This window comes from Cupressus sempervirens, chromosome 11, assembly GCF_028749045.1.
Source record: "Cupressus sempervirens isolate cs-2001-9-10 chromosome 11, ASM2874904v1, whole genome shotgun sequence".
Taxonomy (NCBI): domain Eukaryota; kingdom Viridiplantae; phylum Streptophyta; class Pinopsida; order Cupressales; family Cupressaceae; genus Cupressus; species Cupressus sempervirens.
The window spans coordinates 73,434,598-73,556,493 of NC_143128.1; the positions used below are offsets into that span (position 1 = coordinate 73,434,598).

Genomic DNA, 121,896 nt, shown 5'->3' on the forward strand with positions numbered 1-121,896 from the left:
CAATCTTGCATCACCCAAAAATATTCCATTTCAATTGATTGAATAAGGATTGCCTTAATGAAAATTTTTTGTCTATGGAGGCTTACTACTTAGTAAGTCATTCATACAAGCTCAGGATGTCCAAATTTTAGAGGTGGATATTCATCTTGGATATATCAGCCTACTAGTTGAGGCTCAATGTCATATCGTAGATTTATTGAGGATTTTTGGTTTGAAATTTTGGTATATAAAATTTAGGATCACCATTGGAGACCTTATAATTCCCAAATGAGGCCTGAAAACTTGACGGATGGGTGCTTGCATGGATTTGATCCTATAGATCACAAGCCAAGGTTTCTGAAAAGTGGTTATAATAGCCAACCAGAGCAATAGTTGAAGAATTATGCTCTTCCAAAGTTGGGACAACCAAAACATCCAAAATAAATGTCAAAAGTGTGTTTGGATGACTTTATATGTATTGTTAGGGTCTATCAGCCCTAGGTATTAAGTTTGAATGTCTAGAACCTTCCCGAGCGGCATAAAATTGCCTATTTAAGAAATGCTTGAACATTGTCTAGGACAACTCTGGGTGATAGTTCATAGCTTTTTCTTGTAGATTACTATAATGAAGGTGCCCATGTGGGTTAGCATATTGTAATTCTAAATTTTGTAATTCCACATTTGCGGTGATAATAAAAAGCCTATATTTTATTCTCACAAATTGCTATTTTTTTTTGTTTGTGTTGTGTGTTTATGGTATTAAGGGGATCACTCTTCATCATTTAGAAATATTTATATGAATCAATATATATAGATTATCTTGCTTGTAGTGATGGCCAACTAACTCTACCTATATATGACTAAGTGTTTGACACTAATAGACAACAATAGTTAGAGATACCAATAGTATGGAGAAGATAGCGACAATTCCCAAGTTCCATAAGGAACTTAGAGATCACTTTGATTCAATAAATCTCAAATTTTTTTACATTAATTTGGTCTTCTAATTCTATTATTCATCTACATTCAAGCTCTTACATATCCATTAGAAATTATGGATAGATTTCTTTCATATAAGGTGTCATGGCACTTCATTTTGGCTTTAAAATCATATTACGTTGGAGCATTAACTTTTGTATCATATTACATTGGAGCATTAATTTTGTTTGGTTCATGTTTGTAGAGAGATGCATGTAAATCACTATCTTAATCATGTACCAAATTAAGAGCTCGCCTCTCTCTGTCTCTGTCTCTCTCTGTCTCTCTCTATCTCTCTGTCTCTATCTCTCTGTCTCTCTGTCTCTGTCTTTCTCTTTGTAGCCCTCTTTTATATATTTTTGCCTTAGTTTACTATTATTAACTTTTATTATTATTATTATTCTATTCTTACATCATATTTGATTTTTGTACCATCTTTTATACTCTATCCAAACAAGATGTAAGTGATAAGAAGCATATTTGATTTCATGGTAATCTTACACCAACCAAATAATATTTCTACTTACTTTGTTCTTATTGTATAGTTTCTATGTTTCTTGTGACATTCCTTTGATTTGACTTGGTTACTATTGCAAACATTATGACATATTTTGGACATCATATTTTACCTAGATCTGATTCTTTACAATAGAGATTTCTTGGTTTCTTACTCAAGATTATGTCTTCTTCATGTTCTAATGCCCAATTAGAGTTTTTTGATTTTTAAAAGCAATTTCATCAAAAAAGCTTGGTGACATATCATGGTGTTCCTTGACCTCAAACCAATTTTTCTCTTTGATCATGCTAAATTTCAACAACTTGGCATTAAGATCTTCATGATTTGGGTTCTACCATATATTATTTGTATTGTATTTTCTTTAACTAGGAAAATGTGATTGAGCTAGGCTAACATATTTCTTATGAAGGTTCTATGTATTGAGGCATTTGATCTCTATTTAGTGTTGATCTCAGATTGGTTTTGATAAGTGAGTGTCTACACACTTATGCCATTTACTTAGTTCTTATCGAACAATGAACACATGCCGAGCACATGTATATAATAGATCATGCTAAATCCATAGTGAGTGCCAAGCCACTCATGTGCCAAGTCACTCAAGTGCCAAGAAGACAGTGTGTTCCGAGTGATTTAGGAGCTAAGCAAGTAGTGCATATCAAGCAATACAGATGTCAAGTCACAATATAGAAGATAGTAGACTTTAGATGCCGAGTCAAACAATTTTGACATAGTTGTTTGTAAAAATTACTACCTAAACCATTTTTGAGCCGACTTAAAGATGAATTATGATATTTTTGAGATAAGGGCAAATCTTGAGTTGGATTCCCAATGCAATTACATGAAACCAAGCATTAAAAGGGAAGGTTTAAGTGGATAAATGGATGAATCACAACCTTTGATTTATACCTAACCCAAGCCACCTATGTCTTGTTAAGGAGGAAAAACTCTAAACTTTCTAAAATGCGAAGAAGGTATATGAAGGAGCAAATAGAGAAGTTTGCATGCACAAACAGAGCATTCATAGTGACTAAGGAGTTATGATATAAGATTACATTACAGAATCAATTAAAGGATAATAGAGGAAGTGAAGAGTATAAATCAAAGAGACATCTGATCAAGAAGGATCAAGAATACATTAGTTTAGAGGTGATCTATTATCAAGCAATCAAGTGCTAACTATAGGATCATTACCAAATCATTCTATCAGGTGAATAAGTAAAATCTCTTAATAGAGTAGTCCTAATAGGTTTTGTTGAAATCCTCTAACATGGTGCTTACTTAATTGTGATTTGAAGTCCTTTAGCAAGGCACACTTCTAATAGGATGTTGAAATCCTTTAACAGGGTGAAACTTGACAGCCTTTCTAAGCCTTTAACAGGGAAGACCTTTCACAGGGTAGATCATGTCTCATGATCAAAAAATTGTAACCTTAATTGGATAAACTTTATTACTATAGTAGTGAAGATTTATGGGTGTCATCCCCACCCCAATTTTACCTTCTCATTGGAGGGTTTCTACGTAATCATATCTAGTATCATATGTGTGTGAATGATTATATGTTTTCATGATTCAGATGTACATACTTTACATGTTATTTTAGTTTACTTATTGAATGCATGAGATGGATGTGTGGTGAAAGTTTTTATGGGTCAAAGTTTAAACTACTAATTCACACCCCCCCCCCCCTCTCAGAAGTTTACCTTTCCTATTGTAATTCCAACAATTGGTATTAGATCCTTGTTCTCTAAAAGAGAAGCTTTGAAGCTTTGAGGAAAAATCTTGGACATGGAATTCTACAACTTAAGAAAGACTATTGAGAATTAGGAGATTGAAATACATATCATTCTACATCAACTGAATGAAGCAAGAGAAGATTTTAAGAAATCTTTGAAGAGAAGGAAAGAAATTGCTATTAAAGAGAATGACACACAATATAGAGAGATATACACTACTAAGCTATTTGTTAATGGAGACTCCAATGAATTTGATGCAGAAATTACAAATCTAATGGAAAAGAATAGAGCCCAAGCAGAGGAAATTAGAAATCTCAAGTTAGAGCAAGAATCACAAGCCATACTATTATGTGAAGTGACAAAATAGAAGAAGAAAGCTATGGAAGACAAAGCCATGATTGAAGAAGACAAAAGAGTCTTAGCCCATAGACCAGAAGAGAAATGATCAGAGTTAACCAAGATTTTCAACATGCATTTGGACACTTTGAGCCACATGATGAATGCCAAGTATGAGTTGAATGTCAAGGACATTGAGATGAAAACATTGAAGTTGCAGAATGAGCAATTGCGAAGTGACCTAAAAAAGGAAAATAAACAAAGTGAAGCCATCAAATACTTTAAGCAATTATTGAGATCCCCTAGATCCAATAATGATACATCTAGACTAGGATACACAAGTACTGAAGAAGGAGAGTCATCCAAAAGTGCTAAAGAAAGGAGAAACAAAGGTAGGAATTCCAAACCTACTCGTCATAATTGTAGTAAGAAAGGACATAACACTAATGTGTGTAAGAGAATAAGTAAAAATAAAAATGTCAAGCACAAAAGCATGGTTCACTGTCATAAGTGCAATAAACAAGGTCATCAAGCACATGAATGCAAAACCAAGACCATGCACACACAAAGATTTGAAGGATATTGTTATAACTATTAGAAGTATGGAAATAGAGCTTTTGAGTGCAAATCCAAATCCATGTGGTCATCAAATAGGAAAACAAAGGTAAGGAACAGTGGTAACTCTTATAATTGGGATTATTTAATACAAGATACAACTATCATTATTGTCAAGAGTATGGACATGTTCCTAAGAATTGTATTAGGACACACTTTAGAGGTGACTACAAAAGGTGGTTGAGTCAAACCACATGTTTTAGTTGTTTGAAGATTGGTCACATTAGTCAATATTATCCAACAAAGTCAAAAGCATGAAGTTGTGAGTTTAATAAAGGAAAAGGCAAGGTTGATGTTGAAAATATCAGAAATGAAATGAACAAGACATGGAAGAAGAAAGATGATTGCAACACATCAAATGGAGAAGGGATCACTTCACCCAATGGGTCAGGTAATCACACCTCATCATACTAAGTAATCAAGAGGTAAGTGGGACTAATATTTAGAGGTAATATCATACATCAGTTCCAAAAGGATTTAGTACTAAAAATATTACATTAACATGAACAAAGATGCAAGATGTTCTTAAGAATCACAGAAAAATATTTAAGTTTTTCATGTTGTTTCTGAGCATGAAAAGTTTTTTGTATGTGCCGAGTGAAAAACCAATGGATGTCGAGCTAATAGACTGGCTAGTTGATGCCAAGATCGTAATGGTTTCTGAGTCAGTGAAATGTTAATGGATGTCGAGTGAACCTAAAATTCATTGATGCCAAGCTTACAACTGTGTAAGCACTCAACATTAATTGTAGGGTTTTCCAAAGGGTATTTGATTGATTTCAACTCATTTTTCATCATTTAAAAATTGAGAAAGAGCAAGGAGAGCAGGAGGCAATCTTGAAATCCATCCAAAACAATTACAAAAGATTTGTGCAATGATTCAACACCATTTCATCAGATCTTGCAAGGTATTTACCAAGTGCCAAGCTACACTATTTATATTTTTGTAAACCTTGGTTTTGAATAATGGCATATAGTTCAAAGAATGTAGAGGGTAAGGAGGTTTTGAATGTTCAACTGGTTAGTAATGAGGTTAAGCAATCAATAGTTAAAGCCATTCCAGACATTGCTTACAAACAAGACCCCTCTGGTGCATTATCCATGATACCACTGAATGTTTTAATGGTTCAATATGTTAGGAAATATTATAACTATAAGATTGGAAGAATTTGTGATATGGAGATTAGGAAAGCATATGACATACTAAGTGATAATGGTGTACTAAGGGAAGAATTCAAAATTATAGAAAAGAAAGGGTTAACACGAGCCATAGATTTCCCAAATGTGTTCAAAATAGAATGGATTAGGATAGTATTGAGCAGGATACATGATGGTTCACTATGGTTGGATAATGGACATATCAAGATAACCAAGAGGATAATCCATAGGGTCACAATATATCCAACCCTAGATCGGCCTAAGACTCTAAGGAGTGACTCAAAAGAGGTCATTGAGAAGAATACATGAGTCATGTGGAACAAAAGAGGAATGATAATTGACACCATTACTAATCCATTGATAGACTTTGCAGTACGAGTTATTTCACACAAGTTTTACCTATCCAACAAATTAAAAAGTGTGCCCTGTATTGTAGTAGATGTTGGTTATAGAATTGTTAAGAAAGATTACACATATGATCTTACAAAGCTACAATTACAACAATTGATGGAGAACCTAGGAGTAATAAGGAAGACTAAGAGTGATCAATGCAAACTTGGTCCTATCCTAATATGTATATTCTTTTATGTTCAAACACTTTTCCTACTTTTGGCACTGTGGGATAGAAAACAAACAAGTCAGTGGCAATACAGATTGGTGAGTTCATTGAACAATTAGGTGAGAATTTTGAGTCTATGATGACAAGTTATTTTGAAAACTTTAAGTAATCAATGAAAAAATGATTGAGAATTATAGTATCACTAGTGAAAAAGCATTATGATGACATTTTTTTCCTAGTGGATGCTAATTATACATTTATTCAAGCTGCTCTACTAAGGGTAAGATGGTTGAGACCATTAGGATATGAGATCAATATAGATTAGGCCTTTGTAGCTATTACTGCATTACTCGCAGAAGGGGTAGACAAAAATACCAAGGCATTTGGAAATTATGAATTGGCAAAGTCTAAAATCACTATGGAACTCAAGACTACCTCTATCATTAAGAAGAAAGATAAGTTGGTGAAGAAGTTGGAATCCAAGTTTGGTGAAGGTATCAAATAGGAGGAAGAAGAGGAAGAAGACTCTCAAACCCAAGCACCACTAGCACTTACACAAGGAATGGGAGAAGATTAAGAAGAGGAGGAGATAGAAGTTGTTGAAGATTCCAAGGAAGAAGACGCTGAGGAAGGACCTACACCTACTGATCAAAAGAAGAGGAAGGCTAAAGAACAACCAATGACAAGGGCTAAGAAAACCGCTAAACCAAGCCAAACTAAGCCTACAACACCTACTACAAGGGCTAGTGCATGTGTGAATCCTCAAAAGGCCAAGGAGAAAGCCAAACCAATAGAGCAAGAAGAAGGAGCTTAGAAAAATTTGAGGAGGAAATCCATTACACAAGTTGAATCAGATGAGGAGAATATAGAATTAAATGACAATAGCCAATTCAAAGTGGTGAGTCACACTCCTTTGTCAGATCTAGAGAATCTATGTAAAAGTGTTAAGAATATTGTAGACTTGTTAGATTCTCTCATGTTGATTTTGATAATCTTGGAAAAGTAGAAAATAATCAAGTGGAGGAAGTTATTTATGCCATGATGGAAAATTTTAAGAAAGTCCCACCAGAGATTGCTAACTCTATGCCCAAAAGTTTATATGAGAGAGTTGAGCATAAATGACATTATTGTCTAAACTTGGAGAAACAAATAAGGGAGACTTCACTTGCCCAAGTCATGCTTGAACTTAGTAAGGCACAAATTGCTAAGGCTATGAAGAAATATGTAGTTAGATTTGTACCTAAATATAAAGCCTTTAGTATTTTGCAAAACAATATTGAAGATCTTGTTAAGAAGTCCACATAGATGTGGAAAGTAACATATGGGCTTTCTATAGTGAAGGAAGGTGAACAAGAACCCATAGAGGTTAAAGATGTTGAGGAAGATGATAATAATGGAGGTACTATCAAAGGAGGGACAAAAATGAACATAGATGACAAGGCAACAGTTGAGGTAGAGCAACAAGAAGAATAGAGTGTACAAGATAAATAATTGCCTAATGTTAGCCCTCAACATGTATCAAGTCAAAATACTGAAATAACAATGGTAAAGGATGTTTATGATCTCACAGCTTAGAACATCAATCCCCTTACAAAGGAATATCTCAAGAAGACACCAAATTAGTCTACACTACAAGAAAAACTATGTGATAATCCTATATTGGTGAGTGTAGATGAATTGCAGAAACAAGTGATTGCAACAACAAGGGAAGAGGTGAATACACAAGAACCATCTATCATCATCCCTCAAGTCACTCATGTATAACCTTTGCATAAAGTACCCAAAGCTACATCAAAAAGGGTTGATACAAATGAAAAGGTTGATACAGTTGAGAAGGATATAGTGGAAACCCAAGCCGCTATAGAAGAACATTGCCAAATAGGTCAGATAATCTTATCTGCACCTACAACATAACTGCAAGGTGCATCACAAGGCATTATGGAAAAAAAAGAAAAGCCTAAAGAGATTGAGTTAACACCAAAGGTGAAGGAGAAAGTTTCAATTCAAGCCCTGGTAATTTTACTAGAATCTGGCACACCTTCAAGTAATACTCTTCAGGAGCTGAGCACAAATGCAACACCATTGTAGATCTCAGTGTCGAGTCCAAGCTCATCAAAGGTAGAAGAAGTGATACAATATGGAGATGTAAGCCTTGATGAAGAGATTGTTTTACCAAAATATGATTATGACACAATGAACATAGATCATATGGGTATATTGCAACAAGCCCTAGTAAGAAAGAAGCATCAAGAACTACTCAAAAGGGAGCAGAGGCAGAAGCAAGCATCGCTAGACATCAAGGACATATTTTTAGATGCATTCAGTCTACCTACTCTAGATGATACTAAGCCACTCATTGAACAACTAACAAAAAAAGTGGAAAAGGTGAGTGATGCAGACCTTGACACAAATGCTAAATTGTTAGAATGGTTGGAAAAGAAATTTTAGAATAAAGTAAATGAGAATATATTTAGTGACATAGCACCTAAACAAGTTGCATTGGCAACTAAGTTTGAGGATGTAAAGAAGGTACTTGAGAACATTTTCTCATTGTACACTAAACTGTGTAATCCAACACTCTTCACCCAAGAAACCAAAAGTCTCATTTTGAGTTTGGAAAGTTAAATCAATGCATCAGGTGCAAAATTGCCTAGGACACCATATCAAAGTGAGAAACACTTCATAACTTTGCTACAAACCTAGAGTCCATTAGTAGCATTGTCTACAAATGAGGCTAATATAAGGGCCAAAGTGATTAGCATACAAACAACATTGACCCCACACATGGAAATTTTGCAAAAGGAATTAGGCTATGTTGAAACACTTATGAAGAAAGACCTGAATCTTTCAACATTAGATGGTCTAGTCCACCTTACTACCAAGCTGGCCATCCAAATCAAGTCTTTGGATGTAACATGTGAAAATTGGGATGCAACTCTGAAGATAAGGATAGCCTCTAGAAGATTAGTATTGGGGTTAGATCTGGACATTTCTTTTAAATGAGGCATGTATGCCTAGAATGTGAGAATAGTTTTTGTATGTAAATTCATGGATTTGAGTTAACATGAAGATTTGATATTACGTGTTTTAATTTCATGTTATACAAGTGTGATTATTATTTTTTTTGTGTAATGAAAGAAGTGCGTTGTGTGGACATATCTCATTGAAGTCCATGTAATTAAGACTACATAAAATGGTACTAGATTAAGTTTTGTTCTTGTATTGGAAAGACATTAGTTCCTAAGTATGTCAAGCACTAGATCATTATTATGGGGCAACATAATGTGGGTTTGTCCTATAATTGTAGATGACTTGCACAAGATGAATCATAAAGGAACTATTGATGGTTTTGAACCTTGTTTGAGTTATTGAAGGTATCTTAGGGTTAAAAGGATTACGAAGTTGAGGCAAGCTAGAGGTGTATTCAATAGATTTCTGAGAGAGAAAATTGGAAACTTGGAGCTAGATTGTCGAACTAAGACATTTGCACCAGAGAGAAGAGATATATTCAAGTAGTAAGGGTAAACAATAAAAAATTAGATAAAATGATGAAGGATAAAATGAGATTAGGAATGAAATCCAAAATACATTAGCTAGTTTGACAAGGAATAAAAAACTAGAGGAAGAATTTGAAGAGGATATAAAAGATATTGAGATTGAGGGGATTGAGGTACCTATAGATGAAGAGATATTGTTAAGGGAAATGGATCAAGTTAGTAAAATTCATAGAATGGATATTTATCACTTTTTTGGCTAATTACATCCAAAGGATTTGATAGAATATAAGGAGATTCGGAAGAGTGTTTTCAATTTGAGGATATCAGAGACCCACATAGGGTGAGATTAGCACAAACTAATTTAAAATGACATTCAACCTTATGGTACAGATATCTGCATTTGGAATAGAGAGAAAAATGGTGAAATGAAAATCACTTCCAATAGAGGTAAATAGTTGCAAGAATGAAATTTGTGTTCATTTGAGATGATTATGAGTTGAAATTGTTCAAGAAGTTGTAGAACTTGAAGAAAAAGGAAATGAGTGTAAAGTAATACACTAAGGAATTTACAATATGATAATCATATGTAGAGACTAAGAGATATCTAAGGAAAAGGTGGATAGGTATATTAATTATCTAAGATTTAACATCCAAGATGAGAGTTTCTATAGTGGAGGATTATTACATCCTCTTAATGGGAAATATAAGGTAAGGATAAGACAACCAAGAAATCCTAGAGGGAACGAGTGTTGATATCTCTAAATATTTTTGTCTATTGGTGTCAAACACTTAGTCATTTACAAGGAAGAGTTAGAGGGTCATCACTACAACCAAGCTACTCTATATAGGCTAAGTCATGTACATAAGAAAGTATGTATCAAGCTCTATAGGAGTTGAGTAATTTTATGGTCAATGAGTATTTTCTATACGAGCCAAGCTCAACATTGATCGAGTAGTTTCAAGCATACAAGTGCCGAGTTACATAGTATGTGCCAAGCACAATACAGACTGAGCAACATCGATGCCGAGTGTCAGAAAATAGTAAAGGTTGAGCAATATAAAGTTTGCATGAAAGTTAGGAATGAAACATATTTTGAGGTAAAAATTTTTCAAGTTGACATGGAAGGAACATTTAATATATGTAGAGGTTGTTACAAAGAGTCTTACATTTTAATGACATGGATTATGTATCCCTATGTTTTGTGATCAACAATTTAGATGGAGAGGCTAATTATTGAAGCATCTAGAACATTATTTATATAACTCTTTAAATAGAGAATATCTTAACCTAGATCAAAGAGAGGTGGTATGGCATGTAGATGAGAAGAGTATGCATGCAAACAAGGATTAATGTGTGAATAGTGAAGTGAAAGAGAAAATATCAGATCAAGAGTTTTGTTATCTCTTAATAGAGAAAGTGACCTATTAAAAGTAGTGAAGGGGAAGAAAAGTATTATCAAATTAGAGGAGAGGATTAGATAGCAAGGAGAAGACTCAAAATTAGCTTACAAAGCATATAAAGAGTCAGGTACTGAACTAGTTCTAACCGACTTGAATCAAGGTAAATCTCTTAATAGAGTGGTCTTAATAGATCTTTTTAAATCTCCTAACAAAGTCCTTACTTTATTGTAAGTTTTAAATCCTCTAATAAGGTAAGACCTAATAGTCTCTTAATATTTTAATAGGAAAGACCCCTCATAGGGTAGATCATATTTTATGATCAAATATTATAACCCTAATAGGTTAACTTTATTATTGTAGTAGTGAAGATTTATGGGTATCATCTCCACCCTAGTTTTACCTTCATCTCGAAGGATTTTTGGGTAACAAATATTGTGTTATGTGTTTATTTTAATGCATGTGATAGACTAGATTTACATGGTACAACAAATTTATTATTACAAGTTTTACATGCATAAGCTAACCGATGAATGTGTGAATTGGTGAAAAGTAAAAATGCTTAATATTCTAATTCAACCCCTCAAGTATCTTGTTACCCTGTTTAAACCTCCATCAGTCAACAATTGATATAAGAGAATTGGTTCTTTGAGAGAATATTAATTTCTTGGCAATTATATCTTGGAGATAAGGGCTTTTAAACTAGACAAGGTTGTTGACAATCAAGTGATTGAAATCCAAGTCATTTAGCAAAAACTTGAGAAAGAAAGACAAGATCTAAAGGATTCCCTAAAAAGGAGAAATGAACTTGCTATCTACATAAAATAATTTTTCTATGAAGAAGTTGAGACTGAAGGACTCTTTGAATTAATCAATACAATGACAAAGCATCTGCAAATCTACTTGAAAAGAACAAACTCTTGAATGAAGAAATTGAGGAAGACAAAGAGTAATGGCTACTAGACTTGAAGAATATATATTAGATGTGCAGAAGCTCACAAATACATAACTAGACATGATGAATCAACTAATGCTTACAAATCAAGAATTGAATAACAAGGATGTGTAAATTGCTAATCTCAAATCATAGAAGGACATATTGAATAATGAACTGAAAACTAAAAAAGAACCTATGGAGAGATTCAAAAAACTTAAAGAGGCAATGAAATACTTTGAAGAACTTATGAAGTCATCTAGTTGTTCTAATGGGTTAGGAAATTCTTGCACTAAACAAGGAGAATCATCTAGGAATGGAGAGCTAAGGAATGCAAAGCCAAAGGATAAAAAAATATGCTATCACTATGGAAAACCTGGTCATACTACAAACATTTATCAAAGAAAACATGGTACGCAAAATCCTAAACCTAAGCTTACTGGTTACTATACATGAGTGTAGGTCAAGAATGAGGAATGCATATACTACACCTAGATTTGAAGGATATTACTATAGCTATCAGAAGTATGGGTATAGAGCATATGATTTCATATCTTAGACAAAACCTTACTAGACAAATCAGAGGAAAATTTATGCACCTAACAATTTACATTCCAATTGTCACAAGTTTGGACATCTAAACAAGAATTTTAGGACTCAAGTACATTCAAAAAATCAAATAGAAGACAAAGGCAAAGGTAAAGTAGATGTTGAGAAAATTAAGAAAGAAATGAATCAAAAATGGAAAAGGAGAGCAAAAGATCAAAATAGTAGATCAAATGGAGCTAAGGTCATCTAATTCAATGGAGAAGGTGATCATGTCATCTCAAACTAAGTAAGAAAGGTATGTATGCAACTGTATATTTAATTGATTTATCATATATTAGTTCCTTACATGAAATGTGCCAAAGTTCATACTTACATATATGAAGATGCATATGAACAAATTTATGGAGGGTTTCTGAACATCAGTAAAATTGTCTATTTTGACTGAGCATTGCAACTTAGAATGAGCACTTCAGAAGTGAAATGGTAGAGACCAAGTGATGTGGAAGAGACCAATTTGTAAAGAAAATACCTAGTTCAAAAGGCACTAATATCAATTGAGACAACTGACTTCTACCTATCTGAGTACACAACATTAATAGAGACCCTAAATTGATCAAAATAAGTTACATATATCAAATTTTGAAGACATTATGTCATACCTTGCATACAAATTTCAAGAGCACAAAATGATTTGGTAATTTGAATGACTAAAAAAAGATTTCAAGAGCAATTTGGACGAGAAGCCTGAACAAGTAGAGATCTAAACTATGTCAAGTGATTTAGAGGAGAAATAAAAGACTTCAAACCATAATAGGAAATATGGCAGGTTCATCTACCACTAGAATAAGCCAAGAGGTTAGTAAAATTCAATTGGTGAAGAGTGACACTTGTCCTCCACCAAAGTTTCATGCTATTCTAGAAATTGTAATGAACTAAGATTCAATTGGTGTGCTATCCTTGATATCACCCAAATTTATTATGATCCATGATGTTAGGAGCTATTACATGTGTAAAATCATGGAAATGGGAAACTATGAAATCAAAGAAGCATATCAAAGTTTTGCAATGGAGGAATCTTAAAGGATGAATATAAAGTTGTTGAGAGAAAAGGGTTAAGTTGTGCCCTAGAATTTTTGAAGAATTTTGAGATTGAATGGATTAAAATTGTTCTGAGAAGAATCTATGATATGAAGTATTGGTTACAAAATGGACCCATGAAGATCATGAAGAAAATGATTCACAAAGTGATAGGCTATCCAATCCTAGATAAGAAGAAAATCATGTGATGATTGAGTCGTGAAGAAGTTGAAGCAAACATAGGAGCCAAGTGGAATATATGAGGTCTATCCATTATGACATTTATGATCCACTAATAGAATTTGTAGTGAGGGGTATAGCTCACAAATTCTACAAGTCAATTAGATTAAACAATGTGTCACGTATGGCAGTGGATCAAGCATGGAAGATAGCGATGAAAAATGATGAATATGATATTGCTGAGATGCAAAGACTGCAACTAGTAGAGAAATTGTTATCTATAAGAAAAATAAAGAATTCAATATGTAAGTTTGGATCCCTCATTGTACATATTTTATTTTATATCCAAAAGTATTTTCCTGGTTTTTGTATTGTTTGGAAATAAGAAAAACTCATGACTAGACAAATAAATGAATACATTATTCAATTAGGAGAAAAGTTTGAGAAATTAATGGATGCTTACTTTGAGGAATTTAAGTAAAGAATGAAAATAAGGATGAAGATACCTGAAGAATTGGTCACAAGGTATTATAGTGACATATGTTTTCTTGTAGATACAGACAACAATTTGTGTAGGCAATAAAGCCGAGGAAGGCTTGGCTAGAAAGTTTTGACTATGAAATTGAAAGTGATTTAGTGAGTGCAAACATTGTTGCACTATTGAATGAAGAGATAGACACTAAGGTTGAACCTTTTGGAAAATATGAGGAAGCTAAAGCAAGAATAACTACAAATATCAAGATAGCTTCTAAGGAAAAGAAAAGGAAAAGAATGACTGAAGACCTAGAAGCAAAAATGGGCACCCTAGGCAAGGGAAAGGAACCACTATAGTTAACACAAGGTCTTGGAGAGAATGAAGAAAAAGACAGTGGTGATGAGGAAGAGGAAGAAGAAGGAGACAAGGGTAAAGCCCTATTTGTTGTCACTCCATCAAGAAAGAAGGCTCAAGGAACCAAGAAGAAACCAATAGTGACACCCCTCTCTCCTATATATTACCACAAAAAAGCCAAGAACTAGGATAGCTGCTAGTGCTAAGCAGACTACAAAACAGAGAGAAATAAAGACTATAGAGCCTAATGCCCCTAAAAATAAGAGAATGAGATTGGTTAGAGGACCACCTAAAGGGATATCTAAGTCTATTGTAGAGGTATGTCTAGATCTACAAATATCTTGAGGATTATCTAGCTTTAGATTTGTAAATTATGATACATCAGATAGTGTTGACTGAACCAAAATTGAGGAGGCTATGGTGGATATGATTGCTAGTCATAAGCTAGTTCCTGGTAAAATTGAGAAGAAGATACCTAAATACTTATATGACAGATTAGAAAGAAGATGGAAACAAGAAGAGGAAGAAAAGAAACATATAAGGATTGCCACATTAGTCAGAGTCATGCCTAATCTATCCCATGATCAAAAGGAAACATTTTTGGGAAATTATAAGAGCATATTTTTTCCTAAATATAGAATGTTTTTTATCTTACAAAATAAAATGAAATTTGTAGCACAACAAGATGAATTTCTTTTAAAAAGAATTTTTGGGCTATCAATCAAGGGAGAAAGACAAAGAAAGAAACTAAAACTATAAACATCAAAGATGATTGCAATAGTGGAGAAACTTTAGGTGGGTTGAGTCTACAAGGCAACATGTCACCAATACATGCTGACACCCTTGACACTCTAGAGGTTGATCAATCAAGGCTCATAGATATAGAGGCAAAAACCAAAGTAAAAGAAACAAGTGTTAGTAAGACTATTTCAACACCTCACACTGAGGAAAACAAAGAAATGAGTAAAGCTTAATTGAGTGTGACCATTGTTGTATCAAGTACCAATGCACCAACACAATCGAGTGGTGAAACTCCTTTACCAACTCTAAAAGAAGTGTCGAGCAACAACACTCCTTTGCCATGTAGAAGAGGGAAAAAATAAAGGATACTTTCCCAGATATTGAAGTTAGTCTAGATGGAATAATTGAGATGCCATAATTAGACTTGGAAAATCTCACCTTGGAGCAAACAATTTTTCTAAAAATAATTTTTGGCAAAGAAGAAATGTCAAGAAGAGCTAAGGAGAGAGCATACAAAAAAGTAGGTATTGTATGATGTGAGAAACATTTTTGTTGATGCTTTTGATATACATAATTTTGATGAAAAAGCCCCAATAATTACCCAACTTGTAAATATTGTTGAACAAATCAATGCTGGTGATATGGAGTCAAATGAAAAATTGATGGATTGGTCTGGAAGAGGATTTGAGAATAGGGTTGTAGAAAAAGTTTCCATAACCATTTTCAAATAGAAAATGCAATTGCAAGAGTGAATACAGGTCATGACATAACTCATACAAAAGGTACAACATATTGTCAGATGTGCCAAGATTCATCCGTGATCTTCAAGCATAAATAAACTAGATTCAAGCTAAGATGAAGAGTTCCAACAATATTATTTCACAATTAGGAGGATCTAGCATAGATCATTACAATCATTTACTGAATGCTCCAGGCACATTGACTAAGCTTCAGAAAAATGACAACAATATGAGATCTAAATTGATCTCTATTTAAGCCATATTGATACCTCATTTGGAGGTCATGCAAAGGGAGTTGCAATCATCCTAGGATCTTATAACAGAAGATACAATCTTTCAGTGGTTGAAAACTTAAATGATTTAACTATAAGACTATAGTTGCAGAATCATATTCTAGAAGTAGCAAGAACCACATGAGATCATGCACTATCCATGATCACCTAAGTTCAAAAGACATTTATTGACAAATATGATTTGCTTCTACCAGTTCAACCCCATAAGCCATGACATAAATGTTAAAAAGAAAGGGGGAATTGGATTTGGGAAATAGATTTGTAAGGGGCAAATGAATTTTTTATCATATTCCTTTTACATTGTTTATTCATTATTAATTTTTGGCATAAATCATAAGACTTAGGTGGAGAGTTTATATCAGATTGTATTTGTAATGATGTAAATATGACAAAGTCTTTTTTCCACTAGTGTCAAAGGGGGAGATTATTGGTATCTCTAACTATTGTTGTCTATTCGTGTCAAACACTTAGTCATTTACAAGGTAGAGTCAAACGGTCCTCAATGCAATCATGCTACTCTATATAGGCTAGGTCATGTACATAAGCAAGTATGTACCAAGATTTATAAGATCCAAGTAAGTGTATAATCATCGTGTATTTTCTATATGAGTTGATCTCAACATCGACCAAGTAGTTTCAAGCATACAAGTGTCGAGTTACATAGTATGTGCCAAGAACAATATAGACCAAGAAACAATAATGATGAGTGTTAGAAAATAGTAAAGGATGAGCAATGCAAATTTCACATGAAAGTAAGGAATGAAACATATTTTGAGGTTAAATGTTTTCAAGATGACATGGATGAAACATTTAATATATGTAGAGGTTGTTATAAAGAGTTTTATGCTTTAATGATGTGGATTACAGATCCCTATGTTTTGTGATCACCAATTCAAATGGAGAGGCCAATTATGACAACATATAGAAAACTCTTTAAATAGAGGAGATCTTAACCTAGATTAGAGAGAGGTGGTATGGCATGTAGATGAGAAGAGTACACATGCGAACAAGGAGTACTGTGTGAATAGTGAAGTGAAAGATTGAAGATCAGATCAAAAGTTAGTGAAAAGGTTCTGTTATCTCTTAATAGAGAAAATGACCTATTCAAAGAAGTGAAGGGGAAGACAAGTATTATCAAATTAGAGGAGAGGATCAATTAGCAAGGGGAAGACTCAAAATCAACTTACAAATCATACCAAGAGTCAAGTACTGAATCAGTTCTAACCAACTTGAATCAGGGTAAATCTCTTAATAGAGTGGTCTTAGTAGATCTTTGTAAATCTCCTAACAAAGTCCTTACTTTATTGTAAGTGTTAAATCCTCTAACAATGTGAGACCTGTAAGTATCTTAAGGTTTTAATAGGGCAAACCCCTCGCAGGCTAGATCATATTTTATGATCAAACATTGTAACCCTAACAAGTTAACTTTATTACTGTAGTAGTGAAAATTTGTGGGTGTCACCTCCACCCCAATTTTACCTTAACCTTGGAGGGTTTCTAGGTCAAAAATAGTGTATCATGTATTTATTTTTGTGCACATGATAGATCAGATTGACATGATATAACAAGTTTATTATTACAAGTTTTACATGCATAAGGTAACTAGTGAATGTGTGAATTGGTGAAAAGTAAAAGTGCTTAAGATTCTAATTCACCCTCACCCCCCCTCTCTCAATATCTTGTTATATTGTTTACACCTCCTCTAGTCAACAAGGAGAATCTAATGAGTAGTAATGAGGAGAAGTAGTCAATTGAAGAAGAGTCTAGATCTAAGCAGAGTTAAGAATCAATGAAGTTAGAAGGAACTAAGGAGAGGAATTGGTAGAAAGGAATTATTTGGAAAAAGTTTAAAGTGTGGAGAGACTAGACATAGGTCTTGCAAATATATCAAAGGATTCGTTAAAGGAAATGATAAAAATAATGTTATGGCTCATAAAGAGAAATTTTATGAAGAAATAGAAGACAATATGGAGAAACTAGAGATTAGAGAATCTCTTATGCTTAGAAGATCTCTAACAAAAAAAATCGAAGTGTAGACTAAACCTTCACAAAGGATGAATATGTTTATGACTATATGGAAGTCAAGAGATTTAAGTGTTGTATAGTTCTTGTAGATAGGCCCTTCCCTAGCCTCATGGCAATGAACCCTAGCATTCTAAAGAGAATTTAGTTCTTAGACTACCTCATAGCCTTACTATTCTAATGGAACCTAGTAGAAGTCTTGATGGCTTGGTATTAGAAGAAATGATAGAGAATCATAGCTTGAAGAGGCTTAGACATCCACGTCCTTCTAGGATAAGTTGGTTTCAAGATGATCATTTGGTAGAGCTAAAAGAATAGTCACTACAACATTTGGGGTTAATTTGTGATGATAAATGCATTTCAATGTGAATTATCCTATTGATTTCAGATTAGTTTTGACAAGTGAGTGTCTATACACTTAAGTCATTTACTTAGTTCATGCCGAACAAGTAGTATATGCTAAGCACAACATGTATAAAATATAGCATTTTGAGTCCACAGTGAGTGTCGAGTCACTCATGTGCTAAGTCACTCATGTGCCAAGTCACTCAAGTGTCGAACAGATAGTGTATGCTAAGTGATATAGGAGCCAAGTAAGCAATGCATGTTGAGTCATTTAGATGCCGAGTCATAGTATATAAGATAGTATATGTCAAGCATCAAAGACTTTAGATGTTGAGTAAGATAATTTTGTCATAGTTATTTGTAATGGCACAAACTACTATGTGAACCATTTTTCAGCCAACTTAATGATTTAATTATGATATTTTGGAGATAAGGGTGAATCTTAAGTTGGAATCCCTATGAATTGCATGCAGCCAATCAGGTAAAGGGAAGGTTTAAGTGAAAAAAATGGATAAATCATAGTCGTTGATTCTGTTGGTGTTTGAAAATGCTGGAGGGTTTCCAATTATCCCTATGAGAATACGACATGTCTAGGGGCAGCTAACTCCCATTCGCAACATATCATTTTATACACAGGGCCAACTGTAAGGCTCGACCCTTCTTCTACTTCAGCTCTGCAAGACCTAGGCAGGTAGAACTTAGATTCAATTGATACCGTACCAGTGCAAAAACATATCCCTGAATCTGTTTACTACATATGAAAACCCTTGTATCTCCTAATAACTTATGTAATAACATAGATATATAGTAGCTGAATGGAAATCTATGAAATGCATAAGATGAGTGAGGGTTAAACAATTATAGCTCTTCAACATGGTAGGGAAAAGGATTTTGATTAATAATGTTGAATTTAGCAAAACCTCAGATATGCAACAGTAAGACCTAATGATCCTATAAACTGATCAGTGCCTTAACCATCGGGCAAATCTATGAATAAAAAACACACATATGGATATCTAATACCTATTTGTATCTTCAGATATCTAATCTATCCATTTAACTTGTAAATAGACATCTATGTTACATCTAAACCTCATTCTTACATGATATCCCCATCAGTAACCTCACAACCCTGTTGATTTCCCTGAAGCATTTACATAACCCTTTAAGTCATAGGCAACAATGAAATAACATACAACCTTAAGGGATTACAACCACAACCTAAGCTCTATGTCAAAGATTGTAAAACATTGGAAATTAGCTAATAAAGGAGACAAGATTCAAGCTGAAACTCAATCATTTTCTACTCTTTGCATTTATTTCCTTGAAATTAATACAGTCATATGCATGAAAATGAAAACACAAAAATACCTAATAGATTTGAACTATCTATATTAACCTTCCTAATGTTGTTCATACAAGAGAGAATGTGCTGAAAGAATGGTTTTGACAGTAAAACACTGGAACCTTGCTGGTATTACCCAGAGAAAACTGCCAACAATCTGCAAAAGAGAAAAGGAAGAAAGATATAGGAAGGAAGCAATTCTTAGATTAAATCTGCAATTGACAAGTGTCCCTTTAGAATTCCTTCCCAAGAAGATGAAAAAGCCTCTCTCTACCTTCTCTCTTTAACTGCCTATCAAATCCCCATCATTTTACCTCTCAAAAGGCATTAAATATCTCAAAACTTGATGAAAATCTTAACTGATTTTGATATCAAAGTGAACTCATAGTAAAAGTGAAAAATCAATTAACTGGCTTCCAGAAAATAAGAAAACCTTTTAGATTCAATTTTCTTCACCATCAAGCTCCAATAAACTCTTATATTTGCTTCCTAGCCACTACTAATAATTAATGATCAAATCTACCTGTTCCACTGAGAAGGCCCTGGGAATCAAAAAAATGGCTTATAGCTTGAACCAGTGAGCACCTGTGCACAATCTAACTTCATATTCAAAAATTTCATCTCTTCCCAGTTTCGGTGGTATATGTGCCTATTTTGGAAAAAAATTGCTCCAGTTATACTCATTTGAAAATTAGGTCTCTGTTCATACTATCTGGTCTAGAACTAAATTTTTAAAAATTAAAAAAAATCTAAAGTATAGACTTTAGAAAAGTGCCTTTTGAATTTTAAAGACTTATGTACGTGCATTTTACTTTGAGAAGATATTTTAAAATTATTTTTATCACTCCTAAATTTTTCCTTACCCTTCAAATTTGGGGTCAAACTCAATTTGACTGAGTGCCATGTGTCGCTTTGTGATTGGCCAAATTTTTTGCCACATCATCTGTCCGCCTCACTACTGTATATGAGCAATGTCAGTATGCTAATAGAAACCAAATTTAAATAAAGCTTCTACAAACTAAAAAAAATTCATAAACTTCAAGATAGACTAAGATGAGCTCTCAATTGAGAATATGAGCCATTAATGGACTCTCTCAATAAGAAGCTCTCTTGTTGAGTAGCTTTATCTAAATGGATAGGATGTATGCTCAATATGCTTCCAAAGGCTTCAATGGATGATTGTGGATTTTTGGTGTGGATAGATGGCTTTAGTATGGATTTGGCTCTCAAAATAGCATTATAACTTTACTTCATGGATTGTGTTATTTTGCAAAGGGGAAGGATCCAATTTATAGGCAAGAGGCTTGAGGGATTGAGGGCTAAGATGCAAGGATGGGAAAAAGCTCATGGAGGGCTTAGATTGCATGAGAGGAGAGCACATGGATTGTGCTTCCTTACAACCAATCAAGGAGTGACACATGTCACATGGTGAGAGGATGGAGAAAAGGGGAAGGATGAGTCAACAAAGGAGGCTCAAGGGATAAAATCTTCATAAAGACCCTCATAATGACTTGTAAGAGCAATAAAAGGGCTTGTAAGAGTCATTTATGACCTAGTGGACTTCATAAAGTTTTATGGTTGAGATATTTTGAGGGTGATGAGAGAAAATTTGACTTGGACTTGATTAGGAAGGTTTTAAGCTTGCTTAGGCTTGTGCAAATGATTAGAGGATGGATTAGGATGGTTTAGGATTAGCTTAGGGATAGGCAAGTGGATGGCATTTAATGAGGGTGGGTGAAGGAGGAGATATTTGTTAACTTTGGCTTGGGTTAGTAATTCTTAACCCATGTTTAGGGAATGTGACAAGGTTAGGAGGGGATTAGGATTAGGTTTAAAGACATCTTCTAGAAGAGTCTAGACTTTGGATGAGGATAAAGACTTTCTAGAATAGTCTAGAATTTCCTAGGATGAGGATGAAGACTTTTTAGAAGAGTCTAGAACTTCTTAGGATGAGGATAAATTAGATTTTTAGGAAATAAATAAAGTTTTATTTATTTTAAGGGTTTGGGTTGAGGAGATATTTATTAAAACTTTTTTAATAAACATGAGGATTAATATTTAATCTTAATTAAATATTTTGAGTTGGGATTAGGGGTAGGAAATGATGGGATTAGCCTTTAATTAAAATTAAAGAAGGATTAGAAGATTTTGGAAGAGGTTATTGGTCATAAGGAAATTGGCCAAGTTTTGGGCAAAAAATAAATTTTTTATTTATTTTAGGATTTTTGGTCAATTTATTAATTAAATAATTAATAAATAAGGAAATAATGTTTAAATAAGATTTAAACATTTTTGAGAGGGATTCCTTAATTAAATATTTTTAATTAAGATAAAGGGATTTAATGGCATAAAAATTAATTAATTAATTAATTAATTAATTAATTAATAAATGATGATGTCATCAGGACTTTTTCAGAAAATAAAAATACTTTATTTTCTAAAGGTTTTTAGGTGTCTACAACTACAAGCTGGCCAATCACCATTTCGCTATGTTAACGTTCGAGCATCTTTGTCGTAGCAACATAATGATCGTCATCAGATCTGCCACATGGCACAATCTGGTGCATCATTGAAACTTGCTTGCCACATCACATCTCGATTGCCACTTGTCATCCTTTGGTTCATGCTAACGCATTCAAGCGGGACCCACATCTCATTCAGTGCCCCGTTAGATTCTTAGATTTTTTGGCATGTCGCCATGTCACTAGCCAAAATTTCTCAACTTTTTCGGTGGCGACTTGGCAACCACTAGATTTTGGCGAGATTTTCTAGCCATCTCACCTGTCCACATCGGCACCACCTCAGCACCATGTCATAGCGAGCTTATTGCACCACATCATCATCGCTATCTCACCATACTAACTATTATGCATCTTTCCTTTAGCGAGATAGCGACAATCATTGGATCGTCCATGTGGCACCATCTCTCGAGTCCGTATCCACATCAGCATCTTCGCTTTTTCATTCAAAATTTAGCTTCGACGACTTGCCAGCTATCAATAACGTTCGAGCCAGCCATGGGGGCCCATGCACTAACATGCTTTGCCTTTTCTAAAAGCGCTTGTAATAAGACACTATTTGTAATGTGTGTTTTTGCATTTAAAGATGAAAAGACACCACTGGCTACTCCATGTGGGATAAAAGCTTCTAATAGTGTTTTTCTATGTTTTGCACCTTGGAATCGCCTCATATTCTTCCACTAGTATCTTTTACTTGGAAAAATCTTTGTAAACATTGGCATCCAATGTACATGTCCCTTATTAGCAGTAGGCTTTCTCTCAAATTCTGCAATGTATTAAGTATATTGCATGTCGTATTTCTCATAGGAGACATTTCTCCTATTTTGGTGTGAATTTATTTTTAACTACTAGTGTCTCCTTCTTTATAACAACAGGTCTCCATTCTTATAGCGTGCATGGCAGTCTTCATTAATCATGCATGCTCTATTATTTGTGGAGCTTCCTATTAGTTTGGCGTGATATCCTCACATGCTGACTGCCCCTGACTGGTGTTGAATCCCTTAGCCAGCTCTACTCCCACCTTGCCTTTATTCCATGCCGCTTCACCTTCTTAATGTGTTTTCTCCCTTTAATGTTGCGGTCTTTCTTTTAACATGGACACCCCTTAATCTGCTATTGTCTTTTAAGATGCATTGTCTTTCTTTGATCATTGGCATGGAGTTGATTCCCAAACCTCCGTACATGAGCTTCATGTTGTTAAACTCTTTCACCTATAGCTTGTTCTTAATGATTTCACCTCATTTTTAAATGTGTGGGTCTTTGTCTAGCGCAGGGTACTCTTTGCTAGATGGTGTGAGGAGCTCTCTTTAAGGTGTTCATTTTAACATCTGACTTTGGCACCATATCTCTTTCATTTGCAATTGCAGAGACTTTTGGATGTACTCCATTAGTATTAGCCATTATCAGTCTCTTCAAATTGTTCATATTCTGATTACTTGGCTGACTAACATTTGTTCGACTCATAGTTGTTTGATTGATGTATGTTCTTAAAGATTGTGATGAAAGAACTGCTGGATCCATAGTCCGTCTTGATCTTGGTACATTAAGAACTCTGGCATTACCTCCAATGCCACGCAAAATTGAAGCCATAGACTTGGCAGACTTTTTTTTTTGGTTTTAGATGCTTGCCCCACATTTTTAGATTCTCCACTAAGGGGAGGGAAGGCAACTTTCTAAAAGAGAGTCAATTGCTCTTTGACTTACTGTTGCAAGATATCTTGGAGGTGCATGTGCCAATGGAATTATAGAAGAGCTTGCTACATCCTCAGAAGAAAGCAACGAAGGCATTAGATCATGGCTCATAGAATCAACTACATGCTCAGCTAAAGCAGTCAACAAAGAATTGTGAATAGCATTCTATATACTTTGTATCTTAGTGCTAAATATATTAGTTGTAGGAAGGTGATCATTCACATTGCCTTTTTAATATAAGACCTTTGGCTATATCCACAATCATCAATCCCCTATCTGAGCTAACTTGTCCACTATAATAACATTTTGATACCCCTATTATAATTAAGGTGTCCTTCAAAATATCTTCAAGTCTCTGGAGTTAGATCAATCTGATGTAATTAGTCGGGCCCCAAAAGTGGGTCCGACTAATTTTTTTTTCATTTTCAAACACCTGAACTGTCAAGCTGATCCATTAAATATCTAGCAATGATTTAGAGCAAATTTGACCACTAATATGTCATAAAAAACTCATTTTATCATTTTCTGCAAATTATCAATTTGATGTGAGGAGGTCCTTTGACTGGCCTTAAAAACTGACCAGAACACCTGATCGGGCTCTGAAAACTAGTACATTGATCCTCTCTTCTGCATACTCTTACCCTGTCGAATCTCATCTCATGATGAATTCCTAGTCAAAAGATATTCGCTGTCAAATTTGACCTCTCAGAACTTCCTACAAAAAAATATGTCAAAAAACACTAAATTGGGTTCAGAATCGGCTTCAAAAAATTGGGTAAACTGACACTTGGGAAGACAAAAACTTGGACATTGGTTCTTTGTCATGAGGAGAATATGGATCTATGATCTGGGCTCATGATGAATAACAGGATGCAAATGGCGAGCGTTCAAAGTAGGCTACTTGAATTTTGCAGATTGAAACAATGGCAGGAAATCATTTTTTGCAAATGGAATTGACCTGGGAAAGTGTGCAAATAGATTCATCATGACTTGCAAATAGACACACTTGGAGTATTTTTAGAGGACAACATAGTGGTACAATCCATTTGATCTTAATAATCACAGATCTCAAGTTATGATGTCACGAATAGGGGTACCAAACAATTTGCACTTGTTGACAACAGTAAAACTTTAGAAATTGCGTTTGGAATCGTGTTTGAAAACTGATCAAATGGATTTGTCATAAGTTGAAACTTGAAACATAACAAGTCTCTGACGTCTGTAATGCAATGCAAAAGGAATTTTAACATTTTGGTCAACTAGGTCAAAATTATAGCACATCAAACCGGGCCTCCCAGAATTATGTGCAAAGTGCATAAGCATGAAAATAGTAAACTACCAACTTTGAGAGGTTCAAAACTTAGTTAAATGGACTCAAAATGACTCAAAATCTGAAACATAGGTTCTCAGGTATGGAAATTAGACACTCCCAAAGTGGCAAGCTGTGAAACATTTCTAGGTGTGAGATATTTAGATGCAAACATGGCTCCTGTCGCTGTTTGACACAGGTGAAAATGCAGATTTGACACTAGCTCAAAACAAGACTTCACGAAATCACTTAAAATCATAATTTAACTTCATGAAACACTTAGACAGGCTCAATGCAGGGTTCTAGAAGCGTTAAACACCTCTTGGGGTTCAAAGGTATAGCCAGGTACATATGCATACATAGGCATTGATTTGACTCAAAACTGAAATAGATGCTCAAAATGAGAACACACTTTTGAGTGCCAACAAATTCATACCTAACCCTAAGTCACCTATGTCTTCTTAACAAGGACAAACCCTAAACTTTATATGTGTGTGGAAGGAGCAAAGAGAGAAGTTTGCATGCACAAATAGAGTATTCGTGGTGGCTAAGGTATAGTGAAGTGAAATGCATTTTGAATCAATTAAATGAGAACAAAGGAAGGGAATAACATACAATAGAGAGACATTTGATCAAGAAGGATCAAGAATACATTAGTTTAGAGGTGATCTGTCATCAAAGAAAGAAGTGCTAACCACAGGATCAATGCTGAGTCATTCTAACAAGTGAATCAATTAAATCTCTTAATAGAGTAGTCCTAACAAGCTGCATTGAAATCCTCTAACAAGGTGCTTACTTAGTTGTGATTTGAAGTCCTTTAACAAGGCACATTTCTAATAGGGTGTTGAAATACTTTAACAGGGCAAGACCTAACAATCTTTGCAAGCCTTTAATAGGGTAGACCTTTCACAGGGTAGATCATGTTTCATGATCAAACACATTAGATACAGTTTATTACTGCAATAGTGAAGATTTGTAGGTATCATCCCCACCCCAATTTTACCTTCTTATTGGAGGGTCTTTGGGTAATCATATCTAGTGTCATACATGTGTGAATGTTTACTTGTTTACATGATTTCGATGTACTTTCTTTACATGATATTTTAGTTTACTTATTGAATGTATGAGATGGATGTGTGGTGAATGTTTTAAGGGTCAAAGTTTAAACTATGGATTCACCCCCAACCGCCACCCCCTCCAAGAAGTTTACCTTTCCTATTGTAATTCCAACAATTGGTATTAGAGCCTTGTTCTTTAAAAGAGGAGCTTTGTAGCTTTGAGGAAAGATCTTGGAAATTGGAAATCTACAAGTTGGGAAAGATCATTGAGAATTAGAGAATTGAAATACAACTCACTCTACATCAACTTTATGAAGCAAGAGAAGATTTAAAGAAATATTTGATGAGAAGGAAGGAAATTGTTATTGAGGAGAATGACACACAATATAGAGAGATGGACACCACTAAGCTATTTTCTAATGGAGACTCCAATGAATTTGATGCAACTGTTGCATATCTAATGGAAAAGAATAGAGCCCAAGCTGAAGAAATTAGAAATCTCAAGTTAGAGCAAGAATCACAAGCCATACTATAATGTGAGATGACTGAACAGAGAAAGAAAGCTATGGAAGACAAAGCCAAGATTGAAGAAGACAAAAGAGTTTTGACCAACAGACTAGAAGAGAAATCATCACAGCTAACTAAGATTTCTAACATGCAATTGGATACTTTGATTCAAATGATGAATGCCAACTATGAGCTAAATGTCAAGGACATTGAGATAACAACATTAAAGTTGCAGAATGAGTAATTGCAAAATAACCTAAAAAGGGAAAGGAATTTGCTAAAAATTTCAACAAACCAAGTGAAGCCATCAAATACTTTGAGCAATTATTGAGATCCCTTAGATCCAATAATGATACATTTAGATCGAGATACACAAGTACTCAAGAAGGAGAGTCATCCAAAAGTGCTGAAGAAAGGAGTAACAAAGGTAAGAATTTCAAACCTACCTATCATAATTGTGGTAAGAAAGGACATACTACTAATGTGTGCAGGAGCAAGACTAAAAATGAGAATGTCAAGCGTAAGAGCATGGTTCACAAACATAATTGCAACGAACAAGGTCATTAAAGACATGAATGTAGAACTAGATCATGAACACTCAAAGATTTGAAGGGTATTGTTATAGCTATCAGAAGTATGGACATAGAGCTTTTGAGTGCAGATCCAAACCCATGTGATAATCAAACAACCAAACAAAGGTAAAGAACAATGGAAACTTGTCTAACTGAAATTATAATACAAGATAAAGCTATCATTATTGTCAAGAGTATGGACATGTTCCTGAGAATTGCATTAGGACACACTTCAGAGGTGACTACAAAAGGTGGTTGAGTTAAACCACATCTTTTAGTTGTTTATAGATTGATTAAATCAGTCAATATTGTCCAAAAAAGTCAAAGGCACCAAGTTGTGAGTTTGATAAAGGCAAAGGCAAGGTAGATATTGAAAATGTCAGAAGTGAAATGAGAAAAATATAGAAGAAAAAGGATGATTGTAGCACATCAAATGGAGAAGGGATCACTTCACCCAATGGGCCTGATGATCACACTTCATCAAACTAAGCAATCAAGAGGCATGTGGGACTAATATTCAAAAGTTATATCATACATTACTTCCAAAAGGATTTAGTATTGAAATGTTTACATAAGCATGAATAAAGATGCAAGATGTTATTGAGAATCAAAGAAAATCTTAAAGTTTTTCATGTGACAGCCGAGAATAAAAAGTTTCCTATAAGTTCCAAGTGAAATGATAGAGGATGCTAAGCTAACAGATTGGCTAGTTGATGCTAAGCTTGTAATGATTGCCGAATGAATGCCAAGTGAGCCTAAAATTGGTTGACACCGAGCTTACAGATGTGCAAGCACTCAATATTAATTTTAGTATTCCAAAGGGGTATTTGATCAATTTTCAATTCATTTTACATCATTTTGAATTTGAGAAGAGAAAGGAGAGATAGAGGTGATCAGGAAATCCATGAGAAGTGATTGCAGAAGATTTGAGTAGTGATTCAGCACCATTTCAATAGATCTTGCAAGGTATTTATCGAGTGTTGAGTTGCATTTTTTCTATTTTCATAAACCCTAGTTTCTCATAATGGCATCTAGTTCTTTGAGGGATAAATAAGTAGAGGGTAAGGAGGTTTTGAATATTCAACTAGTTAGTAATGAGGCCAAACAATTGATTTTCAAAGTCATACCAGACATTGCTTATAAACAAGACCCCTTCGGTGCATTATCCATGATACCACCAAAATTTTTAATGGTTCAAGATGTTAGGAAATGTTGCTACTGTAAGATTGGTAGTATTGGAGATATGGAGATCAAGAAAGCATATGATAAACTTTGTGAGAATGCTGTGTTCAGGGAAGAATTTAAAATTGTAGAGAAGAAAGGGTTAACTCATGCCCTAGATTTCCCAAATGTTTTTAGAACTGAATGGATTAGGATTGTATCGATTAGGATTCATGATAGTTCACTTTGGTTAGACAATGGGCCAATTAAAATAACCAAAAGAATAATCCATAGGGTAACAGGGTATCCAACCCTAAACTAGCCTAAGATTTTAAGGAGTGATCCAAAAGAAGTTATTGAGAAGAACAAAGGGGATATGTGGAATAAGAGAGGAATAACAATTGACACCATCACAGATCCATTGATAGACTTTGCAGTAAGGGTAATTGCACACAAGTTTTACCAATCAGGAATATTGAACAGTGTGCCCTATATTGCAGTAGAAGTTGGTTATAAGATTGTGAAAAAGGATCACACATATGATCTTGCCAAGCTATAATTACAATAATTGATTGAAAACCTAGGAGCAATAAGGAGAACAAAGAGTGCTTAGTGAAAATTTGGTTCTATTTTGATATGTATCTTCTTTTATGTTCAAAACACATTTCCTACATTTGGCACTGTGGCATGCAAGACAAATAGGTCAGTGGTAGTACAAATAAGTGAGTTCATTAAAAAATAGGGTGAAAATTTTGAGTTTGTAATGACAAGTTACTTTGAGGACTTCAAGAAATCTATGAAGAAAAGATTGAAAATTCTAGTATCATTAGTGAAAAACATTATGATGATGTTTGTTTCCTAGTAAATGTTGATTATACTTTTTTTCAAGCAGTAACTCCAAGGGTAAGATGGCTAAAGCCATTAGGCTATAAAATTAATGTATATGAGGCCTCTATAGCAATAACTGCATTACTTGTAGAAGAGATAGACAAAAGTACCAAAGCATTTGGAAATTATGAGATGAAAAAATCTAAGATTACCGTGGAACTAAAGACTGCCTCTCTTATAAAGAAGAAGGAGAAGTTGGTGAAGAAATTAAAAGCTAAATTTGGTGAAGGTGCCAAGTAGGAAGAGGATGAAGAGGAAGATGATGAAGAGGAAGAATATAGTCAAACCCAAGCACCACTTGCATTATCACACAGAATGGGAGAAGATCAACAAGAGGAAGAGACAAAAATTGCAGAAGGTGTCGAGTAAGAAGAAGTCGAGGAAGCACCTACTCCCACTGATCAAAAGAAGAGAAAGGCTAAGGCTCAACTAGTGGCAAGGTCCAAGAAGATTATTAAACCAAGCCAACCCAAACCTACAACACCCACTACAAGGGCTAGTGCACATGCCATTGCACAAAAGGCAAAAGAAAAGATCAAACCAGTAGAGAAGGAAGGAGGAGCTTAGAAAAATACAAGGAGGAGATACATTGTACAATCTGAATCTGATAAGGAAAGAAAAAAATTAGATGATAATAGCTAATTCAAAGTTGAGAAGAATAGACAAATTTTAAGAAAACCCCACTACAAATTGCTAACTCTATGCCTAAAAGTTTATATGAAAGAGTGGAGAAAAAATAACAATATTGTTTGAACTTGAAGAGAAAAATTAGGGAGACATCACTTGCTCAAGTTATGCCTGAACTCAATAAGGCACAAATTGCTAAGGCTGTGAAGAAATATGCAATTAGATTTGTTCCAAAACATAGAGCCTTCAACATATTGCAAAACAACATTGAAGATGTTGTAAAAAAGTCCACATAGATGTGGAAAGTCACATATGGATTAGCTATAGTAAAAGTAGGTGAAAAGGATCATATTGAGATTCAAGATGACGAAGAAGATGAGAAAAATAAAGACACAATTGAGGGAGGTACAAAAATGAATTTAGATGTCAAGGCAACAACTGAGGTAGACCAGCAAGAAGAACATAGTGTACAAGATAAACAATTGCCTGATATAAGCCCTCAACAAATAAAAAGTGTAAACAATGAAACAATAATAGTAAAGGATGTTTCTAATCTCACTTCTCAGAACATCAAACCCCTAACAAAGGAAGATCTAAAAAAGATACTAGATCAATCTACATTGTAGGAAAAATTGTGTGATAATCCTGTGTTAGTGAGTGTAGATTAAATTCAAAAATCAGTGATTGACACTACTAGGGAAGAGGTGAAAACACAAGAACCACCTACTATTACCCCTCAAGTCACTCATGTACAACCTTTAGATAAAGTACCAGAAGCTACACCTACAAAGGTTGTTATAATTGAAAAGGACATAGTGGAAACTCAAGCCACTACTAATACATAGAGTCAAATAGGTCAAATAGACTTATTTGAACCTCAAGCACAAGTACAAGGTGTAATTCAAGGCATTATGGTAGAAAAGGAAACACCTAAAGAGACTAAGTTGAAACCTATGGTGAAGGAGCAAGTAGAAATTCAAGCCCTAGTAACTTTACCAGAATCTGGCACTCCTTCCAGTCACACTCTTCAAAAGCCAAGAATTGATGCAACACCCTTGCAAATCTCATTGTCGAGTCCAAGCTCATCCAAGGCAGAAGAGATAATTACATATGGAGATGTAAGCCTTGATGAATAGATTGTTTTACCAAAGTATGATTAGGCCACAATGATAATAGAGCAGATGGGCATACTACAAGAATCCTTGGCTACAAAGAAACAACAAAAATTTCTCAGAAGGGAGCATAGGTAGAAGCAAACATTGCTTGATATTAAAGACATCTTTCTAGATGCATTCGGTCTACCTACTCTAGATGAAACCAAGCCACTTATTGAATAATTTACAAATTTGGTGGAAAAGGTAAGTGATGCAGACCTTGATACAAAAGAAAAATTATTAGAATGGTCTGAAAAGAAATTTCAAAGCAAAGTGAATGAGAAAATATTAGGTGACATAGCACTTACACAAGTTGCATTGGCAACTAAGGTAGAAAGTGTGGAGAAGGTACTTGAGAACATTTTCTCATTGTACACCAAACTGTGCAATCCCACGCTCTTCACACAAGAAACAAGGAGTCACATTTTGAGTTTGAAAAATTAAATTAATTCATTAGGTGCAAAATTGCCTATGAATCCAACTCAAAGTAAAAAATATTTCAGAGCTTTATTGCAAGCATAGAATCTGTTAGAAACATTATCTATAGATGAAGCCAACATAAGGGCCAAACTGATCAACATACAAACAACAATGACTCCTCACATGGATATTTTGCACAAGGAGTTAGGCTATGTAGAAACTCTTATGAAGAAAGATCTCAATCTTTCTACATTAGATGGCCTAGTCCATCTTGCTACTGAGCTGGCCATCCAAACTAAGTCTTTGGAAGTAGCATGTGAAAATTGGGATGCAGTTCTCAAAATTATTCTTGAGATCTATAAATATTTCTTGGACAAACACACTATCAATGTATAGCCCATTGACATCAGTGTCAAAAAGAGGGAGATAGAGAAAATGGGGGAGAATAAGAAAAGGGGGAGAATGAGAGTAGAGCTCAACAAACGGAAAGCAAGAAAAGAACATAAAAAAAGTCATAGAATATCAGTTGAGACACATTTACTTAGTAGGAGTACAGAATTTTGAGTACAAAATAAGATTTATCAACTCAAGAGGAGTTAGCAAATTTTGAGATATAAATTGTTGCAGAATTTTGAAATTTTGTATAATAGCCAAATAAGAGATATGTTATACTCGTAAGAATAAGGATATTAATGTATGAACAAGTGTTTTGACACTCATGTTGTAGTGCTTGCCCCTAGATCGCATTTTTGTTATCATTGTCGAACTCTAATAGGCTAGTTTTATGTTGAAGGTTAGCAACATTGTTTTGAGACTATCAGATATTGTGCTATTGTTAGATTGTGGTGACTGATCAGGAAAGTACTGTACATACTTCATAAATAGTGGGGTTCGGGGCATCGCCTCAAAATTTTTTTTTTTTGGAAGTAGCCGACATGGTAGCCGACATATTATGGCCGACATATGGCCGACATGTTATAACCCTAAAGCGGTTTAATACTTGTATAAAAAGGGCTTAGGGTTGGGTATTTTTTTGATGTGTGGTGATACGAAATTGGTTCTTGCGGCGGTATTGAGCTGTAAGGGATTACAGATTGTAATCAGGTTGTAATCACTGGATTGTAATAGGATCGGACTTGCTGTTTGGTGGACGTAGCCCAGGGATTGGGTGAACCACGTTAAATCTTGGTGCCTTGTGTTCATTTCTTTGTGTTCTATTATTTTTGTTATTGGTTATATTTGCATGTAGTTTTTATTTCTGTCCGTGGTTTATCCTAACAGCTATGGATTCAGTTGAGATGTGATGAGATTACTTAGACTCTACATTTCATGTATGCATGATGATTATTACATTATTTTAAGTTATTGATTAGTTAGATGATTTATTATCACATGTGTTTTATTATGGATACTTACCCCATACTTGCATGTGTATGGTGTGCGTGTTTATTCTTATGTATGGCATTTCTGATGTGGTTAAAGAAGAGAGTCGTAGTTACTTGCTAGTTGGGATCTACATGATGCACCACTTCCTACCATTGCATGTTTAGCTTAGCATATATATATATATATATATATATATATATATATATATATATATATATATAATGTACATACATGATTTTTATGCAGGTTGCAGGTACCGGGTATCGACTTCCTTGAATTGCCAAGATGAGCGTACCCTATCGCATTATCTCAATGGTAAGCGAGGGGAGATAAATTCTCAAGCCCAAATCCCAAACTTTTAAGCCATTTGTCCTAATTGGAAATTAGGACAAGTATCTGAGTTGAGTACCCTTCGAATATTTTGGATGATGTAATTCGTGATATTAACCCTTTTGGTTTGATTTTGTATGTGTTTTGCTATGATGGGTTTTTGTATTTTACTTTATCAGTCTTTAGTGTATTTTCTATTAACTAAGCCTAATTAAAATATTTAATTAATGGTTTAATTTAATAGAAAATTAATATGATATTTTAATATTTATTTTATTTAATTAATTGAGAAATTAATTAAATAGAATAATTAAATTTGAAGATAAAGTTATAATTTTAAAGTTGGAATGTGATAATATTTATTGAAGTTAATAAATATTTTAGCAATTAAGTTTCGAAAATGAAGTTAAAAGTGGAAAAGATATTAAAATTATTAAAAGATTCTAAATTGCATGATGTGTGCATGTGATTAAAATATAAATATATTAAGATAAAACAAGTAGAACTATTAAAGTGAGTGCATGAGATTTAAAATTAATAAATTAATTAAATTAAATATTAAATTAATTAATGTACATTATTCTAATATTCATTCACATAGGAGTTTGTGAATTCTCGGGAGTTGTCATGTAGACAACACAGGAGTTTGTACTCTAATTATGCACATGTTGTCAACAACACAAGGGTTAGTACACAAATTAAGCACATGGTGTCTACAACCTTATGAATCATCTAGAAGGTTGGAAAAGACTCATGCTTAGTTGTCAACACCTTTTGGTTGTTTCTAGAGACATTCTAGGTGCTTCCTGAGAGTTCTTTATATTCAGGCACTCCTAGAAGCTTAGAGAGAGGGTTGGAGGACCCGAGAATGTTGGAGAAGGAAAGAGCATGTTGGAGGACCCGAGGAACATTGTAGAAGGAAGGAGCTTGCTCTGCAGATTCTGAGGAGAAGTGAATTAGCATCAGTGTCTAGGTAGACACTTGTGATTTCACCTATGTTATTTCCGCTTCTTGCACTTCTTGTCTTCTTCGTGTCTTTTGAATGCTTTCTAAAGATTTTATATGTTGAATATCTTGGTTGTATGCATGGGTAGTTAAATTCTATATAAGGAATTCTCATATGCATAAATCTAAGGAAACTACGGGGTTAGGGTTTTCAGATGCATATGGACAAAACCTATTTAAAAGACTTAATGAGTAAATTTAGAGAACAATTACTTTATGAAAATTCTTAACTTATAGGACAAGATAGCCCTTTTTTATTTAAAAACTATGTTCTCTTTTTTATAAAAATACATATATGTTCAAATCTGCGCGCGCACGCACACACACACACACACATACAGTTATATATATATATATATATATGCTGTAGTGCTTAATAAATCTCTATGTGTGTGTGTGTGTGTGTGTGTGTGTGTGTGTGTGTGTACACACACACACACATTTATATACATATATACATTTATACACACACACACACACACACACACACACACACACATATATATTGATATTAAAAAATCGAATGTTAATCGTAGTTGAAATACATTATGGAAAATTCGCATCGCGCATGCGAAATACGTTTTGGAAAACGTTTTAAAAATAAATAAATATATTAATGTGTTTTTGAGGGAGGGGGGGGGGGGATTTACCCCACCCATCCCCTTTTATATATGTAATGCTGGCAGCCCGTACCTATTGTCGTAGGCCCTGCGACAGAGGCAGGATTGCATGACCATGTATATGTGAGTGGCAGCAGCTTTAAAGCCTGCACCATGCGTTAAATTGTAGAGACAAAACATTTTTTTTAAATATACACCATTTTATAATATGATGCAATTCGGATTATTAATAGCTTTTCATACTTATATATATATATATATAAGTATTAAATATATTAAAATATGTGGTTTAATAATTATATATATATATATATATATATATATATATATCCATTAATTAATTTTAATATTTGTTACTTTATAAATATTTATGTTGATAATTGTTAAATTTGTAATATCGATTTAATAATAATTTGTCAATTATTGTTAATCGCAAAGAGATATTGAATTATTAATTTGAATATTTAGGGATTGGAAAATGGTTGACTTTTAATATTTATTTTATTTAATGTATATTAAATACTATTTAATATATATTAAATAATTAAGGGATGGTAACTTATAATAGTTGTTTAATGATGATTATTATAATGATTTAAATTAAGAGACATAAATTTTAATGATATTGGATTAAGATTTAATTAAGTATTATTAAATTGATAAGGAGTCATTGTTATATTATAACATTGTTACAATTTGAATTATTATGTATAAATTATTGATATACCTTAATTGTGCTAAGAGTTAGTTAAATATTAACTAATGAAGTTTTTGTAAGGTTTCTCTAGATCGATTAATAGTAGTTTTGATGAGTTTATTATTTATTAATGTTTGTTGGGTCTAGCAAATTATTAATAAATAATAGTATAATGGTCTAAATGATTATCAATAATACAAGTTTGTTAAGGAAATGTTAGTATTCATTGAAAGAATGACGAATGTGGTCATTATAGATTTATTAATAAGATTTCCAATATAACTTGTTTTTAAATAATAACAAGTCATTATTGAACTATTAATATTGGAGAATTGGATTATAGTTGACTTTTAACTTATAAATTATAGTTAGTTATTAATCAAGTGATATTCATTGGGTCATTGATATGGTTATGTAATTATTAATTTAATTAATTAATTGAGAGTTAATTAAATTTAATTAATAATTATGTTATGTAATAGAGTTTTAGTTGATATGCTAATATCGGTTCTTTTAACGAAGTTGTGAAGTATTTACATTAAGTGGATAAGTCTTATTCTAATGACTTTAGATATTTTAATGGTTATTAGTGATGATTTAAGGGACCTAAATTTTAGTAATATTTTGTTGAGTTTTAATTAGGTACCATTAGAATGATATAGTCATGGATTGTGTACGTTATTAATTAATTTAATTATATGATTTAATTAAGATTAATTAATAAAGCATGGCGTTAAAGTAAGACTAGTTAATTTTGTTGTTACAATCTTCTTATTCGAAGATTGATTATTGGCTTTCTTATAATTTAAAAGAATATGATCCTTTGGTTTTGTTTGGAGAAGTTTAATTAATGATAAGGAAGAGTTATTCAATTAGTAACATTGATCTTAGCAAAATAAAGCGAATGATTTAATTAAGGGTCAATGAAGATTAGTTTAATGAGTAACTATTTATTGTTCAGTTATTCTTAGAATGTAATTTTAAATAATGGAAGGATAATGTTATCGAGGGAACAAACAGGTTGACTTTTAGGTCAAATGTTTAATCTTATATACTTGAAGTATACTTGCAAACAGAAAATGAAACCTCCATACTCAATTCAACTATGTAATTTTAGCAAACCAAAAATATGTGCTTGCATTACGTTTTCTCTATGCTTTTTGTTTTGGGTTTTGGGTTGACTAGTGTTGACCAGTTATAGGACGTCTACCAGAGGCTCGGGGGTTATGATTGTGATGTCATGATGATGTCTTTTGATCTCGATATTTATAAACCCAACCATGGTTATGTGATGGTATGCTCTATGAGATATTTGTATTTACTAATTGTTATTTCTTTCCAGTCTTCTTGTGTGAAGCTGAGAATCATAAGTACGAGACACTTGACTTAACCATTTTTGAGTCATCGATCAGTTATCCTTGGATTACTTTCCAGTCGCCATGGTGGGACTAAAATGTTGATTTATTTCTTGATGATGTCATGTTGTGACATGTTTTGACTCAACCATTTTGGAGTCTACGATTAGTATGATTTTGAGATATATTTTGGTTATTGAGAACCAATGGATACTTTTGATTATTAGTGATACCTTCAGTTGCCAATAGAGAATTGTTGTGGTCATGATTATCTATGGAAGCTTTTCATTTGCTCATGGATATTTGATGCTCTTTTTATGGATTATCTTTTGGTATTTCTTTCCAGTCGCGTGTATAGGACTGTGGTGATTTTGTGATTTATGATTCCATGAGCTTTGGGTAGGTTATCTACTTGTAGTGTCGGGAAGTGGTTTGTAATGGGTGTCGGGGCCCTAAGTGGGTGCCAGGGTAACTCATTGTAAGTTGTTTTAATAAGTGAAAACATTTACACTAAATGGGGATTAAATGAACCTAATAAGATAATTGTATGTTCTCGCCCATGCCTTGAGTGCTAGTACAGACTAGGATGGGAGTAGAGAGAACGCTTGGTTGTGACCTTGCATTTCATAGTATGTCTCGTCAGTATGAGAGGATACTAGTGGCCGCACAGGGATCACTAGGGGGCCAAGGTCTATTGAGAGATTGCCAAGGTAACTCTAGCGTAATTCGTGCGATGACACTTTCTCGCTTGCATAGTAAGTTTCCTACATGTCTTTGTGTGCCTTTGGGATTAGATGTCAATTTTGTGATTGGAACCTTTGAGTTAGTATACTTTTAGGATTTTTGGACTTAGAGAGTATTTATGCTATGTGATTTTGATAACCTGTTTGGGACTTGAGATTATCTCCTCAGCTCAGTGGGAGTGGACCATTTAAGTTTCATGCAGTTGGGTGGTAGTGCTTTTTCACTCTTACCATTTGAGATCTGTCTGAGACACCGTGGTTGATGCATTCTCTTGTTGGCATATATCTTCATTCTATTCATGGATTATGATGGTGGACTCGTATCTTTATATTGATGATTTGCATATGTTAGATGATGCTATCTTATGCTTTACTTGCATGTTAGATTTCTTTCTGCATATGATGTAGGATGTTTTAGGAGTGACATTCCTACTATGATAATACCGATGATCTCTTCGGTGACTTGGGATGTTACGCAAAGAGGGATGGCTAGGGCCCACTATGGTCTAATGATGTTATTTACAATTGGGAGGAACTATGCAGTTAGTTAATTATGTTTCATGATTTATGGTTATGATGATGTATCATGTAAGATTTGTGGTTTCGTTTATGTTATTGCATCATGGATTAGAGTTAGTATGATGATGTAGTTTATTTTCATAGATGTATATTTTTTTAAGCCTTTCATACCCTGTGGCATGTACAGTGGATGATCGAGCAATCGAAAATGTGATCTATGAATATTGGACTTTTCATTATTATTTCATGTGGATGTAGTATTAGATGGATTCATTAATAGTTGATTTAGATGTGATTCAATGTCTTGGGATCCTTAAGGAATGTAACCTGTTATGTATGCTTACAGTTGATTGTATGTTATTGTTTATGCTACTATGTGTTTGATGTGAATGGTTTATCTTTCATTAAAAAAAAAAATGCTACCAAACTTAGTGAAACTTTAGGTTAATTCTTTGGATCCCTTGGCGGGGCGTTACACATGTCAAAGGGGGAGATTGTTGATCTTAGATTAGTTTTGACAAGTGAGTGTCTATACACTTAAGTCAGTTACTTAGTTCATGCCAATCAAGTAGTATATGCTAAGCAAAGCATGTATAAAATAGAGCATGCCAAGTCCACAGTGTATGCCAAGTCACTCATGTGCTAAGTCACTCAAGTGCCAAGTAGACAATGTATGTCGAGTGATATAGGAGCTGAGTGAGAAGTGCATGCCAAGTCATTCAAATGCTGAGTCACATAATAGAAGACAGTATATGCTAAGCATCAAAGACTTCAGATGCCAAGTAAGACAATTTTGTCATAGTTGTTTGTAATGGCACAAACTACTATGTAAACCATTTTTGAGCCAACTTAAAGATTGAATTACAATATGATAAGGACGAATCTTAAGTTGGAATTCCTATGAATTGCATGCAGCCAATCAAGTAAAGGGAAAGTGTATGTAGCAAAATGGATGAATCACAACTGTTGATTCATACCTAACCCTAAGTCACCTATGCCTTCTTAAGGAGAACAAACCACAAAATTCATATGTGTGTGGAAGGAGCGAAGAGAGAAGTTTGCATGCACAAATAGAGCATTCATGGTGGCTAAGGTATAGTGAAGTAAAATTGCATTGCAGAATTAGTTAAAGGAGAATAAAGGAATGGAATAGTATACGTTAGAGAGACATTTGATCAAGAAGGATCAAGAATAGATCAATTTAGAGGTGATTTGTTATCAAGCAATGAAGTTCTAACTGTAGGATCAATGCTAAGTCATTCTAATAGGTGAATTAGTTAAATCTCTTAATAGAGTAGTCCTAACAGGCTATATTGAAATCCTCTAACAAGGTGCTTACTTAGTTGTGAGTTAAAATCCTTTAACAAAGCACACTTCTAACAAGGTGTTGAAATACTTTAATGGGGCAAACCTTTCACAGGGTAGATCATGTTTTATGATCAAACATTGTAACCTTCATTTGATACATTTTATTACTGCAATAGTGAAGATTTGTGGGTGTCTTCCCCACTCCAGTTTTACTTTTTCATTGGAGAGTTTCTGGGTAATCATATTTGGTATCATACATGTGTTAATGTTTAGTTGTTTACATGATTTAGATGTACATGCTTTACATGATTTTTCAGTTTACTTATTGAATGTATGAGATAGATGTGTGGTGAATGTTTTAAGGGTCAAAGTTTAAACTACTGATTCCCCCCCCAAGAAGTTTATCTTTCCTATTGTAATTCCAACATATCCATTTAAAAAAAAAACTATCTCTAACATTGTTGATATTTCGATGGCACAATCTTTATTTAGACAATGTTGAGAATATAAGTTTAAAAAGTAAAGAAAATGCATACGCTCATTTGAATGTTGAATAAAATTGATCCTCGACCTCGTGCAAAAACCATAGATATGAACAAATCAACATTGACCCAAGGAAGCAAAAACAAATCAACATCCTAAGGCATGTACATGATTTTCTTTTTTCCGTTTTTGCAACAATGGATGCTTTTGTTCAATCAAGGGAATGGAAAAGAAACTAAAAGTCATTAAGTTTTGATTGATTGTGAATCATAAATTATGCTCCTGCCTAGTTTTTCTATAACACCCATCCATAATTTTTTTTTCCATTATATTTACCAAACTCTTTTATACCTATTTCATGCATGTGTTAGTTTCAAGGATATTGGATTTATAATTATGACATTATTTCATGACTTAGATTACATGTATGTCAATAATGAATTACTTAGTTGATTGTATTCACATGTTGATTGATGATTATGATTACTAGCACATTAATCATGCTTTAATAGTTCTTAGTTAGTAAATGTGGTTTCTTTCATGATGATATCAAATGATGAGTATTTTATATTCACAATGATGAATTTCAATGTTTGAATATGTGATGATTTGTACTCAAAACTTATTATGATACTTACCCCATACTTGCATGTGTATGGTGTGCATGTTTGTTTTACTTTTCTATCTGACATGTTTGATGTGGTTAAGGGAGGGTGTCATAGTTACCTGCTAGTTGGGATCTACACAATGTACCACTGATTTCCATTGTGTATTTAACTTAGACATATATGTATATGTACATGCTCATCTTTTATGCAGATTACAGGTATCGGGCATTGACTTCCCTGAATTGTCATGATGAGCATGCCCTATCACAATAACTCAATTTCAAGAATGAAGAGATAATGTCTAGGTCCAATCCCAACCATAGGCTAATTACTTGTCCTGAGAAGGATGACATGTATTTGACTTTCCACACTTTTTAAATCCATGAGTTATCTTTGTTCATGTTGTTTACTTTTAAGTTTTGGTCAATTTTGGTAATGTTGTTTTAATGTGGATTTGACTATGTGACTTATTTGGTAAATGATTTATTATAATATTTAAGTTAATCATATAATATTGAGAATTAATAAATATTATTTGATTAAAAATAAAATATTAAAATATGTGAATAGTTAATTAATTAAAAACTAATTAAATAAATGTTTTAATTTAAAAGACTTAGTTTGGAAGTCTAATTTAAGAAGTTGGATAAAATGAGAATTAGAATATTAAATTTTTTAAAATTTAATATTGCTTTATTATAATTAATTAATTAATAATAATTAAATTAGAGTCACATTTAAATAATGAGCTTTAATTATTATTAATTTAAATAATAAATTATGCTTTAAATAGTGCTTACACTCATAATAAAGTGGAAGAAAAGAAAATAAAAGAATATTTTAATTTAAAAGTTCTTTAAGTGTGCTTGAAAGGATTAAATAATAAAAGTTTATTTTAAGGAGGGGTCTTTGCATGTTCAAAAACTAGAAACCCTAGGTAAAGTTAAACCCTTATTAAGAGATTCGAGCTCCTTTCTACACACACAAGTTTTGGGGAGCAAAACTCATATTTGGAGCAAAAGAATTGTTGAAAGTTTGAGAGGGTCTAAATTTGCATGCATTCATAGATTGTCTCATATTTTAGTTGTAGTTTTGAGGCAGGGTTTGAAAACCCATTATAGAATTTTATTTTAAAATCCTTTCTAATATAAAGAAGATTTGATTATAGAAAATTGGAAGAAAACAACAAATTGAACAACTAAGATTTCAATTTTAAATTTGTCATTAGAACCATGTGATTATCATGAATTTTTCAAATAAAGATAAATATTCATCTTATATCTTAAAAAAATTCATAGAAAAAATTATTGGTAAAACCAAGAGATTAATTGAGAGGAAAACTTGTTGTAGCTAAACTGATACATGAATGTGAAAACAAATATAATAAAGATAGAAAACTAAGTATATTATGGATGCATGATTTGAGAGATCAAAGGAATGCAAAATAGTGATTGCATGTTTTAGAAGATCTTAGCCATGTGAAAACAAAAAATTACATAATTCTATTCTTTTCAGTAAAATCCAATTAGAGGATTTATTTTAATTATTTATTGATCCTGGAAATTAATTTATTTTTAATTAATTAAAAAATAAAAATATATTATTATTTATTAATTACAAAAAGTAAATTAATACTACTAATTTAGTTATAAAGTGGATGTTGGTATTAAAGAATCTTTAAGTTTAGTTAAACTATTAATTGCATTAAATGATTTTATATTTATTAACGTAAGTGAGAAATTAATAAATATATACTTGTGATTTAGTTTTATTTTAAGAGAAGTTATAGTGGAGTTCATTATATAATCTTCTAGTTATGAATATTTAATATTATAAGAAAAATTGTAAATAACTTAATTAAAATTATAATTTCAAGTTTGAGTTATATGTAGTTGCATCATGAATTAAAGAAAAAGTAAATATTAATATTGAACCTAGTATAAGTCAAATTAATATCTTAGAAATGAAATTGATATTAATATTTAATCTAATAATATACATTTATGTTATTAATTAAATCATTTATAATTTAAAATTATTTAAATTAAAAAACATGATAATGTTGGATGATATTTTATATGCACAAAGAGTTTTGATATTTAAACACTTATTGATTTAAATAAGTATATTAACATAACAATTTATATTAACATGTATATTCTTACTTTATTTCTAAACACGTCCTTATGACCCAAACTAAACAAGAGAAATTGATGGAATTAAATCATGTGACTGAAAACTATGTATTTTCTAATATTCTATTTATAGTCTTGTGATGTTCATTTTTGTGATGGTTTTTCTTTGTGGGTTGTTTAGTTGGCCAAGTTAGGATATGCACTAGAGGTGTTTTTGAGATTTTTTTAATGATTATTTGACTTGATGTCATGATCAACTTTATGATTTTAATTGAGATTTATGTTTTATGAGCTTTGCACTATTGAAAATTTATGAGAACTTGGGTCTTAAGAACCAATGTTATTTTTGAGTTTCCTATTAAGGAATTGAATTCGATTGATTGAGTTTCCTGTTAACTCACTTTAAGTTGTGTAACAAGAGATAACATAGTAATTAAAATACTTTCCTCCCCCATGCCTCAAGATAAATTAAAAAAATAAGTTAGAGATTTTTCCTCGTTTATGCTTTGAGTGGTCTTATAGAGTAAGAATGAGAATGAGATGATATCTTGAGAGGTATGACTAGTCTCTTAGTCTTCACAAGAGGGTATCCTAGTTCCACATAGAGTCACTAGGGGGCTGGGGTCCTAAGAGATTGCTAGGGTAATCTTAGAGTTGGCTCATGTGATGACACTCCATGATCATGATGGGTAAAAGCACAAACCCCTGTCACCCTTTTACAAAGGAAAAGGCTAACAAAAGTATAACTGTTCACCTTCAATGACATAAATCTTGTATTATTATTTAGAATTTGAAATTAAAGCAATCTAGTGAAATGTGTAGAAATGGATGAAGTTCAAATTATAATTTTTAATAATTATTTGGAAAAAGAAATGATATAATTTCCTATTTTTTAAAGATAACTTTTTAATTGCTGAAAAATGCTAGAAATTAGGGGTCTAGTTCTCACCACAAAATTACATGGAAATAAACTTATTTCCCTTTGATGTTAGATTATATTATAGATAACATATGTAGCTAGAACAATAAAAAATAAAAATTGGCTTTAGACCTATATTTTCTCTTTTATAACGATTCAAATTTCAACTTATTCAAATCGATGGTTTTCATCTACCACCACATTTTTCAAAATAAATCTATTCCAACCAAAAGAAAAAATATAGATTCTTGAAGAGGACTCTCTCCTCTAGAACATCCTATAATTTTTATTTTTATTTTTAATATGATTTAATATTTTTTTTTTCTCAAAATTGACATCTTCTTGAGTATTAAAATATATACCTGTAGATTTTTTAAATTATAATATACTATATCTAATTAAGACACTATGAAATGTATATGCAAATATTCTTGACTTTGAGCTCTATAAATGGTGTTTATATGTTATTAAAAAAAATCATAAAAAATAGTAAGAGTTATTGAAACATTAGTTTTCTGAAATAATTTTATTTCTTTAGTAATTGGATACTAACTACTATAAAACATGCATTTAATAGACATTTCCAATTGGAAAAGTGTAAGACCATATATAACTTAGCTAGAATAAATTTATCAAGATCATATGTTTGAACAAAATTGATTTTTAGATAGAAATACTCAAATTTATTCATTCTGATAAGTCAACCTGAAAGGTGACATAGCTTTGTACTTTCACGAGATGGTATTCTGGTTCCAGATAGAGTCACTAGGGGATCAGGGTCCTAAGAGACTGCTAGGTTAATCTTAGAGTTGGCTCATGTGATGACACTCCACAGTATGTAGCTCGAGTCTCCATGGTTTTTTTAATATTTGCCTCTAGTGGTGTACTTGTTGGATATTACTTTTGATTGTGTATTTATTGTGAGTTGTTACTCATTCATTGAAAGTCATTTATTGTTGATAGCTGAATTTTATTAATGAATGATTAGTTATTCATTGGTGGTGTTTTTATTGTTGGAATTAGTGATTGGTGGTTTACTTTTATTGACAACAATTGCTATATGTGGTTATTGTGCTTGTGACATTTGATATTTATTTGGAGATGGTTGTATCTTTTTGGTTTTGATATTTGATTTGTACTTGGTATTTGTATGCTGATTTGGTATGTGGTGTTGGTATTGGATTGAGTGTCCTTTCGATTTTGATTATCTCTTCTTCTTGCATAGTTTGTGTTAACCTTAAGGTAGTTTTGGCTATCATGATTCCTTGCCTAGGATTATTTTATGATTTGGGTCCCCCTTAGACTTGCAGATGTTGGATGTTCATTGGTTCCATTGTATCCTTTATCATTCTTATATCTTAGCGACTTCTATCTTGTTGATGTATATGTGTTAACATGTATCTTGCATACCCTGTAACATGTGCAGTAGATGTTATTCATTACATGTATTTTGTTAGATGTATTTAAAAATTTTCCTCTGAGATGATGTACATCTGTTATTTCCTTGTGATCATGACATTGTACTTGAGACTTAAACTAATTAATATAAACTTCTTAAATATGACTTAATGTGAAGGAACCCTTAAGAAATGGAAACTGTATTTGTAATTGCTTATGTGTACTTGATGTGTATGTATATATTTCTTCTGCATTATTGTTATCTTGTTTTGTTAAAACTTAAAAAAAAATCAATAAACATTGTAACATGTTAGGTTTATTTCTCTTGGGTTCCCGAGTAGGGTGTTAGATTTTCAAATGATTCAATCATTTAGGATTCATGAGTGAATATATATTTTGTCTCTTTTTGTGCCCCTATTATGTACATCTCTACATTTATCTCTTGTTGTTCTCTTGTGATCTATATCTCTACAATGATCTTTTTTCTTGTGAGAAGGAAGAAAGGGAAAAGGAAACATAAGGGCATTGTGTGTATAATCCCACACACCCATTTGATCTCGAATGATGATATGTCCATACTAAATGATGAGTGTCTACACAAAGTACTCCAAAATCATCCATTTCATACCTTCATCTCTTGTCATGCCTGTTGTGGTTTCACAACACACACCCCATTTCTCTTAGAAATTGGGACCCCCCTGATATTTTTTTTGTTTTCCAAACCCTATTATGAGGTCTGAGTCCTTTTTAGGGTTCTACCTAGTGTCTAAGCTTGCTTTGGCCCTCTACCTGAAAAACCTAGCTGGGAAAAGTGAATTTTGGTGTTTAGGTTCACACTAGCACACCTAGGGCACCCTTAGAGGTGTGCTAGATGCATTAGTGTGGGAGCACTTCCCTTTGGGAGTGTGCACCTATGTATTCAAAGGTGTGCTCCATCCTAGGCCTATAAAATCCTAGGACCCCTTCTCTTCCTTACCTCATTTTCCCTTCTAATCTTAGGCAAGTGCACCTCCACATCTTGTGAGGTGCACCAATCTTCTGCACCTGCACACACAAAACACACCAAGCAAAACAACTAAGGAAAAAGGTGTGCACCTTGCACACCTATCTACGGTGTGCACCAGTTTTTAAAAAACTTAAAGAAACTAAAAATAAAGAAACAATCACCTAAATGAAAGGTGTGCATGTGTGCACCTATCCAAGGTGTGCACATGCACACCTTTCAATGACAAACCTTTCTCCTAAGTATTATAAGGGTGCGCATATAGTGCACCCTTTTTAACACATGAATTCTTTGCATCATAAGGGTGCACATAGTGTACCCTTAATGATTGAAGTTTTGCCAAAGGAAAAGGTGCGCCAAAGTTTTGTCTAACAGAGTAAAATGACAGGTTTTTAGGTGCTTTTGATGGGTTTTAAGGTTCTAGGTTTGATTTTTTCCGAAGTAGGGTTTGTTTAGTATTGTATTTTCCACCTTCTAGACTAATAAATGTCTATATTGTGTAGATAAAATAGCTTCCTCCTCATCCTCTGTTGCTTCAAAGATTACTCCAAAATAGGTAGTCTTCAAATTTCAAGGTGTTTCATCGTAATCATGCTTCTAGGATGTGCATTCAGAGATTCAGGACACTAAGATGGGTCATATTGACTAGAATGCATTCTTGGTTCTATGCAAAAAACCAAATGAGAGGCCCCCAATGGTGTCTGCACTTATAAGATTGAGGTTACTAAACACAGCTTTACACCCAATATTAGTACAATCTTTTGAGTTGATCATGCCTTTGGCTGAGAATTATGTTTTAGAGGAAAGAGTTGTGAAAATAATAACAAGGGAGATCATCCTAGATCTAAGGTCCAAGAACATCGAGAAAGTATTCCATCTTCATATCCCATTGATAGGACACCTTTGGGAAGAAAAATTGGGAAATTAGATATGGCAAGAGGTTAAAGGAAGGATGATATCAAACATTCCATAGTGCTCCTAAGTAGAATCATGGGATTACTAGTAGTGGGACACTTAAACATATGGATGGTACACTTCATTGAAACCATCAGAATGACAAAGATGCAAATTGACTGGGTCACAATTCTCAGTGAGATTTTAGATGAACAACTGGTGGCAATAAAAAATGATCTAAGGTTTTATATGACATCTTATTTGGTGTATCTATCAGCAGCAAGAACTACAGATTACCCAGGATTGTTTAAGAGGGGCAACTTGCAAGATGCTAATGCATGGCCTTATGTGGTATTCCCCTAGTTGGTGAAGAAAAAGCTCTTAGATCATAGCAAAGAATACATAATAGTGAATGATGCTTTCATTTTTGAAATCATCTGGTTCATTGAGGGAGACTATGCAAAAAGGATGTCAGAAGAGGCAGAAACAAAAATTATAGAAATAGGTGCCTATTACATTCAATTCAAGACATTCACCTACTTAAGGGTAGTAGGTACAACTATAAATCCTAAGAAGCTCTAAAGGTATCCATGTGATAGGCTCATTTTTCTAGAGATTGCACGAAAACTCTCATCTACATATGGCAGAGTAAGGGAGCAACATAAGAGGACCTGGGTATGGTTCATCACCATAGGTCCATTCAGTGTCAAGTAGAAGCAGGATATTGTGACTTTTGAGTTAGAACGGGATCAATATCCCTTGGAGGATTATAACTCCCCTCATCCATGTTTTGATAAGATTGGCAAGAAAATAGTTCAAATATGAAGATGCCATAGAGGATCATTGGATGAATGTAGTAGATGATTATGATATCCAAATAAGGGATCATTATAGGATGACTCTTTATTTGGTAGGTAGTGCCTTGAAAATAAAGGTCCCATTAAAGATTGTGTAGCAAGAAACTGAAGAGATCTTATATCCCTTATATAACCAAGATAAGATATATGATCGACCTATCATGAATGCAAAGATTAATAGAGAAGAAAATGCAAATATCAATCATAGGGAGAGGCATATCATCCAATTGACCAAGGAATGAATTAAGAGACCATTCAAGCTAGATTTGGTTATACAAATAGTAGTTTTCGAAGCTACAGCCTGCCTAGTGAAAGTTAGAGGAGCGAAGGTTACAGTACCAATGTTCATAGCCCAATCTCCAATTAGGTTAGAGAGAGCATATCAACATGATAGGGAAGTTGGGTACTTCAAAGCACAAAAGGAAAAGAATGAAAGGAAAAGAGTTTCTCCACAGTGAGCTGAACTTGAGGATGAAGGGACTCAAGCCCAAGAAGCAACTCAAGCCTAAGAATTCATTCAGACTTAGGATAATCCATCAGTGCCACTACCAAAACAAGGGCAAGAAGCTGAAGAAGAAGCACATGGAGTGTCTTCATCTACCTAAGAGGAACAAGCCTCTCCATTAACTCCCAAGAAGAAAAAGATGAAAAATCTAATTAAAAGGACAAGGAGACAAAAGGTGATAAGAAAGGTTATTCCTTTTTCGTCAGTCCCAAAAGTTATTCTGAAAGAAGAAGAAAAGGATGATGAAGAAGAAGAGGATAACCTTCCCTTGAGTTAGAGGACTCATCTACAAAGGCTACTAAAGCAGAATGAAGAAGGAGTTCCATGATAACTGTGCCATCTATTCCTACACAACCTATTCAGGTTACAACTTTAGAGGATGAGTTACAATAGTGGATTGATGAGCAAGAGGACCAAGGGGCTGATGTCTTTAAGATGTTAGATTTAGATTTCATTCCTATAGGCACTGAACTAGTAGGTGATTAGATAAGGGATACACCAAAAAATCAACCTTCATAAGAGGATTGGAGTCAATTTTCATCTTCACCACAAGGACCTCTAGGTGCTCCACCATCACTAGGTCAAGATGTGTATTTAGTGGATAAAGGCTCAGCCACCCCTCTCCTTTTGGCCAATGAAGAAAAAGTGCAACTAGTGCAAGAAGAGAGCCACAACAAAGACCCACCAATGAAGTATCAGAGGAGGGGAAAATATATGGAGAACCCAAACAAACTTCCTAAGATACAGAGGTAAGGATAGTGAGCTCAACAGATACAGGGATGCTTGATATAGATACCTCACAAAAAGAAAGGACTCTAGAAAGAAGTGATAGGGAAAGGGTCTTATAGAAAAAAATCCCTCTTCATCTACGTATAAGTCTCTAATGGAAACTAATCCAAGATGGTTAATAAAAGAGGTGATGGTTAGGCATAAAAGGCAACTATATTGTACTGAGGAAGAAGGAACAAGAGAATTAATTGAAGCCTCAAGAAACCTGAGCCACCTCTGGGTGATGCACAAACATTGGCCTTTGTTATGAAGAATCAAAATTAGGACTTGTTTTCCCATGTTTCTATCCCTCCTCCACATGTAGATATTGAGGATTTGACCCCAAAAGATTATCAGATTAAAGAGGTCTTGCCTAGAAAACCCATTGTGGATGCTGCCAAATTGATGGTCACTATGGGAATCAAAGAATTGTTTAAGCACTTAGAACAGGATGAGTCTGAATTACTAAAACTCTAAAAGAAAAATGAACTCTTAAGAGGCTATTTTCCTAAAGTAGTTGGTCCTTTGGATCTTGAAAATCTCGAGGAGACTTTAGGTGTGATACTCGATAGGTGGGATAAGAAGAATGTACAATTAGATCCATTTTTGAAGGCTTGTTAAAAATGGTAGGAAAGTTTTGAAGAAAAAGGTGTGCAGATCATACAAGAAAATCTTAAACTACTACACCACATGCAAAATAATTTAGACAAGCTAGTTGCTATATTGAACCAGGATTTTGGGTTGATGGGTGAGATACATACTTGGGGTAAAGACTTGTAAGCATTACAGTCAATAAAGGGTCAGAGGTACCAGATGCTTGTAGATGTATATATAGGGGATGAGTTAGATAAAATAGATGATTGGATAGAGAAGATTGTAGTTGGTAATAGAGTAATGGAGACATTACATGCAGATATTCATAATCTCAAGGATCAAGCCCAAGAGCAAATTTTGGAAGTAGAGAGACATTACATCGATGCTTGCCTTGACATTTTTGAAGATGAATCAAGAGATACACTCATGACAATGTAAGCAATTGTTGAACAATTTTGGAAGAATTTTGAAGAAACTTCCACTAATGAGGATATTAGACAAGCATTTAAGACCGAAGAGGCATTGCAAGAATTGGATGTGAAATTGGGAGATTTTGTAGAGATTCACATAGAGGTGGGAAACTATTGACAAAAAGTAAAGGATAAATATGGTGCTTTAGATTTTTGGAATGCAACCCAAGTAATGGAGATCATAGAGAAATTCAAGAGAAGACACCCAGACATAGCTTTGGTATGAAGAGGAACAAAACCTAGAAGCTAGAATTTCATTTTTGATACTTGGGAAAATTTTGCATTTTTCGAACCATGTCTTTTAAGGTGCACTTCTCCCAATGTGTGCAAGGTGCACCATAATTTTTTGAAGAAGTTTGAGATGCGTCGACAGTTAACTACCAATTCCAAATTTGGAGCTTTCCATGCATCAGAAACACATTCTAACGATAGTTTAACTCCTATAAACATCTAGAGAAGGTTGAGCTTCTATTTTTGGCATCTCGAGAGACTCCTACATCATTTGATAGCTTTCTTCTTCTTATTTTCTCATTCTTTCTTTGTTTTAAGACATGTAAAGGCTCATGCACCCATTAAATGATATAAAAAAGGGTGGAGTCCTACTTTGCACTAGTTAGAAAGTCATTTTGTGCATAAATAGATTTGTTTTATTAGTTTAGAAGCATATATTTGCATGAAGAGATCTCTCACTCTCAACACAAATTGAGGAGAAAATTTCCTATAAATTGAAGAATTCAATGTGTATTCTAGGTTGTTATTTTGATGAAATAATATAGCCTATTGGTGCTCTCATTTAGAGTGTATTTATTCTTGCTTGAGTGTGTTATATTTTGTAAATGTGTGTTCATGGAGTGTAATGGAGCCAATAGTTTTGTTGTGTTATTTTGATTGAGCGATCTTTTAATTTTGGTGTTTTCCATGTGTTTACAAATTTTGTTGACATACTTTGTTGGAGAAGAGATCACCCTATTTTTCCTACATAGCTTTTTGTCTCGCATGAGTGCACTTTCTATGGCCTTGTGATCTGATGAAAAGTAAAACATCTTATGGTTACTGAATTCCCATTGACGATTGCATCAATGGAATTAAGGAAGTGCTACTCCTATTTTCATTGGTTACCTATCAATATTTTCAAAGGATTAACTCATAGACCTATTGTTTTCGTGGCTTATGTCCATTAGGGATTTATTTTTCAAGTCATTTGCTTAAACTTCATATAGTTGCATAGTTAGAAATGCATTGATTATAAACATAAACAAAAATATATTTCTTTTCTGTGTGGTTATTCTTTTGAGATAGCAAGCAGATTCAACATCTTATCCAAAATTGGTCAGAACTAGCAAAGGCCTCCTCATGAACACTCACATTTATCTTCTACTGAGTGGATTCTAGTAGGTCGCAAGATCGTCCAGAACCTTGGAGTTGATCCTAGATTAACTTTTCAAGACAGGAGTTCGAAAGGATTCCTGTCATTAAGCATCAAGCAAAATGTCAACTCAACAATGTCATTATGATCTACATCTCTGCACTTACCTTTTTTAGTGAAGAAGGAAGAAAGGGAAAAGGAAAAGGAAGGGTCTTGTTGGTCTTGTGTATAATCCCACACACCCATTTGATTTAGAATGATGATATGTGAATATTGAATGTTGAGTGTCTATACAAAGTACTCCAAAATCATCTATTTCATACCTTCATGTGTACACAATGTCTTTCTAGTTTCCTTTTACTCACATACCCATTTCATTTCATATCATCATCTAAAAATTGTGTCAACCTAAGCTCTTTATTATGCCTAGTTTTTCAATTCATTCATTCATTTAGAATTCAACAGTTATATATATTTTGTGTTGGAATCATAATCCATTAATTTTGATTTTTTTTTTTTCAAGTGATACATGCTTGAAATATTCAATATATTGTATCTAATTATTTTGCAATATATTTGAAAATATTAGTCACATTTATATCTAGAAAACACAAAGTTTACATGGACATTTTCTTTTTCTTTTAACAATTGCTATATGAGATAATTGAAAGGTTTTATGGAGTAATTGAAGAAGTGGCTTGTAATCCATTCTAGGGGATATGTTCAAGTTGAGCCTTCTTTTTTCCCTTGCTAAATTCACTTGGTCTTATTGAAATTTAGTAAATGTGATAAGATAGTAGAAGTATTCTTTATTTTACTGCAAATAGAAATGTTGACACTCAATTATCCATTTGATAATAATGCAACCAAAACATAGTAAATAATGAACATGATACCCTAACTAGGGTTTGATAGATAAATATAAGTTAACACAAGTAAGTCACAAAATATGAAAAATTAACTTTTACTTAAGAAATGAAACCCCAACAAAGACTATTATCAAATGTATTTAGAGTAACAAATTTTTTTATGTAGTTGTTAAAGAGTGATGCCTTTGATACAAAACACATAATTCAAACTAGGATTAAAACATAAAATAAAAAATAGATTGATAATCACGAATGAAGGCAAAACTTAATTAAATCAAACTTAGAGTCTCATTTCACAAGTTCAATTACTTAAACAATATGAATTACTAGTGACAATAACAAACTAAAAACAAAGTTAATGTAGAGATACAAAAGGAAAATACAATTAATAGATACCTATGATTCCTAAAAAGAGATCTTCAAAACCTAATTTTACAAAATATCCTCATCAATTACTTAAAACTATTGTATGATTATCAAGATGAAAATTAGTTCACAGTGTTGTACCTAGCTTCTTTGAGATAGGGTTTCAAATGATCATAATACTTGACATGACAAAATGAAGCTCTTGTCAAAGCTTTACATGTCTTTATTAAAGGCATGTCTTATTAGCCTTTAATTTAATATAATTCCCTTTGGCATTTATCATATATACAACACAACCTAGCACAAAGTGATAAGGTTTGTACTAATCAAAACATCAAACCTCATAGCACAACCAACCCAAAGGCTTGCTGATTTGACTTTATCAAATTTCCAAATGATTCACTTTTTATGTCTATGATTTGTTAACAATAGGCAAATTGCAGGTATGTGGCTGAAATTTTTATTCATTTTTGCAACAATGGATATACAATAAATTTTTTGTTCATTTTTCCATGATCTAGGATGATGATATGTGCATACCGAATGTTGAGTGTCTGTATAGAGTACTCCAAAATCATCCATTTAATACCTTCATTTGTACACAATATCCTTCTAGTTTATTTCTACTCACATGCCCATTTCATTTCATGTGATCATATGATCTTGCCCCACCCATTTTTTCAATTCATCTATTCATTTAGGATTCATGAGGGAATATATATTTTGTCTCTTGTTGTGCCCTTGTGATCTATGTCTTTGTAGTGATCTTTTTTAGTGGAGAAGGAAGAAAGGGAAAATGAAAATGAAGGGTCTTTTTGGCTATGTGTATAATGTAATGCCTACCCTTAGTTTACTTTCGGTATTTTATTGCTGAACTCTTTTAGGCTAGCTTTATGATTATGCTTGATGATTAACGATATTTTCTTTCTAGGTTCTGGATATTATTTCATACTCAGTTGATTTATGTGATGGGTTACTTAGATGTTTCATGTGTTAAGGATTATTTGGATGATGATACATGTATGCTCATACATTGATTTCAGTTATTTCATGATGATATTTAGATGGATTATTTATATGCGGTTCTATGGTTACTTACCCCATACTTGCATGTGTATGGTGTACTTGTCTATTTTACTTTATGATTGATGTTTTTGATGTGGTTGAGGGAGGGAGTCGTAGTCACTTGCTAGTCAGGATCTACACGATGCACTACTTCCTATCATAGTTGTTTAGTTTAGAATATATGCATATGTACATGTGTGGATTTTATGTAGATTGAAGGTACTGGTATACGCTATCGTAATATCTCAATGGAAAAAGAGGGAAGATAATTCTTGAGTCCAAATCCTAATCTTAAGCCAATTGTCCTAAAAAGTAGGACATGTATCGGAGTTGTCTACCTTTTTGAATTCGCCAAGTAAATTCATGATTTTGACCCTTGACTTTGATCTAGTATTTTGTACTTTATAATGAGTTTTCATATTTAGTCTTGTGGGTTTGTGATAATTTTCTATTATAATTAAATCAAATTAAAAGAGTATTTAATGATTTAATTTAATGAAAATTTTATTAAGAAAATTCAATATTTAATTATATTTAATTAATTGAAAAATTAATTAAATAAAAGAATTAAATTTAAAGATATAGTTAAAGTTTTATTTAATTTAATAATATATATTTAGGAGTTTCATTTTTATAATAAACTCTAAATATTAATATTATTTAAATTAATAAATATTTTATCAAAAACATCTCGAGAATTAATTAAAGAAAGAAAGAAATTGATTTAATAAAGATATTCTAATTAAATTGCAAAAAGGTTACACATGAAAATTAAAATATAATAAAGTAATTAAGAAAAAGGGTTTTTGTGTGATTGCACAATCGAAGCCCTAAATTGGGGAATTTTTTATTATTGGGAAATTAGAGTCCATTTCTCCATACCGGGATTTGGAGGAGCAATTTATGAGAAGAAGGTTTTTCAGAAAAAAGGCGATCACTTGTGTGCTCTGTGCGTCTGTCGTTTTAGCATTAGATCTAAGTAGAATCTCGTGGGTTTTTTGCAATAGTTTTTTCTGTTCTTCGAATTCTTTGTATTCTTTGTGACTGGATAAATCTGTATTCTTCATGTACAGATAAATCTATAGTTATAGTTTTAAATTGGGTTGAAACCCTTGTTGTAAATTTTAATTGTTCTTTGTTTTGAGATTATATGTATATGATTTGATAATTGGAAACCCTCGTTGTAAAATTTTAGAGAATTGTATTTAGATACAAATAGGGTTTGTGAGAGAATTCCAAATTGTTTTATACAAATTCATGTTATTATCCCTGTTCCTCCCATCATTTATTTGGGAAAATCTTTTTAAAAATGATATGTGTGTGTGTGTGTGTAAACGAAATTTAAAGTGGGGGGGGGGGGGGTGTGGCAGAGATTTGTTTGTTTTAATTATTTTTAATAAAAATAAATAAATAAAAATAATTGTGAGTGGGAGGCGGGCCACCACACCCCACCTCCCCTCCTCTCCCCACACTAACGACACCTTGTTGTGCACATAGTAGATTTGCTACGGCAGTAGCAGGTACTGTTGTTGATGCAATAATACTCTGCTACGGTTGCAACAGACTGCTACAACAGTGATTGTACAGGCCGACAAGCCTTTAAAAATGCTTTATTATTTTTTTTTTGTTAATTTAATTTTATTAGATTTAAATATTAATCAAATAAAATTTATTAAATATAGTTTTTATTAATTAATTCAATCAATATGTTTTTGAATTATATTTAATAAATGTTATTAAATCTAGTTTTGGTTAATTAATCTAATTAATATATTTTAAATTATATTTAATTAATTAATATTAGATTTTATTTAATAATATTAAATAAACGTTTATTAGATTTTTAAGTAATGATTATGGGTATTAATAATTTTTTTAATTAATAATTTGATAATTATTATTTAATTTGTTTTATAGTTTTAATAAAGACATTGATTTTGTGAGTTAGTGTTGATTGTGTGATCGGTTTTGAAAAGGGAAAATGGGTTTCAGTTATATGGGAAATCTGTGAACTTTATCAAGTTGAGAACTGACAACGAAATGTAAACTTGAAAATCTATAGTGAAATTTGAACTTGTGTGTTTTCAAAACTGAATGAATTATGGAAGTTACATTGTTATATACTTTTGTGGTGTTTGTTGTATTGTATGATTTAGGGTTCGGGTTTTGACTTAGTACTGTGACCAAATCAAGATTTTTATCAAAGGCTTTAGGGAGTTTGGTTCTATGATGATGTTATGTACACAATCTTTTATACCTGACCATGGTAATGTGTCACATTTTGTCTATGATGAGTTTTGATTATTTTTGTTTAATGCTTTCCAGTTGCTTGTATAGAATTGGGGTGTATGATGTGTTTTTCTGATGTAATCTTTGAGTCTTTGATCAATTATTTTTTTGATGTTTTCGAATTTCTTATACAGAACTAAGATGAATGGTGTGATTTCTGGTGTAACCTTTGAGTCTTCGATTAGTTCTGTTAGGATGATTGTATTGCTGAAATCAATGATTTTCGATCAGTGATATTTCAATGCTTTCTAGTTGCTTGTTTAAGAATTGATGTGTATTTTATGATCTTATGAAATCTTCTACTTTTAATGAGCTTAGAGTAGGTTATTTGTATGTCATGTTGGGAAGTGGCTTGCCATGGAGGTCAGAGCCCTAAAGAGGCTTCCTAGGTAACCCATTGTAGGTTATTTTAATAAGTGATAACATTTCATTAAATGAGAGTAAAATGAATCAATAAGAGTCATTTCTCTTCCTTGGCCATGCCTCGAGTGCTAGTATAGGCTAGGATGAGAGTAGAGAGGATGCTTGGTTGTGACCTTGCTTCGTTAACATGCCTTGTTAGTACGAAAGGATACTAGTGCCACATAGAGTCACTAGGGGGTCAGAGTCCAGTGCGGTTGCCAGGGTAACCTTAGAGTTGGCTCATGCGATGAAACTTCCCTACTTACATAGTAGATTTCCTACGTTTCATTGTTGCCTCTAGGTTTAGATGTCATTTGTGTCTTGGTACCTTGAGTTAGATTGCTTTTAGGTTTTCCTTGACCTAAATGTTGGTTATGACTGTTAGTATTGTTATCCTATTTGGGACTTGAGACTATCTCCTCAGTGCGGTGGGAGTGGACCATTTAGGTTTCACGAGGTCGGGTGGTTATGCTTTTTACTTTTACCATTGAGATTCGACAGTTTGATGCCAGTGCTGGAGTTTCGTGTTCTGTATTACCTTTCATTATGTTCTTGTGTACTATGATGGATGGTTATACTCTATTGTATTGTATTCAATTTCATAGATCTTACGAGATGATGTAATCTATTTTATGATGTATATTCTTTCAACCTTTCATACCATGTGACTTGTACAATGGATGATTGTGCATTTTGATTATTGCCAAGTGGTATCCTATAATTGTATATTATTTATATGGATTCATACCTGTAGTTATTCTTTGGTCTGGATTTGTTATATATTGGATTTAGTTTTAGTTAAACTTAAATGTGATTCAACATCATGGGAGCATTAAGAGATGTAATCTGTTTATGTGTTGCTTATGTATGTGTGTATGTTATTGCTTCCGCTATATTATATTTGTTGTTGTTAAGTTATTATCTTTCAAAAAAACATGTTCGGCAAACTTGGTGAAACTTTAGGTTAATTTCTTTTGGGTTCTCTGGTGGGGTGTTACATATAATCCCACACACCATTTGATCTCGAGTGATGATATGTGCATACTAAATGTTGAATGTCTATATGGAGTCCAAAATCATCCATTTCATACCTTCATCTGTACACAATGTCTTTCTAGTTTCTTTCTATTCACAGGCCCATTTTATTTCATATGATCATCTAAAAATTGTGTCAATCTAATCTAATTCATTTCTATGAATCATTGTTTTCATTGGCTTACACACTCAATTTTTTTCATATTTTCTTGGAATTATCTTCATTTCTCATCACCATGACAAGGAAATTTCAACATTATCCTTATTATGTAATAAGGGTTTGGTACTATATTCTTTTATAATGATTATAGTACTTTGATATATAATCAAGTACTTTGAAGTATAGTAAATTGTCAAAGGAAGATAGTTTAGAATTTTGTTTATGATATCTGCTTGTTGGATGGTTACCAATCATATTTGGATTTAAGAGGTGATACTTTGTCAATATAAGGAGAAGATAACATTAATAAGATTATATATGCAATGTTGTTGACTACCATAAAGGGAATATTGACAGTCCCAAGTTGCAAAAATCGTCATTAAAGAAGATTGATTGTGATATTTGGTGTCAAGAGAAACTTGAATATTACCCGTTGAATAAAGATAAATTAGTGGTGCATTGATCATGATATATGCTACAGAGATTTATGAATACTAGGAATAGGATAGGGATATTCCTAAGATTTTGTGATAGTCACATCTAGGAAGTGAGTACTTTTGGAATATTTAGTTGTCTTTATAGTTAGAAATGAAAGTGTAATTATAGTTGCTATATGTATAAAATCAGATTGTGGGGTTTTGATTTATAAAGCAAGGCTATATTTGATGAGAAATAGATGGTATATTGATAGTGTTATAACTCATGACCTCATCTAGTTTTTCAATTCATTCATTCATTTAGGATTCAGTAGTGAATATATATTTTGTCTCTTATTGTGCCCTTGTGATCTATGTCTATACAATTATCTTTTTTCAATGGAGAAGGAAGAAAGGGAAAATAAGAAGGAAGGGTCTTGTATAGATAATGTGATTTAATCATTTTTTGTAGCATTTTTAGATTGACTTGACTGGTAATGACACATGTAGACATTTTGATGTTTCATACGAGGTTTGATATTAATATGCATGTCAATACCGAAGGCATTTTCTTACAACTAGATGGAGTATTTTTGTGATTCATAAAGGACTTGAATTAGGAGATGTTGTACTCTTCTCGAGGTAGGATCTTAATCCATGTAATCATTTTCAGTTAGTGTTATCTATATGCATCTAATTCCACCACTTAGAAGATGTATATATGATTATATACCATAGAAAAGAAATATGACACGTGAATGAGGATAGACCTCTCACTTAGCAGGGAGAATGGAAATTGAAGACTCTATAGGATGAAATTCTCAAGAAGAAGAAACTATCAATTAGAACAAAACATATATGTATAGATCCCAATTGGTAAAGAACTAATATTTATAATTATGTAAATATGCTAGAAGGATTGTTTGTCAATGGATAAAATGTTGATTGATATAGGTTATCTTTATCTGAATAAGATAATTCTACATATTTACTACCCAACACACCTACTATCATCATTGAGACCTTACTTACAAGGTTTTGTTCATGTGAATAAGGTAAGTCTAGTTTCTTTCTACTTTTGACATGCTCATTTCATTTCATATGATCATCTGAAAATTGCGTCAATCTAAGCTCTCAATACATCAATTCATTCATTCATTTGGGATCTAGGAGTGAATAGACATTTTATCTCTTGATGTGCCATGTGACTTTGTGATTAATGGTAACACAATGTGTAGTTGAGCCTGCTCATATTAGAGATAAAGTTTTGATAGTATATTGTAAAGAGATTTTCTAAGTACATCTAGGAATATATTGGTAATTAGACAGTTTGCATCAATGAGCTTCACTAGAAGAAGATATTAGGCCACAATTTTGGATTATGGTAGAATAACGAGTCTACATAATGTTTGCTAATGTTACTATAATGGTATGAGTTTTGGATAGATAAATGGAAGTCAATCTATTATCACATAGGAAGAGTACACGAGAAAGGTTAGATAATTTGGCAAAGGTATTGAATTGTCCTGACAATTCAAGAACTGAGTAATGTAGGGACAACATCTTAGATGTTTACCCTCGCTTAGTAGATTGTGATAACAAGTGTTTGATTTATGTGTTACTTATTTTGTTTATCAAGCTGATTGAATAGAGTTAAGGAAAATGGTATAAAGGGAGATCCTTTTGATATGTGAAGTATGATATGATTATGCTATGTTGTAATAATGTTATATGATCTTTGTTTATGTTGGATAAAGTATGTTTTGATGGTCAAATAATAGGAGTTATTATATGGTGCAGGGCATGTAAACCCTTGTTTTTGGTTTGGTTTGTGTTTTTTGTTTTGTTTTGAGGCTTTTTGTGACTCTAACCAAGTCATTGTGGTGGTGTTCTTAGGCCAAGTTGGTTTGGCTAAGCCTTGTCTAGGTGTACTAATGAACTCTGGGTGGACACTAGGTGGTCAAAGTGGGTCAAAGTCTGTACAAGTCATTGGGAAATGGAATATGACTCAACTAAGTGCTAAGTAGTGATTTTCTATCTTGTCCAAGTGTTTGGAACTCTCACAATGCAAAGTTGATCAATTATTGTCAAAAATTGTAAAAAGTTGCTAAGTTGCCAAAAGTTGCCAGGTGGGGTCTAAAGGGCATAAATGAGTATTTTGGTTGCCAGGAGGCTAAGGTATTCCTAATAACCTCTATTGGATCTAGTTATATCCATCCAAAAAGGTTTCAAGGGTATAGAAGTCAAAAATGTAAAAAATGCCAAAGTTGCCAACAACATTGCAAAGTTGTTTGACAACAAATTTTCCATTTTTCTTGAAATGACATGGAAAAGAAGGAAAATGGTTGGTGCAACTGAACCAAAACCTTGGGAGGCCTTATAAGACATGAAAGGATCAATATCAAAAGGTTGGACGTTGGAAAAAGATATATTGCATTTGAATACAAACATTTTTGAGCATTTTTCCCTTTAAAGTTTTTAGTTTTTGCAATGCAAGATCAAACCAACGGATTGATGGCTGTAGTTTAACTTTAGATTCAATTAGTTCATGATAGTACAATATTTTTTTCTTCAGTAAGTTTCCTTTCAAGTGTTCATTTGTTAAGGTTTTGAAAATTATTTTGGAAACACCCTGTTTGTTGGTCTTGCCTAGGCAACCCACACAAAAACAACTCTCCCATGAGTTCGCACCATCGAATCATCATGAAAATGAGGGAAATAGGAGAGGACATCACGTACATAATGTAGTATAAAGCTTGGGCCCTGAAAATGAAGTTTTCTATTTTTCCAATGATGCCCTAGGCAATTTTGTGCACTTGGCTAGGGAATCACAGTGCTAAAAGAAGGAACAAGAAGGTTTGAATGTTGTTGAAACTTCAAACCAGACTTGGAGAAGGTAGAGGGACAAGAAATGAAGCTTTGTGCTAGAGGAGAAGTTTCCAAGATCAAATTCGCTACCCTTATGAAGAGGCCCTAGGTGATGCTGCAATTTTTGCTTGAAACCCTTGTATTAAGGCTAAATTCTTGTTTTCTATTGTATGAACACCTTGACAACCTAAAACCTGTAAAATATTTGAGGTCTTCCAAAAGGGTATTCATAAATCAAATTTGTTTGCCACCTTGCTAAGGGAAGTTTTGAGATATTTCTTGTTTTGCCTGACTAGGAAATGGGTATTAAAACCTTGCAAAGAAGGATACCAGGAGTCTAGGGAAGGTCAAATATGACTTGTGGAAACCCTCATCCCATCAAAAAGGAGTTATAGTCCATTTGGTTGCAAAATGGTGTATGGAGGTGCCTAGAAAGAGTACCTTGAAAAGGAGCATGTGAGCAATTCATTGATGTTACTTTGGTAGGAGTTTGTGGAAGGATCTAATAAAGATCTTCTATTGGCTGGGGTTGAGAAAAGAACCCTATTAGGCTGAGCATTGGCCTAAGAAAGTCCTAAGAGAGTTAGGACTAAGTGTTAGCAACCTACCTTGTGTTACATCATTATATAGGCATGATCAAATACATGGAACACACAAGGACTAATCAGATATTGAAGAAATCAACATAGTCAGTTTTGGTAAAGTTTTTATACCACTTGTGTAAGTTGAATATAATTGTAAGAGCAATGAGCTCATTTTGTTATACAACTCATAACAGGGTTAAGACATCCAAAAAGTTTGAATAATCTAAGAAGGATACATGTACTAAATATATGTATTAGACTCCTAATAGGGTCAAAACCTCTTACAAGGTATTTTTGATTAGTGCATCATTTTGTGGGTACTAGTCCCACTAGGGTTATCCCTTGGCAATGGTTTCCCTAGTTAACAAAATATGGTGTTATGAATTTTTGTGGAACGTTACTTATTTCTATTCAATTTATTCGGTTATACATGTTTATGATTAATTGCTGAAATTCAAAGTTGGGCATGAAGTGTTGGACCTCTCTTAGTATTCCGCATTTCTAACGCTTCACATAGTACAACCTCCAATTACATAAAAAATAAGATAGCAACTCTCATACTAGAATCCAATTAAAGAACTAAGTATCCAGATCAAGAGAATCCCAATTAGAGACACTCTATCCTTTGAGGGGTCTCTAAAGTCCATTTGAACAAAAGAGATAGAGATGAAGAACTAAGATAAATAAAAAATTTCAGTACCAAGAAAGTCAAATGACAAAATTTAAATTCTGGTTATTCAAAACAAAATTTAAATCATAGCATAACTCTCTACCAACCTAGTCAACAAGTTTTTTGTAAAGCAGTGAGAAGGGCACTGACTTCCATTTTACAATTGCCCATGCTACCAACTCACAAATTTGAGTACTAAAAAAACTCAAAATGACAATAAGGATGATCAAAATTCTGATTATTCAAAATAAAATTTAAATCATAGCATTCGTTTCATAAATAAATTTCTAATACCCCAATCAACAAGCTTTTTGAAGCAATGCGAAGAACACACGCTTCCATTTTATTATTGCTAGTGCTACCAACTCCAATAGCTATTGAAAAGGGAAAAATGCACATTATTAGAACTATGAATGTTAAAGCCTCCAATCCAAGTTGGGCAACAATTAGCATTATAGGAGCCATCAATGTTAATATTGAAAGCTCATTGAGAGGAGGAGCATGAACGACCAACTCTTAGATGCTATAGGAAATAGGAAAGTTTCCCATTAACGAGGTGTTGATGTTTCTTAAAAATATGGCCATTCCTCTATAGTCAAATATATTATAGAAGAGAATTAGGATGAATACCCTAGACCACCAAAATATGTGATAGTTTGAGGACAATCCATAGCCCAAAGCTCAGGTTCCTTATAGATAAGGAGGAACACAATTATAAAGGTAATAATTTGTATATTTATAAAACAAATGTATACATACCATTCAAATCTACCAGCAGCATACAAAATACAAATGGAAAATAAAATGATGATTGCAAAAACTTGTGTCTTAAGCTGGAAGGATCTTTTACCAGGAGTACATTAGTATTAACTTTGTTACTGTCTACAACTAAATATTCTAACATTCAAATAGCACTTCTATAGAGTACATTAAATCCCACAAAAGTATATTATGATATTGTTGTGCCAGTTATAATTTTTGGAAGCAATAATATGGTAAGACAAGCTTAATTAGCCTCTACAAGTTTTCTGGAGGGAAAAATACAGTATGCTTTCCTGGGGCAATCTTTCTATATAAAATATGGAAGGATCTCATTTATCCCTTCAATTAAGCTGAAACTTATCTATAATTTGTGTCTCTGATCATATGAACAGGATAGTTTTTTCAAACTTAAGCCATACTAGAGAAAGGGGAGGAGTTCGAATCTCTAGACTTCTTGCTGGTATAAATGTTGGGAAAGACGAGGCTTGATGGTAACTTCCAAAGGCATTGCCCTTGGCATTGTAAAACTGATCCCTTCATTCACATCAGTGGCTCTTCCATCTGGAACGAACCAGTCAAAGCTCTGCAACAATCTTGCAAGGGTTGTTTGTACCATAGACAATGCCAAGGAAGCACCTGGACACCCTCTTCTCCCTGCCCCAAATGGAATCATCTCAAAGTCATTCTCTCTCATTTGCGCAGTATCTATCTCTACTCCCTTCTCCATAAAACGCTCTGGTATAAATTCCAGTGGCTTATTCCATACTTTTGGGTCCCTATGAATTGCCCATGCATTTACCATTAGGGTTGTTCCTGCAGGAATATGGTAGCTTCCCACTGTGCAATCCTGAATAGATTTGTGTGGCAACAACATAGGCGCTGATGGATGAAGACGTAAAGTCTCTTTAACTATTGCTTGTAGGTATGTTAACTGGGTGATATCTGATTCCTCCACCAATCTGTTTCGTCCAATTTTAGAGTCAAGTTCCTCTTGTGCCTTTTTCATTACTTGGGGATGTTGCAATAACAATGAAATTGCCCACTCTAGGGCAACTGAAGATGTATCGGTCCCTGCATTTATCATAACCTAACAAGGAAAACAGATAAAAATCAAAACTTCTCAAAAACTCTAGTTAGTTATAATGCTTTGAATATTCAGATATTTCATTGATAAAGATGTCATAATAAATCATATGAGTTTAAACATGCTAACAATTTATTTTTTCTGTTCTGTAAACCTCAATAATTTTGATTGTGTTTCTCTTGCAGTGATTGGTTTCTCACTGCAGTGTCTGTTGGTTGCTTTTAATTGGTTGTGTGTTTTGTGCTGTTTCATTGGCCTGTCCCACTGGTATTTTGCTGTGCTACTCACTGTAAATTCTGTTGGTTGCTTGTAACTGGTTATGCGCTTTGTTATTTTGTGATTGTTTTATTGTTGTTTTTTGGGCTGTCCCTGTGGTATCTCGCTGTGCTAAATGCTCCTCCTTTCTAATTGTAAAAAGATTCAGTGTCTTGTCAAAAACCTACTCAACTTATAAAAACATTTTTTTTCTTACAATTGCTGTCAAGAGTTTCTCATATACTTCCCTTCTAGGCACTGGGAAAAACAGGACATATATGTTTTAATCCAATTGAGAGCTTGAAGGATCAGATTGATGTAGGTGAGGGAATTTATTCCGTGACTAAAGCCAGTTTATCCTTTGATGCCTTCTCCAATTCTGCAGGTCAGTTTACTGACTATTTTTTTATAATTAGATTATCAATCTCAAATAGACAAATTGATAATTTGATGTTCAGAACATAATCTAAATAGAATATTTTTACCACTCTATAACCATCGACATTTCCCACCTTTTCGTTGCTCTCATTTCTTGGGTGTATTAAGCTGACTTCCTCTTTCTCAGTATCTTCATTGATACATCCTAATTATGATTTTATATTATTTTGATTTTCTATTGAACTTATTCATGTTTGGCTGACTTCCTATTTTCTCATGCACATCCTTAGTATCTGTCAATTGTTTCATTTGGAAAATTAATTGTTCTAGTTAATACTCTTTATTGAGCTCATTCGATTTCACGGAGTATTCTCAACCACTTCAAGGATCCAAGAAACAGTATCCTGATATTCACATCACAAGCATTTATCTTCTCAACCATCTGTCATGGAAAGAGGAAGAAGTAACGCTCATAACCCAAAATTTTGGTAGAGAAAGGTAAAACACAGTTCAATTTGCTCGCATTAGCTGGGAAAGTCTGAGTTACGACTCTTTTCTTCTACAGCAGGGATTTTCTGCTTTTTTGGGGTGGGAGGACTTGGAAGGGTATTTTTACTATTCTGAGGTAGAGAAATGGCAGGTTTTGTTGAATGGGTTTCTGATTGAAATGATATTAAGAATGAGATCAAAATAATTACGATCCTCTTGTCAGTGATTGAATGAATGTTGGCTAAACAATATTCTGCAGGGTTTTTCATTCGTACACCTGTGTTTCTTGTTGATGTTTTAGACTTTCTAGTATTTTTCCTGTTTATTCCACCAGGGCTAATTTATATCATGTTTATGATGTTTGTGTTGGATAATACAGTTCATGACTGAACTATAATTGTGCCATGTACATGTCAATAATGAGCAGTAGTCATGTGCAGTGTTCCCCCATTTTCTGTCAATAGTAACATTTTAGCTGTCAATTTTTCTTTTTAAAAAGACTATCGAGTCTTTTGCACCTATAAGCCTCTAAAATTTGTACTCTATTGATGAATAATATTTCTGAGCTCTGCTGCTATTTTATGCTCCTCCTCTCAAGCTATTTTTTCAATACTTATTCTCCTCAACCATCTGTCATGGACAGAGGAAGAAGTAACACTCATAAGCCAAAATTTTGGGAGAGAAAGGTAAAACACAGTTCAATTTGCTCGCATTAGCTGGGAAAGTCTGAGTTATATCTGTTTTCTTCTACAGCAGGGATTTTCTGCTTTTTTGGGGTGGGAGGACTTGGAAGGGTATTTTAACTATTTGGAGGTAGAGTAATGGCAGGTTTTGTTGAATGGGTTTCTGATTGAAATGATTTTAAGAGTGAGATCGAAACTAATTATGATCCTCTTATCAGTGATTGAATGAATGTTGGTTAAACAATATTCTGCAGGGTTTTTCATTCGTACACCTGTGTTTCTTGTTGATGTTTTAGATTTTCTAGTATTTATCCTGTTTATTCCACCAGGGCTAATTTATATCATGTTTATGATGTTTGTGTTGGATAATACAGTTCATGACTGAACTATAATTGTGCCATGTACATGTCAATAATGAGCAGTAGTCATGTGCAGTGTTCCCCTGTTTTCTGTCAATAGTAACATTTTAGCTGTCAATTTTTCTTTTTAAAAAGAATATCGAGTCTTTTGCACCTATAAGCCTCTAAAATTTGTACTCTATTGATGAATAATATATCTGAGCTCTGCTGCTATTTTATGCTCTTCCTTTCAAGTTATTTTTTCAATACTAATTTGGTAGCATAACAAATGATAGTCGTATCAGTCTGAAGGGAAAAGTCTTGACCTGTGTTGAAGTTTGGAGCATTGTTTATGAATCACCTACGTATGCTGCACATAAGTGGCCTCAGCCAGCACCATTTGGGTCCATTGCTGCACTTTGTTGCCAACCATCAAGAATTTGAGAAGACTTCTGCCAATTCAACTCTTATTGGCATAATTTTACCTATTGTTGAAGAACGATTCCATATAAAAGGTTTTGTTGAACATGAAAATTTCTTCTATTTTGAAGAGGCCAGTATTTTGAAGACAGGGAAGGATGTAGTATAAGATCGTTGGTTACTCAATAATATGGAGTGATTGTGGATAAGAAAAACTATACCTCATTGAGATTATAAGGCATATAGGTGAAGATTGATGTCCATATTATTCAATGATGATCTGAACACTGGAAATCCAGTATTATACCTTTACAAGGGTGCTGAGAGACTTTGGTGTGTAGTGATGTTGGGCCATTGGATGTAAATAGGTGATTATATTTGCAGGGCAGATCTTAACACAGGAAATTCAGCATTATACCTTTACGAGGATGATGAGAGACCTCATGTGCAACTATGATGCAAACCAACTCTTGTGATTTAGGAGGCACAATCAGACAGATCCTCCAGATGTGGGAGACATGCCTAACTGCATTCATATAATTTAGGAATAGCATTTAAGTGTTTCAAAGACATGGACACTAAGTCTAGACAGAGTCCTATTAGATGCGTGTCTTTTTCAGTAATGAAACTTAAGGCTAGTAACATGTCAGGAGGCAGAGAGTAAAGCACGGATGCACTGTGCGTCTCTTTTGTATAGACTTCTATATGCCTTTTATCTGAAAATATAGGATTTTTCGTTGGTTTTCTTGGATGAAGAAGACTGTTTTTCTATTCATCACTGTATGCTGGACTCTGTGGATGGGCTCTTTTCTCACTGAATAAGAGAAGTGAGGGTTTGCATCAGTTTGGTATTAGAGAAACCTTTCCTGCGTTTGTAAGTCACCATGTTCTATATTAGTATCTGTCTCTACTCTCTCCATTTTCCCTGAGATTGTCCCTTCACCACTTTCACCTTATATCTGTGGGTGTAACATTTTAATTGTGTAGAGCTGATAAAAAAGTTACACCAAAAGCTCGAGCTTTCAATGAATGTCACAACAGCCAGAGACAAGGATCCACAGGAGGTGGTTAAGCACATGTCACAAATCCATCGGTCTATGTTCAACAGTACTTTCACCTAGAGGGGAGGGAGGCACCAACCTGCCAACAATCTTCCCCCTCAGCATGACCTGAGGGATTTGAACCCATAACCCAAGGGATTTGAACCTATAACCCAGTGCTTTGATACCACTTGTTGGAATCAGCGTTGTCGTTACAACAAAAGCTTGAGCTTTCAATTAATGTCACAATAGCCAGAGACAAAGATCCATGGGAGGCGGTTAAGCACATGTCACAAATCTATCAGTCTATGCTGAACAGTACCTTCAACTAGAGGGGATGGAGGCACCGACCTCCCAACAGAAAGGACTGCTACCTGAGTGAGCCTCAGCAACAGGAATCTAGATTAGAATACTAGTGCTTCTATTGAATTAGGAGAGTCCCAAGAGAGGAAGTTGATGAGTGGCTGTTTGATCTATATTAAGTGTTGAAGTAAAAGTAAGAAGGCTATTGTCTCGGCAAAATAAAAGAAAGAGGGGGTCTTAATGTTTGTCTAGTCTCCATCCCCAAGTTGTCTGCCATTACCTATGATTTCTGTCAAGAAGGCAGCAGCTGTAGTAGAAGAAAAAGTTTTAATTGAAGCATAATTGATGCAGACTGAGTTTTTCAACTAGGAATTCAAAGAACCTTTAAGCTTTGCAGGTCAAGAGGGTTGGTGAAGGATGTGCACTGAAAGATGGAATTAACAAGTAGATAAAAGATAACAATGGTGATTAAAAAGAGATTGTAGTGAAGGATACTATAGAAATTAGTTGAATTGCAGGGTTGGATGGTTTAGTTTATGTTATTTACATAAAGGAGTATAAATAGAGGGATAGTTGCTTCAAATTAATCAGCAAAGGAATAGAAAGAGCGTCATAATTAATTAATTAGTTTGATTTGGAGAGTTGGCTGAGCAATGAGTGGCGATGTTGGCATTGTTGGTGGCCTCCTACTTCATGGAAGGACAATCTTATTTCCAGGCTGTCATATATAGGAAGCTTATGTTCATATTTGAGATAACTTGAGCTCTGTTAGACAGATTGAGAGAATTTTTTTTTGTAGTTTATAATTACAGCTGTGTCTTTGTATTTTTGGGTTGTACATGCAAATATGGATTGTTATCATGACTTGAAAACGAGGATAATCAAGTTCGAGGAAACAGTAAGTAAAGACAAAGGAAGAAGTTAACAAAGAACTAGAAAAGAAAGATTGAGGTGAAGGAATTTAGTACATGTTGGAAGATAATGAGCTATGCAGAAAATAAGAAGCCAAAGAGAGAAATGTACAACAAAGGCAATTAAGATTGGAGAGAAGGTGACAGAGAATTGTGAGGATGAATACTCACTTTGTAGGCAAGAGTCATTCTCAAGCGGAAAGCCCTTAAGTCAAGGATCAGACAAGGAGTTGCATTGTTAAAGAAGGGAAAGATAGAATCCCTGGAAGAGTTAGCAGAAATTTTAGAGGAAAAAGACCTTTGCATCAGATTTACCAAAAGTTACAAAAAGCAGAAATAGATGAATGGTAAGAAGGAGATATAGTTGAGTTTGATGGAACTGTTAAGTTGTGACCACAAAGAAGGGGAAGACATTGAATAGTGTCATGCAGAATGAGAAGAGTTTGAAGACTGCAGTGAAAAAGAATGCAACCTATCACACGACAGGCCCTGAAAATTTGTAGTAGTGGAAATAGGCAACGTTGGAGAGGAAGTTGTAACAGAGATGGTGATCTTTGCGAGCCCCATATGTGATGAGGATATTTTTGGTTTTACAGAACACAAGTCACCGGAAGAAGCTAGAGGATTGAGTTGAGAATCCCACGAGTGACAAAGGAGTAGATCATCACTTCCCTAAGGAGGAAACAAATGATTAAGAGAGAGGAAAGATATTATGGTATAATGGACTTTTTTGTGGACAACATCACACTAAGCTTCAAACCTCGTAAAATATGAAATGGAAAGCATACCTAAACAACTTAACACAGAAGAGGCGAAAGCACTTTTGGGAGGTTTCTAATTCCCTTAACTTTATTTCTGTTTTGACTGGTTTATGTGCAGATGCAGTTGGAGCTAGTATGAGTGATACAAAGAGTAATTGCAGTTTCCAATGGAGGAAGACTACTAAACTTGGAGCTGGAAAAAGAGGAAGAAACCCAGCTTGCACATGAGAAGGATCTTTATTTCAAAGAGTGGTTGAAAGAGAGAAGGAAAAGATGTAATGACTTGAAGAGATATCAAATTTTGTCGAAGGGAACACCGTAGCTGGATTACTGAAATTGGAAGGATGTATCTATCATCTATTCTGTTACTCTTTCCTAGATGTTTGATGTGGTAGCATCTTAGAATTGTTATTATGGTTCTTTAGTCCTAATATAAATCAAATAATGATCTCCAGTGTGCACAGGAGATTTTATGAACAACTAAAAGTACCAAAACTAATAAAGGGGAAGCAACTTACAAGAGCAGTAGCCTTAATAAATGCATCTTTATCAGGAATTGCTTCAGCGTTGTTCTCTGCCTGTGAGATCAGCACATCAATAAAGTCTTCAATTGCTCTTTCCTCTTCTAATCCTTTCTCCCTGTGCTTCTCCAGAATTCTCTGCATATAAAAGTCCAATTGTGTTTGTACCTTCTTCATAGCTCTCTCATACCCGTGCAAATCAAGCCACTTCAACCAGGGAATATAATCCCCAATACAAACCACACCTTTTAAGACAGATGTCTCTTTAATCAGGCGGGTCATCAATTCTACCGAAATACCTGATTCCTCTCCAAAATACCTCTCGTTGACGATCATGGCTATCAGGATGTTAAAAGTCAGTTGGGACAAAACACTTCTCATGTTTATAACGCTCTGCAATTTTGACTGTTGAAACAGAGAACTAACTGCCTTAGAAATCTCCTTCATTCTCTTGGGTCTAAATGATTGGATTCTTTTGGAAGAAAGAATCTCAACTACACAGATTTTTCTAGCATTTCTCCAGTAAGGGCCATAAGGAGCCCAGCCCAGCATGGAATAATTGTAAGCCAAATGTTGTCCATGTGCAAGCAGGGGGCGAGAAGCAAAAGCACTGTCATTTACTGTAAAACATTCTTTGGCCAAGTCTGAAGAAGTTATAACCAAAACAGGCCGGCTACCAAATTTCAGATGCATAATAGGCCCATAAATCGATGAGAGTGAATTTAGAATCTGATGCATTGGCCTACCTTTATCTTTGATAAGATGAAGGTGACCAATTACAGGAATAGCTCTGGGGCCTGGAGGAAGACGACCCCTATTCTTTCCAAGGTTTTTTAGCAGAACTGTTGTCACAAGAAAAATTGTTGCGGCTCCAACCAGAATAACTGATATGCTAGAAAATATTATGTCCATTGCTTCCACCTGTATGTTTGCTAAATCTTATGCAAGCAATAAATATTTTAACTTGGGACTGAGATTTCTGCAAAACATACCCCAAAAACAGTTCTATTCAGGCAAGCGGCACAGGGAGGAGACTGAAGGAGCCATCTTTTATCAGATAGTGCACAGAGTCTCCGAAAGATACACGCATACACGTGTCTTTTATCAATTAGCGACAGGTATATGTGTCAAACTGACGGTGAAAAATGTCTGGGTAGGTAATACATCAAACATTGTTATTATTATTTTATGCCATCAAATACTCTCATGCCATGAAAGTTAAAACAAGCACAGCAATTCAGAACAACAATTGTGAATAATAACAAACAGATAAAAGAATAATGATGTATAGAGGTCAAACAGTTTATGAGGCTTATTAGTTGCTAGCAATGAAAGAATGAACAATAATGTCTATGAGGCCAAATAGCTTATGGGATTCAAATGTTGCGAGCATTAGCAGCTAGATTTAGCTTGGATCTTCTGCTGTATAACTTGGTTAGAAATCTGCCATCTTTGTGATCTTTTCTTCTTCAAACAAGTTTCTTTGTGATCTATTCTTCTTCAAACAAGTTTCTCATAATGTTTACTTTTGATATTGATATATTAGTGTAATTCTCCCTAATATTTTTGTACTCTGAACACTCTGTGATCACCTTAAAAAATAACATCTTTTATTGATCACCTTACTGTTTTGTTTTCTTGTCTAAGTTCGCTTAATTAAATGTATGAGAGTAATGACCTCACTGAATGAAGATTGAAAAATGAGAAAAATTCTCCGAAAATATCACATCGAACAGTAAGAAGATAAAGTTGAGCCAATTAGCAAATGGACGAACCAGTGAAAGGGACTCAGAAAGAAATTGGTGCGAGTGTAAATAATTAAGTAGGCAAGATTCCAATGGAGATGAATGAGTGTAGCAATCTCAACAAGTGCCATGTAATGGCTGTATTAGTATATTAGTATTATAGTAAAATAATAAATATAAAATATAAAATAAATTTTCAATTAATTAAAAAGTTTGTTAAAGTCAAATATGAGTTTTATAATTTATTTTAATATTTAAAAATAATATTGTATTAGAAATAAAAAGACATATTAGTATATTATTCATTTGGCTTTTAATTATTTATAATATCATTTTCTAAAATATTTTATTTTTATCATTTTATTATTAAAATTATATATTACTAAATTGAATGATTATAACTACAAACTACTTAAGGCAAGAGCCTACAACACAAAGGTAAATTGTGAGCTTCTTAATTGGGAGATCTAAATCTACTCAAGCTTAACTAATAATCAAAATAATTAATCACAACAAATAATAATAATTAACCTTGGCTTCACCTATTATCGATAAAAAAAAAACAAAAACTACAAACTACTTAAAATAATATGTAAATAAATAAGAAATCAAATTAATTCACAATTAAGGTTAAATAATAATTGAAAAATAAATAATAATAGGATATAGTAAATATTTATTTAAGCAACATGATTCTTGTCAATGGTAATTTCATTTTCATTTTCAATAATCTTATTTTTTGACGTGAAAATAAATTCATCTATTCCTTTGGAAAATCTCAATGGATGGAAAATTGATGATTTAACTTTGGATTCCTTTTTATGTAGGAAACTTTATAGTTTAATTTAATAAGTGTTAAATTTTAGTTAGAATAAAAATTTGAAAAGAAATAGATATACTTTTGTAATTAAAAAAAATCAAAATCAAAAGAGGGATTAAAATTTATTAAAACATAAAGAAACAAAATAATATTGATTAACAACTTGATAAAAAATAAGATAGATTGGGGACAACTATCTCTTATTAACATTATTTCAATCTTGCATGTGTATTGAAGCCTATTTAGTCGAACAACCAACAACACCACTCCACCCTCAAGGGATGTGTGTAAAATGAAAAAATCAAAAGACCTGTGTAATTGAAGAATGTAATTAATTGCCAAAGCGAACTGCTAGCTACCATCCATAAGCTCTTGCCTAGTTAGCAAGATCACAACTACCTAAGGATTAGTCTCAGAAATAATCTTGTGCCAACCATGAACACAACATACCTCCATTCAACTCACACTTAGCCATAATTATCTCTTCTAAAATGTGAATAATTTTTCATCATAGGCACATCACCTCAATCCTAACATCTTGAAAAGTCTTCCCATTCCTTTCCAACCTCAAATTCAAGGTCCAAGGTTCACTTTTGCTCGTTCAAAGTTTAGATTAAAAACACAAGCTTTCAGTTCAAATATGTTGGTTCATCAGTGCAGAAACCAAGTTCAAGATGCAAATTTTGAATGCTTCAAAACTCGGCTCCATGGTTTAGATTTGCAAATATGAAGTGGGTTCAAAGTTTAGAGTCAGGAGATAAAAAGTGCAGATTTCGAAGCACAGTCTCACAACCCAAGTTTACTGGTTCAAGATTTGAAGTTCAGATCCAATGATTTGAAAATATAGATTTTCAATTATCTGGGCAGGTACACTAAGCCCAAATTCAGAGGTTGAAAGATGTAATGATGTTGAAACTTAGAGGCGAAGTGTTCCTAAGATATCTAGACTGAATGGAAAAATCTATGTTTTCTCATTAGGTTGGCAGACATATTTATCAATATAAGAAAAGGGTAAATGCAACATCCATTAGTAAAATAAAAAGATCATAACTCCTTTACACTTATGGAATGAGTCTGTTATTAATGACTCAAAAAATATTTTAAAGCTATTCAATTGAGGAAATGTCGACAATGTCATGATTTTTGCATATTCCAATCAACAAGCTTTTCAATGTGCACCGAATCATGGATAGCATGATATATGCAAATTGCATTTTGGTGATAGTAGGCCCATGACACACTTGACATAAACTAGTAAAAATTGATGCAAGGATTGAAAAGAAAATGATTGAGTCTGCATGAATCCATGACATGGTATAGAGATCAATTGAGATGTGGTTGAATATTTGGATCAATAGATGTCGTGGATGAGTCCAAATTTTCCATCTTTAGAATGGGATAGCTTAAACATCACACACCAAGGCTTGATTCGTAGACTATAAGTGTTAAATAGTCAAAGCCAACTTATTTTTTCAGCCTCAATTTCTAGCTTAGTGTGTGATGTTTAAGGATGATGCTTTAGAACACATATATTTCTCAGAATGATAAATGTCCAGAGGCCATATATCAGATAACACCTATTAACACTAGTCTCATGAGAAGGTCTAAGTGGCAACAATTACATGTGAATAGCTCTATCTTGAAAATGTATAGGGTGTTGGTGAGATGAAATATTGAGACTTATACCAAACATGTAGGGGTACCTTATGGAAAGTTTAATTGAAATACCATGTGACCATGTTAAAGTATTAGAAGTAATATTGGGTCCTCGCAATTGAATGTTATGAAGATATCCTCTAAACATTTTGGGAAACACCCGATTTGCAAGAATCAAATATAATAACTAAGTAATTTGAAAGTTCTATACATTGTCAAAGGATAGAAAGAAAAATGGTTCTTCTTTCCGGGGTCTACTAGGGAGAAAACATTTTCTAAAATGTAAATGATAGCAGGGAATCAAAAGGGAAGTTAATACTTTTATGTGTGAATGACTTGATGGTTTTTTAGGGGCAAATAATCTTGTGGTTATTTTGCTACATATATGAAATAAAGAGAAAATTATATGCATTAGATCTTGTGGTTTGATTATTTATCTTTTCGATTGATATTGATCTTACGATTTTTTGTTTTATATTTCAAACATGGCTCTGTATTTTCATGTTAAGTCATTTTACCTATTGGTTTATGTATTCATATTCTATGGATTGAGATATTTTTCTCCCTTTGATTTCTCTGCAATAGGAAGGGTTTGATGAATGATCGTGTGATCATTTATTGGTTTTCCTTTTAATTATTCATGTCTACAAACACATTCATTTCATGTTGATGAAGTGAATGGTAATGGCCTTCGCATCTTCAAGTCAAAGACATAATCTACATTCAATTCTTTGAATATCTTCTAGGAAGGAGTTGTACCTCACAATCTAGAGGAGGGTTATCAATCCAATGATAACTCATCCAACTATTGGTAGCATTTTTTCTTCTTCTTGGGCAAATTGAGTAAGCTCTTTTAATCATTTTTCGAAGGAAAAATTGTTAGAGTGGGGTTGCCATTGCATCAAAAGACTGATCTATCGATGCCCCATAGAACCACTTAACTTATAGTACATAGGAGGCGTTTAAGCCCTTGTCACAAATCCTAAGGGGAGTGTTGAACAAATTTCCTACAATCCCCCCCTCAGCATTATCTGAGGGTCTAAGGATTCGAACCAGTGACCAAGCTTTGATAACACTTGTTAGAGTGGGGTTGTCATTGCACCAAAAGACCAATCTATCAATGCCCAATACAACCACTCAACTTATAGTACACATGAGACGGTTAAGCCCTTGTCATGAATCCCGAGGGGAGCACTAAACAAATTTCCAACACAAATCTATTTGCCTACACATGTCAAAGAATTAAGGAAGGACCAATAGCCTAAGAAACATAAAGAAAATAGGTTTTAGGAGGGGGGTACCGTAAGTGATCCTAGAAATTAGACAAAGAAGAAACATGTTAGCAAGGGAGGCCCTTGACACTCCACCAAAATTGTCAAATCTTCTTGACAAAAGAGCATTAAATGAAAATATGAGCAACAAACTACACAAAATACATATTGAGGGGCCTTGAAATCTATACATGCAAAGATTATCCTAGGTAAGATAGTGATTGTGAACCAACCATTTGAAAAAAATGTACTTGGACTAAGAGAATTTATTCCAAACCCACTTCTGTTAGAAATAGATAATATTGAGAGGGGGGTGAATCAGTATTCTACAAACTTATTCCCGCAACTAGATATTGTTTATTACTTTACAACATGCATGTGTAAGTAAACCAATAATGTTGAACAGTAAATAAAACCATACATAGAACTCATAACACCATTATTTGTTAACTAGGGAAATCTTGGCCAAGGGAAAACCTGGTGGGGAGATCCACTAATCAAAAGAATCCTGTTAGGGATATTGACCTTGTTAGGAGTCTATCAAATAAATATAGTGTCTCAAGTCCTTGTTAGAGGACTAGGCCCTATTAAAAGCGTCAACCCTTTTAGGAGTTGCTTTAACCATGTTGTGAGTTGGTAGAACAATTACAATGCATGCAAGAAGAGCCCACTGCCCTAACATACAATATAAGTTTCTTCACAAGTATAGATATACATACAATATTGTCTCATTTTTGTACTTCACACTTGCTTTGATCATTCATTAGATTTCATATTACACAAAGCTTGCATATCGCATATACTTCCTTTACAATAATTCACATCACATATTCACTTCTACTTAGTTGTGCAAGATATGATCTTTACTTACACCTTGCAAATTATCAAAAATCTTGATCAATCAGCCTTGAAGCTTCCACACACTCGACTAATTATAAAAGTAACTCACGTAAACATCGAGGATGTTGATCCATCATGCTTAAGTAATTATTTTGTTATCAAAATAATTCCTCAAACCGTACAATTCATTTTTATTGCCATACTATGTTATGCTCTTTCAATTACTTGTATTGGTAAGTGTTTTGTAGCTAACTCCATATTGTCCATATATATGTGCACATTGACATACATCATCATGACTCTATCAACTATCGATCCTCAACTGCACATGTGCTAACTCAGACTCCATCATCTATACATACTGAAACTATCTTTGTGCTGCTACAAACTGTCCAATATTTAGACAATTTTTCTATCTCTAATTTCACAATGAAATACCACAATATGTATGTTACCATAAATGACAACACTCACTCATCTACCTAGCCATATTGCCAACAATCTCCCCCTTTGGCATTGATGGCAACATTTGGGAAAATTGGCTAAGTTCCAAAATGATGTCATACAAAACAACAATAACTACAAAAGGATACTAGTAAAAAACTAGCCTTCAAAACTGTAAAATTTTATTCATGATTTGATGGATCATTACATTCCTTATCTCTCCTCTTACAATGATTTCCTATATACATAGCTAAGCTCCCCCTAATATATATGTTCTTATAAAAATTTCCTTTACATTCTTCTCCCCCTTTGACATCAATGGCAAAGGTGTCAAAATGTGTACAAAACAAAATTGGTTTACCTTTCTCTGTTCAACTTGAAATTATCGATATACAATCTGCAAAACCAAGTCTTATCTTTTCAAGATCCTTCTTCCAATTATCTTTAACTGTATCAGATATATTGATAAGTGCACAAAGTGCATATGATGCTACTTCAACTGCTCCTAGGTTTGTATAGGTGAATTTGTCATAGGATGCCTTTGCTGCTAGAAACTCCTCCAATTGCCTCTGCAAAATGCTAACTTTAAGAGACAAATATTTTCTGAGGATAGAGAATCTCCTTAATACCTTCTTATTAAATTCAATGCCTCTAATTACATTTTGAACATTCTTAGTTTCTGCTTGAATATCCTTATTGCTCGCATTTGGTTGTTGTAATTTGATAGTGGGTGTTTGAAGCTCATTCATTCTGCCTTTGATTAGGTTATCAAACTATGATAGGTAATTGTATGAAATTGTGCATTGTCCATACAATTTCTTTCCTTCATCTATGCTCTTTCTCATCTCCTTTGTGCAAAAATTCAATGTCTGCAAGACATTTCTGACATTTGTGTATACTGTGTCAAACAATGATGCATCATGCTTAGTCTGAGCTTTCATTGAAGCAATATTAGACAAAGTGGTGAACTTTGCATCAAATGACCTTATCATTTCTTTTGCCTTGTTTTGAATATCAGGTTCTGTAATAGTGGTTTGTATTGTCTTCTGTATTCTTTCCAGAACTTTTGCCAAACTTCTCTCTATATTTTTAATAGACTTGTTTTTCTCCAATAGCTTACTCAAAGAAGTCATCAAACCCTTCTGATCATCATCATCATTAGATACCATTGGCAATATAGTAACTACTACTGTTGAGGTAGTTGCTAGAATGAGTGTAACTACTTGTGTATAAGCAATTACCGTTGTGACATAAGGTATGTCAGCCTCATGCCGAAAGTCTAGCTTCCCAGATTCTGTCTCTATATGTTTCAGATTAGGCAAGAATGCTAATTCTTGCATCATAGTCTTCCATTTCTATTGTAGTTGAGTAAATTTCCTTTCTTCCTCTTTCCTTTCTTTCTCCTTCTCTTCTTCTTTCCTTCTTTCCTCTTCTCCTTTTCTTTCTTTTTCCTCCTCTTCTTCTTTCCTTCTTTCTTCCTCCTCCTTTCTTTTCTTCTTTCTTTCTTTCCTCTTCTTTTCTTTCTTCTTATGCTTTCCTCTTCTCATATTCAATCCTCTTCATTTCTCTTTCTTGTTCTACCCTTTTTTTCTTCTTCTTCTTCAATCTTCCTTTTGTCTTCTTCCTCATTATCTTCTTCATCTGAGCTGGAATAGGCAGTAATATTGCCAACAATGTTGGTCCCATATTTTGCAAAAGGATTTTCTTTATCATCTATAGTTATATGAGTACTATCCACTTGTATGGATTTAGTCCCAATAACTATGTGTGGAGGTGAGTTAATTTTCCGAGTTTCCTCAACCTCTTCTTCATCATTAGTAGGTGTATTAACCTCAACATACACAAGGCTTGCCTTTTCTAGCTGTGCACTCTGCTTGGTGGCTTTTGACATAGAACACTAGTACAAAAGCAAGAATTTATGACTAAATAAACTACTAATAATTAGAGATATATGATGAATTTTGATTACATGACTAGTAGTAGTTTATTGCCATACATTTATCTCGTAACCAAATTTATGACTAAAATATTGTAATAATTGATTTGGTCATTGATTGTTGTAAATTGATTTTGTATTTGGTCATTTATTTATTAGTTTATTTGATAGTTTATTAGATCATTTATTTGGTACTTTTTTTGATCATTTATTTGATAGTTATATTGATCATTGTTTTGGTTGTTTATGTGGTGGTTTATTTGGCTATTGATTTGGTAGTTGATCTAGTACTTTATTTGGTTATTTATTTGATAATTTATTTAATCATTAATTTATTCATATCAGGACATGATGGAATTGAACCACCACCCTCCTACTTGCAAAGTAGGTGCCCTTCCATTGAGCTAGTACCCTTTAAAAAATAATACAAGAAATTATCAAAGTTGCATCAATGTGGTTGATTTTGACCCCTTTCTTCATGTTTTCCCACCAGAATTTTATATGTTGATTACAAATTGGTTTGTATTTATGAGGGTGGTCATTCCAAAAAATTCATCCCTATATATTGCAGTGGATGCCAACCTTATAATTTAATAAAATCTCTACTTATGATTCCTAAAAATCATGCTTATCTACAAAACATACACTCAAAAAACTAGAACAACTTGGTCAAACTTTTGAAAGATCTCTACTTATGATTCCTAAAAGTCAACCTTATCTACAAAACATGCACTCAAAAAACTAGAACAACTTGGTCAAACTTTTGAAAGAGAAGTTGTCAACATAAGTAAAGTACATCTACTATAACAAGGCAATAGAATAAGGCTTTGAATATTGTCTACAATAGAAAGACAATAAAGTAAGTCTTTGAAATATAACTACAATAGCAGACAGAATACAAGCCAAAAATGCCTTATAAGACACTTCATTCTTATGTTATCTTTGGTTAATGTTAAGCCTCTTGAAGAAAAGCGTGCATAGAAAGGAGTTCAAGTTAGAAAAGAGTTATCATTATCCTTTTCAACAAAACCATGTAGAACAAAATGTCTCTATATGGAGTGAGATCAACTAGCTAATATTTTTGAACTAATAAGCTACTCAATTTCTCTTAGTTTCAATGGCCAAAGTAAAAATCAATATATTAGTTATAGTGCACATATGGAAACTTTGTAAAAGCAGAGTGAACACTTACTATTTATTTCAATTGCTAGAGGCATCAATTTTAGAGACAAAGAGGCTATGGCTATGGCTATATATATATATATATATATATATATATATATATAGTCATTACTTGTTTGATAGATTTTACAATTTAAAAAGATTGAATACAATATGAATATTTTACATACATACATACATACATACATATATACACGCACACACATGTATACATATGTATGTATATATATGTATATATACATACATATATATACATATGTATGTATATATGTATCTATACATACATATATATACATATGTATGTATATAGTCATTACTTGTTTGATAGATTTTACAATTAAAAGATTGAATACAATATGAATATTTTTTATGATAAAGATCTTGTGTTAATTATTTACAAGGGGCCGAGGATAGCATGTGTTAACCTCAAAGTGAGCACACAAATTTATCCTTTATACAAAGAAAAAAACACCAATCCAACTTATAAAGCACATAAAATGTGCACAAGAAATTTGCAAAATACATCATACTTCATCAAAGGTTCTCTAGTCTATCTATTTGTCCTAGCTCAAATAAAATGAATTTTTATCATAGTATTTTCTAAGAAACCATTCGAATTAAACCATATAAATAAAATACATCTAAAGTGTGGAAAACTTTATAGTAAGGTCTCAAATTGATCATATACAATTGTAAATAAATAATTTTTTTTTTTAACGAGGACACATAACCTCCATTCCTATCAATATAGAATATAGAATTGTGTCATAAATAGTTTGAAAATAAAATTAAGCACCATGATATTTGGCTTGATGATGGAAAATGTCAATATTTGGTTTCTTATTTGTGCAAATTTTGTATTAAAATAGGTGTTAGTGATTTTGTATTGAACAAATCTATATATTGTTATAATTTTTTTTCTTTTTCAATCTTATGTTCTCACGATCCCAATATCTTTTTGTTGCATCTTAAGTGTGACAACATAAGTGCACAAGATGCTCTTATTGAAATCATTTTTAACAAGTGTGTCAACATTAGTAGCAATGAGCACTCTAATATTTAGTTTGTTATGCATTTAACCAATTAAGTCTTTATTATTAATACTTAAATAAAAAATAACTAATTTTACATATTCTTTGAAAAGAATGTTCAAATGTTGCACATGTCTATTTACTAAATATGTTTAATTTCATATATATATATATAATTTTTACTTTTAGATATTACATAGACAATATATAAACAATGTACAGTATTTACATAAGGTATTTTAACTTTTTAATTTACAAACATCATTAACATTCTTAGAGTTTACATTAAATCACATTTAAGAGAAAATTATAAATATTTCTAATATTTCTTCATAAGATATCTAAATTTTTATTCTTAAATATTTAATCTAGAAACATCATTAATATTCTTAGAGTTTACATTAAATCACATTTAAGAGAAAATTAGAAACATTTCTAATTTTTCTTCATAAAATATCTAAATTTTAATTGTTAAATATTTAATTTGGAAACATCATTAATATTCTTAGTGCTTACATTAAATCACTTTTAAGTGAAAGTAAAAAATATTTCTAATTTTTATTCATAAGATATCTAATTTTTGATTCTTAAATATTTAATTTAAAAAATCATCAATACTGTTGGAGTTCACATTAAATCACTTTTAAGAGAAAATTAGAAACATTTCTAATTTTTCTTCATAAGATATCTAATTTTTAGCTCTTGAATTTTTAATTTAAAACTATCATTAATATTCTAGACTTCAAATTAGAACATTTAGACTATAGTAAGTAAATTATTAACAATGAATAGTATAAACAATCCCTTCCCACATTTTGGTTGTAACATTCCAAATTCCCTTGCAAATGTTCCAAATACAGTAGGGAAATGAATGGTGTAAAGGTTCCAACAATTTTGTTTGTCACCAAGACAAGGGCACATTTTCTAGAAACAAAAGATATGTTGTTATCCATATGTAATATGCTTCCCCCTACTAAATTCTAACTAGTATTGTTCTGTCTTATCAATACGCTGGTTGATCCCAGTGAATCTCGCAAATAACTAGATCTTATTTAAAACAATGATGCAAAGCGTCTCAATAGAAGGAAATAATATAAAATTTATGCAATAATAAAATGTATAAAATCTCAAAAATAATATGTTGCATTTTGTGTATAAATAATTAAAAGCCCAACAACAAGTCAATTTGTCAATAAATATATTTTTATGAATTATTTCAAATATATTATAGATGAAAACTTTATAATTGCAAAAAAAAATTGAATAATATATTATTTTGATTGGACAAATAAATAAAGGTAAATATATTTTTATGAATTATTAGTTCTTTCAAATATAATATAGATGAAAACTTTATAATTGCAAAAAGTAATTGAATAATAAATTGTTTTGATTGGACAAACAAATAAAGGAAAAAGTTGCACTCCCTATTGTAGCACAAAACAACCACTCAAATTGTCAATAAATATATTATGTTGAATTATTTTTAATACAATAATATGAGAACTTTATAGCTCAAAAAGTAATTGAATAATAAAGTGTTCTAATTGGATTAAAAGTAAAAGTGCATTGAAAGTTATAGTTTCTTGCCTATGACAAGAACTAAAAATACATGTAAAATGAAAGTTATTGGAAATAAATGCACAAGTTTTCAAGCTAGCCATGCTTTTCTTTTGTTTAAATCCCTCATAATTGATTTATAACTATAATACAAATATCTAGCATTTGTCTAGTCATCACATCTTTATAATTTCTTCATATGCTTATGAAATTTGCATTTTGTATTTTACTTGTCTTCTTTATATGATTAGTGGATGATAAATGGTAGGTCATTAGGGTTTGTAAGACAACCCAATCCCAACCTCTCCCTAGTTTGTTTGTATGTTTTTTAAAATTGAAATTCGTAAGATTTATATATAAGCACAAACATTGCTAATTGTGTCATGAAGTAGACCTAGTTGTTAGCTTGCAAAATATGTTGAGCATGTCAAGAATACAAAAAAAGAAATACTGTCATGTACTTGTTTCAATGGGATTTGTTAGTATAGATAAATAAATATTACATTACTCTAATTTCCTAAAATAAGATAATACTATTATAAATATAATCCGTGACGCTTAGAGAAAATTATGAGAAAGAAAAGTTACATACAAGGCTTGGGTAAAGACCTCCAAAAATTAGGAAGAGCACACCGCATTAGTTGTCGGGGTTTTGATTGTATGGGTTCCAATTCATTAATAGTGTACAACTTAAATCATCAAATATGAAAAATTTAAATGTTAGTTCACAATCATGGAACCAAATTTTACTTCTCTGCTTGAATTGACATTCTTGAACATAAAACAAATTACACATTTAAGGATAACCTTCCTTTGAAATAGAGACATAGCCACTCAAACTTGAATTCAATACAACCATAGTCACTGACAACACTTCCATCCTTATCTCCACCACAAAAATTGTAAATCTATTGTAAACCTAGATCAAGATCCCTCTAACCAAGTTAAAGCATAAAGCCCCATAGATTTCAAACCCAACTAGTTGACCCCTCAAATTTTAACTACACTAAATAGTGTCCATCATCTCCTACCAAAAAAAAAAATCTCAACTCACAAGCGAATTCCATATATGATTCATGAATGAATACCCCAAATTATGCATTGAACTTTTGGTTTCCAAAACAAAGACATCATAGAGAAGGGCATGACATAAGGTAGAAAAAATCAACCCAAATGTTGAGAGCTAAGGATGACATGACTAATGTAGGCCAACAAATAGAGAGATAGATTTGAAAGAAAGTTAAGTATAGAGTGATTGGAAACCTTAAAAAAAGAATGTAAAAATTAGACAAGTCAGATAGCTTGAAAGTATCTCATTACATACTCAAAGTGTAACAATAGCACTAGAACAACAAAGCCACTCAATAAAATATAAAATGATTTCATCTACAAAATAGAACAATAAAATCATAAGATTAAAAACCCTTTTAAAAGCTATTAATGGAGATTTTAGAAAGGATTTATGTGAATGTTTTTACAAGTCATTTTATACCACTAAGAGTCACAAAGATGTGAATTCTAAAAATGATGATTAAGGACACAAAACAAATAATAATATAATAGTAAGATAAGCCATGAAAACAAAAGCAAAATTATGTGTGTTCGATCCTAAAATACGGGATGCTCTATTCTTGAGGGGCATATCTAAAATTCTAATTAAATTATAGTTAATGAAGCATATTGATTCCAAGGAACCAAGATCATTACAACGACCATTTACAAAACTCAAAATTTAAAACATTATGTGCATATTTACAAAGAAAGGTATAGAGTAACAAAATTATTTCATCTCCCAACACTCAAAAACTAATTAAATTTCAACCATGGATAAATATAATGCAATATGAGACAAAACAATTTAAACATGAAATTAATTGAGCTAAACATCTATAGTAGAATGTAAATACCATGGAATATAGTTAGCCTTATGTTTCCATAGAATTTGATATGTCCTTATTAGGATACTGACTTTATTGTCTTTCAATTGCCATTGCTATTGGTGAACTATCATAGGAGATATACATGGAAGTATTTCCACACCATTAGATTTTTTTTCTGAATCCTACCTTTAGGGACAATAATAATTGAACTATCATCAACAATGATAAGTATGGAGGTAGTAAAGATCTACGTCCAACAACATGTTATAGCAAACAAATGAGATGAAGTTTAAAACATATATTGAAGAGATTTAACTAACCACCACTTGAGCTTCAAATGTATCCAGAAGTCATTCAGTCATGTAGTACCATAAATGTAGCAAAAGGTGTGTTAGATTGCAATCAATACTAACAACTAGAAATGATAGAAAATAAATCTAGTATTGACTTACTATTGCATCACCACCACCTAAAATTAGAAGCCATTCACTATCTATTTAGATGCCCAAAAATGATATACATGAAACATAACTAGCCCACATATTATCAAACATTAATAATTCATGGCAGACCAAAAGGTTAAGAAACTAAAGGAATTTAACATCAGTAGAAAGGAACTATTTTGTAATTTACTACAAACTACACAAGCTTAACTATGAGGTTTAAATGAGAGCTTGAAAATTCAATCAATTGATATTTGAAAATAAACCTAAATAGTCAAATTAGTTGGATTTAGGTATATTATTGCATTATAAACACTAATTTACTTGTAAAGCAAAAGTGAACAACTTAAATATTTATTTCTCTACAATTTAAATACATTTTTCAACAATAGCTCACTGTGAATGATCAATTCAATGTCCTTACTCATTTCATCTAATTTAGTATTGGTTTTTGCTCCAAGTACATAAAAGATGCACACTCTTGTTGAGCTATCATTTTGCATGATGCTATAATGGTAGGAATCCTTTCAAATTCCTCTCTTGAAAAGATAATCTAGGATCAACTCCAAGGTTTTGAGCAATCTTGCAACCTACTAAAATCAGCTCTATTGAAGATAAATGTTTATGTTCATGAGGAGGCCTTTGTTAGTTTAAACCAATTTTGGATAAGATGTTTGATCTACTTGCCATTGCGAAAAAGTAACCACAAGAGAGATATTTTTTTGGTATTTTATTTTTATGATGAATATAATTTATCGATGCAACTATATGAATTCATATTTTAACCAAGTGTTAGAAAAGAAAATAACAAAGATAGGGCGATGAGAGATTAAAGCAAAATAACTCGAAAAGGGAAATTCCTAATGGACATAAACCATGGTAACAACATGTCTGTGAGTTGAATTGTCGATTGTTGAAAGACCAGGTAGGAAACCATTGAAAATAGGAGCAATGCTTCATCAATTTCACTAATGCAATTGTTGATGGGAACTCAATAATAACCGCAAGATGTTTCACTTCTCGTCAAATTGCAAGGCCACGAAAAGTGCACTCATGCAAGACAAGAAGCTATGCAGGAACAATAGGTGATCTTTTCTCCAACTTGGTACATCAATAGAATTCATTAACATGAGGCAAACACCTAAACTAAATGATCACACAATCATAACAACATAATAAAGCCATTGGCTCCATTATTATTCATGAACATGCATTTACAAAAATAAGACACTCCAACAATAATTACTACTCTTAGAATGAGAGCACCAATAGCATATATTATTGTATCAAAATAATGGCCTCGAGTACATATTGCATCCATGTATTTATAAGAAATTATCTCCTTCGTTTGTGTTAGAAGTGAGAGATATAGAAATGAAAACACATACTAAAAACTAATAAAACAAATCTAATTATATACAAACTAACTCTCTAAATGGCGCTAAGTAGGTCTCCACCCTTGTTTATATCAATTACTAGGTGCATGAGCCTTCACATTACTTAAAATAATAAAAGAAGAAGGAGATAAGAAGAAGGAAGCCTCAAGAGGATCTAAGAGTCACTGGAGGCTCTAAAATTGGAAGCTTGACCTTCTCTAAGCATTTCAAGAAGTTGAACTACCATCATAATGCATTACTGATGTATGTAATGCTCTAAATTAGGAATTGGCAATTAACTGTCAGCGCACTGTTACTTCTTCAAAATTGTTGGTGCACCTTTGTGAAAAGCGCACCTACGCACCTATGCACCTTGATGATAGGTTCCAAAAATCCAAGATTTTTCCAAGTGTCAAAATTGAATTTCCAACATTTGGATTTTCTTTTCCTTTATACCAAAATGATGTCTGGATATTTGCTCTTGAATATCTTGATTATCTTCATCACTTGGGTAGCCTCCGGAAAATCCAAAGCTCCATATTTATCTTTCACAACTTGCTGGTAGTTGCCAACTTCGATTCAAATTTTTGTAAAATCCTCAAGTTTGTCCAAACTTGAGGATCCAAAACTCCATATTTGTCTTTCATAGCTTGTTGGTAGTTGCCAACTTTGATATGGGTTGTTGTAAAATCCTCAAGTTTGGTGTAAAATCGCAAGGCCACAGAAAGTGCGCTTATGCGAGACAAGAATCTATGTAGGAACATTAGGTGATATTTTCTCCAACTTGGTCAGTCAGAAAAATTCGTTAACATGGGGCAAACACTAGAATTAAAAGATCACATAGTCATAACAACACAATAAAACCATTGGCTCCATTATTATTCGTGAACATGCATTCACAAAAATAACACACTCTGACAAGAATAACTGCACTCAGAATTAGAGCACTAATAACATATATTATTGCATTAAAATAATGACTTGGAATACATATTACATCCATGTATTTATAAGAAATCATCTCCTTCTTTTGTGTTAGAAGTGAGGGATCTTAAAATGAAAACACATGCTAAAAACTAATAAAAAAAATCTAATTATATACAAACTAACTCTCTAAATGGTGCTAAGTAGGTCTCCACCCTTATTTATATCAATTATTGGGTGTACGAGACTTTACATGACTTAAAACAATAAAATAAGAAGGAGATAAGAAGAAGGAAGCCGCAAGAGGATCTGAGAGTCATTGGAGGCTCTAAAAATGGAAGTTTGACCTTCTCTAAGCATTTGTGGGAGTTGAACTATCGTCAAAATGCATTTCTGATACATGGAATGCTCTATATTAGGAATTGGTAGTAAACTATCAGCATGCTGTTATTTCTTCAAAATTGTCAACACACCTCTACGGTAAGTGCACCTGCGCACCTTAATGATAGGTTCCAAAAATCCAAAATTTTCCCAAGTGTCAAAATTGAATTTGCAACATTTGGGTTTTCTTCCCCTTTATACCAAAATGATGTTTGGATGTTTGCTCTTGAATTTCTCAATTATCTCCATCACTTGGGTAGCTTTTGGAAAATCCAAAGCTCCATATTTATCTTTCATAACCTACCAATAGTTGCCAACTTTGATCTGGGTTGTTGTAATATCCTCAATTTTGGTGTCCAGTTCCAACAATACCTTTTCAATCTTAAATGCTTGTCTAATACCTTCATCTAATGAAGCATCCTTGAAAGTTCCTCAGAATTGTTAGACAACTGATTGCACCGATTTGAGCTTTATTTTCTACTCATCTTAAAAAATCTCAAGGCTAGCAGTGTTGCAAAATTTTCTCTTGAGTTTGGTCTCTTAATCTCCGAATATCCTCATGTAGTCCCTCCATGACTTTATTACCGATAGCTATCTTCTCTATACAATCATCAAGCTTATCAAGATCTTCCATTGTATATACATCCATGAGTGTACTATACCTTTGACCTTTTACTGATGTCAAAATCTGTAGGTCTTTTGCCTAGGTATATACCACACCATCAATCCAAAATCTTGGTTTACTATGGATACTAGTTTATCCGCTCTCAACTAAATATGGTGCAACATGCCTAAATTGCCTAGTATTATTTATACACCCTTTTCTTCAAAATTGTCACGCCATTGCTGACATGCTCCCAAAAATGAATCTTATTTTTGGATGCAACCTCTAAAAATGGAGAAATAGAGAAAACCACATGGGAAAAACCCTCCCCCAAAAAGAGGTTAGAAAATCTAGTGAAGGACTGAAGAAGCCTCCAACTAGAGGAATGTCCCATAAAATAGGAACAAAGAGTGATCATGAAGAGCATCACTAAAGCATGAAGAAGTTGCAAATTCTATCATCAGAAAGAAACCGTTGATCTGAAGAACCTCCATGGAAGAAGGCACGAACTGAGCATGTCTATATGGTAGATGATCCATCTCACCGAAATGCATAGGTAGCCAACCACTGCAATTGCCTAGTATATAGGATCAACTACTGAATACATAGCTCACACTATTGAACCATCAAACCAAGGATGCATTAGAACAATAGAATAACCCCCCCTTAATGTAGATGGGGTGAGATGACAAGCAATTGAAATGGTGGGCCAAAATCCTCTACAAAACAAATCAAGAATCATGAGAGAGTTGAATAGATACAAACACCTACAAAGACATAGTCACACTGACTCTACATGGGAAAAAAAGGAAGAGGGCACAAAAATCGCAAACAACTATCCCCCCCATGGTACTTTATAAAACAGTGCAAGTATAACTGTCTCAAAACAATGTTCATGAACCCGAAATGTAAGAGTGGCACTTTATCTTAGTGTGTTTGAATGAAGATGCTTACAAATGATAGCTATAATGATTAGAAAAGGAAAAAAGCTGATACAAAAGATAGTACAACCCAAAACAAAATAACCCATGCCATGAAAATGATCCTTGGACCTGGAACACCTAAGATATCCACCATAGAGCAAAAATGCCAAAAAAATGATAGAAAGAGCATGGGCTAGAATCTGAAGGAAATGATAGCATTTTTGAAAAGTAGACAAAACTAGCTTTCCAAAAATATAACGTTTTCAAAAAATAGACATGGGACACAAAAGATAAGCTTATCAGAATAAAAAATAAAACTTTGGACTTTAACTACAAAAATGAGCAACAAAACTACATCAAAACCTAAAAATACCTACACCACTGCCTCTATCTTAGAACTAGCTTTTTGACACTTCTTTCGGATCAGAAAAATACGTCTGTATGCTCAAGTTATGGCCAAAAAACCATAAGTAGGTCAAAAAGGACCTTGGAGAGCCTACAAGTGATGTTGATGCAGTGCTGACATCATGATAAAGTCAAAAAAATCCTAGCTTGAATTTGATTTCCTAGGGGCCATCGCAGTGAAAAATGATGCCACATGGTAGCCACGTGGTAGGAGGCTGCGCTAGTGGGTGACATGACAGTCCACGTGGCACCCATGTTGAATGGCACCCCCGTATTTGGCCAATTGTCTGCTAGAAAAGTCCATGTAGCTGCTTGCTGTCAGGTGATGGAGCCGCAGAGGGCGATGCAGACGCTGGCAGTGCCATGGCCGTGATGGTTGGAGGGTGGCGGCCGGGCTGTGCATTGCTCGTGGCAGTCCTGTAGTGGTGCGACCTGTTGCAGATGCGCACAAGCTATGTGGCAGCACCCTCGTGGTGGTGTGGTAGTGGCCGCCTGACGACACCCAAAAAATTGATTAAATTTTTTTTTTTGGATCAAATCGTTTGTACTACTACTTGAAGGGGGCCAAAATTTTTTTTCCTAAACGCCCAGAAGCCATAATTAATTTTTTTAATATGAATCTTAACTGTAAAGGGCCTTTTGGATCCAATGGCAGCATCCATTTAGGCCCAACGTGCTCCAAAAAATTGTTCTTCCCTCGAATTGAAGAAAAATGCATAAACAAACTAGGGTTTGCGTCTCCAAATCGTAGTTAAAAAAAACCTTTAGCCAAGAAGCAACAGGGAGGCTCTAATACCATGTAGGAGTTGATAAAATCCTCCATAGCTCGCCAAGATCACCTACATGCAAATAACCTGTCGAAGGGAAACCAAAGAAGGAAGAGGTGGAGCTTGGAAAAACCCTAAACGGACTTGAGAGAGAAGATATTGCAAAACAAGAAAAATGTATTTACAATTGAAAATGAGATGTGTTGTGAGAATACAATGAGAGAGCCCAAATATAAAGGCCTCATGGAAGCTTGTAGAATAAGCTGGAAAGTGCTAGAAGATAAGGTTAACAACTAAGCATATGTTCACAAAAAGGTGGAACATGCTAGAAGGGAACAAACTCCTGTGTTGTCAACAACTCATCACTACAACTATTAAATACATGCATTTAACCTAAGTAAACTCAAACAAAAGAATAAATAAATAATAAATAATTATTTACTCTAACACATATGATAGCCAACCCAAAGGCTTGTTGATTTGACTTTATCGAATTCCCAAGTCACATTAGTGACTCGAAAATATACAATGTTGATACAAACTTGATCATATGCAATGTTGATACAAACCCATATAGAACCTTCAATGATGCTTACTTACATAATGATTCACTTTTTATGTCTATGATTTGTCAGCAATATGCGAATTGCAGGTATGTAGCTGAAATTTTTATTCATTTGTGCAACAATTGATATACAATGAAATTTTTGTTCTTTTTTGCATGATTTGGAATAATGATATGTGCGAACTGAATGCTAAGTGTCTATACAGAGTGCTCCAAAATCATCCGTTTAATACCTTCATTTTGTACACAATATCTTTCTAGTTTATTTCTACTCGCATGCCCATTTCATTTCATATGATCATCTGAAAATTGTGTCTTTTTGTGCCATCATATGATCTTGCCCCACCCATTTTTTCAATTCATCCATTCATTTAGGATTCATGAGCGAATATATATTTTGTCTCTTGTTGTGCCCTTGTGATTTATGTCTTTGTAGTGATCTTTTTTAGTGGAGAAGGAAGAAAGGGAAAATGAAAATGAAGGATCTTTTTTGGCTATGTGTATAATCCCACACACCCATTTGATCTCGAATGATGAAATGTGCACACTGAATGTTGAATGTCTATACATAGTCCAAAATCATCCATTTCATACCTTCATCTGTACACAATGTCTTTCTAGTTTCTTTCTATTCACATGCCCATTTCATTTCATATGATCATCTGAAAATTGTGTCAATCTAAGCTAATTCATTTCTATAAATCATTGTTTTTTGGCTTGCTCACTCATAATTTTTTGTATTTTCTTAGAATTATCTTCATTTCTCATCACCATGACAAGGAAATTTCAACATTATCCTTATTATGTGATAAGGGTTTGGTACGATCTTCTTTATAATGGTTATAGTACTTTGATATATGATCAAGTACTTTGAGGTATAGTAAATTGTCAAAGGAATATAGTTTAGAATATCTATTTATTGGATGGTTACCAATCATATTTGGGTTTAAGAGGTGGTACTTTGTCAATATAAGGAGAAGATAGCATTAATAAGGTTATATATGCAATGTTGTTGACTACCATAAGGTGAATATTGACTGTCCCAAGTTGCAAAAATTGTCATTAAAGAAGATTGTCTGTGATATTTGGTGTCAAGAGAAACTTGAATATTACCTGTTGAATTAAGATAAATTAGTGGTGCATTGATCATGATACATGCTACAAAGATTTATGAATACTAGGAATATGATAGGGATATTCCTAAGATTTTGTGATAGTTACATCTAGGAAGTGAGTACTTTTGAAATATTTAGTTGTCTTTATAGTTGGAAATGAAAGTGTAATTATAGTTACTATAAGAATAAAATCAATTTGTAGGGTTTTGATTTATAAAGATAGGCAATATTTGATGAGAAATAGCTAGTATATTGATAATGTTATAACTCATGGCCCCACCTAGTTTTTCAATTCATTCATTCATTTAGGATTTAGTAGTGAATATATATTTTGTCTCTTGTTGTGCCCTTGTGATCTATGTCTGTATAGTTATCTTTTTTCAATGGAGAAGGAAGAAAGATAAAAGAAGGAAGGGTTTTGTTTACATAATGTGATTTAACCATTTTTTTGTAGCATTTTCAGATTGACTTGATTGGTAATGACACATGCATACATTTTGATGTTTCGTATGAGGTTTGATATTAATATGTAGGTCAACACTGAAGGCATTTTCTTGCAACTAGGTGGAGTATTTTTGTGATTCATAAAGGACTTGAATTAGGAGATGTTGTACTATATGTACAACATCTATGGTATATAATCATTTTCAGTTAGTGGAGTATTTTTGTGATTCATAAAGGACTTGAATTAGGAGATGTTGTACTATATGTACAACATCTATGGTATATAATCATTTTCAGTTAGTGTTATCCATATGCATCTAATTCCACCACTTAGAAGATGTATTTATGATTATATACCATAGAAAAGAAATATGACATGTGAATGAGGATAGACCTCTCACTTAGTAGGGAGAATGGAAATTGAAGACTCTATTGCATGGAATTCTCAAGAATAAGAAACTATTAATTAGAACAAAACATATATGTATAGATCCCAATTGGTAAAGAACTAATATTTTTGAGTATGTACATATGCTATAAGGATTGTTTGTCAACATATAAAATGTTGATTGATATAGGTTATCTTCATCTGAATTAGGTAATTCTACATATTTACTACCTAGCACACCTATTGTCTTCATTGAGACCTTTCCTACAAGGTTATGCTCATGTGAATAAAGTAAGTCTAGTTTCTTTCTACTTATGACATGCTCATTTCATTTCCTATGATCATCTGAAAATTGTGTCAATCTAAGCTCTCAATACATAAATTCATTCATTCATTTGGGATCTAGGAGTGAATAGACATTTTATCTCTTGACGTGCCTTTGTTATTAATGGTAACACTATGTGTAGTTAAGGCTGCTCATATTAGAGATAAAGTTTTTATAGTATGTTGTAAAGAGATTGTCTAAGTACATCCAAGAATATATCAGTCAACAATCAGATAGTTTGTGTTAATGAGCTTCACTAGAAGAAGATATTAGGCCACAATTTTGGATTATGGTAGTATAACGAGTCTACTTACTATACTTATGTTTGCTAATGTTACTATAATGGTATGAGTTTTGGATAGATAAATGGAAGCAAGTCTGTTATCATAGAGGCAGAGTACATTAGAGAGATTGGATAATTTGGCTAAGGTATTGAATTATTTTGACAATTCAAGAACTTAGTAATGTAGGGAAAACATCTTAGATAATTACCCTCACTTACTAGATTGTGATAACAAGTGTTTGATTTATTTGTTACTTATTTTTTTTATCAAGTTGATTGAACAAAGTTAAGGAAAAGGGTATAAAGGGAGATCTTTTTGATATGCGAAGTATGATATGATTCTACTATGTTGTAATAATGTTATGCAACCTTTGTTTATGTTGGATAAAGTATGTTTTTCTGGTCAAAGAAGAGTAGTTATTATATAGGCATGATCAAATACATGGAACACACAAGGACTAATCAGATATTGAAGAAATCAACATAGTAAGTTTTGGTAAAGTCTTTATACCACTTGTGTAAGTTGAATATAATTGTAAGAGCAATGAGCTCATTTTGTTATACAACTCCTAATGGGGTTAAGGCATCTAACAAGGTCAAATAATCTAACAAGGATATATGTACTAAATATATGTATTAGACTCCTCATAGGGTCAAAAACTCTTACAAGGTATTTTTGATTAGTGCATCATTTTGTGGGTACCATTCCAACTAGGGTTATCCCTTGGCTATGGTTTCCCTAGTCAACAAAATATGGTGTTATGAATTTTTGTGGGATGTTCCTTATTTCTATTCAATTTATTATTTGGTTATGCATGTTTATGGTTAATTGTTGAAATTCAAAGTTAGGCATAAAGTGTTGGACCTCTCTCAGTATTCCCTATTTCTAACACTTCACATAGTACAATTTCCAATTATATAAAAAAAAAAGATAGCAACTCTCATACTTGAATCCAATTAAAGAACTAAGTATCTAGATCAAGAGAATTCCAATTTTAGAGACACTCTATCCTTTGAGGGGTCTCTAAAGTCCATTTGAACAAAAGAGATAGAGATGAAGAACTAAGATAAATCAAAAATTTTAGTACCAAGAAAGTCAAATGACAAGAAGGATCATCAAAATTCTGGTTATTCAAAACAAAATTTAAATCATAACATAACTTTCTACCAACCTAGTCAACAAGTTTTTTGTAGAGCAATGAGAAGGGCATTGACTTCCATTTTACGATTGCCTATACTACCAACTCACAAATTTGAGTACTAAAATAGCTCAAAATGACAATAAAGATTATCAAAATTTTGATTATTCAAAATAAAATTTAAATCATAACATTCATTTTATAAATAAATTTCTAACAACCTAATCAACAAGCTTTTTTTGAAAAGCAACGAGAAGGGACTTTCATTTTATTATTACTAGTGCTACCAACTCCAATAGCTATTGAAAAGGGAAAAATGCACATAACTAGAACTATGAATGTTAAAGCCTCCAATCCAAGTTGGGCAACAATTAGCATTATAGGAGCCATCAACGTTAATATTAAATGCTCATTGAGAGAAGCATGAATGATCAACTCTTAGATGCTATAGGAAATAGGAAAGTTTCCCATATCCAAGTGCTCAACAACCATGAGATCAAGAGGAATGAGGATGAGGACTTGACAACAATAGTCTCTTCAGAATTTAGCACCTTTGCCAAACATATTTAACTAGGTGTTGATGTTTCTTAAAAATATGGCCATTCCTCTATAATCAAATATATTATAGAAGATAATTAGGACGAATGCCCTAGACTACCGAAGGAAAAGTGGTAGTTTGAGGACAATCCCTAGCCCAAAACTTAGGTTCCTTATAGATAAGGAAGAACACAATTAAAAAGATAATAATTTGTATATTTATAAAACAAATGTATACATACCATTCAAGTCTACCAGCAGCATACAAAATACAAAAGTAAAATAAAATAATGATTGCAAAAACTTGTGTCTTGAGCTGAAGGATCTTTTACCAGGAGTACATTAGTATTAACTTTGTTACTTTCTACAATTAAATATTCTAACATTCAAATAGCACTTCTATAGAATACATTAAATTCCACAAAAGTATATTATGATATTTTTAGTGACGGTCATAATTTTTGGAAGCAATAACATAGTAAGACAAGCTTCATCAGCCTCTACAAGTTTTCTGGAGGGAAAAATACAGTATGTTTTCCTGGGGCAATCTTTCTATATAAAATATGGAAGGGTCTCATTTATCCCGTCAATTAAGCTGAAACTTATCTATAATTTGTGTCTCTGATCATATGAACAGGATAGTTTTTTCAAATTTAAGCCACACTAGAAAAAAGGGGAGGAGTTCGAATCTCTAGACTTCTTGCTGGTATAGATGTTGGGAAAGACGAGGCTTGATGGTAACTTCCAAAGGCATTGCCCTTGGCATTGTAAAACTGATCCCTTCATTCACATCAGTGGCTCTTCCATCTGGAACGAACCAGTCAAAGCTCTGCAACAATCTTGCAAGGGTTGTTTGTACCATAGACAATGCCAAGGAAGCACCTGGACACCCTCTTCTCCCTGCCCCAAATGGAATCATCTCAAAGTCATTCTCTCTCATTTGCGTGGTATCTATCTCTACTCCCTTCTCCATAAAACGCTCTGGTATAAATTCCAGTGGCTTATTCCATACTTTTGGGTCCCTATGAATTGCCCATGCATTTACCATTAGGGTGGTTCCTGCAGGAATATGGTAGCTTCCCACTGTGCAATCCTGAATAGATTTGTGTGGCAACAACATAGGCGCTGATGGATGAAGACGTAAAGTCTCTTTAACTATTGCTTGTAGGTATGTTAACTGGGTGATATCTGATTCCTCCACCAATCTGTTTCGTCCAATTTTAGAGTCAAGTTCCTCTTGTACCTTTTTCATTACTTGGGGATGTTGCAATAACAATGAAATTGCCCACTCTAGGGCAACTGAAGATGTATCGGTCCCTGCATTTATCATAACCTAACAAGGAAAACAGATAAAAATCAAAACTTCTCAAAAACTTTAGTTAGTTATAATGCTTTGAATATTCAGATATTTCATTGATAAAGATGTTATAATAAATCATATGAGTTTAAACATGCTAACAATTTTTTTTCTGTTCTGTAAACCTCCATAATTTTGATTGTGTTTCTCTTGCAGTGATTGGTTTCTCACTGCAGTGTCTGTTGGTTGCTTTTAATTGGTTGTGTGCTTTGTGCTGTTTCATTGGCCTGTCCCTCTGGTATTTTGCTGTGCTACTCACTGTACATTCTGTTGGTTGCTTGTAACTGATTATGCGCTTTGTTATTTTGTGATTGTTTTATTGTTGTTTTTTGGGCTGTCCCTGTGGTATCTCTCTGTGCTAAATGCTCCTCCTTTCTAATTGTAAAAAGATTCAGTGTATTGTCAAAAACCTACTCAACTTATAAAAACATTTTTTTTCTTACAATTGCTGTCAAGAGTTTCTCATATACTTCCCTTCTAGGCACTGGGAAAAACAGGACATATGTGTTTTGATCCAATTGAGAGCTTGAAGGATCAGATTGATGTAGGTGAGGGAATTCATTCTGTGACTGAAGCCAGTTTATCCTTTGATGCCTTCTCCAATTCAGCAGGTCAGTTTACTGACTATTTTTTATAATTAGATTATCAATCTCAAATAGACAAATTGATAAGTTGATGTTCAGAACATAATCTAAATAGAATATTTTTACCACTCTATAACCATCAACATTTCCCACCTTTTCGTTCTATAACCATCGACATTTCCCACCTTTTCGTTGCTCTCATTTCTTGGGTGTATGAAGCTGACCTCCTCTTTCTCAGTATCTTCATTGATACATCCTAATTATGATTTTATATTATTTTGATTTTCTATTGAACTTATTCATGTTTGGCTGACTTCCTATTTTCTCACGCACATCCTTAGTATCTGTCAATTGTTTCATTTGGAAAATTAATTGTTCTAGTTAATACTCTTTATTGAGCTCATTCGATTTCATGGAGCATTCTCAACCACTTCAAGGATCCAAGAAACAGCATTTATCTTCTGAACCATCTGTCACGGAAAGAGGAAGAAGTAACACTCATAAGCCAAAATTTTGGGAGAGAAAGGTAAAACACAGTTCAATTTGCTCGCATTAGCTGGGAAAGTCTGAGTTATGACTCTTTTCTTCTACAGCAGGGATTTTCTGCTTTTTTGGGCTGGGAGGACTTGGAAGGGTATTTTTACTATTCTGAGGTAGAGAAATGGCAGGTTTTGTTGAATGGGTTTCTGATTGAAATGATATTAAGAGTGAGATCAAAATAATTACGATCCTCTTGTGGTAAACAGAGATGAAAATTTGTAGTAGTGGAAACAGGCCACGTTGGAGAGGAAGTTGTAACAGAGATGGTGATCTTTGCGAGCCCCATATGTGACGAGGATATTTTTGGTTTTACAGAACACAAGTCACCGGAAGAAGCTAGAGGATTGGGTTGAGAATCCCACGAGTGACAAAGGAGTAGATCATCACTTCCCTAAGGAGGAAACAAATGATTAAGAGAGAGGAAAGATATGTACAATTATGGTATAATGGACCTTTTTGTGGACAACATCACACTAATCTAAGAAATAAAGGCCACCCCTCGTAAAATATGAAATGGAAAGCATACCTAAACAACTTAACACAGAAGAGGTGAAAGCACTTTTGGGAGGTTTCTAATTCCCTTAACTTTATTTCTGTTTTGACTGGTTGATGTGCAGATGCAATTGGAGCTAGTATGAGTGATACAAAGAGTAATTGCAGTTTCCAATGGAGGAAGACTAATAAACTTGAAGGAGCTGGAAAAAGAGGAAGAAACCCAACTTGCACATGAGAAGGATCTTTATTTCAAAAAGTGGTTGAAAGAGAGAAGGAAAAGATGTAATGACTTGAAGAGATATCAAATTTTGTCGAAGGGAACACCGTAGCTGGATTACTGAAATTGGAAGGATGTATCTATCATCTATTCTGTTACTCTTTCCTAGATGTTTGATGTGGTAGCATCTTAGAATTGTTATTATGGTTCTTTAGTCCTAATATAAATCAAATAATGATCTCCAGTGTGCGCACGAGATTTTATGAGCAACTTACAAGAGCAGTAGCCTTAATAAATGCATCTTTATCAGGAATTGCTCCAGCGTTATCCTCTGCCTGCGAGATCAGCACATCAATAAAGTCTTCAATTGCTCTTTCCCCTTCTAATACTTTCTCCCTGTGCTTTTCCAGAATTCTCTGCATATACAAGTCCAATTGTGCTTGTACCTTCTTCATAGTTCTCTCATACCCGTGCAAATCAAGCCACTTCAACCAGGGAATATAATCCCCAATACAAACCACACCTTTGAAGACATATGTCTCTTTAATCAGGCGGGTAATCAAATCTACCGAAATACCTGATTCCTCTCCAAAATACCTCTCGTTGACGATCATGGCCATCAGGATGTTAAAAGTCAGTTGGGACAAAACACTTCTCATGTTTATAACGCTCTGCAATTGTGACTGTTGAAACAGATAACTAACTGCCTTAGAAATCTCCTTCATTCTCTTGGGTCTAAATGATTGGATTCTTTTGGAAGAAAGAATCTCAACTACACAGATTTTTCTAGCATTTCTCCAGTAAGGGCCATAAGGAGCCCAGCCCAGCATGGAATAATTGTAAGCCAAATGTTGTCCACGTGCAAACAGAGGGCGAGAAGCAAAAGCCTTGTCATTTACTGTAAAACATTCTTTGGCCAAGTCTGAAGAAGTTATTACCAAAACAGGGCGGCTACCAAATTTCAGATGCATAATAGGCCCATAAATCGATGAGAGTGAATTTAGAATCTGATGCATTGGCCTACGTTTATCTTTGATAAGATGAAGGTGACCAATTACAGGAATAGCTCTGGGGCCTGGAGGAAGACGACCCCTATTCTTTCCAAGGTTTTTTAGCAGAACTGTTGTCACAAGAAAAATTGTTGCGGCTCCAACCAGAATAACTGATATGCTAGAAAATGTTATGTCCATTGCTTCCACCTGTATGCTTGCTAAATCTTATGCAAGCAATAAATATTTTAAATTGCGACTGAGATTTCTGCAAAACATAACCCAAAAACTTTATCCTCTGGTGGTGACTAAAGGAGTCGTCTTTTATCAGATAGTGCACAGAGTCTCCGAAAGATACACGCATACACGCGTCTTTTATCAATTAGCGACAGGTATATGTGTCAAACTGATGGTGAAAATTGTCTGGGTAGATAATACATCAAACATTGTTATTATTAATTTATTTTGGGATACTGTATAAGAAGATTCTCATGCCATGAAAGTTAAAACAAGTACAGCAATTCAGAACAGCAATTGTGAATAATAACAAACAGATAAAAGAATAATGATGTATAGAGGTCAAACAGTTTATGAAGCTTATTAGTTGCTAGCAATGAAAGAATGAACGGTAATGTCTATGAGGCGAGCCTTAGCAGCTAGATTTTTTTTTTCTCTACAGCTTGGATCTTCTGCTGTATAACTTGGTTAGAAATCTGCCATCTTTGTGATCTTTTCTTCTTCGAACAAGTTTCTTTGTGATCTATTTTTCTTCAAACAAGTTTCTCATAATGTTTGCTTTTGATATTGATATATTAGTGTAATTCTCCCTGATATTTTTGTACTCTGAACACTCTATGAATGCTCCTATATAATCTCATTGGTTACAACCCCCTTAAAAAATAACATCTTTTATTTATCACCTTACTGTTTTGTTTTCTTGTCTAAGTTCTTTTAATTAAATGTATGAGAGTAATGACCTCAATGAATGAGGATTGAAATATGAGAAAGTTCTCCGAAAATATCACATCGAACAGTAAGAAGATTAAGTTGAGCTACTTTAAAATACTGCTCAGAAATGGACGAACCAGTGAAAGTGACTCAGAAAGAAATGGTGCAAGTCTAAATAATTAAGTAGGCAAGATGAATGAGTGTAGCAATCTCAACAAGTGTCATGTAATGGTTAAGCATTTGTCGTATTATAATAAAATAATAAATAATAAATATAAAATAATTTTTCAATTAATTAAAAACTTTGTTAAAGTTAAATATGAGTTTTATAATTTATTTTAATATTTAAAAATAGTATTGTATTAAAATAAAAATACATTAATATATTATTTATTTGACCTTCAATTATTTATAATATCATTTTCTAAAATATTTTATTTTTATCATTTTATTATTAAAATTATACACTACTAAATTGAATGATTATAACTACACACTACTTAAAATAATATGAAAATAGATAAGAAATCAAATTAATTCACAATTAAAATTAAATAATAATTGAAAAATAAATAATAAAATATAGTAAATATTTTAAAAATATATAATAGTTTTTTACATCTAAAAATATAACTTAATAAATTAATTTGAAATAAACATTTACTATATTGTATTATAATAGTTTATACATATAGCTAAAAATTTGTTACTAAAGTTGTTAGTTTGTAATAGTTTATACATATAGTTTATAATAGTATATACATATAGGTAAAAATTTGGTATTAAAATTATTAATTTTTTATATTCTAAAAATTGTCCATATAAGAGTAAAACTTTCATAACCAATCACATAGTCAATAAATAAATTTTCTAATTCATTAACTAAAAAAATGTGCATGTAAACTATAAAAAATATTAATTTTTGTACATATTTAATTTTAATTAGTAGAGATTGGTTGGAAAAGAACTATTTAATAACTAGTTAAGAGCAACAATTCAAAAGGTGAATAAAATTTAATTGTATAAAAAATGATAGAGGGCCACACCACTCTAACAACTCACAACCAAGAATGCAACAATATAGAGACCAAGAAAAAAAAAAAAAAATGCTTCACAAATAATTTTATTATTCTTGAAAAATCTTTACAACACCCACAAGATGATATGACTTCTTCAACATAAGAGAAATCCTAAATAAGAGTCTTCACACTTCTAGCTTCTACTTCTCAAACTTGATTAGAAATGCTCATATCCCTTGCTTAAAGAGGCACTTACCACCCAATGCATGACTTATCCACAACCTTCTAGAATTCCACCTACACAATATCCACAACCTTCTACAACTTCCATAACCTTCTACAATATCCACAACTTTCTACAATATTCATAACTTTCTAGAATTCTACCCACACACCTCGATAAATGGAATGACAACCATTTATTTATTTTATTTTTTTCTATTATGCCACCTATGCACCTCGAAAATAGAAATCACTTTTTCCCTTTTTTCCTGTTTTCCATTTTAAATTATTTTTCTTCCTATTTTTGTCACTTTCTCTCTCCTCCACAATTTTTTTTTTTTTTTTAAAATTTAAAATTTAAAATTTAAAATTTTACATTCAACATGTCTCCCCTTTATTTAAGATGCTCTTGCATCAGACTCTCCAGGTCCGAAAAGATGTTCTAATAGCTGGAAGAACATCTTTCGGGATTCAACACATAAATCCCAAACTGGTTCTTCACATATATGTCCTCCAAATTTTCAACTTGCACACTCTTTCCTTTGTTTTTCTTCTTCTCCTTTACATCCACCACAGCTGTTCTATAGGTCTGCTTCCCATGCTGATTTTCAATCTTCTCAAAATCTGCCAACTTAACTCGACTGCCAACACTCAAGTTTCTCCTACCAAGCGCTTCATTCTGCAAAGGAATCAAGGAAAACTTCCTACCACCTTTCTCAATAGTAAACACATTCCTAACACAATCATGCATAGCCCTGCAATCATACTGCCAAGGTCTACCAAGTAACACATGACAACTGTTCATATCCACAATATCACACAATACTTGATCCTTATACTGCCTAATCTGAAAATCAACAAGGCATTGCTCCCTCACTTCCAAAGCATGCTCACCTTGCAACCAGCCAATCCTATAAGGACAAGGATGTCTCAATCTCTTCAAACCAAGTTTTTGAACCATCTCCTCAGCAACAAGGTTATCAGTACTACCACTATCTATAATCACCTTGCAAACTTTCCCACCAGACTTACAACAAGTTTTGAACAAACTAGTCCTCTGACAAGAATCCAATGTCTTCTTACCCATTAGTACTCGTCGAGCCAACAAACTTTCTCCTTCCTCAGGCTGATTTTCCTGGACTTCAACCTCATTCACAATAGTAGCTGTCCTACCAATAGAATATTCAAAAGATCTATGCCCTTCTTGACCACACTTGAAACAATTACCTCTGAATACACCTCCACTTGTCCTTCTTCTTTGTTCCATAGGTTTTGGTTCACCTTCTGCTTTTGGTTTAGCTTGTACCGAACTATCCTGCTTCTCCTTCCCTCGAGAACTACCTTGATTCTTCCTCTTTAGCTTTTCCTCTGCTCTCAAAGCATACTGATAAGCATCCTCCACTGTGGAAATATTTAGCATACCAACCTCATCTTGAATATTGAATCTCAAACCATTAATATACCGTGCTACCTTCTCCTTTGACAATTCTCTATGCCCAGACCGAATAGTCAACTTGTAGAACTCCTCAGTGTAATCATTCACAGTCATATCCTTTTGTTTCAGATTCTGCAACCTCTTAAACAATTCAAGTTCATAATCAGCTGGAATGAACTTTGCCTTTAACTTAGTCACCATCAATTTCCATCTAGTGATCTTCATTTCACCTTCCTCTTCTCTGTCTCTTTGCAGTTCCTTCCACCAAAGAGCAGCATGTCCCTTCAACTTAGTTTGTGCCAACCTTACTCTCAATGGATCTTCAATACCCTCAAGCTCAAACTAGTCCTCTAATTCACCAATCCAATCAATCAGGTCTTCAGGATTCAAAGTACCTGAAAAATTAGAAACCTCCATCTTATGCTTCAGCTTCAATTGAGATCCAGGTCGAGCAAACTGAGTAGTCCTAATTCCAATAGGTCTCTTCTCATGATCACTTCTATCCTCACTAGTAGCTTCAAAGTCTTCGGCAACTTCGTCATATCTGTCTTCAGTACCCACATGCTTAGGTACACCACCCAAAGTACTCACAATTTCAGTAATCATGTCACTCTTCATCAATGCAATCTCTGATTTGACCTCTGCTCTTATCTTCTCTAAGATTCTTTCTTCCATCACTTCACTAAGGTCATCATTTTCCTTGGGGTCCAATCTTCTTGGAGGCATCTTCCAAAAATTTAGCAAACCCTAAACAAATCCACCACTCTAAAAGATCAATCAGCCACAAGATCAACCTTCTTTGCAAATCCTGGTGTAAACTGCCTCACGTTCGGCGATCTGTCCACACACTCAGGAACTCCTGCTCTGATACCACTTGATAGAGGGCCACACCACTCTAACAACTCACAACCAAGAATGCAACAATATAGAGACCAAGAAAAAAAAAAAAATGCTTCACAAATAATTTTATTATTCTTGAAAAATCTTTACAACACCCACAAGATGATATGACTTCTTCAACATAAGAGAAATCCTAAATAAGAGTCTTCACACCTTCTAGCTTCTACTTCTCAAACTTGATTAGAAATGCTCATATCCCTTGCTTAAATAGGCACTTACCACCCAATGCATGACTTATCCACAACCTTCTAGAATTCCACCTACACAATATCCACAACCTTCTACAACTTCCATAACCTTCTACAATATCCACAACTTTCTACAATATTCATAACTTTCTATAATTCTACCCGCACACCTCGATAAATGGAATGACAACCATTTATTTATTTATTTATTTTTTATTATGCCACCTATGCACCTTGAAAATAGAAATCACTTTTTCCCTTTTTTTCTGTTTTCCATTTTTAATTATTTTTCTTCCTATTTTCGTCACTTTCTCTCTCCTCCACAATTTTTTTTTTTTTTTTTTTAAAATTTAAAATTTAAAATTTAAAATTTTACATTCAACATGTCTCCCCTTTATTTAAGATGCTCCTGCATCAAAAAATATGGATTTCTGATAGCTGACTTGGTATGAAGGTAAAAGAATTTAAGCAACATGCTTCTTGCCAATGGTAATTTAATTTTCATTTTCAATAATCTTATTTTTGACGTGAAAAAAAATTTATGTATTCCTTTGGAAAATTGATGATTTAATTTTGAATTCCTTTTGATGTAGGAAACTTTATAGTTTAATAATAAGTGCTAAATTTTAATTAGAATAAAAATTTGAAAAGAAATAGATATAATTTTGTAATTTAAAAAATCAAAATCAAAAGAGGGATTAAACTTTATTAAAACATAAAGAAACAAAATAATATTGATTAACAATTTGATCAAAAAATAAGATAGATTAGGGACAACTATCTCTTATTAATATTATTTCAATCTTACATGTATATTGAAGTCTATTTAGCTGAACAACCAACAACACCAATCCACCCTCAAGGGATGTGTGTAAAATGAAAAAATCAAAGTACCTGCATAATTGAAGAATGTAATTAATTGCCAAAGCGAATTGCTAACTAACATCCATAAGCTCTTGCCTAGTTAACAAGATCACAACTATCTAAGGATCAATCTTAGAAATAATCTTGTGCTAACCATGCAAACAACGTACCTACATTCAACTCACACTTAGCCATAATTATCTCATCTAAAAAATGAATATTTTTTCATCATAAGCACATCACCTCAATCCTAACATCTTGAAAATCCTTCCTATTCCTTTCCAACTAGAGCATGCTTTTAACACCCTAGTTTTAAACTTTGATATCTAGGCCTGATAAAGAAATTTCCCAAATTGTCCCAACATCTTATATTGATTATATTTATAATGTGAAGTCCACGTTTTGCGAGAGTAAAGGTTTGAGGTAAGCTTTGAAGTTGGACCTCAAATTCAAGGTTCAAGGTTCACTTTTGCTGGTTCGAAGTTCAGATTAAAACACAAGCTTTCAGTTCAAATATGTCAGTTCATTAGTGAGAAACCAAGTTTAAGATGCAAATTTTGAATGCTTCAAAACTCGGCTTCATGGTTCAGATTTGCAAATATAAAGTGGGTTCAAAGTTTAGAGTCAAGAGATAAAAAGAGATAAAAAGAGATAAAAAGTGCAGATTTAGAATTACAGTCTCACAACCCAAGTTCACTGGTTCAAGATTTGAAGTTCAAATCTAATGATTTGAAAATGCAGATTTGCAATGATCCGTGCAGGTACACTAAGCCCAAATTCAGAGTTTCAAACATGTAATGATGCTAAAACTCAAAGGCGAAGTGTTCCTAAGATATGTAGACTGAATGGAAAAATCTATGTTTTCTCATTGCGTTGGTAGACATATTTATCAATATAACAAAAGGGTAAATGCAACATCCATTAGTAAAATAAAAAGATTAGAACTTCTGTGCACTTATGGAATGAGTTTGTTATTAATGGCTCAAAAAATGTTTTAAAGCTATTCAATTTAGGAAATGTCAACAATGTCATGATGTTTGCATATTCCAATCAACGAGCTTTTCAATGTGCACCGAATCATGGATAGCATGATATATGCAAATTGCATTTTGGTGACAGTAGGCCCATGACACACTTGACATAAACAGGTAAAAATTGATGCAAGGATTCAAAAGAAAATGATTGAGTTTGCATGAATCAATGACATGGTATAGAGATCAATTGAGATTTGGTTGTATATTTGGATCAATAGATGTCGTGGATGAGTTCAAATTTTCCATTTTTTTTCCAGAACATATCAAAGATTTGCACAGATTTTAGCGAACTTTAGAATGGGGTAGCTTAAACATCACACACCAAGGCTTGATTCTTAGATTAAAAGTGTTAAATAGTCAAACTCAACTTATTTTTTCAGCCTTAATTTCTAGCTTAGTGTGTGATGTTTAAGGGTGATACTTTAGAACACATATATTTCTCAGAATGATAAATGTCTGGAGGCCATATATCAAATACCACCTATTAACGCTAGTCTCATGAGAAGGTCAAAGTGGCAACAATTACATTTGAATAGCTCTATCTTGAAAATATATAGGGTGCTGGTGAGATGAAATATTAAGACTTATACCAAACATGTAGGGGTACCTTATGGAAAGTTTAATTGAAATATCATGTGACCATGTAAAAGTATTAGAAGTAATATTGGGTCATCACAATTGAATGTTATGAAGATATCCACTAAATATTTTGGGAAACACTCGATTTCCAAGAATCAAATATAATAACTAAGTAATTTGAAAGTTCTATACATTGTCAAAGGATAGAAAGAAAAATGGTTCTCCTTTCTGGGGTCTACTAGGGAGAAGGCATTTTATAAAATGTAAATGGTAGCAGGGAATCAAAAGGGAAGTTAATACTTTTATGTGTGAATGACTTGATGGTTTTGTAGGGGCGAATAATCTTGTGGTTATTTTGCTACATATATGAAATAAATAGAAAGTTATATGCATTAGATCTTGTGGTCTAATTATTTATCTTTTTGATTGAAATTGATCTTCTAGTACAATTATTTCTTTCATATTTCAAACATGGCTTTGTACTTTCATGTTAAGTCAATGAACCTATTGGTTTATGTATTCATATTATGTGGATTGACATATTTATCTCCCTTTGATTTCTCTGCAATAGGAAGGGTTTGATGAATGATCATGTGATCATTTGTTGGATTTCCTTTTAATTATTCATTTCTGCAAACACATTCATTTCATGTTGATGAAGTGAATGGTAATAGCCTTCATGTCTTCAAGTCAAAGACATAATCTACATTCAATTCTTTGAATATCTTCTAGTAAGGAGTTGTACCTCACAATCTAGAGGAGAGTTATTAATCCAATGATAACTCATCCAACTATTGGTAGCATTTAAATTCTTCTTCTTGGGCGAATTGAGTCAACTCTTTTAACCATTTTTTCAAAGGACAAATTGATATAGTGGGGTTACCATTGCACAAAAAGACCGATCTATCAATACCCCATACAACCACTCAACTTATAGTACACAAGAGGTGTTTAAGCCCTTATCATGAATCCTGAGGGGAGTGTTGAACAAATTTCCAACATTCTCCCCCTTAGCATTACCCAAGGGTCTAAGGGTTTGAACTTGTGACCAAGCTCTGATACCACTTGTTAGAGTGGGTTGTCATTGCACCAAAAGATTGATCTATCAATGCTCGATACAACCACTCAACTTATAGTATATAGGAGGTGATTAAGCCCTTGTTACGAATCCTGAGGGGAGTGCTAAACAAATTTCCAACACAAATCTATTTGCCAACACGTCTAAGAATTAAGGAAGGACCAATAGCCTAAGAGACATAAAGAAAATAGGTTTTAGGAGGGGGTTACTGCAAGTGATCCTAGAAATTAGACAAAGAAGAAACATGTCAGCAAGGGAGGCCCCTAACACTCCACCAAAAGTGTCAAATCTTCTTGACAAAAGAGCATTAAATGAAAATATGGGCAACAAACTACACAAAACACATATTGAGGGGCCTTGAAATATATACATGCAAAGATTATCCCAAGCAAGATAATGATTGTGAACCACCAAACATTTAAAAAAAATGTACTTGGACTAAGAGAATTTATTCCAAACCTACTTCTCTTAGAAATAGATAATATTGAGAGGGGGGGGGGGGGGTGTGAATCAGTATTCTACAAACTTTTGCCCACAATTGGATATTCTTTATTACTTTACAACATGCATATGTAAGTAAACCAATAATGTTGAACAATAAATAAAACCGTGCATATAGAGAACTCATAACACCATTATTTGTTAACTAGGGAAAACCCGGTGGGGATGATACCCACAAGATGATCCACTAATCAAAAGAATCATGTTAGGGACATTGACCTTGTGAGGAGTCTATCATATACATATAGTATCTCAAGTCCTTGTTAAAAGCCTCAACCCTATTAGGAGTTGCTTTAACCTTGTTGTGAGTTGGTAGAACAATTACAATGTATGCAAGAAGAGCCCATTGCCCTAACATGCAATATAAGTTTCTTCACAAGTATATATATACATACAATACTGTCTCATTGTTGTACTTAGCACCCACTCTGATCATTCATCATATTTAGTATTACACAAAGCTCACATATCACATATATTTCCTTCACAATAGTTCACATCACATATTCACTTCTACTTAGCTATGCAAGATATGATCTTTACTTACACCTTGTAAATTATCAAAACTCTTGATCAGTTAGCCTTGAAGCTTCGATACACTTGGATAATTATAAAAGTAACTCGCATAAACATCTAGGATGTTGGTCCATCATGGTTAAGTAATTATATTGTTTCCAAAATGATTCCTCAAACCGTACAATTCATTTTTATTGCCGTACTATGTTTTGCTTTGTCAATTACCTGTACTAGTAAGTCTTCTGTAGCTAACGCCATACTTTTTGTACATATTTGCACATTGACATACATCATCATGACTATCAACTATCGATCTTCAATTGTACATGTGCTAACTCAGACTTTATTATTCGTACATACCGAAACTATCTCTGTGCTACTGCAAACTGTCCAATACTTAGATAATTTTTCTATCTCTGATTTCACAATGAAATATCAGAATATGTATGTTTCCATAAATGACAACACTCACTCATCTACCTAGCCATATTGCCAACAATCTCCCCCTTTGGTATTGATGCAACATTTGGGAAAATTGACTAAGTTTCAAAATGATGTCATACAATGCAAATTTGTCATAGGATGCCTTTGCTGCTAGACACTCCTCCAATTGCCTCTACAAAATGCTAACTTTAGGAGTCAAATATTCTCCAAGGATACAAAATCTCCTTAATACTTTCTTATCAAAATCAATGTCTCTGATAGCATTGTAAACATTCTCAATTTCTACTTCAATATCCTAATGCTCACATCTGGTTCCTGTAATTTGATAGTGAGTGTTTGAAGCTCACTCAAACTGCCTTTGATTAGGTTATCGAATTCTGATAGGTAATTGTATGACATTTGATAAAGGGCCACACCACCCGTACCAACTCACAACCAAAAAAATGCAACAAGATGGAGATAGAGAGATGACAAAAATGCTTCATAAAGCATCCATTAATACTTGAAATCCATTAGAAGAGATTACATTTGAAGAGCTTACAATGCAAGAACTTCTATTTCTCGAACTTCCTTACAAGAGATTACATTAGAAGAGCTTCACTACAAGAGCTTACACTTGAAAAGCTTCTATTTCTCCAACTTGATTACAAATGATAATAAGCTTTCCTTAAATAGGCACTTCTAACCCAAGAAATTACAAACACAACCAATGTGGGATAAAAGGTAAATACAACTACCTTTAAATAAATATTAAATTCTCACCCAAATACAACTAAGCACCCAACAAATATTAAATACATGATTTATCCAAAACTTTCTAGAATTTCTACCTACACACCTCGATTAATGGAATGACAACTATTTTTCTTTTTTAAAAAAATTTATGCCACCTAGGCACCTTGAAAATAGAAATTCCTCTTTTCTCTTTTTTCCCTTATTTTATTTTTTCATTATTTTTCCTTCTATTTTCTTCACTTTCTCTCTCCTCCACAATTTTTTTTTTTTTTTTTTTCTAATAATTTAATTTTCCCATGCAAGATGCTCCTGCATCAACATTACACATTGTCCATACAATTTATTTCCTTCATCTATGCTCTTCCTCATCTCCTTTATGCAAACATTCAATGTTTGTAAGTCATTTATGACATTTGCGCATACTGTGTCAAACAATGATGCATCATGCTTAGTCTAAGCTTGCACAAAAGCAATATTAGACAAAGTGGTAAACTCTGCATCAAATGATCTTATCATTTCTTTTGCCTCTTCTGAATATTAGGTTATATAACGGTGGTTTGTATTGTCTTCTATATTCTTTCCAGAACTTTTTCCAAACTTCTCTCTAGATTTTTAACAGATTTGTTTTTCTCCAATAACTTACTCAAAGAAGTCATCAGACCCTTATGATCATCATCATCATCATTAGATACCACTGGCAATTTAGTAACTACTATTGTTGAGGTAGCTGCTGGATTGCATGTAACTACTTGTGTAGAAGCAATTACTGGTGTGACATAAGGTATGTTAGCCTCATGCTGAAAGTCTAGCTTCCCAAATTCTATCTCTACATGTTTTAGATTAGGTAAGAATGTTGATTCTTGCATCACAATTTTCCATTTTTATTGTAGTTTAGTAAATTTCCTTTCTTCTTCTTTCCTTTCTTCTTTCCTTCTTTCCACTTCCCCTTTTATTTCTTTCTCCTCCTCTTCTTCTTTCCTTCTTTCTTCCTCCTTTCTTTTCTTTCTTTCTTTCCTCTTCTTTTCTTTCTTCTTATGCTTTCCTTTTCTCATATTCAATCCTCTTCATTTCTCTTTATTGTTCTACCATTTTCTTCTCTTCTTCTTTAGTCTTTCTTTGTCTTCTTCCTCATTATCTTCTTCATCTAAGCTGGAATAGGTAGCAATATTGTCAACAATGTTGGTCCCATAATCTGCAAAAGGATTTTCTTTATCATCTATAGTTATATGAGTATTATCCACTTGCATGGATTCAATCCTAATAACTATGTGTGGAGGTAAGTTAATTTTCTAAGTTTCCTCAACCTCTTCTTCATCATCATTAGGTGTATTGACCTCAACATACACGAGGCTTGCCTTTTCTGGTTGTGCACTCTCCTTGGTGGCTTTTGGCATAGAACACTAGTACAAAAACAACAATATATGACTAAATAAACTACTAATAACTAGAGATATATGTCAAATTTTGATCACATGACTAGTAGTAGTTTATTGCCATACATTTATCTCGTAACCAAATTTATGACTAAAATATTTTAATAATTGATTTGGTCATTTATTGTTATTAATTGGTGGTTTATTTGGTCATTGATTGTTGTAAGATGATTGTGTATTTGGTTATTTATTTAGTAGTTTATTTGATAGTTTATTAGATCATTTATTTGGTAGTTTATTCAATCATTGATTTGGAAGTCTATGTGGTGGTTTATTTGGCTATTGATTTGGTAGTTGATTTGGTACTTTATTTGGTTATTTATTTGATAATTTATTTAATCATTAATTTTTGCATATTAGGACATGATGGAATTGAATTGGTGCTCTTCCATTGAGCTAGTACCCTTTAAAAAATAATACAAAAAATTATCAAAGGTGCATCAATGAGGTTGATTTTGACCCCTTTCTTCATGTTTTCCCACCAAAATTTTATATGTTGATTACAATTTGGTTTGTATTTATGAGGGTGGTCATTCTCAAAAAGTCATCCCTATATATTGCAGTAGATGTCAACCTTATAATTTAATAAAATCTCTACTTATGATTCCTAAAAATTAGGGTTATCTACAAAACATACACTCAAAAAGCTAAAACAAATTGGTCAAACTTTTGAAAGATCTCTACTTATGATTCCTAAAAATCAAGCTTATCTACGAAACATGCACTCAAAAAACTATAACATCTTGGTCAAACTTTTGAAAGAGGAGTTGACAACATAAGAAAGTGCAACTACTATAACAAGGCAATAGAATAAGGCTTTGAATATTGTCTACAATAGCAAGATAGTCAAGTAAGTCTTTGAAATATAACTACAGTAGCAGACACAATACAAGCCAAAAATGCCCTGCAAGACGCTTTATTCTTATGTTAACTTCGGTTGTTAATTTTAAGCCTCTTGAAGAAAAGCCTGCAAAGAAAGGGGTTCAAGTTAGAAAAGAGTTATCATTATCCTTTTCAACAAAATCATGTAGAACAAAATGTCTCTATATGGAGTGGGATCAACTAGCTAATATTTTTGAACTAATAAGTTACTCAATTTCTCTTAGTTTTAGTGGCCAAAGTAAAAATCGATATATTGGTTATAGTGCACATCTAAAAACTTGTAAAAATAGAGTGAACACTTACTATTTATTTCAATTGCTAGAGGCATATATATATATATATATAGTCATTACTTCTTTGATAGATTTTACAATTCAAAAAGATTGAATACTATGTATGATAAAGATCTTGTGTTAATTATTTACAAGGGGCCAAGGATAGCATGTGTTAAACTCAAAGCAAGAACACAAATTTCTACTTTCTACAAAAAGGAAAAAACACCAAACCAACTTATAAAACACATAAAATGTGCACAAGAAATTTGCAAAATACCTCATACTTAACCAAAGGTTCTCTAGTCTATCTATTTGTCCTAGCTCAAATAAAATGAATATTTATCTTAGTATTTTCTAAGAAACTATCCAAATTAAACCATATAAATAAAATACATCTAAAGTGTGGAAAATATTATAGTAAGGTCTCAAATTGATCATATATAATTGCAAATAAATAAAACAAATTTTAACAAGGACACATAAGCTCCATTCCTATCGATATAGAATATAGAATTGTGTCATAAATAGTTTAAAAATAGAATTTGAAATTAAAATTAAGCACCATGATATTTGGCTTGATGATGGAAAATATTAATAGTTGGTTTCTTATTCGTGCAAATTTTGTATTAAAATGGGTGTTGGTGATTTTGTGATTAACAATTCTATAGATTGTTATAATTATTTTTTATTTTTCAATCTTATTTTCTCATGATCCCAATATCTTTTTGTTGCATCTTAAGTGTGAAAACATAAGTGCACAAGATGCCCTTATTGAAATCACTTGTTGCATCTTAAGTGTGAAAACATAAGTGCACAAGATGCCCTTATTGAAATCACTTTTAACAAGTGTGTCAACATTAGTAGCAATGAGCACTCTAATATTTAGTTTGTTATGCATTTAACCCAATTAAGTCTTTATTATTAATACTTAAATAAAAAATAACTAATTTTACATATTCTTTAAAAGGAATGTTCAAATGTTGCACATTTCTATTTACTAAATATGTTAAATTTCATATATATATATATATATATATATATATATATATATATATATATATATATATATATATATATATATATATATATATATATATATATATATATATATATATATATATATATATATATATTTAATATTACATAGACAATATATAAACAATGTATAATATTTACATAAGGTATCTAATTTTTAATTTACAAGCATCATTAACATTCTTTGAATTTACATTAAATCACATTTAAGAGAAAATTAGAAATATTTCTAATATTTCTTCATAAGATATCTAAATTTTAATTGTTAAATATTTAATCTAGAAGTTACATCATTAATATCACATTTAAGAGAAAATTAGAAATATTTCTAGCTTTTCTTCATAAAATATCTAAATTTTAATTCTTAAATATTTAATTTAGAAACATCATTAATATTCTTAGGGCTTACATTAAATCACTTTTAAGTGAAAATCAAAATATTTCTAATTTTTATTCATAAGATATCTAATTTTTAATTCTTAAATATTTAATTTAAAAACATCATTAATATTCTTAGAGTTTACATTAAATCACTTTTAAGAGAAAATTAGAAACATTTCTAATTTTTCTTCATAAGATATCTAATTTGTAACTCTTTATTTTTTAATTTAAAACTATCATTATTATTCTAGAGTTCAAATTTAAACACTTTTAAGTAAGAGAAAATTAGAAACATTTCTATTTTTTCTAATATGTAGTCTTTAATTGTTAATTTTCTAATTTAGAAACATCATTAATAACATATCTATTTTTTAAAAATAAGCTGATTAATTTTTATCTATTCAATTTTAAATTTAGAAACATCATTAATATTCTTACACTTAAAATTTAAACACATTTATCTAAGAGAAAAGTAGAAACATTTCTTTAACAAATTTTTCTTTTTCAAAATTTTAATAGAAGTCATTAAAATTTTTGCTTAAATCTTTATTTTTTATTTTTATCCTCTCAATATTCATATTGATGTAGATAAATCAATTTAAATAATATCCATTAAACATGCAATTTAGGGAATAGAGTGAATATTGTTAGTGTAAATTATTATTATTTATACTTTACTTAAGTTTACTTAGTTAAATGCATTATTTATTAGTTTGTTATCTAAGAGTAAGCGTACTTTTACATGTTGACTTGTTGACAACACATGAGTTTGCACCTATCTTGTCATACTTATCCTCTCGTCTACATGGAGGATAATCTACTTTTCATGGACATATGCTTAGTTGTCATGCTTATCTCCCAGCTCTTTCTTGCTCACTCTAGAAGCATCCTAGAGGGCTTTATAAATAGGCTCTCTTATTGTATTTTTGTATAGCAATTTCATTTTTTCATTGTTGGAATATATTTTCTCTCACACTGTTGATATTCTCCAAGCCTTAGCTTTCCTTCTTTGGTTTCTCTTTGGTAGGTTATATGCATGCAGGTGGTCTTGGCAATATGTGAAGTTGGCTTTTATAACTTATATAAATATATTACTCATTTCTTTTATAAATAGATTCAATAAAAATCATTAGGGAAAAATGATTTCAGCATGGTCTTGGCCTCTATTATATTATAGAGTCATTTAACATGAGCCTAACATGAGCCTGAAGATAGAGAAACTAGACTTTAAAACTACATCGTGAATAATGTGAACAATTAAAGTTAGTAACCTATTTTTCAAGAAAAGTATAGATAACATATAGACTATAGTAATAAAATTATTAACACTGAATAGTATAAACAATCCCTTCCGACATTTTGTTTGTAACATTCCAAATTCCCTTGCAAATGTTCCAAATGTAACATTTTCTCGTAACAAAAGATATGTTGTTACCCATATGTAATATGCTTCCCCCACTAAATTCTAACTAGTATTGTTTTGTCTTATCAATAAGTTGGTTGATCCCAATGAATCTCACAAAGAATTAGATCTTATTTAAAACAAGGACACAAAGCGTCTAGTTCTTGCCGATAAAAAAAATAATATGAATTTTATGCAATAATAAAATGTATAGTCTCGAAAATAATGTGTTGCATTTTATGTATAAATTATTAAAATCCCAAACAACAAGTCAATTTGTCAATAAATATATTTTTATGAATTATTTCAAATATAATATAGATGAAAACTTTATAATTGCAAAAAAAATTGAATAATAAATTATTTTGATTGCACAAACAAATAAAGGTAAATATATTTTTATGAATTATTAGTTCTTTCAAATATAATATAGATGAAACCTTTATAGTTGCAAAAAGTAATTGAATAATAAATTGTTTTGATTGGACAAACAAATAAAGGAAAAAGTTGCACTCCCTACTGTAGCACAAAACAACCACTCAAATTGTCAGTAAATATATTGTGTTGAATTATTTTAAATACAATAATATGAAAAATTTATAGCTCAAAAAAGTAATTGAATAATAAAGTGTTCTAATTGGACAAACAAATTAAAAAGTAAAAGTGCATTGAATGCTATTGTTTCCTGCCTACGAAAAGAACTAAAAATACATGTAAAATGAGAGTTATTGAAAAAAAATGCACAAGTTTTCAATCTAGCCATGGTTTTCTTTTGTTTAAATCCCTCATAACTGATTTATAACTATAATACAAATATCTAGCATTTGTCTAGTCATCACATATTTATAATTTCTTCACATGCTTATGAAATTTGTATTTGGTATTTTAATTGTCTTCTTTATATGATTAGTGGATGATAAATGGTAGGTCATTAGGGTTTGTAAGACAACCCAGTCCCAACCTCTCCCTAGTTTGTTTGTGTGTTTTTTAAAATTGAAATTTGTAAGATTTATAGAGAAGCACAAACATTGCTAATTGTGTCATGAAGTAGACCTAGTTGTTAGCTTGTAAAATATGTTGAGCACGTCAAGAATACAAAAACAAAAATACCATCATGTACTTGTTTCAATGGGATTTGTTAGTATAGATAAATAAATATTGCATTACTCAAATTTCCTAAAATAAGAGAATAATATTATAAATATAATCTGTGACACTTAGAGAAAATAATGAGAAAGAAAAGATACATACAAGGCTTGGATAAAGACCTCCAAAAATTAGGTAGAGCACCCCACACTAGTTGTTAGGGTTTTGATTGTGTGGGTTCCAATTCATTAATAGTGTAGAGCTCAGATCATCAAATATGACATATTTAAATGTCAGTTCACAATCATGGAACCAAAATTTACTTCTCTACTTGAATTGACATTCCTAAACATAAAAAATTTACACATTTAAGGATAACCTTCCTTTGAAATAGAGACATATCCACTCAAACTCGAATTGAATATAACCATAGTCACTGACAACACTTCCATACTTATCTCTACCACACAAATTGTAAATCTATTGTAAACCTAGATCAAGATCCCTCTAACCAAGCTAAAGCATAAAGCCATCCCATAGATTTCAAACCCAGCTAGTTGACCCCTCAAATTTTAACCACACTAAACAAAGTGTCCATCATCTCTTACCAAAAAATAAAATCTCAACTCACAAGTGAATCTCATATACTATTCATGAACATATACCCCTAATTATTACACTCATGTCTTCTTAAAGTTGTACAATCTTCATGAATTTTAGCCTAATATCTTAATTTGACTTTGAGATTCAACTCTTTACTAGTTAGGCTATGTAAACAACTATAAAAAGATTGAAATTAAGAACTTAAACTAAGCAACAAGGGATTCATTGAACTTTTGGTTTAAAAAACAAAGACATCACAGATAAGGGCATGACATAAGGTATAACAAATCAGCCCAAATGTTGAGAGCTAAGGATGACATGAATAATGTAGGCCAACAAATAGAGAGATAGATTTGGCAAAAAGTTAGTTAAGTATAGAGTGATTGGAAACCTAAAAAAAAAGAGTGTAAAAATCAGACAAGTTAGATAGCTTGAAAGTATCTCATTACATACTCAACATGTAACAATAACACTAGAACAAAAAAGCCACTCAATAAAATATAAAATGATTTCATCTACAAAATAGAACAATAAAATCATAAGATTAAAAACCCTTTAAAAAAACTATTAATGGAGATTTTAGAAAGGATTTATGTGAATGTTTTTACAGGTCATTCTATCCCACTAAGAGTCACAAAGATGTGAATTCTGAAACTACTAATTAAGGACACACAATAAAAAATAATATAATAGTAAGATAAGCCATGAAAACAAAAACAAAATTAAGTGTGTTATGTCCTAAAATAGGGGATGCTCTATTCTTGAGGGGCATATCTAAATTTCTAATTAAATTATAGTTATTGAAGCATATTGATCCCAAGGAACCAAGATCATTACAATGACCATTTACACAATTCAAACTTTACAACATTATGTGCATATTTACAAAGAAAGGCATAGGGTAACAATTTTTTTTCATCTTTTAGCACTCAAGAACTAATTAAATTTCAACCATGAATAAATATAATGCAATATGAGAGAAAAAAATTTAAAAATGAAATTAAATAGGCTAAACATCTATAGTAGAATGTAAATATCATGGGGTATAGTTAGCCTTATGTTTCCATATAATGTGATGTCTCCTTATTAGGATATTGACTTTACTTGCCTTTCAATTTCCATTGTTGTTGGTGAACTATCATAGGAGATATACATGGAAGTATTTGCAGAAGAAGTGTGATTATCCACACCATTAGATCTTTTTTTCGAATCCTACCTTCAAGGACAATAATAAGTGAACTATCATCAACAATGATAAGTATGGAGGTAGTAAAGATCTATGCCCAACAACATGTTATAGCAGACAAATGAGATGAAGTTTAAAACATATATTGCAGAGATTTAACTAACCACCACTTGAGCTTCACATGTATCCAGAAGTCCTTCAATCATGTAGTACCACAAATGCACCAAAAGGTGTGTTAGATTGCAATCAACTACCAACAACTAGAAATGCTAGAAAAAAATCTAGTAATGACTTACTATTGCATCACCACCACCTAAAATCAGAAGCCCTTCACTATCTATTTATATGCCCAAAAATGATATACATGAAACATAACTGGCCCACATACTATCAAGCATTAGCAATTCATGGCAAACCAAAAGGTTAAGAAACTAAAGAAATTTAACAACAATAGAAAGGAACTATTTTGTAATTTACTACAAACTAGACAAGCTTAACTGTGAGTTTTAAATGAAAGCTTGAAAAATCAATCAATTGATGTTTGAAAATAACCCTGAATAGTCAAAAAAGTTGGATTTAGGTATATTATTGCATTATAAACACTAATTTACTTGTAAAGAAAAAGTGAACAACTTAAATATTTATTTCTCTACAATTTAAATATTTTTTTCAACAATAGCTCACTGTGAATAATCAAGTCAGTGTCCTTACTCATTTCATCTAATTCAGTATTGGTTTTTGCTCCAGATACATAAAGGATGCACACTCTTGTTTAGCTTTCATTTTGTACGATGCTTTAATGGCAAGAATCCTTTCGAATTCCTCTCTTGAAAAACTAATCTAGGATCAACTCCAAGGTTTTGGGTGATCTTGCGACCTACTAAAATCCACTCAGCTGAAGATAAATGTGTATGTTCACGAGGAGGCCTTTGCTGATTCAAACCAATTTCGGATAAGATGTTTGATCTACTTGTTGTGAAAAAGTAACCACAAAAGAGATATTTTTTTGGTATTTTCTATTTTATGATGAATGCAATTTATCGATGTAACTATATGAATTCATATTTTAACCAAGTGTTAGAAAAGAAAATAACAAAGATAAGGTGATAAGAGATTAGAAAAAAAAAACTAAAAAATGGAAATTCCTAACGGACATAAGCCATGGTAACAACACATCTATGAATTAAATTGTCAAAAAGATTGGGTAGGAAACAATTGAAAATAGGAGCAATGCTTCCTCAATTTCACTGATGCAATCGTTGATGGGAACTCAATAATAATTGAAAGATGTTTCACTTCTCATCAAATCGCAAGGCCACGAAAAGTGTGCTCATGCGAGACAAGAAGCTATATAGGAACAATAGGTGATCTTTTCTCCAACTTGGCCTGTCATTAGAATTTGTTAACAAGAGGCAAAAACCAAAACTAAGCGATCACACAATCATAACAACACAATAAAACCATTGGCTCCATTATTATTCATGAACATGCATTCACAAAAATAACACACTCTGACAATAATAACTACACTCAGAATGAGAGCACCAATAACATGTATTATTGCATCAAAATAATGGCTTGCAGTACATATTACATCCATGTATTTATAATAAATTATCTCCTTCTTTTGTGTTAGAAGTGAGAGATCTCAAAATGAAAACACATGCTAAAAACTAATAAAACAAATCTAATTATATACAAATTGACTCCCTAAATGGTGCTAAGTACATCTCCACCCTTGTTTATATCAATTACTAGGTGTATGAGCCTATACATGACTTAAAACAATAAAAGAAGAAGGAGATAAGAAGGAAGCCTCAAGAGGATCTGAGAGTCATTAGAGGCTCTAAAAATGGAAGCTTGACCTTCTTTGAGCATTTTTGGAAATTGAACTACCATTAGAATGCATTTTTGATGCATGGAATGCTCTAAATTAGGAATTGGCAGTTAACTGTTAGCACACTGTTACTTCTTCAAAATTGTCGATGCACCTCTGTGAAAAGAGCATCTCCGCACCTTGATGATAGGTTCCAAAGATCCAAAATTTTCTCAAGTGTGAATTCAATTTCTAGCATCTGGGTTTTCTTCCCCTTTATACCAAAACAATGTCTGGATGTTTGCTCTTGAATTTCTCAATTATCTCATCACTTGGGTAGCTTCTAGAAAATCCAAAGCTCCATATTTATCTTTTACAATTTGTCGATAGTTGCCAACTTCAATTTGGGTTGTCATAAAATACTCAAGTTTGGACACCAAACTTGAGGATCCAAAGCTCCATATTTATCTTTCACAGCCTGTCGCTAGTTGCCAACTTCGATCTAGGTTGTCATAAAATCCTCAAGTTTGGTGTAAAATTGCAAGGCCACAAAAAGTGCGCTCATGAAAAACAAGAAGCTATGCAAGAAAATTAGGTGATCTTTTCTCCAACTTAGTACATTAGTAGAATTTGTTAACATGAGGCACACACTAGAACTAAAAGATCACACAATCATAACAACACAATAAAACCATTAGCTCCATTATTATTCATGAACATGCATTCACAAAAATAACACACTTTGAAAAGAATAACTACACTCAGAATGAGAGCACCAATAGCATATATTATTGCATCAAAATAATGGCTTGGAGTACATATTACATCCATGTATTTATAAGAAATCATCTCCTTCTTTTGTGTTAGGAGTGAGAGATCTTAAAATGAAAACACATGCTACAAAGTAATAAAACAAATCTAATTATATACAAACTAACTGTCTAAATGGTGCTAAGTAGGTCTCCACACTTGTTTATATCAATTATTAGGTGTATGAGACTTTACATGACTTAAAAAAATAAAAGAAGAAGGAGATAAGAAGAAGGAAGCCGCAAGAGGATCTGAGAGTCACTGGAGGCTCTAAAAATGGAAGCTTGACCTTCTCTAAGCATTTTTGGTAGTTGAATTGTCGTCAGAATGCATTTTTGATGCATAGAATGCTCTAAATTAGGAACTAATAGTTAGCTATTGGCATACTGCTACTTCTTCAAAATTTTCGATGCACCTCTTGAAAAGCACACTTGTGCACCTTGATGACAGGTTCCAAAAATCCAAAAATTTTCCAAGTGTCAAAATTGAATTTCTAGCATCTGGGTTTTCTTCCCCTTTATACCAAAACAATGTCTAGATGTTTTCTCAATTTCTTGATTATCTCCATCACTTGGGTAGATTTTGGAAAATCCAAAGCTCTATATTTATCTTTCACAACCTGTCAATAGTTGCCAACTTTGATCCGGGCTGTCATAATATCCTCAAGTTTGGTGTCTAATTCCAACAATACCTCTTCAGTCTTAAATGCTTGTCTGATATCTTCATTTGACGAAGTATCCTCAAAAGTTCCTCAAAATTGTTGGACAACTAATTGCACCAATTTGAGCTTTGTTTTTGACTCATCTTCAAAAATCTCAAGGCTAGTAGTGTTGTAGTACCTTTCTGCTTCCAAAGTTTTCTCTTGAGTTTGGTCTCTTAATCTTTGAATATCCTCATGTAGTCCCTCCATGACTTTATTATTGATAGCTATCTTCTCTATCCAATCATCGAGCTTATCAAGATCTTCTATTGTATATACATCTATGAGTGTATG

General features: G+C 32.8%; 2 protein-coding genes across 2 annotated transcripts; both read right to left on the reverse strand.

The window, feature by feature from the left end:
* Nucleotides 1-63,344: 63,344 nt before the first annotated feature.
* LOC149528296 (cytochrome P450 81Q32-like) lies at nucleotides 63,345-71,388 on the reverse strand. The gene is made up of 2 exons (XM_089811967.1): nucleotides 70,362-71,388; nucleotides 63,345-64,268 (listed from the first exon to the last, which is right to left on the reverse strand). Exons 1-2 carry the CDS (start codon nucleotides 71,274-71,276, stop codon nucleotides 63,627-63,629), a joined length of 1,557 nt encoding a protein of 518 aa, XP_089668093.1. The 5' UTR covers nucleotides 71,277-71,388; the 3' UTR covers nucleotides 63,345-63,626.
* Nucleotides 71,389-95,755: 24,367 nt separating this feature from the next.
* On the reverse strand, nucleotides 95,756-99,849 carry LOC149528297 (cytochrome P450 81Q32-like). The gene is made up of 2 exons (XM_089809484.1): nucleotides 98,817-99,849; nucleotides 95,756-96,681 (listed from the first exon to the last, which is right to left on the reverse strand). Exons 1-2 carry the CDS (start codon nucleotides 99,729-99,731, stop codon nucleotides 96,040-96,042), a joined length of 1,557 nt encoding a protein of 518 aa, XP_089665610.1. The 5' UTR covers nucleotides 99,732-99,849; the 3' UTR covers nucleotides 95,756-96,039.
* Between the last annotated feature and the right edge of the window lie 22,047 nt (nucleotides 99,850-121,896).

Bases quoted from the DNA above. Each gene is read 5' to 3' on its own strand.
- LOC149528296 (XM_089811967.1), bottom strand. From the start codon at position 71,276: ATGGACATAATATTTTCTAGCATATCAGTTATTCTGGTTGGAGCCGCA. The intron at 64,269-70,361 runs GTAAGTTGCTTC...TTTCCTTGTTAG, and splicing joins TTATTAAGGCTACTGCTCTT to GTTATGATAAATGCAGGGAC.
- LOC149528297 (XM_089809484.1), bottom strand. From the start codon at position 99,731: ATGGACATAACATTTTCTAGCATATCAGTTATTCTGGTTGGAGCCGCA. The intron at 96,682-98,816 runs GTAAGTTGCTCA...TTTCCTTGTTAG, and splicing joins TTATTAAGGCTACTGCTCTT to GTTATGATAAATGCAGGGAC.